The sequence below is a fragment of the Notamacropus eugenii genome, chromosome 5, assembly GCF_028372415.1.
Source record: "Notamacropus eugenii isolate mMacEug1 chromosome 5, mMacEug1.pri_v2, whole genome shotgun sequence".
NCBI classification, from domain to species: Eukaryota; Metazoa; Chordata; class Mammalia; order Diprotodontia; family Macropodidae; genus Notamacropus; species Notamacropus eugenii.
In genome coordinates this window covers 335,691,817-335,835,995 of record NC_092876.1, presented here as the reverse complement: position 1 = coordinate 335,835,995, position 144,179 = coordinate 335,691,817, and the positions used below count along the sequence as shown (strand labels likewise).

The 144,179-nt window shown below is 40.0% G+C and overlaps 4 protein-coding genes, 1 long non-coding RNA gene and 1 pseudogene across 13 annotated transcripts in view; 2 read left to right on the top strand and 4 right to left on the bottom strand.

Annotated features, from left to right (window-relative positions):
* The window catches only part of SMCO1 (single-pass membrane protein with coiled-coil domains 1), a 13,275-nt gene extending 3,617 nt beyond the window's left edge, over nucleotides 1–9,658 (bottom strand). Inside the window, exon 1 of the mRNA XM_072613663.1 lies at nucleotides 9,522–9,658. Within this exon, the coding sequence (XP_072469764.1) occupies nucleotides 9,522–9,577 (56 nt within the window). The 5' untranslated portion in view covers nucleotides 9,578–9,658. The remainder of the gene's footprint in view (nucleotides 1–9,521) is intronic.
* An 18,067-nt stretch (nucleotides 9,659–27,725) lies between these two features.
* WDR53 (WD repeat domain 53) lies at nucleotides 27,726–40,564 on the bottom strand. 8 transcript variants are annotated; one of them, XM_072613654.1, is made up of 4 exons: nucleotides 40,281–40,484; nucleotides 36,996–37,050; nucleotides 34,011–34,506; nucleotides 27,726–28,872 (listed from the first exon to the last, which is right to left on the bottom strand). In XM_072613654.1, exons 3-4 carry the CDS (start codon nucleotides 34,488–34,490, stop codon nucleotides 28,279–28,281), a joined length of 1,074 nt encoding a protein of 357 aa, XP_072469755.1. In that variant the 5' UTR covers nucleotides 34,491–34,506; nucleotides 36,996–37,050; nucleotides 40,281–40,484; the 3' UTR covers nucleotides 27,726–28,278. The 8 variants fall into 8 exon arrangements, with proteins under 8 accessions (XP_072469755.1, XP_072469756.1, XP_072469753.1 ...); XM_072613655.1 differs by having other exon boundaries at nucleotides 40,343–40,481; XM_072613652.1 differs by having other exon boundaries at nucleotides 40,269–40,395.
* Nucleotides 40,565–40,683: 119 nt separating this feature from the next.
* On the top strand, nucleotides 40,684–52,215 carry FBXO45 (F-box protein 45). The gene is made up of 3 exons (XM_072613660.1): nucleotides 40,684–41,085; nucleotides 45,946–46,302; nucleotides 49,627–52,215. The coding sequence occupies exons 1-3, from the start codon at nucleotides 40,783–40,785 to the stop codon at nucleotides 49,810–49,812; spliced, it is 846 nt and encodes a 281-aa protein (XP_072469761.1). The 5' UTR covers nucleotides 40,684–40,782; the 3' UTR covers nucleotides 49,813–52,215.
* A 31,274-nt stretch (nucleotides 52,216–83,489) lies between these two features.
* On the bottom strand, nucleotides 83,490–91,628 carry LOC140509249 (uncharacterized). Of its 2 annotated transcripts, none has more exons than XR_011968608.1 (3): nucleotides 91,084–91,628; nucleotides 85,314–85,390; nucleotides 83,490–84,215 (listed from the first exon to the last, which is right to left on the bottom strand). It is a non-coding gene; the product is annotated as an uncharacterized lncRNA (long non-coding RNA). The 2 variants fall into 2 exon arrangements; XR_011968607.1 differs by having other exon boundaries at nucleotides 85,314–85,379; nucleotides 91,084–91,619.
* Nucleotides 91,629–101,128: 9,500 nt separating this feature from the next.
* NRROS (negative regulator of reactive oxygen species) lies at nucleotides 101,129–138,203 on the top strand. The gene is made up of 3 exons (XM_072613650.1): nucleotides 101,129–101,299; nucleotides 130,161–130,281; nucleotides 133,614–138,203. Exons 2-3 carry the CDS (start codon nucleotides 130,174–130,176, stop codon nucleotides 135,579–135,581), a joined length of 2,076 nt encoding a protein of 691 aa, XP_072469751.1. The 5' UTR covers nucleotides 101,129–101,299; nucleotides 130,161–130,173; the 3' UTR covers nucleotides 135,582–138,203.
* On the bottom strand, nucleotides 126,688–127,249 carry LOC140506458 (pleckstrin homology domain-containing family B member 2-like; annotated as a pseudogene).
* Nucleotides 138,204–144,179: the final 5,976 nt, after the last annotated feature.

The following is a 144,179-nucleotide window of genomic DNA, read 5'->3' as shown; positions in this document are numbered from 1 at the left end:
ACAAGTATTTTGAGCTTAGAGAGAGAAATGCCCAACCTGGCATAGTTCTCCCATACTCAGACATCTCTCTTAAGACAATTTGAAGTAATAATTATAGGAATCTGGAACAAGGAATAAGTTACAATATATTAAAATAGAGTTAAATATGCTTCCACACAATTCAGGGAATAAGGCTGGAAAGCAAGTAAAGAGAAGAAAACGATGATAAAAATATCTTTTAAGCAGAAGCCAGGTGTGCCCAATACACAAATCCAGAAGAAGAAGCCAATAATTCCATGTCATTGCTAAGCAAAACCTCAAAAAAAAATCACAAGTTCTAGTGAAATTCCTTGAAGAAATGTCATAAGAGTTTAAAAATAATCACGTAAATGAAATGAGAGTTCTAGAGGAAAGAATTGGAAGGAGAATAAGCAGATTAGTTTATTAAGGTGCAAAACTTTACTCAAGTAAACAGACTCCTTGAAAATTCATTTGGATCAAACAGATCAATGCTTCCATGAGAAAGCAACAAATATTACCACAAAAGTGAAAGACTGAAAAAAATAGAATATCAGGTATCTCCTATCAAAAGCAAATGACCTGGAGAACAAATCAAGAAAAGATAATTTTAAAATCATCAGATTCCCTGAAGGTCATCACCATAAAAGATATAGACTATATATATATATATATATATATATATATATATATATATGTGTGTGTGTGTGTGTGTATATGTATATATGTATATATATATATATATGTGGAAGTGTATATATACATATATATATATTTAATCATGGATGAAAATGCCATGACTTATTAAAACCAGAGGGTAAATTGAAAATAGAAGGAAGCCACTGGACGCCTCCTAAAAGAAATCCCCAAATGAAAATGCCAAGGAATGAGATAGCTAAAACTCAAGAGTTTCTAGGTCAAAGAAAAAAATATTCAAGCAGTCAGAATGAAAGAGTTCAATACCAATGGTCCACAGATAGGGTCACACAAGACCTGCCAGATACAACTTTAAAAAGAAAAGAGAGCTTGGAATATAGTATTTCAAAAGGCAAAATATAAAAGGTTATAATCAAGAATAATTTACCCAGAAATCTTCAAACACAAGTAGGTCTTCCCTGTCTTAAAAAAACCTTCACTTAATTCTGGTGGTTCATCTATTCATATCCCTATTCTCTCTAATTCCTTTTAATGCCAAATTTCTCTCTCCAGTAAGAATTCTACTTCTTTTCATAGCTTTACCAATTGTTGTGCTATCCTTAATAATCTGTATTTTTAAAAGTCACTATTGAAAGTCTCTTTCCTATTAGCTTACATGATATTATGTTCTCCTGGCTCTCTTATCTTTTTGTCCTCCCCTTCTCTGTCTCTTTTATTGAGTCCTCTTCCTCTTCCTTACTCCTAAATGTGCGTGTTCCCCTAAGTTAGCGTTCAGTCCTTTGTATTTCTTTCTTTATACTACTTCTTTCTCTGAAATTGGGTCCAATTTCCATAGCATCAAATAGCTCCTCTATGGTGATCACTTCAAAATTTCCCACAGTTGCAACTTCTTGATCTCATATAATTCAGAATCAAAGGATTTGAGAGCTGGAAGGAACCACAGAAGCAATTTACACAAAAGAGATGTTTACTATAAAATACCCTGTACATGGTTGTTCAACCTCTGCTTAATGACCTAAAAGGAGGAGAGATCCATCACCTCAAGCACAAGTCATTCTACTTTTGGACAGTTCTGATTTTTAGGAAGGTTTTCCTAATCTAGCCTGAATTTGCCACTTTGCAGCTTCCATTCACTGCTCCTGGTTCTTGTCTGTTGGAGCCACCACAGAACAAGACCAATCCCTTTGCCATGTGACAGACTTTCAAATACCTGAAGACAGCTAAAGTGTCTGTCTCTCCTGAGTATTTTTTTCCTCCTAGTTAAACATGCCCAGTCTCTTCAGTTGATTTTCATGTCATGAATTCATGATTCTTTACTACCCTGGTTGCCTTCCTCTATATATTCTCTAATGGATTGAGGTTGTTCTTAATTTGTGGTACCTGGAACTGAACATAAGACTGTAGACAAAGTCTGATGAGGGCAGAGTATAGTGGGATTATCCCCTCTCAATTACTGGAAGCTTTGCCCCTCCTAATACAGATCAACATTACTTAGCTTTTTTGGCTGCTACATCATGCTGCTGACTTATTGAGCTTTCAGTTCACCAAAATCTCCAAATTCTTTTCAGAACAACTGTTATCAATTCATGTTTTCCCTGTCATATTTGTGGAGTTGATTTTTTGTACCCAAATGCAAGACTTTACATTTAGCACTACTGAATTTTCTCATACAAGATTCTGCTCAGTGGTCTAGGATATCATCAGAATTATCCTTTTGGAGCCTGTCATCCAGTTTATCAGCTATCCCTCCCAGGTCTGTGTCATCTGCAAATCTGATAAGCATGCCAGCAGTGATCTAAAGAGCAGCTCCCTGGGGTACTCCCTAGACCTCCTATCATATTGACATTGAACCCTTAATAATTATTCTTTGAGTCTCATCATTCAACCCGTTCTGAATTCTTCTCATTGTATTATCATCTAATGTATTGCCTGTCAACTTTTCTATCAGAATAATATGAGATACTTTATGGAAAGCTTTGCTAAGATTTAAGTATACAATATTTATAGCATTCCTCTTATCTACTAATTCACTAATGTTGTGGTGCCCAGCACTGAACACAAGACTACAGGTGAGGTCTCACAAGGACAGATCACAGTGTCAAAAAAAAAACCAAACCAAGCCAAAAATAAATTATATTAGTCAGACATAAATTGTATCTGATTGTGGGAAACATACTTCCAAAAAGACAATATTTGTGTGAAGCCAGGAAAGGTTTTATTAATTTTTACATAATGAGTTTGTTTCTAATGAAGTAGACTTGTTTCAGACAAATGTAAGGTTTATATGACCTGCTTTCATTTCGAATTTCCTGCCTGCCTCCCATTGGCCAGCATTTGAGGGTTCACTAAAACCCACCCCACATGGGTCTGCAGTCCCACCACAGTCCTCATTTTATTTATAGAATGATATGTTATAAATTCTTTTAAAGAAATTCCCTTAATTGATATACAGTCTTTCTGGTGTCGACCTGAAAGTTTGGTTAAAGAGACAAACAGGCTAAATGATATCTTAATGAAATAGGTGGTAAATACAATGAGATAAGAGAGTTAACAAAGTGTCAGTTGAAATTATGACCCAGGTGGAGCCAAGGTGGTGGAGTAGAAAGACACACATACGAAGGGTCTCCCCATATAAAATACCTGTAGAGAGGAAGTCTCAAGAAATTTTGGAGCAGCAGAAGTGGAGAACAACAGAGTGGAGGAGATTTCCAGCCCAGGGTGACCTGAAAGGCCCATGGAAACGTCTGTTGCACTGGGCGTGGAGCGGAGCCCAGCCCAGCCTTGGCCAGGTGGAGCACGGCTCTCAAATAGCCCTGAGGGGCAGAATCTCCAGTCGCGGAATCCCCAGTCCCAGCAGCAGGGGGTTTGAAGATCCCTCAACCCACAGGCGCCAAAGATCAGTGATGGGTTTTTTCAGCTGGCTAGAAAGAGAGAAGGGCCTTACATAGCTCTGGCCTTAGGCAGCGACCCGCAGAGGCCACATCAGGCAGGCGGCAGCAGTTCTCAGCCCCTACATCAGCCTGCATTCACTGTTGGAGCATAAAAACCCCTGGGGGCATTGAGGAGCTGAGTCTTGCCTCCACCCTGTGTGGAGGCCCTGGTCTTTGTCTCACACTGAATGGCAGCCCTGCCCATCTAGCTTATCTGAAAATCAGCCCCCAGTGCTGACTTGGTGGAACTGGAGGCCAGGGGGCTGTGGAGAGGTAACTGCTAAGATTCTGGGCACAAAAATCCCTCTCTGCGTCCAGACCAGTACACGCTTGATCGTGCCACCTTGGAGGAACTGAGATCTCACAGATTCCTACAGTATACCCTACTTTTGACAAAGGACCCAAAAGTCAAGTAACTGGTTGGGAAAAATGCCCAAAAAAGGGAAAAAAAATAAGACTATAAAAGGTTACTTTCTTGGTGAACAGAGATCTTCTCCCATCCTTTTGGATGAGGAAGAACAATGCTTACCATCAGGAAAAGACATAAAAGTCAAGATTTCTGTATCCCAAACATCCAAAATAAATATTCAATGGCTCAGGCCATGGAAGAGCTCAAAAAGAATTTTGAAAATCAATAAGAGAGGTGGAGGAAAAATTGGGAAGAGAAATGAGAGAGATGCAAGAAAATCATGAAAAGAGGGTCAAAACCTTGCTAAAGGAGACCCAAAAAAATGCCAAAGAAAATAATACCTTGAAAAATAGTCTAACTCAATTGGTAAAAGAGGGTCAAAAAGCCAATGAGGAGAAGAATGCTGTAAAAAGCAGAATTAGCCAAATGGAAAAGGAGGTCCAAAAGCTCACTGAAGAAAATAGTTCTTTCAAAATTAGAATGGAACAGATGGAGGCTAATGACTTTATGAGAAACCAAGAAATCACAAAACAAAACCAAAAGAATGAAAAAATGGAAGATAATGTGAGATATCTCACTGGAAAAACAACTGACCTGGAAAATAGATCCAGGAGAGACAATTTAAAAATTATGGGACTACCTGAAAGCCTTGATCAAAAAAAGAGCCTAGACATCATCTTTCATGAAATTATCAAGGAAAACTGCCCTGATATGCTAGAACCAGGGGGCAAAATAAATATTGAAAGACATCCAAAAAGAGAAACTCCTAGGAACATTGTGGCCAAATTCCAGAGTTCCCTGGTCAAGGAGAAAATATTGCAAGCAGCTAGAAAGAAACAATTCAAGTATTGTGGAAATACAATCAGGATAACACAAGATCTAGCAGCTTCTACATTGAGGGATCGAAGGGCTTGGAATATGATATTCCAGAAGTCAAAGGAACTAGGACTAAAACCAAGAATCACCTACCCAGCAAAACTGAGTATAATACTTCAGGGCAAAAAATGGTCTTTCAATGAAATAGAGGACTTTCAAGTATTCTTGATGAAAAAACTAGAGCTGAAAAGAAAATTTGACTTTCAAACACAAGAATGAAGAGAAGCATGAAAAGGTAAACAGCAAAGAGAAGTCATAAGGGACTTACTAAAGTTGAACTGTTTACATTCCTACATGGAAAGACAATATTTGTAACTCTTGAAACTTTTTTCAGTATCTGGGTAGTTGGTGGGATTACACACACACACACACACACACACACACACACACACACACACACAGAGACAGTGGAGGGAAAAAGGGGGGAGGTGAGAGAAAAAATATGAAGCTTACTCTCATCACGTTTAACTAAAGGAAGGAATAAAATGATAAAACGCACACTCATTTTGGTATGAAAACCTATGTTACAATACAGGATAGTGGGGGAGAAGGGGATGAGCAGGGTGGGGGGGATAATGGAAGGGAGGGCAGTAGGAAGAGGGAGCACTCTTGGGGAGGGATAGGATCAAAAGAGAGAATAGAAGAAATGGGGGGCAGGATAGGTTGGAGGGAAATATAGTTAGTCTTACACAACATGACTATTATGGAAGTCATTTGCAAAACTACACAGATATGGCCTATGTTGAATTGCTTGCCTTCCAAAGGGAATGGGTGGGGAGGGAGGGATGAAGAGAAGCTGGAACTCAAAAGTTTTAGGAACAACTGTTGAGTATTGTTCTTGAATACAACTAGGAAATAAGAAATTTATCTTGCCCTTCAGGACAAAAGAAAAGATGGGGATAAGGAAAGGGAGGGATATTAGAAGGAAGGACAGATTGGTGATAGGTGTAATTAGAATGCTTGGTGTTTTGGGGTGGGGGAAGGGGAGAAATGGGGAGAAAATTTGAAACCCAAAATTTTGTGGAAATGAATGTTGAAAACTTAAATAAATTTAAAAAAATTATGACCCAAGATATCTGTGTTTTCTTTATCATTATAACACACCAGAACATAGTTTGTATCCATAAAATATTAAGAAAAAGTCCCATTATTCAAGATAGTGTCTCAGGTTAAGGGTCTCATCCTCAATGGCTATAAAGAGAAAAAAGTGCTCTTCAGTCAGTCCCGTCTGGCCTTCTTGACAGAGGAAGAGGTATTCTCTGAGTTTACTCAGAGAACAAAGAAACTTTGAGATCCAGGCTTTTCATTAGTATTACAGATATTATATATTTTCTGTGGAAACATAAGTTCACTTCATCTCTTACATGATGAAGCCAAACCTGGCAGTTTGTATTCAATGCTTTCCTTTCTAAATATTTGCATGCTGTTGCTTTAATGATTTTTCAATGAATTTTCCTAGGAATTGAAGTCAAACCTCTCTTGTCAATTCTCACTGTCCCTCCCACCCCAAGTAGTGTTTCTATCCCTTTACTGAGTCTCCTCTTGTCCCCAGTTCTGCTTAAAGTAACCCCCCTCCCCGCCACACACACCATTTTTGCTGTCCTTAGCTCTCCTTGCCTGTCTTAGTTCATTCTGAGTTAAGCATACTATGTTATTCCTACAGGAGTATGCCATGCTTTGTTGTCATTTTGTTACCTGCTCCCAATTTCCACCTTTTGCATATATCTTTCTGAAATTCAAGTTGGTCAGTAAGTTCCTTGTGCAAATGAACATAATGCTCTATTGACTTCAAGGCAGGGACTGTTTCTTGCCTGTCTTTGTAACCTCAGTGTTTATTTAGCACAGTTCTTGGAGCATAGGAGGCTCTTAAATGTTTGACTGACTGACTCCAATCAAATTAATTTTTCTCCTCTTCAGTGGCTGGTTGTTTTTGTATTTTTTCATGGCTCCTGCTACTCCCTCAGCCAAACTATTTCCCCTCCTCTAAATCTATACAAAACTTACCCATTTGTCAAGTTCCAACTCAAATCCTCCTTTCACTATTGAGCCTCCCCTGAACATTCCATCTGGAAGTTATTTCTTATTCTCTAAACTGCTGGACAGGTATTGTCTATACTACTCGTTGATACTTTTCTTTTACCAATTTGTGTATTACTCATTTTTTTCCCCCATAAGTTTATGTCTTATCCCCATATTGAGGTCATAATTTATTTCTATCACCCTGAGCACCTAGCACAGTGTCTAGCACATATTAGTTGTTCAGTAAGTTTAATGGAATGAAATCTGTAATGTATAATTTCCTCTCTAAAATCATATCTGATAATTCTAGCTAGAGGTGATCCTTTCTTCATCTGATCTCTTCATCTGTAGTCTTATGAAATTCTAATTTTTATTAAATTTATCAATGTGTATTTCTAGTCATCTCTAGCAAATTTTAAGTTTGTGAAGGGCATTGACTATATCTTATTTATATCCTTATGTCTTCCCACTTGTTTCCTACCTTTGGCAAATAATAACTGCTCATTAATTAATGAATGTATCTTAGAACTTGTATAGTCCAACCCACTCCTTTTCCACATGAAAAATCTGAGGCCTAAGGCAGTAAAGTGAATTTCCCAGGATCACACAGGTAAATGTGGCAGAACCAAGATTCTAACCAGATCCTCTCAGTCCAAATACAGCACTCTTCTGAACACAGCATCCATTTTCCTGACGTAATCTTAAAACTTAATAATACCATAGTCAAAACATTATTAAGGACAAACAAGGAGCTGCTAAAATTAAAGGAAAACTAGCTAGCATTTGTATAGAACTTTAAAGTTTACAAAACACTTTATAAACATTTGCTCATTTTATCCTCACAACAACCTTGGGAGGTGCTATTATTATCCCCATTTTAAGATGAGAAAGCTGAGGCAGAGTATATAAATGACTTGGTTCCCAGGGTCACATAGTTAGTAAACGTCTGAGACTAAATTTGAACTCGTCTTCCTGTTACAAATCCAGGACTCTATCCACTGTGCTACCTAGCTGTCTCTGCCTTTAAGCAATAGATTGCAGTGTCCTTACTATTATCTGTGAAATAATGTAGATTTCTGTAATATTGACCTTTCTTCATCAGCAGAGAGATCAGCTACACCAGAATTTTAGTTTTGTTGTTCAGATGTTTTTCCGTCATGTCTGACTTCATTAAACCCACTTGGCAAAGACGCTGGAGTGGTTTGCCATTTCCTTCTCCCACTGATTTTACAGATGAGGAAACTGAGGCAAAAAGGGTTAAGTGTCTTGCACAAGATCACCCAGCTAGTGCCTGAGGCTGGATCTGAACTCAGAAAGACCAGTCTTTCTGACTCCATGTCCAGTACTCTATCCACTGCACTACCTAGCTGCACCAGAGTTAAAACTGTCATTCAATCTTAAGAAACAGTTGCAGTAAGTGAAATGAGCAGATCCAGAACATGTACAGTAACAGCAATATTATATGATGATCAACTGTGAAAGAAAAAATTTATCTACTGTGATTACGACAATAACTCAAGACAATTCTAAAGGACTCATGATGAAAAATAATATCCACTTCCCGAGAAAGGGCCAATGAACTCTGAGTGCAGAATGAAGCATGCTTTTTTACTTTCTCTTTTTATTATGTTGCTTGTGTTTTCTTTTGCAACATGGAAGTAGGTTTTGCATGACTTCATCTCTATAATCGATATCAAATTGTTTGCCTTCTCAGGATGGGGGTAAGGTGAGAGGGAGGGAGAGAATTTGGAACTTGGAATTTAAAAAAAAAATGTTAAGAAATTTTTCACATGTAATTAGGAAATATTTATTGAAATAAAAAAATAACTTTTAAAAAAGCTAAAGATGAAGATATCAGGATGAGCTCTGTAGACCTTAGACAAGTCAGAAAGTTTAGCAGTATCCAGGATAGACAGCCCTGGGAGATGACTGCTTATAAGGATCTTCTCCCCTCAAGCTCTGAGTTGATAGGAGTCTCTCAGAAAATAGGAGAGAACAGGACAGGGAGATCAGGATAGAAAGAAGTTCCATTGGAGCTAGAAATATCTTCTCTAAACTATGACTTCTTGGAAAAATTAATGAGATAATGGGAATGAATTTTTTCTTATTACGACAATCATCATGAAAAACAAATAACTTGTAATACAAAAGGTATGAATATGAAATACTAAGTTAATAAATTGTATGCATTACATCTGACAAAAATGTAACAAAAAATGAGGGGGGAAAGAAACAGGTGCAGCACAGAATGAGTTATTCTTGATTATGTGCTGGAAACCCCATGTCTTGCCCTTCATAAAGGAAATGGAATACTCTGTCTCTGTCTCTGTCTGTCTCTGTCTCTGTCTCTCTCCCTCCCTCTCCCTTTCCCTCTCTGTCTTTCTTTCTCTTTGAAGACAGAATAAGTAGAATTTTTTTTTTCTCTTATGACCCTAGGAAATTTACACCTTCTAGTCTGCATGCCACTTTAACAAGAACAGCAATCTAATTAGCAAACTCAAAGCTCCCAGCACTGTTTCCATGACTCGGTACCTTTCTACCCTCACTCTCTATCTTCCCAGAAAAGCTGAGCCATGCTTCTTCCTCCCCACCCTACCCCCACCCCAACCAGGCCCCCGCTAGTTCTTAGTGACCTTTTCATTGCTTCTTTCAGGGGATGCAGGGATCTGGTCTCACTGGTCATCTTCATGAAAAAAAATGATAAATATTAAGATACTAATATAGATTTGAGTCCAGACTTCCTCTCCAGGAATAGTGAGCAACAGCATTAATATAGGATATAAATTCACTCTGAGGTCACTCAGCACTGAAAGCTTTTAATAGCCAGGACACCTAAATATAGTTTCAAAGAAGAGCACATGCAAACCCAGATGCCTAGGAACACACAACAATATTTGCCTTGATTAGTGTAATCAGTCTTAATACACTAACATATTATTCATTGTTGGGTATAGTTGTGGCAGCATATGCGTCTGCAAATACATACACACGCACAAAACTATGGAGCGTTCTACATAAAAAGGAGAGGTGAACCTGGGACAAATATGAATTACTCTGGAATTTTAATATCTCTTGGTTGTATATTTACAAAGCATTAGTTTTTAAGAGTAATCCCAGGCCTCTTGTAAGGTGTATGATATGCATAAAGGTATGGCTGTCATCATCAACAAATACTTCTTTGTGCCTTTCGTGTCTTGGCAGTGGCCCTCACGGAGCTGACAAAGATGAGTTGGTGTTTCTCCTCATAGGGCTCACAATACAGTTGAAAACACAGGATGTACACAGAATTGGATGGATCCTTGATTTCATCAGTTTGGGTACTCTTTCCAAAACTTCTGGTTTTTTCAATGCTTCATCATGTTTCCCCAGAAGGAAAAACATCTCCATAAGGATCAACCCCAAATCTCCAAGGCCTTCCTTTTGCTCTTTTAGGCCATTTATTATTTCATGCTTGTTACATAACTGGCCCATTTTTTTCTAATTGTTATCGTCATCATCATGATCACTAGCACTTAACATTTTAAGGTTTGCAAAACACTTTCACTCATTTGACACTCACAACAATACTGTGAGATAGGAAGTAACATTATCCCCACTTTAGGGGATGCAGAAACTATGCCACAGAGAGGTTAAGTGACTTGCCCGAAGTGACACAGCTAGTAAGCATGCAAGGCAGGATTTGAGTTTAGATCTTGACTCCAGGCCTGCTTAATGTCATATAACAGCTGTATGGCTCAGGGCAAATCACTTTCCTGCTTTCTGCCTCAGTTTTCTCATCTTGGACAAACAAACCTCTGTAAATAGAGAATTTCCAGTTGAGCACCACAGCCACAGCTTCTTTCTTTGTCTCTGTCTTTCTGTCTCTCCCTCTCCTCTCCTTCCTTCCTTTCTCTCGCTTTCTCTTTCTTTTCTTTGTTCCTTTCTCTCTTCTTTCCTTTCTTCTCTCCCTCCCTTCTTTCTTTCTCTCTCTCTCTCCTCTTTCTTTTCTCTTTTCTTTCTCTTCTCTCTCTTCTCTCTCCACCCTGGGTATTACACACATTACCTATCCTGGTGCTCTGCCCAAAGGGAATGTAAATTTTAATCTCTGAAACTTTTTTTGGTTGTTTAGGTTTCTTCTCTTAAAGATCAGCCTTAACCCCACCCACATCACTCTGGTCCCAGACCAAGCCCTATTTGGTCACTGTTTTGGGCCCTGATTGGCTCAGAATGAATGTAAATAACAATTGTTTCTGCTTTGGCCAGAATCCCTGAGGGTCTTGTCTGTTTTTTTTAAGAGGCCATTCTTTGCTTCATTTTTTTATCAGGACTTACTCATTGAACAGGCCATGCTTCAGGCAAACTGAGACAAGTTAAAGATTTTAGCTGGAAAAGGCTAAGGTCCCCCACTGCATCCTGGGTCATCTCCAGTTGTCCTGACCCAGATCTGGCCACTGGACGCAGATGGCTCCAGAGGAGAAAGTGAGGCTGGTGACATTGCACAACTTTCCCTCGCTTAAATCCAATTCACTTGCATGTCATGGCATGGTCCTCTTTGAGAACAAAGGACAAATAGCAGGTAGCCTCAGTTTTCTCATCTGTGAAATGGGGATTAGAATGGTACCCATCTCCCAGTGCTTTTCAACACTTAAAGTTTTCTTTAAATGCTAGCTCCTATCATGCTTACCCTTGATGTCTTTTACACCAACTTTAGCAAGGAAGTTATTGTTATTAACATGCTGCAGCTTGATTATGCGCACTATCAGTCCTGCTGTTATTCTTTGAGTTGTCTGTAATTTTAATTCTTCTAAGACTGTGATATTCCCTAATTCTCAGCCACATAATATTATTGGAGGACTGTTAGTTGTTGTGGAAGAAATGGGCTTTTGAGAAAGCATTTGGGGATCATTGAAAACATTAGAAATTTCTCAAACATAATTCAGCCCAATTTCTTCCTCCTACTCAATTCTGGGCACCGTTCACTCTCCATCTGCAGCTCTTTTCTTACATTCCCCTTTCTGATGTATTCTGTGTTCTCACCAGATTAGACTTCTGGCTTTTCCCTGATCTTATCCTATACCACTCTGTCTATCATTTCTGTAGAGTATCCCTCATGGCTAGAACACATCCTATCCATACCCCAACCCTCTGAAATGCTTAACATAAAACTAATATATGTAAAGGGCTTTGGAAATCAGCTCTTATTAATAGCTCTCATTATTCTCTTCCTTCAAGTGCCAACTCAGGTGCCACCTTCTCCATGATGCTTGCTCTGAGACTCCCACAATGTTTTGTGCTTCTCTTCTGCTCCTATCACATTCTTATGTTCCACTTATTTATTTAAGTGTGAGTCGTATCCCCCATAGTAGATTGTTAGCTTCCTGAAGACAAGGAATGAGTTGTTTTCCATCTTTGTAGCTTCAGCACCTACCATAACACATGGCACAAAGTAGACACCTAAGACCCCAGAGCTTAGCACATACCATAACAAATTGGCACTGGACCAGAATACAGGGGGAGTCAGATTTTTATGCATTAAATGAAAATAATTAACAGGATATTGTTGACCTGAAAACTTTGTTAAGAAAAGGCAACATGGCTAAATGCATACATTTTATGATTTAATTAATTAATTGATCAATTCCCCATAAAGAAAACAGTTACATAATGCATTATGGAGCCAGAAATGTTCTGGCTTATATACATTTTGCCGTGAGAAAGGAACTCTCCTAATTGAGCAAATCGTAAATTCAGTAAGACAGGACAATTAACAAAGCAATGTTGGTCAGGCCTTGGGATTCCAGGCTGGATAAACATATGTCTCGGTGATAAGGAAATCCCACCACTAGTGAGTGGCAGGCTTCCTGCCCTAAACAGATAACTGACATAGGAAAGGGTAAACAAAGTTCAGTAGAAATTTTACGACCTAAGATGTCTATATTTTCTTTACCATTAACATGCCATAACATAGTATATGTCTACAAATATTAAGATATGGAAAATGTCCCATTATTCAAGATAGTGTCTTAGGTTAAAGGTCTCTTAAGGAATGTAGAGTCAGCCTTGGCTGGCTTTGTTGACATAGGAGAGGCATTCTCTGAGTTTGCTTCAGAGAGAACAAAGAGATTATTCCAAAATTTTATATTAAACATTATCAATATAAACCAGGATATAAGGTTAGGTCATCTGATTTCTTATTAGAAGAAAATATTAGGGGCTTTGCGAGTTGGGAGGGGGAGAGCAAACAGGTGCAATTCCCTGAAGTCAGAAAAGGAGGTAACTCATTCCTACCCCCCCAATATTAATTAGAGTTAAAGATCTTCCCCAACCATTAATAGGCCTCAGATACCTTTTGTTAATCTCTAATGAGGCAGTGGGTCATGCCCTCCAGCTCTGAAAAGTATATATATACTCTGAGGTGAGATTTTACTTTGTGGCTTTAAAGAAGGTTCATGTGCCACATGAGACTCTGGGTAGCGGTCCCCCCACCCCACTTTGAAAACCCAGATGTTGGTGCTTCCCTCTCTGGTAACTATGTATGTGTGTAAGGGTCAGACAATGGGATCTGTCTGTTGATAGGTGATGTATGTATTGGTTATGGTCAGACAGAAGCCCTGTCTGTTGGTCTTTATTTCTCTGCTTATTTTTTCTCTGTTGGTGAATGTAATTAAAGTGATTGCTGACCCCTCAGAAACTGCTTTCCTTTTAGAAAAGCAGACCTAAGAGCCTGTGCAGCAGGCCCTCCTGTGTATGCCAGGGTGCTTACTGCTACACTGCCCCCATTTTCTGTATTCACATAGTAAGTGTTTAATAAATGTTATATTGACTTACTGACATGTTTGTTGAATTTAATTGAAATGACCAACATGCACATATTAATGGACTAATCTATCAGGGAGCCTGTCCATCTGTATACCGTAATGTTGATGTAGGTAACAGCCATCTATCCTTCTGTCCACTCACATGGCCTCCATCCTAGTTTAGGCCCTTATTCCTCTCACCTAGATTACTGCAGTAGCTTACATACTGCCTCCAGTCTTTCCCCTCTCCAATCCTTCCTCCTCATAGTTACCAAATTGACATTTCTAAAGTACAAGTCTGACCACGTCACTCTCCTTTGCAAGAAACTTTAGTGAATCCCTTTTGCTTCCAGGATAAAATATAAATTTTTAGTCACTTAAAGCCCATCAAAATATGGTTATATAAAATCGCTATTTCCAGTTATTTGCTGTTCTCTATCCAAGACATTATGCCTCTCACCTCTCTTTGCACAGGCTTTTCTCCATCTTTGGAATGCCCTCTTTCTTGCCCTCTATGTCTCACAGTCACTCATACTTTTCAAGGTTCAGCTAAAGAGCTATACAAACCCTTTTCTAAATTCCCTATTTGTTAGTGGCTCCTCTCCCAAACTGTATTGTATTTTCTTATCTGTTTTTGTGTTGTATTCCCCTAGTAAGTATAAGATCCTTTAGGGCAGGGATTATTTTAGTTTTCATCTTTGTAGGTCCACAGCGCCTGGCACATAGGCATTTAATAAATGCTTGTTGGATAAAATTGAATTAAAATGATCTAGAATGGGTTGTTAGTCTAATCTCTTTTGTATAACAGGATTTTGCTAAGGAGGATGATCTTCAAGTGCCTATCAGATTCCTGTGGAGTGACTATACATGACTAGTATAATTTAAAATAACTGAGGAAACAAAGGTTTGAGCTTCCGAGCATATCAGTTTAGCAAGCAATGCATGCCAACTGCATAACAAATTGGGACTAGATCTCCTCAGTTTGTTGCTGGATCCCGAATTCAGGGAGATAGATTTTTATGCATTAAAGAAAACAGGATATATTAACAGGATATAAACCAGGATACAAGATTATGTCATCTGATTTCTAATAAGGGAAAGATTAGGGGCTTTCTAAATTGGGAGAAAGGAAAAAAGCGCAATTCCCTGAACCAGAAAAAAAGAGGTGTCCCACTCCACCCCCCTCCCAACTTCCCAATGTCTGGATTCAAAGGAAAAAGGAAACAGTAATTGATTGACCAGTATGGGGACAGTTTTCAGATAAGACATGTGGGTTGGATGAGAAAAATAATTGTCAGAAAACTCCTTGCGTCAATCTTCAGATCTGATCGGGTTTCTGGTTAGCATAACCTAGGTCCTTAGTTAAGGGTCCCTAAGCAAACAGGTAGAGGTGGTCCAGCTTCCCAGTCACAGAGGGCTAGGCTTAAACAATGCAATACATTTTCTCGTAATTCCTACAAGTGAATAAAGTTTTCTCACAAGAGAGAAATTGGATTAGACCCATAACTGAACAGAAAAGGAACTGAGCTCGATCCAGAATTGAGTCACAAGATGGCATCAGTGGGGTTCACCCAATTCCAACAATTCTCTCAAGTGAGAGGTTGTCAAGAAAATGCTCTGTCAATTTTAAAGCAGTACGTAAATGAGTCATTGATATGATACGATGTTAATTAGCACATATCATTTTCCAGTAGGCGTGCTCCCCACCATCAGTAGGAAATCCTTCTTTTGCCTGGACTTTAACATAGGATGTCTTCTACAATACTAGAAAACAACTTTCGTGGCCATGTATTGCCCTATACATATATTAGGACTAATCAATATGGTTTCAGCTCTTTTCTTACTTATAAGTCTATAGTTATCTAGCCATTATACAAAAAAGATCTCTCAGGTCAAAAAAAAAATGTTTTTTCTAGCCTTACTTGCACCCTTTCCAACAGGAAGTCTACCAGGTTGTTCTGATTTTGAGGGTGGGGTTCATAAATTCATTTTACTGCCTTACTCAGGCAGCTCAAGCTAGCTGGATGCAAATTACTTTTAGAGAGGCCTTCAGCAGCACTGGAGGGGCAGAGGAGAGTAGCTAGCATCCTCTGACTTACTTTCTTGCCACCATGCAGGGGTCCATGGATCCATTAGGAAAAGTAACGTTCTAAGTTAGTGGAAGGTAAAATAAATATTATGGAAATACAAAGGAGAGTCCCTGGGTGGGGGTGGGAGGCTGGGGGGGCTGGAGTGACTGATATCTTACAGAACAAGTTCAACTTCGTTTAGGCCTTGTAGGAAGAGAAGCATTATAGAAGCATAATTTAGAAAAGGAAAGAAACTTATCAAAAACACCTTTTCTAATTTCCTTATTCTAACACTCCTCAGAGAAGTGAAGTGATTTGCCCAAGGACACATAGGAACTTGACAGAGAATTAGAGAGAGGATGGAGATGGTATTCTAAACGGAGGGAGTAAAGTGTGCATCAGATATTTAGAGTAATAAACAGACATTTGACTATAGCTGAGAGACCATGTGGGCGAAAAGAAGGAAATTCTATGTGTGTTCATCCTTCGTTGCTAAAGAAGACCATGACATCAGAGAAATAATGACATGACTTGCACTTGACTTTGTTTTGAGTGAGGGAGGGCTGTGCAGGTCACCAGCCTCACTTCTCCTCCAGAGTCTTTTGAATCCAGTGATCAGATATTCATCAGGATGACTGGAAATGACCCAGGATGAGGCAACTGGGGTTAAGTGACTTGCCCAAGGTCATACAGCTAGCGAGTGTCAAGTGTCTGAGGTGAGATTTGAATTCAGGTCCTCCTGACTCCTGCACTGGTGCTCTATCTACTGTACCACCTAGCTGCCCCAGAAGGAAATTTATTTAGATTAGAAAGGACCAGATTTTACAGATATAAAATCCTAGCTTAAGGCATTTGCATGACCTCACACAATATTTTATTGCATTCATGTATTACAAACATTGAATTTGTTTAGCCAGTCTCCAACTGATTTGCATTTACTGTTTCCATTTCCTTGCTATTACAAAAATGAGTTTGCATTTAATTTAAAATGAGAAGACTCCTTATTAACAGAATGGCTGCAGCTCCCCTAATAAACTGATCTATAAATATATAAAGTAGCTGACTCCCTTCGTTATCTGATTACATTCTGGATATTGGGGATGCAAACTGCTTTTTTTTTGGGGGGGGGGTTATCCAAAACAGAAGTAGAGGACAGAAATATAAGAAATGGATCCTCAAATAGAGAGAGAAAATTAAGATGTGGACCAGAGGCATTCTCTTCTGAGAAAAAAAGAAAATTTCAAAGGATGCTCAGGTTCTGCCCAACCTAAACAGGGTAAGGAACCTATGGGGAAAATGTCTCCCTCTAGTGATGAGAAAATCAGGGATTCCATGGATCAAAACAGTCCTCTAATTTTTCTACAAAGTAAAAGATGTGGTCTGGTTGAGGCAGGAGAGAAGCTTGCACTAATCAAGGAGAGGCCGAAGTTCAGTGTTGGGGATGCCCTCCTCAAAACACTTTGTTCACCCCTGTATACAGTAACAACAAAATTGCAATGATGATCAGATGTGAGAGATTAGATACTCTGGTCAATACAGTCATCCAGATCCAAGGGACCCTGTCCACCTCCAGAGAGAGAACTAAAGAACTGAGTGCAGATTGAAGCATACTTTTTTTACTTTATGTTTTTTGCTTTTTTATTTTTCTTTTTTGCAACATGGCTAATACTGAAATGTTTTGCATGCCTTCTTAAAGTGGTGGAAAGGCAGAAGGGAGGCAGAAAATTTGGAACTCAAAATTTTAAAAAACGATTGTTAAAAATAGATTAAAAAACTCACCACTGTACTTTTTTCACTGGAGTGAGGCAAATGAGGTGGCAGTTCGTTGGTGCTAGAATTAACTGTCAACCTTAAATAACTGGTTAGTTGCAATCATCCAGTTGGAAACCAATCTTCTAATCAATCAGAGCAAGATGGTTAGCTCTGGAAGAAAGGATGACCCCAAAATTCAGTATATTGATGGGGGAGAATCTGAATATTTAAACACAGATTGTTTGGGCTGCTTTGTGTTTGCTATGCCTCCAAGCAGCTGTGCCAAGGCACATGGTGATGGGGGGTGGGGACATTCTTTGGTCGGTATCAGTTTGTGCGAGCCATCAGGGAGAAGAGGAGCAACAAAGATATGATTGAGCAAAAGGTAGCTGTGACTTGAGCTGCTAGTATGTTGGGGGAATTTGGGGGGAGGGAGGTTTGTTTTTGTTTCTGGCTAGGGAATGAGAAAAAATGCCGATTGTGGTATGTGATAAACTAGTTCACAAAGATTTATGTCACTGTTATCAGGTTTCTAGCCTCTACTGGCCATATCTTAAAGAAGGGAAGTAAGGTTAAAGACACCTATCAGATATTTCTTTTCCTGAGCCTGAAGGCACCAAAATCATCATAGAACAAATCGATTATTCCAAGTAAATCTGGCCAGCAGGCAAAGGGCAGGGAGTTTGATAATATGACACAGACCTCCAAGTCCGACATTAGGGAAACAAAAAACTTAAAGCAACCCCTCTTCACCGAAGTTTGAATGCCCCACCCCCCCAAGTAGGTGGTATAAATGGGCCTGGAGTCAAGAAGACTTGATTTTAAATATGGCCTTGACATAACTGTATGACCCTGAACAAGTCATTTAACCTCTGCCTCAGTTTCCTCAAATGTAAAATAGCAATCCCATTAAATAGCACTTACCTCCTAGGGTTGCAGTATCAAATATTTGTAAAGCATTTAGTATAATGCTTGGCATATAACAGATGCTTAATAAATGCTTGTTTCCCTCCATCTTCCTTCATACCTCCTTGGAAAGGACAGCACACCAACAGGATGCACAGAAAAGGACCCTCAAAGCACCTTCATTCTCTTTCTGCAATGGCCTGCCTCATTTTAAAGATGAGGAAGCTGAGGCCTAGGGGGGGTGATATGATTTACCCAAAGTCAACACAGATCCTGACTTTAGATCTGGTACATTTCCCACTATTGGGGAATCCACCATAGTGTCCTTTCAGGGCACCTTCCCTTGCCTTTCTTTCCTTTCAGTGGCCTTGAGGTTAATTTTAACCTGTTACAAAAATGTTCACAATGTATAATTGGCTCTGGATTCCTCTATTTGCTGCTATCTGCTACTTGTACTGTGCTCTACAACTCAAAACAGGTAGCACAGACTGAATGAGACATCTAGCTTGAGGCTGCTGAATCCAGGAATACCCAGACTTCGACCCTGCATGCTGCTCACAATGTATATACTCTCAATGCTGTTGACCTGTCAAATTTTTTTTCACTGCTTTGTGATCGGACTCTAAGCAGCTAAACCTAAAATACCAATCTTACCTGAACTCCTCTGGGTACCAGTTTATTTCTGATTTTTTTTTTCTTTTGAGTTGTGGCTCTGTTGATGGCCAATTTCTTAGTTTCAAGTCAGATACTGGTTAACAAATTTTCTGCAATTGTTTTCATATCCTGAGGCTGATCCTGACAATTTAAAGAAGGTCATGTGGACAGTTTCTTCCATATACTCCTATAAACAAGGCATTCATCTGTCCTATCTATATCAGGTTAGACATGAAGGATCTAATGATGGGTGGCAACCTCTTTTCTGGTTATACACTTTTCACGTTCTCCAACTTGGCATGGTATAATTATACTGATGACAGGAGTTTAATTTCTTGTGATAGGATTCCTTAGAAGTGAGAAGCCTCCTATATGCAGTGAAAATCTAGAAAGCAAAGGTCTGAGAGTAGGCATCATGTCTTTTATAGTTTCTAGTGCTAGGTATATGTATTGTGTGGAGCTGTGGAGCCTGTTGGCACCTAGACTCAGTGTGATCATAATGATGCAAATATAGCTCAAGCCCCGCTTTAGTATTCTCTCCAAACAGACTAGAGAGCTGTGAACTAAATAGCAAGCATTTAATTACATGTAATTTTTAATGCATTATGATCTGAAAAGGATGCATTGATTATCTCTACCTTTCTGCACTGGATTGTGAGATTTTTATGTCCTAGTACATGGTCAATTTTTGTAAATGTTCCATGTACCGCTGAGAAAAAGGTATATTCCTTTCTATTCCCATTTAATTTTCTCCAAAGATCTATCATATCTACCTTATCCAGAGTTTTATTTACCTCCTTAACCTCTTTCTTGTTTATTTTAAGGTTGGATTTATCTAGTTCAGAGAGGGGGAGGTTGAGGTCCCCCACTAGTATAGTTTTGCTATCAATTTCTTCCTTCAACTCCCCCAACCTCTCCTCTAAGAATCTGGATGCTATACCACTTGGAGCATACATGTTTAGTAATGATATTGCTTCATTGTCTATGGTGCCTTTTAGCAGGATATAGTTTCCATCCTTATCCCTTTTGATTAGATCTATTTCTGCTTTTGCTTTGTCTGAGATTAGGATTGCTACTCCTGCCTTTCTTACATGAGCTGAAGCACAATATATTCTGCTCCATCCTTTGACCTTTATCCTATGTGTATCCCCCCGTTTCAAATGTGTTTCTTGTAAGCAGCATATTGTTGGATTATGGCTTTTAATCCATTCTGCTATCCGTCTCCGTTTTATGGGAGAGTTCATCCCATTCACATTCACAGTTATGATTACAATCTGTGTATTTCCCTCCAACCTCTTTCCCACCATTTGTGCTTTTAGCTCTCCCGTCTCCCTTCCCCTCCTCAATAGTATTCACTTTTCTCCCCCTCCTCCTGCAGCCTTCCCCTCCTTCTTTTAGCCCCCCTCCCTTTTAGTCCCCTTTACTCTTATTGCTTCTTTCCTCCCTTTTAGCCACCCTCCCCTTTCTTCCCCCTTCCCCTCCTACTACCTATAGAGCTAGTTAGGATTATCTACTTAAGATTATTGTTCCCTCCTTTAAACAAATCAGATGAGAGTACCTCTCAAACAATGCTCATCTCCCTCCCCTCCTTCCCTCTACTATAGTTTTGTACTTCTTCCTGTGATATAATTTGCCATTTTCTGCTTCCCCCTTTCCACACCTCCTATTACATTCCCTTCTCATACTTAAATCATATTTTTGCCATGACATCATTTACTTTATGCCCGTTCCCTCTACATATATCCCTTTTATCATAATAGCTGCACAGTTCTCAAGATTAACAGGTATCATCTTCCCTTACAGGGAGGTAAACAGATTGCCCTAATTGAGTTGCAAGTTTTTGTTTTTGTTTTTTCCCCTCTGTTTACCTTTTTATGATTCTCTGGAGACCTGCATTTGAAGATCAAATTGTCTATTGAGTTCTGGTGTTTTGGTCAGGAAGCTCTGGAAATCCCTTATTTCGTTGAATGACTTTCTCCTTGCCTGAAATGTTATGCTGAACTTTGCTGGGTAGTTGATCCTCGGTTGGAGTCCCAACTCCTTTGCCTTATGGAATATTGGGTTCCAATTCTTTCGATCTTTTAATGTAGAAGCTGCAAGGTCCTGTGTGATCCTGACTGTGTGACCTTGATATTTAAATTGTTTCTTTCTGGCTGCTTGTAGTATTTTCTCCTTCACTTGATAGCTCTGGAATTTGGCAACTATATTTCTTGGGGTTTTGAGTTTGGGATCCCTTTCCGGTGGGGAACGGTGGATTCTTTCGATGACTATTTTGCCCTCTGAGTCTAGTACTTCTGGGCAGTTTTCCTTGATGATTTCCTGGAAGATATTGTCCAGACTCTTTTCTTCATCATGGGTTTCTGGCAGGCCAATAATTCTTAGATTTTCTCTCCTGGATCTATTTTCCAGGTCAGTTGTTTTTCCAATTAAATATTTTAGATTTTCTTCTATCTTTTCATTCTTTAGATTTTGTTTGACTGATTCTTGTTGCCTCATTGAGTCATTAGTTTCTACTTGCCCAATTCTAATCTTGATCGTATTGTTTTCTTCAGTTAGCTTTCGCATCTCCTTTTCCATCTGGCCAATTTTTCCCTTTAAGGAGCTATTTTCTCCATTTAATTTTTGTACTTCTTTTTCCATTCGACCAATTTTCCCAGTTAGGTTTTGGGTTTCCTTTTCCATCTGATCAATTTTCCCTATTAGGTTTTGAGTTTCCTTTTCCGTTTGATTAACTCTTCCTTTTAGGGAATTATTCTCTCCAGTTAATTTTTGAACTTCCTTTTCCATTTCTTCAATTTTCTTTTTCAGATTGATGTTCTCATCAGTGAATTCTTTTTTTATGGTTTTAAAATCATTGGCCAGTTTTTCTTTTATATCCTTCTTCAGACGTTCCAGGTAATCTAGTTGTGCTTGCGAGAAATTCATAGTCCCATCTGAGGTTTCAGATGGAAGTACAGTCTCAGCTCTGACCTCTTTGGTGTTTGTGTTTTGGTCCTTATCCCCATAGAAAGATTCTATGGTTTTTTCACTTTTCGTCTGCTTTTTCCGATTCATGATGTTGGCTGAGTGTTGTAGCTTTTGGTTCTTTCAGTCAGAAGATACAGATCTTTTAAGTTGAGTTGATGTTTGTCTAGGCTAGAAGCAGGCTTTTTTTTTTTTGTTGTTGTTGTTGTTGTTTCCCAGATCAACCCTGGGTTTAGCTTGATAGGTGTGTGGGAGGTGTGGTCTGGTCTCAGGATATCTCCTCAGCTGGCCTGAGGCAAAGGCAAGGTCCGGGGATGCTGATCCCAGCTTCCCTATTGTCTTCCCTTTCCCCTGGAGGGCTGGGGCACGCCTAGAGGCTAATGCGTGTTCCCGCCCCTCCTGGGGCTCGTCTCCCGGGCTGAGGCTTGCTTGGGTCTCAGTGCGAATTTTTCTCTGCCCTGGGTCGTCTGTCCCTCCAGATAGCCTCCACCACGGTAGGAAGAATCCCCCTTTGCCACCTCTCCAGCCTCTGGTGTTATGAGACCACCCGCCCCCTTTTGCTGTACCCGCTGATCCAGGATTAATCTGGGGAAGAATTTTATGGTTCCCTCAGGGTCATCGGGGGGAGGAGAGAGCACTTACTGATCACTCTGCCATCCCAGTTCCTGGAAGTTCAAGTAGTGACCCACCGAAGTCCGTCTTCAGGCTGAAGATTTCAAGGACTGCTGCGCTGATGTCTGGCACTCAGCGGCTCTCACCGGCTCGGCCTGGCTTATCTCCTGCTCCGCTGGTCTTGCCCGCCACTCTCGGGCTCCTCTGGTCCCCTCCGCCCTGCCGCGCCGACCGCGCTGCGCTGTGCGCCGGGGTCTTACCCCCGCGGAACAGATCCCTCCCGTGGACCTTCCAGTCCAGCCTGGGCTCCGAATCTGTCAAAGTCCGTCTCCCACTGGATTCTACACCTCCAAAGTCTGGTCAGACTCTCCCCCCAGATATATCCAGAGGAGTTTTTCCAGGAGCTTAGGTGAGTCGTTGCTTTCACTCCGCCATCTTGCGCAAGCATTTAATTTAGACCAAATAGCAAAGTAAGCAACAAGGGAAAATCATTAGTCGTTCTTAATCCCCACATACTTGAAAAGGCACAATTTCTCACAGACTCCTAATATTAGTGGGAAAGGGAATGCTCCCTGAAAAATTCATGCTCTTAGATGAAGAGAAGTTGAAATACATCTCATGGCTCAGGCCCTGGCAGCCAACTAGCCCTGTGTGTTGTGAAGCAACCTTATTTGCTGCAGCTTAATTTAGTTTCAGTTTGGATTGGTTCAGAAATGACACAGAGTCTCAAGTTTTATATATATATTTGTATATATGTATGTATATATACAAAGTATACTATACTATACATATATATACACTATACACATACAAATATGCATATACTATACATATAGTACTAGTATTTAATTATTATTAATAACAATAGTGGTAAAGGTCCCAGTAAGTAAGTGCACAATAATAAAGGTTTCAGTCAGTAAATCTCAATAGCTGTCACACTCAGTCTCAATGGTTATGTCACAATCAGTAAGTCTCAATAGTTATCCAATATTACCACAACTGATCAGCACTGATGGGGGAATTTTCTATATCTGGATCATGCAACTGGGGAGTCCTGGGTCAGCCTCCAGAGTCCTGATGGGAAGGGCCCAGGTTATATGTCCATGCCACGGGGGACACTCCACAAAAGATAGCTCAGGCTACCTACCTTTAGTAGTTCCTTCCAACCAAGAAGGCATTTTGCCAATTAAATACGTGATTGGTAGGAAAGGAGCTGTTCTCAAAACATCCTTGAGAGGAGCATTTCTGTTTAGGAATGTCTGATTCCAGGAGGAGTGGCCAGTCCTCCCTGGTAGCAGACATTATAAACAGTCCTTCAGCATCTGGCTAAGATTAAGATTAGTTAGAGTCAGATTGCAGGAATATTGAGAAAGGTCAGAATGTCCTAATGAATTTATGTATCACACCCTGGACATGTCAGAACGCAGAACTTAGAGAACTTCAGGCGTACTGTGATGTGGCCTGAGTCAGTCTCAGCCCTTTCATAAATGACAATGAACTTATCCTCAAATGCCTTTCACAGAAAAATTGCAACTCAGTGGTCAACTGGAATACACATTTTCAATCTCCATTGTTGCTTCTATGAGGTTTTCTACAGGTTGAAATGGAATGGAACCATAAGAAACTGATGATGCGGTCAAACTGTTTTAGGGGAGTCTGAGGTTACCTCTGTCCCTGGTCCTGTTTCCCAAAGCTGGTTTCCTTGGAATTCAGCCTTTCACACCCATTTTGCATTTCTCTCCCATCTGTATACCCAGGCCATATTTGTGACAGAAGGCTAGCATTTCTGGCTGAGCTCTCTTACTGCTTTTTAGGCATGAGGTTCATGTTGCCTTTGCTCACAAACTAAGTGCTTCCTAGGAGGGTTGGCTCAGTCCATTAGGCCATCTCCTAGCAGAGGTCCCTGCTTTGGGGTCTCAGTGATCCCGAGGAAAAGTCTTTTGGCTTTAATGTCCTTACCTGGGAAGTCATTGTGGAACTTTGTGAAGCTGTTTTTTATTGTTTCCTGATGCTTTTACTGCTCCAAGGCTCTTCTATGTCAGTTGAAACTGTATCTTTTGAAGGGGTGTGGGATGCATAAAAACAGATTAAGTGAAAGAATAAGACATCAAGGCCTGCATTCAGTAAAGAAAGAAGAGTGGGAAAAATTTGTAGATTACTACCATACCAAAGCAGTTAAGTAGCCTGGTGGTTAGAGTGCCAGGTTGTCCTCATCTTTGTCTGTCCTTTGTTCTCGAAAAGGACCATATCATGAGGGAGGTGATGCCATGACATGCAAATGAATTGAATTCAAGTGAGGCAAGGGTGTGCAAGGTCACCAGCCTCACTTTCTCCTCTGGGGCTATCTGGGTCCAGTAGCAAGATATAGATCAGGACAAGTGGAGATGGACTTCTAGAATGCTAGGCCTGGAGTCAGGAAGACCTGACCTGAATTCAAATCTGACCTCAGATACCTCCTAGCTATGTTACCCTGGGCAGTCACTTAACCCTGTTTGTCTCAGTTTCCTCATCTGTACAATGTGCTGGAGAAGAAAATGACAAACCATTCCAGTATCTTTGTCAGGAAAACTCCAAATGGGGTCTTGGAGAGTTGGATACAACTGAAATAACTGAATAGCAACAAACTGGACCAAATTCTCAGGGTAACTAAGTATATCTTGTTCTTGACTCAGTTACAACTGCATGAAAAGGAACAGTTCCTCCTCAATTTTAGTAATGATATATGGCATGACATATGGCAAAAGGGTTTAAGGGTTTTTTGATTTGTATTTTTTGATATTGATAGGGCAAGCCCATTTCCAACTAAGACTGGGGAGGGTTTCCTGAATGATAAGCCCTCACTGACAGTTATGCTGTGTGCTGCATATTCAGAAGGAGAGGTGAGTACTGATTGGCTGAGAGACCTCTGAGTAAGCTGGGTATGCTTACAAAAGGGGCAGACACTTTGGAAGAGGAGTTTTGAGAGAGGCAGTCATGAGAAATAAGGAAACACTTCTGAGTGATGGACAGGAAATATCCCTGGAGCTGCAGAAATGTGGGGATCTGACTCCCCAACATGTCTTACTACAAAGGAGTTTCTCCCACTCCCCACCAAGACTCCTTGGTTGAACTAAGGTGTTCTTATCTTGCCCTCCAGCTCTGTGTGACTTCTATGATTTGTTTGCTGCTTACTTTGATAACATAGTTTATTATCTATCTGTGATAGTCTTTTGTGCAACCAGCATTTGAGGTATGGCAAGCTAATTATGGTCCTCTCCTTGAGAGTCATCATGATAAAAGGCTTCTTCCAGGGTCCCAAAGTATTATAACCCCAGACTGCAAATATCTGATGTGTAATAGATATGTTTCTAGTTCAATGCCTCTTGTAGAAGAGTAAAGGGGCAAATACTTACCCTCTCTTTCCTCCTCACAAAGGGGAAATGGCCCATCCCTCTGGACACAGGTGGGCCAAATCCCAGGTAAGATGTTTATCCATGTCCTACGGGAGCCAGGTGTATCTTTTCATTGCACAGCTCAATCATACATCTCCTAGAATACTTAATGTTAAACTAGTCTCATATACCTGCTATAAACTTTTTTGATCATGATAAGTAATTTAAAATATATTGTTGTTCAGTTGTGTCCAACTCTTTGTTGACCCCGTTTGGGATTTTCTTGGCAAAGATACTAAACTAGTTTGCCATTTCCTTCTAACGCTCATTTTTACAGATGGAGTTAAGTGACTTGCCCAGCATCAGACAGCTAGTTAGTGTCTTGAGGACAAATTTGAACTCAGGTCTTTCTGACTCTAGGCTCGGCGCTCTATCTACTCTACCACCTCGCTGCCAGGATTAGCTTTAGTCACCATTTGTAATAGTTATTAAATGACCTGGACATACTGGGTGCTGACCAGGACAAGTTATAACACCCAGGAAGATGACTCCTGACTCTAGGCCCAGGACTCCATCCACTGTTAATACCTGGCTACTCCTTCAAAATACATCACTCTATTTTATTTGATATTGCTTTATATAGTATCTTTGCATCTTTGTTAAGGAGCCTGTTCTATAATTTTCTTTTTTATTGTCATCTTCACCTGGTTTAAAAATTAACACCTTATTTGCTTCATCAAAGGTACTGGGTAATGTTCTGCCTTTCTCTATTCCACTAGGTAACATTGGGGTTATTTGTTCCTAGGAAGTTTGAAAGTATTCTATTGCAAATCTCTCAGGCCAGGTGCTTTTCTGTGGGGTAATTTTTTAAGGAGTTATCATGTTTCTTCCTCTGGAAAATTACCACAAACAAGGGCAAGTTTAATCTCCCAGCTCAACACCTCCTGACATTCTGGGAATAAAGAGTAAAACCGATCTGTAATAACCATTTTGGATGGAAGACTTCAGTGTACCGAAGGGCAGAGGTGGATTAAACCAGTGTTACCAAACAGCATTCTATGACAACGTTTTACCAGTCCACAAAAATTTTGTTGCCCAAGGTGCCTAGTTATCATACCCTATAAACTTGAAATACTTAACTGTTTGTCCCTGCATTCTCCTCTTCCCTACCCCCAGCCTCCAGTTCCTTAGAGTTGCCACTCTGAAGCTTCACTGGTGAAATAACCATAGTAATAAAGAATTGTTAGCATTTTACTGGTCTGCAGTATGATTAGAGTTGGGAAGTTAAAATGACCTCAAGGTATGGTCCTGTTATCAAACAGTGTTTACAATTTCCTTGAATTCTTCAGCATTTATGCTCACCTCAGAAGTGGACATTCTAGTAGCAGACCACAAAGCGGGGTTATGATTTTGTCCTGTTCAGCACCCAGTAAATCCAGGGTACTTAATAACTATTAAAATGATGCCTAAAGCTGATCCTGGCAGCTAGGGGGTAGAGTGGACAAAGCACTGGGGCCTGGAGTCAGAAAGACTCATGTTCCTGAGTTCAAATTTGGCCTCACTTACCAGCGTCTGACCCTGGACAGATGGGCGACATAACTGTGGGACCCAATCCTAGTTGGAACTTGCTTCCATGAACTTGTACTGAGCTCACACTCCTTTTCCTTAAATTTCCTACAATCCTGATGGTGGAGTGCATGTCCCCAGTTGTCATTTAAATGAAGAGTAAGGGATTTTGCATTCTTCAATCAATTAAGTCTTTATTAAAGTACCTCCAATCTTAGGCATTATGTTTGGTTCTTAACAAATAGAAAGCATTAAGGGATGCATATGTCAGGCACGGTGCAGAGAACTGAGCATAAAATACATAAAAAAGACAAGACTCTGCCCTTAAGGAGCTTCCATTCTAATAGGGGAATATAAAACACAAAAGAGAATGGTAGTCAGGAGGGGGTAGGTTTGGTTTGGGAATACTCAGGGGTGGGGAGTGAAACCACAAGGCCTTGACATATCCTTTCAGCTATGTGGTGCTGATTTGATTATTGTTCCCAGAAAAGGGTGGGGAGAGGGGAGGAACCTCATGAAAATGGCAGCAGAGTGTACTGGGTTTGGGTTGGGCTGGATTTGGAGAGTCTCCATCAATCAGGAGTGCAAGGCTCCAGCGTAGGGAACTTAAGTGTCAGTTGGGGTCAGAAGCATAGGATAGAGTGAAGTGTTTCAAAATACTGAAGAACCAATGATGGTAGATTCTCCTACTATGGATTTTAAATGATTTCTTTATTGAATTTAGAAGTCACTTAGGGGATATACAGATATAGAACTACTCTGATCAGCAACAAGGATCTTTCCAGCCCCCTTTATCTTGGTATATGAGATCCAGTTCACTTTTTCCCCATGTTCAACAGTGAGCTTTGGTAAGGGTTCAGTACATACTGTTTCATCTGTTTCTAAAGCATTATCATTTCCTTTTTGTTTGGGACAGGTTGATGTTTTAGTTTTCTTCCTATGGGTGAATTTTACAGGACTCTTCTGTTTCCCCCCAACTTTGCTGCTCACATCCCATAACATTACCTTCCCATCATTCCCTCCACTGAGCAGCAAATAGGAATCTGGAAGGAAGTGTACCTGTGATACCCCCAGAGTATGGCCCTTAAACCCTACTTCTTGTTCACATTTGACTCCCAATACTCTAAAAATTCGGACTTTGCCATCTTCAGCACCACAACTAAAAACATTCCCACAAGATGCGACGGAGAGAGAGTGAGCGAGGGCAGGATTAAAGAGCTGACCAGATGCCTGTTCTCCTGTCTCGTCTGTTTCGTCTTCCTGTAAGTTTGCCATCCAGAGAGGCCGAGCTTTCTGTAGGTTCCACAGCATTACCTTCAAATAAAAGTCAAAAGTCACATATAATAACAACTGACATTTTTAATAGTCCTTTAGGACTTGCAAATGGCTTTCTTTCCAACAACACTAGGAGGTAAGCGGTACAACTATTATCCTAATTTTGTGGGTAAGGAAATTAGCTCTAGGAAGTTCAGTGACTGGCCTGTGAGCACAGACTTCCTGCTCCAAGACCAGCAGCACAGTTTTTATTATGTTAGGCTGCTGCTTGTCATTCTTTCACACACTCAAATAGTTCTAGACATTTTGTTCAGTAATCAGATTTAGTCAGTTATGTAGTCTCCTTTAATGAAAATGCATGTCTGATTAGAATTTGAGGATGCAGCATATCCCACTGAGATGAGAGATAGGAAGGAGGGGGAGAGAGAAAGACAGACAACAGAGCCCTGGGAGAGGCAACACCCCAACACAAAAGCACAGAGAGGCAGCACCCCCAGGCCACCAGCTCTTACAGCTTGTGGAAGCAGGCTAGTTGTCCCTACCAACTACCAATCAACTGACACTTTCAGGACAGGCAAACCAGCCAAAGCTGAAGCAGCAAGGCATCCTGAGGGAGAGACAGGAAGCACTATGTACCAAGCAAGTCAAATCACCATCACTACCACCATAACCTGCATCTCCCCTCAGACCCTCATGGAGATGGTCTAGTACTCTGAACCCAAGGGCCTTGGGAACAACAATGTTTCCAGCCCAGTGCCCTCAGCCATCATCCTGGTAAGATGAAGCCTGGCAACTGCTCCTGCAGGTGCCTTAACTACTGGAGACCCAAAAAAGAAAGTTCTTGCCACTAAAGTCCTTGGTACCAAATAGTTCCATATCAGAAACTGATATGATTTTATCAATGAAAATGACATTAAAGAAGAATTATCATCTGCTTTGTTACTGTATGTATCTTGTATAAACCCATTTACGTTCATGTTGTTTACCCTATTAGGATGTCAGATCCTCTAGGGCAGGGACTGTTTATTCTTTCCATTACTTAGCACAGTGCCTGGTACACAATAAGTGCTTAATAAATGCTTGATTTGATTGACCTCCAGGTAATATCTGGCATCATATACCTTAATGACACAGACACCAGGTTATGCTAGGAATAGAAAATGATTTAAATAATCACAGTCTTGGACAATCTTGTTGTAGTTTGTTTTTTCTAGCCTAGTCTTTTACAGGCTGTTTAGCCCCTAGTCACCTAACCCCCTTCCTTTGTCTCTCCCCTGGTCTGGCAGTTTCTATACTTGAGTCAATCTGAGTTGGATAGATCTAGTTTCCTACCTGGTTGGCAATTTCTTGACTGTGACCTTGGTGGAAGAAAACTCATCAGTCACACCTGAGCAGGACTTTTTTAACTCCAATAAAAAAACCCTTGATGGGCTCTGATCTGGGAGTTGCCATGATCCAGAGCTCATTTGATCAGCCGTTACACACAACCTGATCTAGGAGATTCCTAAAAGCATGGACTTGGGAGTCTTAGACCACTGTCAATTTCTTCATACTCCTATATCTGAAAACCTATGTGCCTGAGGCTTCCTGATCCCTGCTTTTTCCTAAACTGACTTTATAGATGTTAACTAAAATCTATAAAACCAATTTAAGCCCATCTAAAAATAAAGTTACTAAGCTTCTGGCAAGAATTTTGCATTTGAATCATTTATTTCCTCTTCTCTGTCTAAAAGTGAAAACATATCAGGATTTTTCCCTCTGTTTAAACAGGGAGTTAAAGTTTTATTCTAAAATTTTAATTTTTTTTGTGAATTACACTGGACACCTAAACATGCATGCCTTTGTTTTCTGAGTCAAAAGTGAACCATTAGATAGATGAGTTTGATGCTATTAGCATCTGATTTTATAACTGAAGAGGTCTCCTCTCACCACATTAAGGCCATTTTCATAAACTCATTCTCAAGAGTCGTGACATCTAGTAGCTACCAAATGTCTCTCCTAAATTTGTGCTTCTGCTTGCAAGACATTATCCCGAAGATCCACTTAGGTGGAGACTGCTACATTTTATAAATAGCAGGCAACCATGAAGCAAAATCACACTGAGATCAAAGAAATATTAAGGAATCTAAAATAAGAAATTAAACACTAAAACCAAATGAGGTCTAAGTATTTGAGAAGTAAAAGGAAATCCCGAAACTACACTGCTGAAAAGCATTTGGATATAATCAAGGTTTTTTCAACACTATCCAGGTTCCTACACTATTTTTTGTATTTGCCTCCCCAATGTCCAGACTACTTCTTCACCTTATCAGACATTCTATACCCACAAAGATTTTCACCTGCTTGATCAAATTCATGCTTCCCTCAAAACATTCAAATGTGTTCTCAGGAGTCTTAGATACCTTCAAGAATAGCTGGCTTGAAACCTCAAGTCATTACCAATCATTCTGGATTCTCAAACCATCCCTGCCTTACCTAAACACTTCTTTCTCTGCCACACCCTTTAATATCCCCCAAATGTTGGAAGGCTGGCACATTCAAATTCCTGGGCAAACCACGAAGCCATATTTGTCAGTATCTGACACTAGGACTTTTTTTGGGGGGGGGGGGGGACCTGAAAATAGGGAGACAGAGCACAAAAAAAGAGCATCTTAAAGATGAAAACAATTTAGAGAGTTTTAGGGCTGGGGCAGGTATTTACAAAGGGAGGGAGAAATGACAAAAGAGCAGACTGGGCACATAAGAAAGGCAGATTTCTGGACAAGACACTCTTTGGCAGATTGGAAGGTTAATACCTTTCACAAGTAGGTTGGCAAGCTGCTAATACCTCTTCTGACATGAAGTTTGCCTGGAGAAGACAGGGAAGATATGCCACCTCCCTCTCCAAAAAAACCTCAGAAAACCAACAATCTGCTTCCCCTACATACTTCATCATTTAGAGATTCATTTTAGTTAACAATGTCCTCCTTTAAAGTACAGTTTCTGCAAAGGCTAAATGTCTCTGATACTAGCTCTACCATAAGAACCACCAGGGGAAAAATTCTCTCTCATCCATGTCTGCCATATGAGGTTATCTTTTTCCCTTCCCCAGACATATTCACTGGTATAATAAAGGTTTGGACAAGTGAGAGAGAAGAAAAACACTCAAAATCTCAGTTATAGAGATATTTGGTATTTCCAAGCTTTCAAGGATTTTAATAAATCCCACTTTGGTCCTAAAATCTCCTTGCCTGTTTCAGTGAACTCTTAGTACATCTGTCAGGCGATGCAAATCAAAAGGGATGGTAAAATGTATAGCTATACCTTGTTATAATTTCTTTGGTAAGAGACAAAGATGTATAAATTTGCAAAAATCCTGTTGTTGGTGCCATTGAATAAAGACTTTCTCAGAAAAGAAAAATGTAGAAATCTGGTAAGAACTTCTTGCCACTCATTACTTTTGTTTAACTTTTAAAAATCTCTCCTGAAGATAAGGCATTTTGTTAATTTAGTCTGCTTGGGAATTATGTGATTTCTATATCTCACTGTATAAGACATAATCTTGCCCAGTTGTCTGGCCTTTCTGACACTGACTTGGTCAAGCTCATAGCTTGAAGGAAACCTTCAGGAGAGTATCTTTTAGCAGTTTGCCCATATAAATCCCTACATAGAGTTACTAAATGCATCTTTTAGCTGCATGGCCTATAGCTATTCTCAGCTCTGAACCTCTGTACTAGGCTCTGTACTAGAGCACTGAACAACTGGAGAAAGCTCATCATATACAGTAGAGGTAGAGAGAGCAAGGTTACAACAGGGCAAATGTGATAATGCATACAGTTTTATAAACTTTAAAGCATCACTGTTGTTAGTAATCATCTATCTAAAATGAGGAAGGATAGTTCAGAATGGCTGGGAGAACTAGTAGAGAGGGTTTGAAAAGAATGGCCAGTGTCCAAGCTTTACAGTGGTAGCTGCTTATGTAAATACCTAGCTTTGGTAGTATAAGAAGTCCTTCTGCATGAGTATGTACGCATTTTTTTTTTACCAATAGCAATGAACAATGTATGAAGTTCATAAAGATCTTGAATAAAACTTGAGGGGTTTAAAGGTATCACAGGGATAAAAGACTGTATAAAAACCACCAGAATCAGAGTTGAAGGGACTTAATTCACAGAACTAAGAGTTGGAAGGAACCTTAGAGGTCATCTAGTCCAGTGGTGTCAAACTCAAATAGAAAGGAATTCCTGTAGGCTGAATATTGATATAGAAGACCACAAATTAACACTATGTTGTACTGCATTTTTATTTAAGTTGTCAAGCATCTTCCAACTACATTTTAACCTACTTAGGCATGGGCCTTGAGTGTGACACCTCTGATCTAGTCCAATCTCCCACCTTGTCTGTTTTATGGAATCCCTGAGAAGCTGGGTCATCAAGCCTTTACTTAAACATGTCCAGGGGTGAGTATTACAGGACTGTCCATTAGATAGCTAGAGTAATCAAGGTTCTTTCTTTACTGAATTAAAATCTACCTCCATGTGACTTTTATCTATTGTTCCTACTACTGGAGTATCAGGAAATAGGTACATTCTTTCTTTTGTGTGACAGTCTTATAAATATTTGAAGATTACCATTATATCTCCCTTAGTCATCTCTTCTCCAGGTTCATCATCTCCAGCTGTTTGCATAAGATTATTTTTTAACTCTCAATATCCTGGTTATCCTTCTCTAGTTGTTCTTTAATTTTTTTCAATGTAATTCTTAAAATGTGGTGTCTAGAACCAAACACAGCACTCTAGCTGTTAACTAGTACACACACTAGTATTGTCCGCACAGTACTCTATTAACTAATAGATTATAGTGTAATTATCACATTTTGTAATTCTATAGTAAATATAAAACATAGGGCTAGAAATAAGTGATTCAGCCCACTTCTAGTTCCTGTTCCCTTGAGTTACAAGGTAATGCTGTTTTCAGTCCTCTTTCCCACTGGCACAAAGTCAAATAATTAAATCTTTACATCTGTGGGATGATTCTTTACCAATATAGTGATAAAGAGGAAATGTCCATAGCTCGTAAATAGGTAAGGAAACTTGAAGTAGGGTAGAATAGAAAGATCTTTAGCTCAAATGGGTAATTTGATATGGTAAGTAATAATTAGTTTAGCAATCACCCACATACTGATTTGCAAAAATCACCTGCATGTCTAGTCCACATGACAATAGGCTCTGAGGTCTTTGGGGCCGAAAAGCAACAGAAGAACAGATGTTTGAATGCTTCCTCAGAGATCGGCTAACCCGTTTGTTTTCCAAGTCTAAGATTTTGATTGTTCCAGAGTCATCTGCAGAAGCTAGGAGGTTTTCTGTTTCATTCAATGAAAGGCAATTGATTTCCTCTTCATTCACGTGGAAATCGTCAATGGAACCTTTGAAGGATCTGACATCCAGGATGCTAATAACTTCACCGTGTGATGCATACAGTTTGTAAGGACAGGTAGGAGAAAATCTGACACAGGTAACATCATCAGTCCCTTGAAATTGTATCTGTCCTAATGGAATCCCTTCTTGGCTCCAAGTTATGAGGTCACCGCCCTCTGCTCCTGAAGCCACCAGCCCTTCTTTATTTGCACCCAAGCACAGAATAGGAGAAGAATGTCCATTAGTCCATTTGACTGCCATTATAAGTCAGAAGAGTCTATGAAGGAAAAAAATAAAAATCTAACATATTCTTCAAGAACTTAATTGTAGTAGACAAATATAACATTGTCTAATCCAAATGTTAAAAAAAGGCAGAAAATAGTTTAAAAAGTCAAACTTAAAATACAACATATATAATTACATGAAATTTGAGACACAAGCATCTGAATAAGTTGTACAAAAAATAAGTCACTTATAATTCTTCACTTTTGTACTGTGCTTTTCAAAATGTTTTTGTACTGAGCGCCTCATCTAATCCACAAAACAACACTGTGAAGTAGATAGGTCAGGTCCTTTCCTTATTTTACAAACAAAACAACTGGAATAAAAATGCAGAGATGCTAAGTGATTTCTTCAAGGTTACATAACTAAACAGCACTGAATTGGAAGCCAGAGAGTTATAATTCTGGTTCTGCCACTTATTACCTACGTACTTTTGGGCATCTCATGTAAAGCTCTCTATGCCTCAGTTTCTGAAGGTTCTTTCCAACTCTAAAAGCAACAATATTAAGTGACAGAGCCAGGATTAGAATAAAGGCCTCCTTTTCACTTTATCATGTTACTTTTGCCTAATGACATGGTCTAACAATCTATAGAGTATGCAAAAGTGTAACTTTTCAGGGTGTCCTGGTTACCTAGACTTGACCTTGGAAGTAAGCAAGTCAGTTAGGATAAGGGCCCTAGTGACTCCACCTTTAGTGTAGCTTGGAACAGGGAAATATTACACTGCCAAAGTTATTCTTGCTTTAAGATAACACATATGAATGAATTTAATCCAGGGTCAGAACTGAATCCCTATCATTGTTTTGTAAACTTAATAAAAGGATCTAGCAGCTGATCAAAGTTTCTTTTTTTGGTCTCAGATTTTGGTATGTGTATGTATGTTTGTCCTTTGTTGCCAAAGACCATGCCATCAGAGAAATGATGACATGACTTGCACTTGAGTGGAATAGGTTTAGTGAAGACTTCTCAGATTGTAATTCTTCTCCCAGGGATGAGGTAAGACCTAAAGGCTCAAGGTTACAATATTTTTAGAATAGAATAGTTCCATATAAGGATATAAAACTGTGTAGTGTGTTAGGGTCTCAGTGATTGGATAAAACTCACATAATTCCTTGATGTCTTCATTTCAAAAAGGATTGGTTAGATTTCGTGTCTAGAATGTAAGCTCATATTCTCAGCTAATGAGGATAATGGTCAGTGGGGGAGGAGGGACTTGCGTTAGGGTCTATATAAATCACTGCCTTTTCTTTGTCTTTGTCTTTCCTACTCCAGGTGAACTGGTATAGGATTGTCCCGCTTCTTGAGAATCGAATAAATAAACTTTCTGTCATCACTTTGAGAGGCCTCTGAGTAATTAATTTAAGTAGGGACCGGAGCCATCCCACACACACACGACTTTGTTTTGAGTGAGTGAGGCAGGTCACCAGCCTCACTTCTCCTCCACAGCCATCTGAATCCAGTGACCAGATATTCATCAGGATGACTGGAGGTGACCCAGGATGAGGCAATTGGGATTAAGTGACTTGCCCAAGGTCACACAGCTAGTGATTGTCAAGTGTCTGAGGTGAAATTTGAACTCAGGTCCTCCTGACTCCTGCACTGGTGCTCTATCCACTACACCACCTAACTGCCCCTATTTGGTATGTGAAAACAAAGGATGAAGTAAAATTTGTGAACCTGGAGGCAATCAGAACAGATGCTAGATCTGAAAAGGCTCTAATCAGAGTAGTGCAGGAGAAAGATTTACTCAGTTGGTGGAATAAAGAGTAAATTGGAAAGAGGAAAATCAGGGAGTTTATTACAAAAGTCTAGTTGAGAAGGGATGAGGGACTGATTAACAGTTGTTAAAATAGAAGCTGAAAGGAGAGTAGAGCTGTGAAATATATTGTTGAAGTAGAAATAATAGGACTTATCAACTAATTGAATGTGTGGGGATATTCCAAGTTAAATTATCAAAGCAAGCTTAAAATAGCAACCCCACTGCTTTTCTACATAACCAAATGCAGCAATTTCTACAAAGTCAACAAAGTAAAAAAAAAGCACAACAAAACAGCAACTTTTTATTGCAAGGAGACACTGACCAACTAGAGATTGAAGCAAATAAAAGGAAGGAGAACCCAGGAAATGAAATGACTTGGAGGGAAAAAAACCAAAGAATTCCAGTGCTTTGATTTTTAGTACCAAATATTCAAAGAGAGGGACAGCTAAGAAATCCTCTGCCAAGAACCACAGAAACTGCTCAGATAAATACTTTTTGCAGTTAAACTATTCTTTTTCTTTCTCAGGTCTTTTCCCTAGTATAGACTATAACCCCCATAAAATTAGTCAGCTTTTTTTCTAGGTACAAATTTGCAAGAATCATCAGAAAGATCATTCAAGGTATATTTCTGTCTACACTTAGAATTGAGAAGTTGCATGGCATCATGGCTAGGATAACGAATGGATCTGAAGTCAGGAGACTCATCTTCTACCTCAGACACTTACTAGTTATGTGATCGGAGGCAAGTCATTGAACATCTCAGAGCCTCAGTTTCTTCATCTGTAAAAGGGGATAATATATATAATAATTATATATAATATATATTATGTCATAATATATACATTATTATATATGATTATATAATATATATATATAATATTTGCACACTTGCAAATCTTAAGTGCTTTATAACAGTGAGTTGGTATTGCTATCAATCTTAACCATTAACAACAGCAGCCACTTTGACCCTGCTTTGGTCATTTTTGTTCTTGCTCAGTTGTGTCTGACTTCCGTGACCCATTTGGGGTTTTCTTGGAAAAGATACTGCAGTGGTTTGACATTTCCTTTTCCAGCTTATTTTACAGATGAAGGAACTGAGGCAGACAGGATTAAGTGACTTGCCCAGGGTCACACAGCTAATGTCTGAAAGTCATTATCTCATCTTCCTGACTTCAGGGCAGGTGCTCTATCTACTGTACCACCAGGTGGTCCACCCAGATAATTTAGCCTTTATATTTAAGTGGTCTGCTTGCACTCATTCATATAAATTAACTAGATTGCCTGTGCAGGTCCTATACCCCTAATTAGATTTTAAATTCATGTGGGGTATGGATCATCCAGATCTTATATCAGAATATTGCACAAAGAATGTACTTAAGAAATATTTGGTAAATGTAATTCTAGTTCTTTTGCATCTGCCTCAGCGTGGGCCTGAGTAATGCTGTCGGGCTGACTATGAATTTTAGCAATGTATTTTATAAATGAGAAAATGAAAGTTAAATGATTTGCCTAAGATCACAAAGGCATGATGCAGAGAAGAGTGCTGTATCTGCAATCAGAGTACTTGGGTGCAAATTCTGGCTTTTCTCCATGTTCTCTGAGTGACCCTGAGCAAGGCCACTATGCATAAGTTTTCTCATTTATAAAATGAGGGAGTAGGTCTAGACCTCTTCCAGGGTCCTTTCCAGCTCCATGTCTATGGCGAGCGCTGTACTGGCTCTAAATTCTGCTTCTGACACCTAATAGCTGTCACCCTCTGCAGGTCACTGACTATCTCTGAGCCTCAGTTTCATCTGTAAAATGAATACAGCCAGTTTGTTGTGAGGATCAAACTGGATAACATATAAAGGGTTTGCAAACGTTAAAGCAGCATCAGTGCGTACTATTATTATCTTAAGTGGGATTTGGTCCTAGGTCTTCTGATGCCAAATCCAGCACATTATTATAACATGTTGCCTAAAATCAAGTCTCCTCTGAAAAGGTCCAACTTAAGTTCCAAAGATGCAGTTTTTAATGATTAATTTCAGAAAGTTAATAAGCTGACATTTTAGTTTTAATAAAATATCCTAACCCAAATCAAATGAACTTCCTGTAAATACTTCCTGACAGGAACAAGTAGTAATAATTTGGTGCCCTAAGATAAGGTCATTTAGTGACAGCCTTCCTTAAACTTTCAGTTCTGGAAGAAAAACAGGTTTCACAGCTAATTCTGTGAATCATAAGGGTGAGGTTAACTGCCCACCCAAACCAGTCAGAAAAATAAACTGGGGACCTACATAATGGGGTGTGTCGAGCTAGCAGCAAATTCATGGCCAAGGCAAGAAAGGTGTGAATTTCCACACTCATCATGGGTGGATCTAGATTTATGAGGTCAATCAGCATTTACTAGACAGAGGATTATCCTGGAACAGTAAGTTACCTCTGGATCCCTGAAATTTGTTTTCGGTAAAATCAAGGGGAATTACTTATTAGAGTTTGCCAAACACTCAAGTGCCAATCTTCAGCAATGTTAATAAACTAGCCAGAACTGGGAGGGAAATCATAGGAAGGGAACAGCTTACCAGAGTGTCCTGTACACAAGGATTCAATAAATGTTGGCTTAATCAATGTTTTACTGTCTGAATTAAATCAGATCTTGACATTTCCGAAATGAGGTGCCACCATGATGATTCCTGCTCTTGTATCACAGTGGAAAAGGATTGCTAAGAATGGAGCAACATTCCACCCAGCTCCTTACACTTCCAGTGGTCAAATTCTTTTGTAAAATGGGTAAAAGTTGTCTTTAGCATCACTTCCCCTTCTTAGAACCCCTTGGGAGAAAACACTTCCCTCAGTCCTTCCCTCCTATTATCAAGATTAACAAGTCAATGTTGAAAAAAAAAAATCGAACAACTCCTGATAGGGTTAAAAATACCAGAAACAGCTCACCCCTAAATACCTGAGATCCAGTCACAAGGGCAATGGAAGTTTCCAATGGTGTTGGAGAAGAAATAGTTTCATTATGAATTCAGGGCATTTCTCAGCAAGATAAGTACGTGCAGAGTGTCCCAATGGGGAACCTTTGGGTTCCTGGGTTCATTTGAGCCCTTAGGGAATTCTACTGAAAAAAGGGAGGTGAAACCAAAGACCCATATTCCCCACTGCATTTCTGCAGGGCTTACCACAGAAAAGAATCTCTCTCAGAGGTTGTCAATTGCAGCATGAAATTAACATTAGAACAGTTTCCTCGGTAGGGGTCCAAAACCTCTGGAGTATCTAACTTAGAAAGAAAAGGGCAAATTCTCCATGTGGCAATCAACCCTTTGCTAGCAGTGCTCCTTCATTCAGTCTTGTCTAGAGACAAGGTCAAAAAGGGACCAGCCTACGTGACCCAAAATGATGAAAATGGCTTTATCAAGAGAACTAGGGCCACTTGACGTGCCTGTGTGCGGGAAACCACTAAACAGAATAAGATTCAAGCTCTACTTGAGCAGCAGGTCCCCCCCGCTCGTCCAGCATCCTACCTAGGCTAGGTCGACGCAAATACATACAACAGAGACAAACAGACCTAGGCAGGGGCTGCACAAATTCTTTCATTAAGGCTAGCTTTCCCCCCAGATCCCTCGCAGCACGCCTCTACGTCGCTCTTTATACTGCAAAAAACGTTAAAGAGCCCAACACAAGAGGCATTCCTTCAAATGAGTCTCGAGCAGGGGCAACTGGCCCATAGGGAAACCAACTAAGTATCCTTCCAGCTCCGAGTGCCCCTTTACTACGATCCCAGGAAATCATCTGGTCAGACAACGCGTCCCCTGCACGGCCGGCCTTCACCTAAGGACAAGGGCCGGAGGTGGGTGGCGGGGCCCAGGCCCAGGCGCCTCCAGGGACCCCGGGACCCCGGCAGGTAGCTCTGGACCGAGGAGAAACAATCTCCGACAACGAAAGCGGCCGCTCAGAGAGCCGGCGAAGCCAGGAGCCCCTAGAACCGGAGCCCCCCCCCGAGCAGCCCAAGCCGTTACCTGTCCGCACACCTGGCCTTCCCGGCGCCTGCTGATGATCTCATGGCGCAGCGCCCAATCCTCGGCCGACTCACCAGGGATGGGCTCCTCGCGGTCCGTTGTCTCTGGAACAGTCACATCCGGGTCCAAGAGGAGCCTATCGAAGGACCGACGTCCTCGCCTCGTGCCCTCAACCGGCATGGCGGAGCCGCAGGCGCGCCGCTGGGCGGCCGCGGCCCTCGGACGGTTACCGCGCTTGCGCCCAGCCGCGAGGAGCCGGAGGGAAGGCGCGGGGAGAGGGAAGGAAGGGGCGTGACGGGCCGCCGAGGCGACCGCGCGGACGCAGCGTCCCTTGCCCACAGTGGGGCGGGGCCGGCGGACGCCCCGGTGCGGGCGGGGGTGGGGACGGGGGTTCGGCGCGGCGGTTGGTGGGGCCGGAGAGGGAGCCGCTCCTGCCTCCGAGCCGGATTCGGCCTCCGGGGCAGAGACGGCGGGAGGCGGTCGTGGCGGCCTCCGGGCGGCTTGGGGAGCGGCGATGGCGGCTCCGGCGGCGCCCCCGGCGGCCCCGGGCGGCAGCGGAGGCGGCGCCGGCGGAGGAGGAGGAGGCTCGGGGTCGCCGGGGGTCGGGGGCCGGCTGCCGAGCCGGGTGCTGGAGCTGGTGTTCTCGTACTTGGAGCTGTCGGAGCTGCGGAGCTGCGCGCTGGTGTGCAAGCACTGGTACCGCTGCCTGCACGGCGACGAGAACAGCGAGGTGTGGCGGAGCCTGTGCGCCCGCAGCCTGGCCGAGGAGGCGCTGCGCACCGACATCCTCTGCAACCTGCCCAGCTACAAGGCCAAGGTGAGCGGCGGCCCTGCCCGGCCCTCCGAGCCCAGCGCCCCTTGTTCCTCCAGCGGTACCTGTGCGCCCTCTCCCCGCCCCCCGCATCGCTCGTTCTCCCACCGGGGCGCTTGCGGTCGTTCCCCGGGTTCCCCGGAGCCTTTAGTGCCCCGGCCTAAGAACTTGTTATGCACAGGCTGGCGATGGCAGGTTTGCCCGGGCATCCTCCAGACTTGGCAGGGCCAGGACCCCCGCCCCCCGTTGTCGCGGTCCGGTTCGCTTTTTCTCTCGTGCCTGCTTCGAACCCTCTGTTTGTCGGAGGACCCGCCTGGGCGCCTTAGTCATAGAGGGAGCTAACAATCCTCCAGTGATGGCTGTGCGTGGTGCGGCCGCCTAGGAAATACTCCAGCCCCGTGTAAACAATCGGGAGGAGCTGGGGGCCAGGAGTGGGTGCCCCGAGATGCGCGTGTGGACCAGGACGGGGGCCGGGACTTGTCCGCGGGACCCGGGCGCAAAGCTGGAGTGGCCTTAGGTGTGGGAGCTGGAGCCCGGCTTGGCTTAGCGTGTCAGGAGACGGTTCCGTGACCCTACACCGCCCGGGCTCCTTACCGGTGCTGTAAGCGATACCCCCAAGCCCACACCGTTACTTGGTGTTTCCCTGCAGAGCTCAGACTTTCTACGTGTTTTAATTGTGCCTTGTCAGGAGGTTATGTTGGCTGTAGCTTAGGTGTCAAAGACTTTTTATCATTAAAAAATGAAAGTGTGTGTTGGCTGACACTGAGAAGTTCCTGAATTCAGGAAAAGTGTTTGGAAGTAGTCTTTCAGAAATTCAGCTTTCACATCTGAACAGATTTTGCTCAGTCAGTTTCTGCCGAACAGCTAATTATTGTAGTCCCCTCATTTTATTGTTTTTGCTTTTTTGTACTAAAGTAAATAGATATGCACAATTCATGTTTAGGGTATCTGCCATTTATGGTGATATCAAGTGTAACTAATTCTTGAATGTTTAACATACATTCTTAGTCTGTCGTAATAGTTCACTTCTTAGGATCAGTCTGTATGTCAGGCTAGGGGAACTTTTCCTCAGATAGCTGTAGTGTTATGGCACAGAAGCAGAATTACACTTTTTCTACTTAAAACCTTTTTCTTTAATGGTTGTAAGATGAAAGAGATTAGGAGAATACATTGTTGGTCATTTGATAAATCGTTCAGCACTTGTTGACTGTCTTTTCTGTACAATGCAATCTGCAGAAGTGAAAAGAAGCAATTCTGCACTTTCCCCAGAAGCTTGCAATCTAAGGGATATGTAAGGTATTTGGAGAGGAGAGGGAACTAAGGCAGGAATCGTTGATCTTTGTGGAGATGTAACTTTAGCAGCTTTTTTGAATGGCTGGTAAGATTTGAGTATGTTATAGAAGGAAGGGCATTCCAGGCAGAAGACATGGGAAGGAAGGCATGCGTATAATTTACATGGAGCAAGCATGAGACCTTTTGTGATTAAAATGCATAGGCGTGTTTGGGAGTTAAATAATGGTAGTAATAGCTGTCATTTATACAGCACCTACTATGTGTCAGGCACTGTGTCAGTCAGGAGCTTTACACTTGTCCCAGTTGAGCTTCACAGCAATTCTGGGAGGTACGTGCTATTATTATCCTCATTTTACATTTGAGAAAACTGAGGCAAACAGGTTAAGTGACTTGCCCAGGATCACACAGCTAGTAAGGATTTGAACAGACCAGGTGCCCAATTCACTGTCACCTAGTTTCCCCCAAAAGAGCATGAAGTGAAAATGTAGGATGGAGACAGGTTACAGGGATGTTAGCAGCTAGGCGAAGAAGTTCAAATTTGATACAGGAAGAACAGACAACTTTGAGGGTTTTTGAGTGGGAAGTGACGTAGAGAAAGTAGTGGCAAATATAGTTTAGTATGGCAGGAATTGGGAAGAGCCAAGAATCAGGGAAACCAGCTGTAAGAGTCTGTTGTGGTGACCTGGCATGTAGTGATGTGGAAGTATCTTTATTACTGAGGGTGGAGGGGATAGCCTGGATATAAGAGGAAGATAACTTAATGTAGTGGAAAGAGCCCTGGATTTTAGTCTTGGCTTTACCAATAAGTAATTCTGGGCCCTTGGGCATGTCACCTCACTTTTTTAGACTCTTTTTTTTTTTTAAATAACAAGTGGGTTACAGTAGTTTTTCCTCTGAGGTCCGTTCTTCAGCCTACTTTTAGTTTGTTGGTTTTTGTTGTTGTCTATGGTCTTGGCAAACCTCTCTGGTATCTTTACCAGGAAAACCCCAAATGGGGTCATGAAGAGTCACGACTGAACAACACCAATGGCAACATGCTTGGATATGGAGCATGAAGTAGGAGTTAAAGATGATAGCAAGATTTTAGAGCCATTGAATGTGATAGAACGTGGCAGGAGGAACTGTTTGGGGAGGAAAAAAAATAATTTGAGCAGGGATGTATTGAATTTGAGTAGATCAAATTAAAGTAGACAAATGAGGGGAAAGAGAAAAAAAAGCAAAGGATTAAGGACCAAGGCTTGGAGATTTCTCATAAATAGGGATTTCAGAGCAAAAGAGGAAAAAGAACCAGAAAAGAAAGGGATGAGTTAGGAGACTGATGGTATAGAATGAATGATAAGCAATGTCAAATACAACAAAGACTGACAAGCATCCTAACGTGGACTTTCCACTGTATGATGCTGGGTTATGAATGAGCATTTTTGTCAGTGAAAGCATGCTTATGATATTTATGTTATGGAACACATGAGTTTTTAATAGGAAAACTAAGCTGACACAGACTCCCTGGGAAATATTGCTTCCTAAAACAGATATAGGGTTACTTAATCTATTGTGTTTAGTAAAACACAAAAGCAGTAAGATAGTGGCAGGCAGATGTCATATTCTTTCAGGTGAAAAATGATGGTTAACCATTTCAGTAGGTGCCACCCACAGACCTATTCATTTTAATATTTTGGCATCCTGTTCTAAAATGTAAATTGACTTACATATTTAAAAAAACATCACAGAAACCCAAAAGTGGAATTTACTAAAGGACAATATTATGCAAAGTAGCTACTTTTTTTTTTTTTAAAGTATCTTTACTTTTGAGGTAAAATGGTAGCTCTAACTGATCTGGCATATCATTAGCAGTCTCCCTTTGAGCTTTACTTTATAAGTCCTAATGATTGCATTTAGATGCTATCTATCTGGCGGATGAATTACTTCATAAGATGTCAGTGATTATGGCTCATTGCGTGAGTAATATCAGGCAAGAAGGTGGCCGACCCAGGGCAGTACTGCTGAGTTTGTGGTTGTTAAAATTTTTTCATAAATTTTAGAGCTACTGGAAGGTCTGTTTTGTTTAAAAATATTATTCTTGTCAGCAACAGTGTGGCCAAGAGGAAGATAACATATGTCTATTGATGTTTTAAGAAGACCTGACAATGGGAACAAGTCACATATGAAGGATTAGAAACCAGTTGACTGGGCTGGAGTTGAGGATCTATGCAGTAGTAATAGAAAATGAGATGGAATGGTAGAAGGTATTGAATATTAGTTAACCTAAAGACTCTAGCTTTGATACAATAGGCAATACTGAGCTCACTACTTGGGGGTAGATGGTATATTTTAACAGGTAACATAAATTATAACTACTCAACTTATATTTGCTTCTATTTTCTTCAAAGAGATTGATATTTGACTAGAAAAGACAGAATAAGCATTCAAAAGGGCAGTTAAAGCCCCAAATAAATAAGGCAGCAGTGAGAGAAAGAACTATATTCTTTAAATCACTTCATCTTTAGAATCAGACAAATTGCATTCTGGAAGTAGCTAAAAAACTTGCATAGGTAGTTGTAAAACCATTGTTAATAATGTTTGAGAATCATGGATCATGGAAGAGGGACTGTAGTTGGGTAAATATATCTATTTCCAAAAAAGGCAAAAAAAATTTCAGAAACTAGAGAATGATAGTTGTGAGGTTCATAGTCTGCATCACTGTAGAATTTATTAGTCCAGTGATTTTTGAGCTTTCTTGTCTTTGTAAAGAGTGATGATCAGTAGGAACCAGCATGGATTCACTAAAAACAAGTCAAGCTAAATTGAACTTTATTTTCTTCTTTTTGAAAGGTACATTGGGGAGTGCTGTAGACATTGGATATCTTGATTTCAGCAAGGCATTTGGTAGTTTTTCTTGTTGGTCTTTTTCTTATGTAAAAGATGGAAAGATGTGATAGTATAGATAAGTGATGATGTAGATAGGTGGACAGCTAAATAATCATTACACTTTAAGCATAGCTGTCATTGTGGAGTGAGATCTTTAATGGCATACTATAGAAGTCTGTCCTGTGCCCCAGTATGTTGAACATTTTTGTCAGTGATAGGAGAGGAATGTTCATCTGTGATAAAACTGGGAGGCATAGGTAGCATGTTGGTGACAAAATTGGAATTTTAAAAATACTTAGGCTGGTGGAGGTTAATGAGATGATATTTAAAAGAGATAATATAAAAACTTGTACTTATATTCAGAACATTATGTCACAGAACTACAGGATTAGGAGATCTGGTTTAAAAACAATTTATAAGACTTTTAGTTGGTTCAGTATGAGCCAACAGTGTGACTTGCTCATTGGGAATTTGGATTAAATAACGCTGAAAACATCATGGCTGAATTTTTAAGATACAGTTTAAATTTTTTGTTGCCTATCGAGAAACTTCAGTTTATTTATTCATTCATCTGTTTATTTATTATTTTATTCTGAATTTTAATTTAAGCTGTGTAGTTTTATATAGAACTTAAGGTTCAGGTGATTTTTAATATATAAGGGGTGCTAATTTTCTATTTTTTTTGGACTTCTGTCTCACCATTTCTAGGTACGTGCCTTCCAACATGCCTTTAGCACCAATGACTGTTCCAGGAATGTCTACATTAAGAAGAATGGATTCACTTTACATCGGAATCCCATCGCCCAGAGCACTGATGGTGCAAGGACCAAGATTGGTTTCAGTGAGGGCCGTCATGCTTGGGAGGTCTGGTGGGAAGGCCCTCTGGGCACCGTGGCTGTGATTGGAATTGCCACAAAACGGGCCCCAATGCAGTGTCAGGGTTATGTGGCATTGCTGGGCAGCGACGACCAGAGCTGGGGCTGGAACCTAGTGGACAATAACCTACTGCATAATGGGGAAGTCAATGGCAGTTTTCCACAGTGCAATAATGCACCAAAATATCAGGTGAGAAACTGGGCCTTGCCTGCTATTGGCACACCCTGGAATCACACAAGAAAAGTTGTGGATGACAAAAGCTGTGGGCCTAGCGTATCCTTAAGGTGATCATATCTCCTTTTTACTTCGTTATTGTATCCTAATATTCCCTAGGGATTTCTTGCAGGTTATCAACTTAATTCACATAGGATTATAAAGCTGCAGCTAAAAGTGATTTTTAGGGGTCATCAAGTCTAGTTCCTTCATTTAACAGACAAGGAATCAGTCCCAGAGAGATGAGATAACTTTGCTAACATTACAGAGTTAGTCTGTAAAGAACTGGGATTTAAGCCCAAATTCTCTGCTTCCAAATTTAGTGCTCTTTCCATGATATCACTCTGCCTTCCTTGGAGAATGTAGTGAGAGAGCTTTGGGATGATTTCTGCTAGTGGGGAGAAATTCTGAACTCCTTCAGAGAAGAAGTCATCTCTCTGTCATCCTAGATGTCATGGAGCTGCTATCTAGTAATATGTACATAACCTTTAATCATCCTATCTTGTCTTTGGTTGCCATCTTTTCCAACACATTTCCCAGATTGTTCTCTTGTTCTTATAAAAAGTTTCGTTGCTACTGCTTGATATCCTTCTCTGGATCCACTCAGTATTCTGAGGGCTTCTAGTATTTCTGTAACAGAGGGTCCAGGTAAACTGCAAGCTTTGTGATATTTCCTCAGATTTGCCTTTTCTATGAAAAGAAATAGGTACTTGACTACTGTATACGTCCTCTGTAGAATCTGTTATAGGTGGGAAAAGTTGATGCCACGTCCTTGTTGATTACTGGCTTGATAACCAACGTTAGTGTTCCTTTGGTTATTCTTTATCTTTTCTTCCTTTAATTTCTGAAGTGAGAAAATACTTAGTTATATTGTACTAATAGAATAATTTAACAAGCATTGCTGCTGCTTTATGCCAAATAGATGTTCACATGCTTTCAATGGTTGTAGCCAGCTTTGCCTTTTCATGGTAACAAAAGCTGTAAATTCATTGGTGTTTGGAGTAGAGGTAATTTTAAAAATCTCTTAATTTTTAGTTTTCAGTTTTTGATAAATTATCATATGTTCCAGTAGTTGCTTCCCAGGAAAATATTCCTTCAAATAGAGGATATATGGGATGTGGTGGCTGAACTGGGCACATCATTCAGCTCTGCCTCAGTCAGTACGTTAATTTTTAATAAAAGTAAATGATATGAAAACTCTTCATCTTGAATAAACAAATTAAATTTACTTTAACAAACATTGAGTACTTTATTAGGAATACAAAGATAAAAAAAAATGATAAAGTTCCTTTCCAAGGAACTTATATTCTTTTTTTGGGAGGGAAGGGGCCACATATAGAGATAAGAAAAATCAAAGTGATTTGAGTAAAGAGAGAACACTAATGTAACAATTGTGAGGACTCAAGAAAGACACCATTGCTAAGACTTAATAAGGATTCTAAGAGTTAGAGATAAGGAGTGAGTGTATTATAGGCATAGGAGATAGATCATCTATGAAAGTATGGGGATGGGGAATGGAATGCCAGGTTTAGGGAGTAGTTGGTAGTCCTGTTTGTCTGGAATTATAGAGTGCATGAAGGAGAATAATATGAAAAAAATTATGGATAAGTAGAGCAGATATTAGAGAATGTTGGACTGAAGAATGTATTTTTCCTGATTTCGGTAGGGAGCCATTGGATATTTTTGAGCAGGGGAGTAACATGATCATTCTGTGTCTTAGAAATATTCTGGTAGCTCTACGGGATATGGATTTAGGAAGACCATTGGGGAGGCTTCTAAAATATTCTAGGTGGAAAGTGATAAGGGCCTGGATTAGAGTAGATTTGGGAATGGAAAGAAGACAGATGCAAGAGATGTTGTGAAGGTAGAATTTACAAGACTGGGCAGCTGATTGGAGGGTAAGACAGTGAGGGAAGAGTCCGGAATGACATTTAGGGTACAAACATGGCTGATCAGGAGGGTAATGGTACCCTTAACAGAAGTAAGCAAGTATTGAGAAAGACCACATTTAGGAGCAGAAAGGATGTGTTTTGGATGTGTTGTATTTGAGTTTCTGATGAAACACCCAGATCAAGCAGGTGGTAATTTGGGACTCGATCTCAGGAGGAGATAAAGTAAGGATGTATAGATTGGGACACTTCTGGATATAAGCTGTAATTGAACTTATGGGAGTTGATGAGATCACTAAGGAAGAGAAGAGAATATAGAGAGAGGAGAAAAAAGGGCCCAGGATAGAGCCTTAGGGTACAGCCATGCTTGATGGTGGGAAATGGGTCATGCCAAAGGAGGATGCATAGGACTGAGCAATGTCACCGATGCCCAGGGAAGAGTTTTCAGGGGTAGGGCTAGCTGAAATGTCAGAAGTTGCAAGAGCTGTCAAGGGATATGAGGACTGAGAAACTATAGGATTTAGCAGTTGAGATCTTCATTAACCTTGGAGTGAACAATTTCAGTGAGTGGTAGGGTTGGAAGCCAGGCTACACAAAGGTTTAAGAAGTGAGAGAGGTGAGAAAATGGAGGCAATGAGTATACACAGACTTGTTTAGCTCTGAGGGAGAGGAGACATGTGGGACAGTGGCTTGAAGGGATTTCAGCATCAAATGAAAGAGGGTTTTTTTTAATGGGGAAGAAGCCAGTAGAGAAAGAATAATAAAAAGGTGAAAGAGAGAGGGAATGATTGAAGGAAAGGGGATTAACTTCACAAGTAGAGGATTTGGCCTTAGCAAAGAGATGGCTGCCTCTCCATCATAGAGCAGATGTGCAGCGTACAGAATGTTCCATTTGGAGTCAGGAGTACCTGGGTTCACATCCCACCTCTGACTGGCCATCTGGCCATGGACAAGTCAGTTGTTCAGTTTCCCTCATTTGTAAAGTGGGAGCAAAGTAGTACTTGTACCTACCATACTGACTTGTAGAGCTCCAAAGAAGGAAAGTGCTTTGCAGATTTTAAAGGTGCTGTTTAAATATCATTTATTATTAGTCATAGTAGAAGAATTGATTCTATGTGTTTATTATACATACATGTTATATGTATCCATTATGCACATGTACATGGGTTTTTTAAAAAAAATTTTATACATACTTTCCTAATTTTTAGTATTCATTCATGTGCATGCACACACACACAGACCCATAATTAGGACCAAAATGCTCTTTAATTTAAGAAACTTCTAATTCCTTAGAATATTCATGTATTCATATCCTTAGTTTTGTTGTCAACTTCCTAGATTCTGTTTCATAGTCTTCTAGCTATCCCTTTGTGGCTTTTCTTCTAATTTTTCTTTTTCTTTTTCTTTGCAGATAGGAGAAAGGATTCGAGTGATCCTAGACATGGAAGATAAGACTTTAGCTTTTGAACGTGGCTACGAGTTCCTAGGGGTTGCATTTAGAGGACTGCCAAAGGTCTGCTTATATCCAGCAGTGTCTGCTGTGTATGGCAACACGGAGGTGACTTTGGTTTATCTGGGGAAACCATTGGATGGATGACAGTGGCTTTGTTGGGATCCAGGAATGGAGGAGAAATCTGCTTGTGGAGAGTGGAATCATGAGATGACAATGCCATGCATGCTTGTCCAAGAAACAGCCTGGGAAATACATGGAATTGTAAACTGGAGAAGCAACTCTACAGCAGGGATTGTCTTTATGTTTCCTCTTTCAACCAGTCCAGAAAAATCCTCAGGGTTGCAGTTGGTTGAGTGGGCAGTTGATATGTGCATGTTGCAACAGATTTCATCTCAAAGCTAGCAATGTGTGATCTCAGTTGTTTAAGGTGAGATTTCCAAGATGCTGTGACAGGGATAAGATGAGGAGATAACTTTGAGATTTGTAAGTAGTGTATTTGTGAAGAGAGACTGATCCCATTTTACAACTGCCTGTTCTCCACTCCCTCACATTCCCAACTCCCCAATCCCCTGTCAGCCAGCTTGGCTATTAGAGAATGAAGCTGGTTGGGTTTTATTTAATATTTTTAATATACTGAGAAGCATGGTCTGCCTGGACTGCACTTCTCTAACAGAGAGAAAATTGTGCAGCTATTTTAAAAGTTGTATATACAGTACATGTAAAAAAAACTGTAAAAAAAAACCAAAAAGGACAAAGAGTTGCTTTGTTCTGGTTTAATTTCTTAAAAGAAAAACCACTACATGGTACAAATTAGAACAACTTTTGGGACAACTAGATAGCTAATATACTTAAAAAAAGGAGTTTACAGAGAGGTGCTGTGTTGGTTCATTTTGTATTATATTTGACTTACGGTTTCCATAGCTATTGCATTCGTTTTCATAATCCAAAATGATGATGACAACACCCCAGATCTTGTAACTGAAAATTTCCTTTCTGTTGAAGAGTGAAAGAAGGCAAATCTATTTTTGGTTACATGTTAGTGTCAATAAGGATGATTTAAAAATATCCCCAATATGCATATATGTGATGTCTAACCCTATGTCTTGGCCTTCCAAGAAAAAAAGTGTCTCATCTTCAGACACACACAATTATATTTGCTCTTGAAAATATTAAATTCAAGACCCATGGTAGTATAATAAATTGGCCTTAGGAAAAGGATTATTGGATTATTTTTCCCTTTTGCTTTGTACTTTTAATGTAGTAGAGACTGTTGGATATCTTTTCAACAATTCTGCCATGTTTGTACCATGCAAGCAGCTAAACCACTGATGGGTTACCAAAATAATGCTTATTCTCTTGGGTGATAGGAATTCTTATCAGTTCTGATCTCAGAGGCTAAGAATGTTCCTATCCTCATTGAAAATAATTGGCCACCCAGGACTTGTCATATATTCCCCGAAAGCTTCAGGTTGGTAGGAAGCAGGAAGGCTTTGTAAATGATTCCAAGGTTTACCCCTACCTAAATTTATGAATTCATGAAGAAGTAGCTTCTTATCCCCTGTCTCCTTGGAATTGATAATGTTCAACATATGGACTAAGATGTTGGGGGTGGAGTGATTGGAGTAAAAGCAATTACATCATTTTTCTGTGTTAAAACATGAATTGTGTGATTTCAAACCTGTCTTTGTGTTAAGAGCTTGCTTTAAGGGAGAAGTGAAATCTTTGTGCCTCTTAGGCTGTTGCCGTGTGTATGTTTGTTTTTAGATCTAATAAAATCAGGGTATATGGTACAGCAGGCAGCTGGCTGGGATTCTTGGGTGTCTTCTGGAGAATTATGTTTGTAATACTAGATAATCATCTGAAAGAGTGGGAGAAATCAGCCCCTGAACAAAGATGCATTACATGCTGCCGTTTGAAAGACTTTAAGGTATTTTACCTTTGGAATATTGCTTCAAAGGGGACACCTGTTGAGGATCCTCCTTTGTTGCATATGTATCCATGGAAGAAATCTTTCACCACCATATTACAGTTGAATATAGTGGGGTTGTGAGTGCAAGTGTGTTAGATAGCTGCTACAGCAATATAAAAAAACTAATTTACATAAAGAAGAGTGAGAACTGGCCTCATTTCAGTTGGCTCCAGTTTGAAGAATAGAAATTCCCCTATTACTTATCACTTTCTTATTAAAAATACAGCCAATTCCAAGACCTCTTCCTGAGTATTTTATTTGTAAAATTTGACACATCCATTTAATGTTTTGTTTGCTCCTCAGTTTTATAGGTGCTATTTGGACAATAGAGACACATAGTTGGTGCACAGCGAACTTACCATCGCTCATTGTCAAAATATCTCATAATAGACCTTATCTTTCTTGCAGGAGTTTTCAATATCCCAGTATCCCATTTGCAATTTCTATGAAGTAAAGTTGAAGTAATAGGGGGAGGGCAGCCAAGAAAAATAAAGAGCCTTCACTTATAACTTGATATAATTTATTGGAGACCAATACTAGCTGTATAAAATATTCAAATAAACTGTTACAATGTTCAAGGAATTGGCATCTTATTCTTTTTCATCACTGCCTAGATAGTATTCATATTATAACAGATTATCTTTCTGTAAGGTTTTTTAAGTATTCCTGAGCATTTTACATAACTTCTCATTCGAGGCTCACAATTATGCAAGTATCATGCTTGTTTTGCAGCTGTGGAAGATGTAGTTATTGAAGGTTGTAACGTGTTCCTTTTCTGCCTCAAGTTTTGCCTCTTGGTCACTAGTATACGCTAATGAAAGCCAGATCTAAAGCAATTGGAGCTCTGTGGTGGAAAGGCAATTGAAAAGGAAGTTGATGTTAGTTATATTTAAAATGAGTTTGTAAAAGTCAAATGAAGCATCTAATTCTTTGTACAGAGTGGGGCAACTAGGAGAGTTCCTTCATTATGGAGAATCAAAACATTTTCATTATTTTTTATTTATTAATATTCTGTTTAACCTTAGCGACATCATCAGCTGTGTGCTCTAGTTAGGGAAGAACAAGGTGGTTTGAGGTTATGAAGTCCTCAGTGGTAATTAAAAGTTCTTATATGTCTGAGGAAATAGTTTCTGGGTATAACTTGCTTTAAAAAAGTTTGCTTGTCTGATGTACCCCTAATTCTGTTTTGGACAGAGGTTGAGGTATCCGACTGACATCTGCAAGTGGGGGAGATTGGGGCTGGTTTAGATGAGATTGTTAAGGGAGAAAGTAGAGAGATCTGAGGACAAAGCTTTGGGGGACAACTATGCATGGGGGGCAGGAAGAGGAAAATGAAGGAGTTCTCAGATAAGTAAGGGGAGAATCAGGAGAGGAAAATGCCATGGAAGCCAAACTAAGAAAAAGGAAGGAAGAAGGTGGATTTTGTTATTAAATGCTGTGTTTAGAAAGGTCAAGGCTTTGGGAATCGAGGGTTTAGAAACCCTGGAGAAAGCAAGTTGAGTAGATCGATGGGGACAAAAGCCACATTATGGCGGAGTGGTGGGGGGATGGGAAGGGGTGGGGGTGGGGGGCAGGAAACCAGAGGCAGTGAACTTAGATTAATCATGCTAGAAGTTTAGCAGTCAGTGGTAAGAGATGACAGTTTGATGTAAGTGGAGTTAAGGGAAGAGGTTTGGAGACGGGAAACCCAAGTATATTGTAGGCAAAGGGGGAGGGAGTCAGTAGATATGGAAAGTGGAGGATGAGAAAGAGAGCCTAAATGATTTATGGATCAAGTGCCCAGAGGAGGTGGTGGGGAATTATGTGAGAATATTTGGAGTAGAGTAAAAAGATACATCTTTTTATTACTATTTTATTTATTATTGTTATATTTCTGTTATTTAAATCAATGGTGGGCTTTAGTCTTAGGGGACAGGATCTTGATGCTGAGAGCAGAAAAAGAGTTTGGGTTTTTGTTGACAGATGATCATTTCATCCTTAGGAATGAAGTAGGGAGGAAAAGACATTCATTCTCCAGAGCCTCACACTCCTGCCTCCGCCACCACCTTCTGAATAGCTGTTTGGTAGCACAGTTCATGGCTACACAATTTCTTCCCCAAATCACTTAGTCATTAGCCCCTGCTACTACAGCAATCTAGTGGGGAATTAGTTTGATGCTGATGATATATTTAAGCAGAGCCACAAAGAACTTTCACTGCATTTAGTTTTGATCTTCTGAATTTATCTTATTTAGCAGGAACAGGCACTGAGGATAGTTTTACCAGTCTGTTGTCCTAATTTCCTTTTGGATCCTCCTCGAACAGTTTGTTTTTAATGAAATCTATTCATTAAAATAGTATTGGGAGCGATGTGTTCTCTAAGCTTCAGGACTTTTTCTACAAAAAGTATCAAGTTCTTTTAAATTTAAAATTTGACTGTGAATCAGATTTTGTGCTTGGGCTTTCATAATGAGACTGTCATAGGAGGGAAGACAGTAAGGAAATAACCATTGGCCACTGCGTTAATTAAGCTTAATCTTTGTTCTTTTTTAAACAGAAGACCATGTTCTATTCTACAAGGAAAGAAATTATTCTGAAATCTGGTTTAATATTCTGAATCCCGTTTAATATTACTGTATGTCCTAGTCACATGACTAGGTCTTTGGTAAAAATGAAGTAATATGAATGGTTGAAATTCAAAACTGTTTGATGAATTTAAGGTATTACTGCAGTAATAATAGTAATACCATTTCCTTTGAAGACAGCTTCCTAAAATGATGTATGAAATTGGTAGGCTTGAAGAAATCAAATTTATAGGATGGAATAAGATCTAATGCATCCTGGCTATTGATGTAATTAGCCCTTGTGCAATAATTTGACCTGAAGCTGTAACTGTAGATACACATCCAGCTCTTCTGAGGGCTGCAGTAGGGGAATAAAGCTTTCACATAGCACCTATGTGCTAGCCACTGTACTAAGTGCTTTATAGGTATCTCCTATGGTCCTCACGACTGCCCTGGAAGGCAGGTGTTGTTAGGATCTCCGTTTTACCAACAGAAGGTAAGCGATTTGTACAAGTCACACAGTTAGGAAGTGTCTGAGGCCTCATTTCAGCTCAGGTCTTCCTGACTCTGGACCCAGTGCTCTTTCCACTGTGCTGTGAGCTGCCTTACAGTGTCAACTTTTTGAGGGAAATGACTGTTTTGCTTTGTGTCTTTATATCTCCTGTGCCTAATTAATAGTTTGGCCTATAGAAGGTGCTTCACAAATGCTTGTGGAATTGAATTAATGTGCCATATGAACTTTGGCTTTTTACCTTTTTAAGACAAAAGAAGCCCAGCAAGTACTACCTGTAAGGGTGGAATGATAAATCCATATTTGATCTGTAAGTGAAGAAACAAAACCTTTAGCATGGGGTCCAGGTTTCCTTATTTTCACATTTAAAGAGCATTGAAGATCTAGATATACCTGGAAATTTCTGTTCTTAGGTACGTTGGTTTCCTTGTGGGAGGGGAAGGAGGGGAGTTTTATTGAGGCCTTCTGTTTCTAATAAAGTTCTGAATTTAAAGACCCCCCAAAAAAGGATAATTTTTATAAGATGGAGTGGAAAAAAGGATTATATGTGAACTGTGAATCTCTATTAGGTACAGCTTGAATATCTTTGATTTTATATCACTCTCTTTTTCTAAATATCTCCCTCCTCCAAATTGAACCTTTCCTCTAGCAAAGAAAAACAGTTAATCCAAAACCACAGATGTAGTGACTGCTTCTGGCAATCTGAGCAACATTATGATCCCTTTATAGTCCTTCCTGTCCCATTTCCTACCACCATCCCTTCCTCCTCCCAAAGATGTGTTTCTTTAACTCTTTTCTCTAGGAGCAAGATTGGTTATTAAGTTACTTAATTTTGTATCCTTTTAGTAATCATTTAATTTTCATGATTGTGGTCATTGTGTAGATTGTTCTTTTGGTTCTTTATGTCTTCATAATATTTTGATATTTCTCTGAATTTCTCATATCTGTCATTTATTTCTTACTGTACAATAATTTTCACTGTATTTATACATCATAGTGAGTTTAGCTATGCACTTAATGGATACCCACTTTCCATTTCTTTGCTATCATCACCTTCCTATACTAATTTCTTGCCAAGAGTGATTGTCAAATCTAGTCAGAATAGTTATTATTTTAATAAACATCTAGATTTGAAGTCAGGAAACCTGAATGTACATTTCAGTCTGCCACTACCATTTCATCGTCTGTAAAATGAAAGGTTGGGACCAGATAATCTCTATAAAGTTCCTTTTCAGCCCAGCGATCGCCTGTGATTTCATGATTTGATTACAACAACAAAAATTTCTCAACCCCAACTAAGGACTATAAGTAAATACGGAATTTTTCTTTTTTTTTTCCCACTTAATAGTATTTTTTCCAATTACATGTAAAGATAGTTTCAATATTCACTTTTATAAGATTCTGAGTCCCAAATTTTTCTCCCTCCCTTTTCCCCTTCTGAAGATAGCAAGCAAGGTTATACATATATAATCATTTTAATCATATTTCCATATTAGTCATGTTGTGAAAGAAGAATCAGAACAAAAGGGAGAAAACACAAGAAAGAACCGCCCCCCCACCCCCCAAAATGAAAATATGCTTTAATTTGCATTCAGACTCCATAGTTCTTTCTTTGGAGGTGTATAGCATTTTCCATCATGAGTCTTTGGAGTTGTCTTGGATCATGGTATTGCTGAGAAGAGCTAATTTGAACATCAGATAATAGTGCTGTTACTGTGTACAGTGTTTTCCTGGTTCTGCTCAATTCATTCAGCATCAGTTCATGTAAGTCTTTCCAGGTTTTTCTGCAATCTGCCTGCTCCTCATTTCTCATAGCACAATAGTATTCCATTACATTCAGATACCACAACTTATTCAGCCATTCCCCAATTAATGGGTATCTCCTCAATTTCCAATTCTTTTTCACCACAAAAAGAACTGCTATAAATATTTTTGTACATGTAGGCCCTTTTCCCATTTTTATGATCTCTTTATGATACAGACCTAGTAGTGGTATCGCACAGTTTTGTAGTCTTTAGGGTATAGTTTCAAATTGCTCTCTAAAATGGTTGGATCAGTTCACAACTCCACAAACAATGTATTAACAGAGTTTCAGGACATAAAATAAACCCATATAAATCATTAGTACTTCTATATATTACCCAAAGAACCCCCCAGCAAGAGATAAAAAGAGAAATTCCATTTAAAATAACAATAGACAATATAAAATATTTGGGAGCCTACCTGTGAAGACAAAATCAGGAACTATATGTGAAAATAATTACAAAACACTTTTCACACAAAGTCAGTTCTAAATAATTGGAAAAATGTCTATTACTCATGGGTAGGCTGAGCTAATAAAAACAGCAATTCCACCTAAATTAATTTACTTATTCAGTGCCATACCACTCAAATTGCCTAAAAGTTATTTAGAGCTAGAAAAAAATAGAATTTATCTGGAAGAACAAAAGGTCAAGAATATCAAGGGAATTAATGAAAAAAAAATGTAAAGGAAGGTGGCCTATCCATCCCAGATCTAAAACTATGTTATAAAATGACAATCATTAAAACTATTTGGTACTGGCTAAGAAATGGAGTAGTAGATCAATAGAATAGGTTAGGTACAAAAGACACAGTAGTAAATGACTGTAATAATATACTATTTGATAAACCCAAAGACTCCAGTTTCTGGGATAAGAACTCAGTATTTGACAAAAACTGCTGGGAAAACTGGGAAATAGTATGGCAGAAATAAAGCATAGACCAGCATCTTTTGCCATATACCAAGATAAGATCAAAATGGGTACATGATTTAGACATAAAGACTGATACCATAAAAAAATTAGGAGAGTGTAGAAGAGTTTACCTTTCAGATTTATGAAGAGGGGAAGCATTTATAACCAAATGAGAGAGGGAACATTATGAAATACAGAATCTATCATTTCAATTAGATTAGATTGAAAAGGTTTTGTACAAACAAAGACAATGCAACCAAGGTTAGAAGGAAAGCAGAAAGCTGGGAAACAATTTTTGTAGCCAGTGTCTCTAATAAAGGCCTCATTTTTCAAATATATATAGAACAGAGTCAAATTTACAAGAATCAAGTCATTGCCCAATTGATAAATGGTCAAAGAATGTGAACAGGCAGTTTTGAGGTGAAGAAATTAAAGCTATCTATAGTCATGAAAAAATGCTCTAAATCACTCTTGATTTGAGAAATGCAAATCAAATCAACTCTGAGGTGCCACCTCCCACCTGTCAGATTGGTTAATATGACAGAAAAGGAAAATGATAAATGTTGGAAAAGATGAAGGAAAATTGGAACACTAATGCATTGTTGGTGGAGTTGTAAATTGATCCAACCATTCTGGAGAGTAAGTTGGAACTATGCTCAAAGGGCTATGAAACTGGAATTTTTCTTAAGAATAAGATGTTGGTGTCACATTAGGTGCAAATGACTAACTGGAAAACCATACAACATATAAACCTTTTATTCCCAGCCCAATTTATTTTTCTCTTCTGGGAATTCCGACTGTTGAATTTTGAAGTTATTTTGCGACTTGCAGAGGGTTATGGGAATGATAAGGAGTATCTGTAATCAGGAATTGGCTGCCAGGTCCTTGAGCTGAGGACAACTCTCACATCCCCAACCTTGGGAGAAATATCCCTGTTGGCATGATGAGTTGGGATGTTGTGTGACAGTTTGCTATTGCTAACATTCCTTGCTTAAATTTCAACCTATACCTCCTCCCCTAATCCCTCCTGGAGAGGAGATAATCAGATACTGAAAGACACTGGGAGCCTCCTGTTGGGGTGGGGGTGGGGTGGGGGAAGGCTGCTAGCAATGTGGTGTTTTTTATTTTGTTTTTATTTTCAATTAACAAAAATCCACCACACCATCCCATCTTTTCTTTCCTCCTTCCCGACTCCTCCCATTGGAAAAAAAAAGCAACAATCACAAAATCCCTTGTAACAAATAGAACAGTCAAGTTTTAAGTATTAGTATGAGCAGACTTTTCTAAACATAGGTCTTTCAGTTTTGCTGTCTACTGAACCAAAACAACTTTATGGGTCATGTTGTCATATTCCTCAGAGAAATGGCTTGATTAAGGGTCACTTCTCTTCCTCCTTTCCCTCCTTACCCTTCCCGCCCCCCCCCCCCACCCAATCCCCTATACCCTCCATTTTTCTTAAAAGCTACCTTAAAGGGATTCATGTACACCACTGACCCTGAGCCCACAGGGTGGGGGCCAATAGAGGGACTGCTCCACAGGGAACACATCTCTATTGTCACATCTTCACATCACCCAAAATGCTAGGGGATCAGTACTTCCAGTGGGTCAGTAGAGAGCTCAATGCTTGTTTTCCATACAAGGTGTCATCTGGGTGTGCCTCATTCTATCTTGGGAGGGGCCTGGGGAGTTTAACCACCTTTGAACACCACACACCTGGTATAGCTGACCCAGATTCCCAAACAACTTGCTGCCTACACCCTGGACTCCTCCTCTGGGTTTGGAATGACCAGTCCTAGAAGTTGGCATCACCTCCCTGAGCTGACTCCCTCCTTAATCATTATAGGTACCTGGAGAGTATTAGTCCCAAACTATTTCCCTATGCTATGGCAGGCAGATTCCCCAGTCTTGCACCCCTCTTCCAGTAATTGAGTCTGCTGAAGCAAAAATCCTAACCTCTCTTCTCCCGCCATTCCTCTCTGTCCAACTCCGCCTGTTCTATGGTCCATACTCTTTGCTATCCCTTTCCATTGTGTCCTCTGGTCCTATAGATTAATAGTTGTTTGGGGTTTTTTCGTCATCTCTTCACACACCAATGAAAAACTGATCCCTTCCAAAAGAGGGGATTTCAATTCCCTTAAACTTGATACTTCTTATTCCTCGCTGACAACTTCAAATTTTTGCCACTATTATGCCTTTGAGGGTCATTTTATCAACTATCATCTAGACCAGATCCTAATTTTACTAGTTACTGTTTCCTTGTTTTATTCATCTACTGGCCATTCTCCCTTCTTTCCCAGGGACCTATACTTTTCCTCTTTCACTCAAAACTTGCAGTTTTACTTAACGACTTAGATGTAGATAAGCCTCCCAGTTCTTCTATTCTTGACCTCCATCTTTCCACTTTATCTGTCTGTGAGAGGACAGTTAGACCATTATCTCACCACCTACAACCAGGGGCACACATACAGGATGTACCAAGTATGTCCAGGCACACACTAATATCTCAAAAATTTAAATATTAAATAGTGTCATTTTAAAAGTCTATTTTAAAGTCAGGTTTAGTTGTTAATTAAAAATAGTTAAATAACATCCTTTATGATTGAGTAGTCAAATGGTTGCCTTAAAAGAAAAATAAATTCCCTGGATACATTTGCCTGTACCCATAACTGTTACCTCACTGGTCCAGCCCTCTGAAGTTCTTTCTAATCACAACTTCCTACCCTTTCTGTCATCTCTTGATCTACTTTACTCCCCTAAACTTATTCTCATCATGATCTCCAATCCATCTGTGCTTTCCTGATCTTTTGGTCTGTCACTACTGCTCTGACCTCAATTTTATCTTTTTTTTTTTTTTACTATCCCGATCTTGTGGCTGATCATTTCAATTATATATGATCCATAGACTTGCCTGACCAATGGAAATTTTAACATTTCACATTGGACCAGAAGAAATGAGAGGGCAAGCTTTCCTGGAGCCTCTTCCAGGGAAGAGGTGTCCAGGCAGGACACAAAAAAGGTGTGGAAGTGAAGGAGGGTAAGGATGTGCTTGAGGAATTTACTAGATGATGAAGCTGTTTATGGGACCCCACTCTTGTCTTTATCTTATGGAGGTAGCTGGCTAGTTTCTCCATCAAAGAATCAACACCAGCATTTGGAATTACTTCCTTCTGGCTCAAGTATGCAAATGGAGGATTGCCCTTATAAAGCAGGAACACTCATGACCTTCCCCCACAAGTACCCTTACTCCTTTTTGCCCTTTGTGTTTGCTTTTCTGTGCCTCCCTGTCAAACCAGTGTTTTCCATAAATTGCTCATTTCCATATTAATGTCACAAGTTCTGAAATTGTTGAGTTCCCTTACTAATTCAACACAAATTTTCATTGGAATAGAGTGGAAGAAAAGCTGATACAACAAATGAAGGTTTTCACACATGTCACTGTACAATGAAGGCCAGTTGTCAGAGTCCAGAGACTGGGAGGGTGAGGTGAGGCATGCCCCTGTGTAGTTGAAGTGCACATTCCGGTGCATGCTTGTCTGGAAGATGAACTCAACTCCATGGCTAGGGTGAAAAACATGTTTATTAGTGACTAGCTGGAAGCTATACTTTTTTGAACTTTGCTCTTAGAAGAATGCAACACTTAGACTTTTCCAAGTGCCTTTCTATTGAGGATCTTAATATGATTTCTCATCTGTCTCATTTTGGTGTAATGAGAAGAACTTTGGGTTGGCATTCAGTTCCAGATTCCAGTTCTCACTGTCACTAAGTCACTCTATGACTTGAGCAAGTCATGTTCCCTCAATGAATGTTAATTTTCTCTTTTGCAAAACAAGGGGATGTTCTCCGTAATCTCTAAAGTTACTTCCAGTTCTAAAATTATGTAAATCCTTGATTAAATCCTCACAACATTCCCAAAAAGGAAAGAAAGGTCTTCTGTTTTGCATCCAGGGAAACAAGTACAGAGACAAAAAGTGACTTCTTTTCAGCCACATGGCAAGTCAGTGAAAGAGCCAGTAGTGCTCTAGATTCTTCTCCTCCTCCTCCTCTTTCTCCCCCCACTTCTCATCCTCATTCTTCTCCTCATTTTCTTCCTCCTCTTCTACCAATAAATATATGTAAGGAGAGCAGCACTTTTGCTGATGGCAGGAAAGTAAAATGACAAAAAGTTGCCAACTCCAGCCTTTCAGTCTAGTTAGATGAAGCTTCTGAGATGATTTACACAGAAAAGGGTAATGGTGGGAAATGAAAGAATTTTCTTATTCCAGCTCAGAAAGTAGACTGAATTCAAGGAGTGGCAGCTGAGGCTGAAGAAAAGCAGCTTAGAAGGCAGACGTATAACCTCAGGATTTCTCTGGATGTGGTTATGAAGTGCAAATAGAAGAGCTGAGATTTCTGATGGGGGAAAAGACAGGAATGCAGCCACAATGACACAGTGCAGCAGAGGGCTGGCAGACAGCAGTGGTGGAGCCAAGGAGAGCTCAGCAGAGATGCGACAGGTAGTAGCAGCCCCCAGAGGATGAGGATGACGTTGGTGCTCTGGGAGGAGATAAGCAGCATCACTGGAGGCAGGGAATGATTCCAATGGGGATGCAACCCTAGGAGTATGCTAGCCGTGCATGGCCCCTTGGTCACACATGTCACCTTAGCCACATATGTCCCCTATGTATGTGTCTACTCAGTGCAGGTTTCCCTCAGTGTGCTCTCATATCAGGTATTCCCTGGACACATATTCTCTGCATGGGTTCTCTCTCCTACCATTTGTTAAATTGAAATCTACATATCCCATGGGCAAGGGTGGGTAATTTCCTTGTCATTTATTTTGCTATATTGTTTCATTAAATGCCTTTCACTTTGAAATAGAGTATCTTCTGGTGTAAAAGAACCATCAGAGAGGACTTATGAACTGGTTTTGAATAGCTGCTGTCCCAAAGCATGTCTTGAATGTGGAACAGTATTCAGGGGATCTATGACTGAAGAGGGCCAAGGTTACATAGAAATAGTTGTTTGAAACATAATCCCTTTTAGTGACGTGTGCATTTCTGGTCTTTGGTGACCCAGGCAGTACAGATGGGGCTTCAAACCAAATCTGAGATATTAAGTAACTAGTCTCCTTATTTCAGGACCTCTGAGTTCAAATAGTTGTCATACTGTAGAATCCTATGTTTTTATTCTCTCTGCAAAATGAAAAACCAAAGATGTACATAATTATTCCAGTTAGGTCAGTCAAGCAAATAACTATTTATTAAGCTTCTACTCTGTGCCAGGTGCTGTGCTAAGTACCACAGATACAGTTAATAGAAAGAAAGTCCCTGTCCTCAAGCAGCTTACGATCAAACTGGAAGGGGGTGGTGGTTGTAGTGGTGGTGGTGGGGAGACAACACACAAAAGGAGACAGGAAAGTGGCCATCAGCGGGAGGGAAGGAGTACCCAGCCACAGGGCATCTTACGGTTTGATGGTGGTAAGAGAGACAAGGGCTGGGCATAATTTTAACATTGATTTGGAAAGAGTTCTCTTGCTAGGATGCATTAACTATCCCAGTACTCACTAAGTAGAACACTGTGGTTTTCCCAAAGGAGGAAAAAAATCTATTAAGAACCAATTACAAATATAACCCATGCGTCAGCTGAGGACAAATGGATCAGGTTCAATCTTGGATACTTATCAATAATAATGTAATGATTCATGCCTCTACCCAGAGCTTGTTGGATTGTATTGAATTGGGAACATTTGAATTTGTCTCATTTCTGGGGGTATTCAAGGGAGCTCACCTGTTAGTGACAATAACAACCCTTAACCCTTTGAGCATAAACCTTTTTTTTTTTAAATTATAAAATGGATAAAGGCCTAAATCAGATTTGGACCCTGGTCCAGCCGCAAGGAACAAATTCCCAACACCAACAGGTAGGTTTTTGTAGTGTGGACCTTCTTTGGTGAAGATGGTGTCAGTGACTCTTTTATGGCCCTGCTGTCTCATCTCTGACTCTACCTTAGAGTCTCCTGCTTTCTTTATCAGCTGCAGTCATTTCAACAACCCCGCCAGGTTGTTCTGTCCCCCACAAACCCTGCCTCTGTTGTAGGCACTGCCTAAGATCATTGTTTATTTCACACTTGGATACGTGCATCGCTGGCTTCTTTCTTTCCCAGCTACTTCCCTTTTCTCCATAGTCTCCTTTTCTTAAATGCCTTTAACTCAAAGAGCATAATTACATATAAAATACATAATTTTTTTCACTATCACATAAGGTTGCATACAGTATAAAGTAGCTAAGGGCAGCAGTGGATAGAGCTCTGGGCCTGGAGTCAGGAAAACCTTAGTTCAAATTTGACCTCAGACACTACTAGCTGTGTGACCCTTGGCACTTAACCTCTGTCTCTCAGTTTTCTCAGCTGTAAAATGGGCATCATAATATCACCTACCTCACAAGGTTGTTATGAAGATCAAATGAGATGATATTTGTAAAGCATTTTGCATAGTGCCTAGATTAGAACATAGTAATTGCTTAATAAAATGTTTATTACTTCCCCAGTAGACCAAATAAGGTCCCATGTAGGTGCATACTACATATCACATGTAAGTACATACTACAAAGAATCCTGTTTACTAGAGTTGCACACGGTTGACCAAATATATAAAGCATATATATATTTGCATACCATATAACAGGTTAGAATCTTGCCTTACACTCTAGTATCTGGACTGGTGTGGGTTAGGGGCTATCCCCAAAGGGAGTTGTAATGTTAATTATGTTAATGAGAGTTAAAGATCTTCCTCCCCATTAATTAAGGGAAGTTTGGTTAGGGGATTTTTGCTTTGTAAGAAGGCCCACACCTTTTGTAAATTTCTAATGAGGCACTGATTCTCAAGGATGGTGATGCCCTCTAGCTCTGAAAAGTGTATACATACTCTGAGGTAAGGTTTTGTTTTGGGGCTTACTCATTGGAAGTGTGTGTTTGGCCAGACAAGACTCTGGTTAGCCACTAAGGAGCTCCCTGGCTTTGAAAGCCCAGATGTTGGTGCTTCTCTCTCTGGTAACTATGCATGTGTGTAATGGTCAGACGGTTGGCTCTGTCTATTGATCTGTGATGTATGCATTACTTATGATCAGACAGTTGGAAGCCCTGTCTGTTGGTCTGTGTTTCTCTGTTTGTATTTCCTTTGAAGTTTAGGGTGCTGACTTTTTCCCCTGAACTAGGTGAATATATGTGCTTGATTAAAGTAGATTGTGGACCCATCAGAAGTTGTTTTCCTTTTAGAAAAGCAGACCTAAGAACCTGTACAGCAGGCCTTCCTGTGTATGCCATGGTCCTGGCTGTTACAAGAGTTCATGGTCCTGCGACAAGTACTGCTTTGTTCCATGTTCATGATCTTAGGGTCATCATATTAGTCCAGTTACTTACCAGATAATCTGGTGCTTCTTTGGTTACCTACTTTTCCTTGGGCTAATTTCCTCAGATCCAAGGGCCTACAATCCTAGGATCAGTAAATGGTCCCTGTTCTTTTAGGGTTTCCACAACTGGAGTATTGAGAAAGATGAAGGTAACCTCTGAATACAGGCCCTCTAAGGCTGGGTAGTCTGGCCTCAGATACTTACTAACTGTGTGACCCTGGGCAAGTCACTTACGCCTGTCTGCCTCAGTTTCCTCATTTCTAAAATGAGCTGGAGCAGGAAATAGTAAACCATTTCAGTATCTTTGCCAAGAAACCCCTCATGGGGTCATGAGAAATTGAATGCTACTGAACAATAAAATTACCTTTTACTTGGACTATGGCAACAGCCTCCTAATTGGTCTTCTGGCATCCACTCACTTCCTTTTCTAATCTTGCTTCACATGACTGCCAAAGTAATTATTCCTAAATCAAAGACCTGATTATATAACTCCCCTGCCTGTGAAGCTCCAGTGACTGCATATCATCTCTAGGATAAAGGAAGGAAGAAGGAGAGAAAGGAAGGAAAGAAGGAAGGAGAGAAGGAAGGAAGGAAAGAAAGAGAAAAAGCTATTTATTTTACAAACATTATTTCATTGGATTCTCACAACAACTGGGATCTCCTCTGACATTTAAAACACTTCACAGTTTGACTCCCACCATTCTAGTCCAAACACAGAGCACTCCCTCCTAGTACACTGTTTCAGCCTTACTGGTCAACTTGCTGTTCCTTATACACAACATTCCCATACTTCTTTGTATTTATATTCATAATTTTTTTTTTTTACTGCATGGTTATATTCTATACCTGGCTGGAAGTCTTTACAACAAACTTGAACTTTATTCCTTTGCTTGTTACTCTCTGGGTTTTTCTGAGCTGAGACCATTGCTAGGAGGTAGGCATCTCTCAAATGCTCTCTCAAGGGAGTGATATAATGAATAACAATTATAAATTGCTTAGCGCAGTGTGTGGAGCATGGTAGGTACTATAAAAATGTTTATTTCTTCCTCTTCTCCAACCCCCACCATAGGTCTCTAAACCTTATGCATCTTCAGAGATTCTAAAACCCAAGTCTTTAGGGGAGCCAAGTCTGATTTCCCCAGAGCAGTCCTCTTTCTCTTAACTCTGTTACTTACAGACCTTTGTCCAACAGCTGGACTTGCCACAGGTTATACATGGCCAATCTGGGCATTAACACATTTACTTCTACTGAAGGTACACTTTCTGAGGGAGGAATATTTTGTGCTAATCAAAGTTGATTAGATTGATTTGACTGATAATTGGGGCAGCTAGGTGGACCAGTGCATAGAGTCTTGGACCTGAAGCGCTAGAAGATCTGAGTTCAAATCCAGATTCAGACAAATACCAGCTGTGTGACCCTAGGCAAATTGCTTCACCTCTGTTTGTCCCAGTTTTCTCATCTGTAAAATATGGAAATAACAGCACTTACCTCCCAGGATTGTTGTGAGGATCAAATGAGATAATAACTGTAAAGTGCCTAGAATATTGTAGGTACTATGTAAGTAAATGTTAGCCCTTATTATTATTACCCATTTTGCAAATGTTGACAGGGAGACATCGACATATTACTTTGTCTTTGCTTCCAATCTGAATCTTTGCCTCCTCTCTCCTCCATTCCATTCTTTTTCTCTCCTCCCTATCCTCTCACTCCCCTTATCTAGAATATAGTAGAGCAATGGTTCTCAGAGCATTTTCTCGAGACCGTGTATGGTCCAGGGACTCCTGGAGGATTTTCTGAGACTTTTTTGGGGATCTATAAAATCAAAGCTATTTTCATATTAATACTGTTTTAACTTCTAATGCTGTAAGTATTTGATAGTGATGACCCACACAAACAAAAGCTTTTGGGGAGGTCCTCAATAATTTTTAGGAGCATAATAGGGTACTGGCTCCCCAAAGTTTGAGAACCACTGTGGTAGGTGATTGGGATAGGGACTGGTCCTGAGACTTTAATGTTATTGTTGTTGTGGGGGGTAGCTAGGTGGTACAGTGCATAGAGCACTGAGCCTAGAGTCAGGCAGATCTGAGTTCCAATGAGAGCTTATTTGCGTGACCCTGGGCAAGTCACTTAACCCTGTTTGCCTCAGTTCCACAGCAAACCTCTCCAGTTTCTCTGCCAAGAAAGCCTCAAATGAGCCCTCAAAGAGTCGGACACAACTGAAATGACCTTCTCTGCACCTTATGGTCTTAGAGAATTGCCTGAGGTACTGCGACTGAGTGACTTGGCCAGGGTCACAAAGCCTCTGTGTATATAAGACAGAATCTCAGGATCATTGTAGATCATTGATCGTTGATTTAGAGCTGGAAGGGACCTCAGAGGCCATCTTATATGCATCAACTAAAAATGGTTTGTTGATGCATTTTGGTTTTTTTCGTAACAATCATTTCTGGATATATCCCCCTTTCACTCCTGGCATTGAAATCTCTTAAAAAACATAGAAAAACAGTTCAGCAAAAACACCTAAAACAAAAATCACATCTATAATGTTTTACCTTCACATTCCCTCATTTTTCTGCTGAAAGGAGGAAGGGATGTTTTACTATCTGTTCTCTAGAATGGACATTCATCTTTTAATATGCTCATTTTAATTAAAGAATTTTGGGATGCTCTAAACTGCTACATTGGGGAGTAACTCCCTGCGCCATCTCGACACATTTGGCAGCCTTACCTGAAGGGTTGAGTAGATTGTGACAGAACACTATCTTAGAGACTCTGTGATAACAGGGAAAATCTCAACGCAATTAAACAAACAAAAAACACTAGGAACCCAACTTGAAAATGCAATTTCTTCTAGGAGGAGAGAAGTGGAAGGAATTAAAAATGCTTGCTCTTCCTTGGCAATGAGATTTCAGGATAGGTCCACCTGGATAAGTCTTTAGCCTCTGGCTATTGCCCTCATACCTCCCATCTACTCCAATAATAACAGCAAAAACAGCAACAGCCTTTCCATCTTGGGCTACAACTAATATTGGGATGTTAACAAGGCAAAGTCCAAGTCTTGAAGTTGAGTTAGTCTAACCTAGAAGCAGAAATTAGGATGGATGAGGTAGAAAGAAAGCAGTGATGCAATAACTGGGGAACCAGAGGGGAAGAGGGAAGGCAGGAAGGAAGATTTCTTAGTATTTTGACATCAAGCTAATTTTATGTGTAGCCTCTATGTCATTTTGGCTCTGACCCTTGCAAGACAGACCTATAATCTTTAGGGTAGAGGAGAGATGTCTCAAACAAAATGTCTCTGGTTCATGCTCCAACCCATGAAAACACTTGGGACGTCATTATCTAGTTTATTTTGCTTCCTCCCAATAAAATCCTCTGCCCACTGCAAGCATTTGGGTTATAAACATATCAGATAAGTCATTGTTGTTCAGTCATGTCCAACTCTTCATGATCCCTTTCTAGGGATTTTCTTGGCAAAGATACTGGGGTGCCTTGATATTTTCTTCTCTAGCTCATTTTACAAATGAGGTAACTGAGGCAAACAGGGTAAAGTGACTTGATCAGGGTCACACAACTAATGTCTGAGGCCAGATTTGAACTCATGAAGATGAGTTTTCCTGAGTCCAGGCCTGGTACGCTATCTACTCTGCCACCTAACCACCCTAGATCGAATATAGGACAGATTATTTAACTACACAAAAATAAAATAGTCATCAAATATAGGTCAGGCTATCCATACACAAAATACAGAAGAGGCCAGTACTCTAATCCATCAAGAAAGCTATCCCCACTCTTTCTGTAAGATATTAAAAAACCCTGACTCTAGTGGATCCAAGCTTCCCTCCAGACCATAGGTCTTCATGACTAGTAGTAACAGAGAATGAGTTGCTTCCTGGCACAAGTTGGTCCTTCTGTGAGGCCTGTTTCTTTCTTTCTTTCCTTTGGGGCAGACTTTGTGGCCTGGGAGCATCTACTTGGATCTGAGCAAGGCTAGGTGTCTTTCCTTTTTCACCTTCTGTTGTCAGATTCAAATCTGTTTATTTTGACTCTTGTTGAGACTCCAGATCTCTCTTCTCTTACTCTTATCCCTATGGAAGCTTCATCTTCCTTGCTTTGCACCATGTGGTCCCTTCTGCAGGCACTGGCTCTTTTTCTGCTTCTTTGTTTGATGCAGGTCCCCCAAGGCATGTCTTTTCTTATTGGGATGACATGAACGTAAGATCTTACTCCAAGTTTCCATCTCTGTCTCTTATCCTTGAGGTTTGTATATTCTGTCTTTCATCCAGAAGATGCCTCCTATGAATGGGGGAGATGGGGAAGTCCTGCATTTTTCTTCACGTGCAATTCAACTTTCTCTGTAACATTAGCACTTGACTCACCGTATATCTCTTGCCATCATCCTGAGGGATCTCAATGCTCAATACTTCTCCACCCCACACCATGCACATGATTGGTCACATCATAGACATTAGCACCTCATTAAAATCCATTTACTCCAAAAATTCTGAACTTTGAAATCCTATTAATTATAACCCTCTATCTTTTTGACACTCTAGCTCTCTTATTCACATTATAAACTTTGCTTTTTGTTGTTAGCAGAGCTTCAGGTCTTTGACTTTTTCCTGTTCTCTTGGTTTATCTCTTAATTCTATTTGCCTCCATATAAAACCTTGACCTTGTTATCTGTTACTTTAATATTTTTCTATCCATCATCCTAAAATTTCCCAGCCCCGACCAGTATGCTAATTCTCATCCTTAGATAGCCGTTACTATCTGATTTCTTCACCCCTGTTACAGAGTTGCTGAGCATTGCTGACTTGAAGAGGCAGAGATTAATTCTTGCCTGGAGATAAGATATGATCCAGAGCAGAGAGAAAAGATGAACAAACACAAAACATTTGGAACTAAAAAGTACAAATTCCTTTTTGTAAAGGTTAGAGCTGAGCTTTCTTAGGAGGAACTAGTTTCTTGTACTCCATGGAAAGATGATAGGAATTTGCAGGTACCATCAAGGAGGAGGTCATTCAGAAATTGTCAGAGAAGACAGAAATGAGGAACGGTGGTTGGTGACTCCCTGCTTTGGGGCTGAAGTTGCTATTTGTTAACCTGACATAAATGGTAAAAGGATTTGCATCTTCCTAGAATATTATGGATCTGGGATGTGTCAAGAAAACCTCCTTAGACTTCCTACATTGACAGCTACCTACTTCTAGTCATTCATATGAGGTCAAATGATACAAGTTAGACTTAATGGGCTCTGAGGTTCCTTCCAACTCTAAAAACAGGAAAAAAATTAACTGCATCCAAAGTTGTCACCTTTTCTCCAATCTCCTATATATGAAACTTTGTTTAATATAAAGATCTTAAACACTATGGTCTCTCCCTTCTTATGTCCAATCAGTTACTGAGTTCTGTCAGTTCTTTCTCCACAATATCTCTTGTATCCATCCTAACTGTGATGTGTTTCCTTTTGAGGGGGCAAGGAAGCCCAATTTGGATTTTGGCTGGTCCAGGGAACTCTGACTTGAACCATTATGCCGGCTTCCTTGTTGCCTGAGGTATAAAAAATACCACCTATGGGGGGCTGGTGAGTCGGAGGGCAGTAGAATTCCTACTGTTCTGCAGGATATCTTTTTGACCCCGCTTAGCCAACTTGGTGAGGGGAGCAGAACTTATCATAACTAGTAATTATATCTTTTAAAATTTCTTCTTGTGAGAATAATCCCAGTTACAAAGCCCATGGCTATGAGACTCTCTCCTTACTGATGAAATTAATAGCCAGCCCCAACAAGATACAGTGCTGCCATTGTCCTAGCACTCTTTTCTGTTTGACCCTGGTTGATTGAGGAACCTCTTTGTTCCCACAGCAGTTCATTGTATTATTTGTTTTTTTCTATTTTTTTAAAAGTTGCGGTTATTATATATATAAAGAATTTATGTATGTATATTTATCATATATATAAAACCATATACATGTTATATACGTGGTTATTATATGTGTGTATACACACATACCTACATGTGAAAATTCACTATCAGAAGAAAACATGCACAAACCCATGAAATATGATGAATTGTCAGTGGACCCAGGCCCCATATTAGTGATAGGGTTGGTGCAATCCGGCAAGTCATAGTTACAGGATAGTAGGGAGGTAGAATAGATATCTCTAGTCTCTTCTGTCCCTACGAACTTTCCAGATTGATCTGCTCTATTCCCGGCAGAAGCACTGCTTAAAGTCCTGAACCACCTCCTAGGTAACAGATACCCTGGATGAGTGTGTGAGACTCAAATAGAAATGGATCCCCTGGGTGCCTACTGACTTAGAGAACACAAATTAGCATTATCCATGTTAATTGGGAATGCAAATATTCAGAAGTGAAGAACAACCTGGAAGAAGAGAAGAAAAAAAATCAAAAACATTAAAAGAAAATATGCTCACTATGTAAGCAAAACATACAGATCTCAAAGATGGGCTGTGCAGAGACAAGCTAAGAATCATAGATCTCCCAGAAGAGCATGGTAGGACAAAAAACCTTAACATCTTAATGAAGGAAATAAAAGAAGAAAACTGCCTGGAACTTCTGAACATAGAAAATAAAATTCCAGTTAAAAAGGATTCACAATTTACCTCCATGAAAAAACCCAGGGCTGCAAACTCCAAGATACATAGTGGTTAAGTTTAACAATTTAATTCAGAAACAAGTTTGCAAGGTCAGGAGAAAGACTTTTGAATACAAAGGAAAGAATATTAGAATAATGCAAAACAATTCTGCACCCATTAAAAAAAGGGGAAGAAAATGAAATAATGGGTTCCATGGAGCAGTGATGTTCAAGACACTGCCCAGGGTAACCTCTCCTGCAAATCTGATCTTAACCATGTGGGACAAAAGGTGGATGTTCAATAATAAAGAAGTGTTTGGAAGATTTTTACAAAGGAGACCTTAATCAAAGAGATTATTTACTTATCAAATACCCGGAAAAACAAGTGCAGGAGGAGTGGATAAATGCAAGGGCCAAGGACAGTAGCAGCAATGGAGGGACAGCAGAGAGACCAGGAAGAGGCTTCTTTCTAAATGCACACAAGGAGGTTGGGTGAAGGCAGAAGCCTAGTAGAGGTAACAACGAGAAGACAGTAAGTGTCATTATGGACAGATCCTGGCAACACCCTGCCTACAGGTGAATGCTTCCTTTGTAGGACTACATTACAACATAGGAAAGTACATGAAGTAGGGGGAGGGAAGCAGGAGGATAGAAAGAAACAAGGAATATGTTGGAGTCAAATCAAGAACTATCAATGAGGGGAAGGTAATCTCAGTGGTCTCAGAAAAAAAGAAACTACAGGGAAGTTGGGGGGGGAAGATTGAAAAGAGGGGACAAAAGGCAGGATACCTTACTTTGGAGGTAGAGAGGGTTCCACTGATGAATGCTTCTACACTTGAAGGGAGATGAGGATCTTACAATGAATGAGGCCTCGGGAATTCGGTGCCTGAAAAGTCTACTTGTCCTGGTAATGAGGTCAGGGAACCATAATGTTGAAGTTCAGGGTGCTTGGGACCCCAAAATACCAACACGTTAAGTCCTGCTGAATGAATTCTATCCAATCCTCCTTTCAGCCAAAGTAAAACACAGTTTATTAAAGATTTGCTATGCTGGGTGGACTCATAAAAAGTATAATCGTTTGTGACACTTGTATTAAAAAGGGAGCCATATAGAATCTCAGGTAGACAGAATCAGAACTGGATTGAATCTGAGTGCCTTCATGGAGGGGAGATGGAACTTATATACAGAAAGACTGTGGAAGGGATCTGGGGGTGGTCTAGTACTCTGGGGTGATGGGAAGAGGGGGTCTAGGGAGGATCTTGATGAGGAGTCCAAGGAGGATCTTAGTGGGACTGGGGTAACTATTAAGGGTGGGAGGCAATGGAGGGAAGGATGGGGGAGGTATCAGACAATGGAGGGCTGGGGTGGGAAGCAGGTGGGGCAGTCCTGAGGTAACAGATATTGGAAGGCCAGGCTAGGTTAAGGGTAACAGATCTGGATATAAAAAAACAGATTAAATGGGAAGATTCAAGAAGAGTTCAACGAGGTTCCTAGAGTCTATACCCCATCACTGGGAGTGGAGCTATTGTAACCCTTAGGAGCAACTGGCACCTGAAGGAGTGGGAGAGCATGACACAAGGAGGAGATTCCTAGGGAAGGGTAGGACAAAAAGGTCAACAAGAGAGGTCATGATGGGGTTATGGTGATGGGATTATGGGATTCACACTGGACCCCTAAAAGGAAAAGACCATGTCTCTAGGACCTGGACTCCAAAGCCCCTGAACCCAGATCTCTGGTGTTAGCCTGAGACAGCCATACTTTCACTGTGGCTCTTCCACCACTTAACTAGTTCCATTGTCTTGGTACCTTCTCTGATACCTGTTGAGAATGAGGTACAATGGAAAAGGGAAATCCATGGGGTAAGGCCTACTGGGCAGTGACAGAGCCTAGAGTGGATAACTTGGAAACTTTGATTGTGTAAAGAATACAGAAAAAAGGGAGATACCAGGTGATTATAGGTATAATGAATTAGAGAATGAGGATCTAGGCAGGGATGGGAAACCTGCAGCCTCAAGGCCACAAGTAGCCCTCTAGGTCCTCAAGTGCAGCGCTTTGACTGACTCCAAACTTCACAGAACTAATCCCTTTACTAAATAGATTTGTTCTATAAAACTTAGACTCAATCATATGGCTGCACCCGAGGACCCAGAAGGCCACATGTGGCCACAGGTTCCCCACCCCTGGTAGGATAAACAGAAAGAGAAAATGAATAATGAAGAGGGTGAGAGAAATCCTTTTCAGAAAGGGGCACAAAAATCAAATAAAAAACTAATAAAAAAGATCAGTTGAAGTGGAAAAGAGGAAGGGGGAATCTATTTGAATGAGAGGAAAAAAAGAGATGGAAGAACTTTACAAACAGAAAAAAGCAGGAACAAATAAAGAAAACTCTAAAGGGAAAGGGATAAAAAAAATGAGGTTGCTTGTTGTTCATTGTTTGTTCTTGCTGAGGACCATGACTTTAGGGAGGTGATGCCATAACATGCGTTAACTTGGATTTAAGTGAGGGAAGGCTGTGCAAAGTCACCAACCCCACTTTCTCCTCGGGAGCCGTCTGGCTCCAGTGGCCAGATATGGGTCAGGCAGGATAACTGGAGATGACCCAAGGGGACCATGGCCTTTTCAAGCTAAAGTCTTCTAACAGGTCTCAGTTTGACTGAGGCAGCAATGCCCTTTCAGTGATTAAGGCTTAATAAAAATTGAGACAAAGAACAACCTCTTTAAAAAAATAGATGCGGGAGGGGAAGACCATCTGAGTTTCTGGCCAAAATAGAAACAATTGTCATTTACATTCATTCTGAGTCAATCAGGGCCCAAAGAGTGACCAACTGGGGCTCTGTCTGGGACCAGAGTGCCATGGGGTTAAGGCTAGTCTTTAAGAGGAAAACAAAACAAAAAATTTCAGAGATTGAAATGTACATTCCCTTTGGGCAGAGCACCCATAGGTTAGGGTAAGATACCCTATGAGCCCACAGCAAGCAACCAGAAACATATTTGAAGACAAAGACATACAAAAAATGGAAACTGAAGGGATGGAAAACATATTATGATGCATTAAATAAAGAAAAAATCAGGAGTTGCTATCATGCTATCAAAGTAAAAACCAACATTCAAAAAATTAAAAGGGACAAACAAGGAAATTATACTATGCTGAAAGAAACCATAGACAACAAACCGATAGAAACTTTTATGTTCCAAATGACAACATCCAAATTCATAATCTGAATTTCAAGAAGACATAAAATAGTGACAGAAGATTTCATTATCCCTCTATCAGTTTTGGGTAAGTCTAACACAAAGATAAACGAAAGGAAAAATATGGAGTTTCTGGAGAAACTAAAGTTAAAAGACTTACGGCATCTTTTAAATAGGTCAGCAAAAAAAAAAATCTTTATACCACGTGGAACTTTTATGAAAGGTGATCATGTGCTAGGGCACAGAAATATAGCAAATGAATGTAAAAAGGCAGAAATAGTCAATACATCCTTTATAGACCTTAATGCAATAAGTATAGAGATTGGTTCAGGGACCACAGACAAAAGATATAGACCTGAACAGAAACTTAACATTGGAGATCTAAATGATAAGTGGGTCAAAGAACAAATTTTAAAAACAATAGCTATGTAAAAGAAAATGAAAATGATGAAACAACTAAAATTTCTGGAATACAGCTAAAGCAGTCCTCACAGGGAAAATCATGTACTTACAATCATACATGAACAAAATAGAAAAAGAAAGGATTAGTGAACTGAATATACATTTAGAAATTAGAAAATCCATAAATAAGTCTAAAATAAGCACAAAAGAGGAAGGAGATATTTAAATGAGGGGAAATTGATAAATTGGAAACAAAAATCCCTGTAGAAATGATAAATAAAACTAAAAGCTGGTTCTTTGAAATGACTAATAAAAATGATAAACCCTTAGCTAATGTGATTTTAAAGAGCAAACAGAAAGTTAAATCCATAAAATAGCAGATGTGTAAGGTGAAATCACAGAAAAATCAGAAGAAATAAGAAAATAAACATAATTGATTATCTATTTTATATTGTATTTTTACCTATTTTGTTAAACATTTCCCAATTATATTTTCATCTGATGGGAATTTCAGTCACTTGAGTGTTTGACCCTCTGCCCTAGAGAGTTCCTCCAGTGAAGTTAAGAAAATGTCCTTCAGAAAGATATGGTAGGTGGGGATTTTCAGTCCCATGAGTATAGATTGACTGGTTAAAGTACCAGATTTAACTCTGGACTCCTCAGTTTTCTTTCAGTAACTGTGAATCTGGATCAGTTAACTCACCATTCAGAGTGACCTAAGACTTTGCTTTGCTTTTAGAAGTTCTGATAGAAGTTCTCACTGAAACTCAATCTTTTTCATACCTTCTTGCTTCATATTAAGTCAAAAAAGGTGATGTTAGGTTGATACTAGCCCCTACTTCATCTGTGTTATTTTCATCCCAGAGGTTGGACATCATCACATGTCCCTTGTGTTTGACTCCTGAGTTAGAAGTACCTGTCCAGCTCAGCTGGTGCTTGACTGATAGAAGAAGATGAGTTTGCCTTTGTGATTGATGCCTGCTCCTCGATCTTGTTAACTTCTCTCTCACCTTAAAGAGGTGCCGGCTTCTCTTGTACCTGTACTGCCAAAAGAAGAAATTTTAGTTTCTCTGCGGATCAGTTTGAAGCTTTCCTCTCAGTCCAATTCCAGTGGTTGATACTAATGATATCTGCCTGATTCTCCGTCGTCCAGTGTAAATCACTCGTACTTGGCCAGTCTGGGTTTGGATTCCTCAGCAGAACACAGGCCCTGGGCAGCACCTGAAAATTGCTCAAAGTGGATAAAACAGCTTGTGGCTAGCTTTTTCTCCCTCCCTCCCTATAACTTCCTTTTTAACTGCTCAGCCTTTTGGGAATTCCATGCAGCCGAAGAGAACAGAAGAAGACAGAGTGAAAGGGGTGTTATATCAGTTTTCAAAGAAATACCTGTTTTGTTGTCCATCTCTAAGTTTAACCTTTTTCACCCTGCTTTGTGGTATCTGTTCCACAGAGTCACACCTTTACAAACTAATTTAGTTTGTTGTAAGGAAAACCTGCCTATCCATCAGAGCTGTTCCAAAGGACTGCTTCAGCAGGGAACAGATTCTCCCCCCAAAGAGGTTTTCAAGTACAAGCTGGATGATCACTTGTCTCAGATATTATAGAAGAGTACTGTGACTGTTCCTGTCCAATCTTGCCTCTGACATCACTTATAGCTCTGATTCTGTGATTCTGTTAATTCTTGGTCATTTTCTTTCATAGAATCATAAGATTTAAGAATTGAAAGGTACTTCATCCTCACAGGGAAGAATTTTCCTGTCTTTTCCTGCCAGTAGAGGGCAGCATTGGTATAGTTGTGGGTGGGCCTAGTAAAGAGAAACCCAGGGAGTAAAAGAAGTGAAATATTCCCTCAAACCAACCTCAGAGCCCAACCCACCCTCTGTAGTGGGTTCAGCCACAAATGAGATATTCTCTGCAAAGCTGACCTCTTTTCTTTCTGAGCAGAGCTTGAGGATTTAAAATTTGTTTTCCTATTTTATTTTCCTACCCTTGCATTTTTCCAATATTTATTTTGCTTATTGGAAATCAAAGGCTGGAAAAAGCTTATTTCTGCTATATTGCTCTTGTTTCCACCTTTCCTTTTTCTCTCTTCTCCTCTTCTCTCTTTTCTTCTCCTCTCCTTTCCTTTTTTTAAACTAAATTTTTATCTTTTATTTTTATGTCACCTAGACTATCCCTCAGAGAGCCATTCCCTAAAAAAAAGAGATTTTTTTTTTTTAGAGAGAGAAAAGAAACAGAAAAAGAGAAAAGAATTCAGTAAAATTAACACATAGAAAAAAAAATCTGGTATTATAAGCAGTGTTCCACACTGTAGAGCTTGACCTCTGCAAAGGAAGGGGAGATGGGGAGGGACTGTCTTCTCTTGTCTCTTTGTTGGCACCAAGCTTGGTTTGTATCATTGCACAGCATTCACTTTTGATTGTTTTGAGGTTGTTGTGGTCATTGTGTATATTGTTTTCTTGGCTCTTTTTACACCACTCAGCATCCATTCATGTAGATCTTCCCAGGCCTCTCTACTCATCACATTCATCATTTCTTATAGCACTCCACTACATTCATGTATCACCCATTTATTCATCTATTCCCCAGTTGATGGACTGGGCTACTTGGTTTCCAGTTCTTTCCTACCACAAAAAGTTTTGCTATAAATATTCTGATGCAGCGTTCAGTTGTTTTTCAGTCATGACTGATTCTTTGTGACTGCATTTGGTGTTTTCTTGGCAAAAATATTGAAGTGGTTTGCCATTTCCATCTCCAGCTCATTTTACAAATAAGGAAACTGAGGCAAACAGAGTTCAGTGACTTGCCTAGGGTCACACAACTAGGAAGTGTCTGAGGCTAGATTTGAACTCAGGAAGACATCTGTCTGACTCCTAGCAATAATTCAAGGATGGGGAACTTGTGGCCTCAAGGCCTGAGTCCCAGCTGCCTATTTTCATGTATATGGAACCTCGTTTCATTCTTTTTAATGTTTTTTGATCAATATTAATTCCTTTTTAGGTGTTTTTTTTTTTGACTACTGCAAACTCCCACTTAAGTTGTTGTTTTATAGCCACAGCATTTCTCACAGCTGTTCCTTTTTCTCTAGTCACATGGCTACGAGTCTAGGCCTTCATTACCTATTGCCTGAACTATGGAAGGAGCTACCTAATTGTTCTTCTTACATCAGGCCTCTCCCCTCTCTATTCCATCCTCTGCACTGTTGCCAAAGGGATTTCATTTAAACACAGGTCTGACTATTTAACTCCTCTACTCAGTAAACTCTGCAGAAACACCACTCCTTATTGCCTCTGGGATCAGGTATAAACTTCTCTGCTTGGTTTTTAAAGTTCTTCACATCCAGGACCCAAGCTACCCTTTCAGGCTTATTATATATTACTCCCCTTCCCCCTTATATATATTAGCTGTGGTCTAGCTAAACTGGCCTTCTTTTTATTCCTTATATACCTGCAAGAGAAACCATGCTATTTCTTTCTCCCCACAACCACTTCCAGACCATCTCTCTGCTGCCATAACTTCACAAGCTCTCTGTATCCAGATCCTTATTGTAAGTCATCTATGAGTCTTTAGGGTACTCCTCCTTTCTCAAAAAGTTCAGCACCTGGTTTATAGACTTTTCTCTCTTCCTCATCTTTTGCCTTTATTTTTGAAGTCTTTAACATTAACATTAACATCCCTGGCCTCCCAGTTAATCATCCTCCTCAATTCCCAGGACCTCCTCCTTGACTCTATTTCACCTGACCACTATAATGTTTAAAAAGTTTGAGAGACATAGTTTCTGGGTAATTAATCATTTTATAAATAATGTAAGCATTTTACTAATAAAAGAGGTTAGTGACACTCTTGAATGCCAAAGGCCCCTCATGGCAATGGGCTCACAGTTTATATGCCTTTGGAAGAGTGGGTGTTCCTGAAGGTGGTAATCAACATTGATTGGTTAACAATGAGAGAATGAATATTATAATGAGATACGGGCTCCTTCTGATGAGGGTCTTGGGGGTATATGACTTGGGTCACCCAAGTCTTGGTCAAAGAGACATCGATTTCCATATCACCTGTCTGACAAAAGGGAGACTCCACATTTTCCCAGACCTGTCTGAGTAAACTCAATGAGAAGGGATCCATCCATTCACCTAAACTTAGAATTTCTTTTACAATCTTTGATTAGATCTTAGCCTAAGTAAGTCTTTGCCCAAGATTTCCCACACTGGTTGGCTTCTGGATGAGGAAGCAGAAAAGGAGAAAAACCTTGGTCCTAATTCAGTAATTAGTTATTAACATATGAAAGAAATAATAATTTCTCTCAACCCCCCCCCCCCCCCAGTGGTTGGACCTTCACCTCATTATCATCTACAACTGTTCTGTCTCCTTTTTCTAAACCTAATTTTTTCCCTCGTTACTTTTTCCAGACCCTCTTCTCCTCATTCTTCCAGTTCATTGCTCCTATTTTGGTCTCATCTTTCTTGATTCAGTCTCAGTCCTATAATTCAACAATGCATTGGATCCTTTGCCACCTTATTCTACCAATATTCATGCCCTGCCACAATTCTCATTTTGGGGTTACTTTGACCATCTCCTTCTGCCTCTCCCACTTCTAGGGAAGGAAGTCATGCAACTATATTGACCGGGCTCACTACCATTTCATGTTATCTAATCTCTTTTGGATTTATCAACACAACCCATGGGTAGCTAGGTGGAACGCTGGACTTAGAATCAGGATGACTCATCTTCATAAGTTCAAATCCAGCCTTGGACACTTACTAACTGTGTGACCCTGGGCAAGTCACTTACCCTCTTTGCCTCAGTTCCTCATCTGAAAAATGAGCTAGAGAAGGAAATGGCCAACCACTGGCAACGATACTCATTGCCAAGAACACCCCAAATGGGGTCAAGGAAAGTGATTGAATAAGACTGAAAGGACTGAACAAGAACCAAAGTACCATTCATACCAGAGTAAGACTGTAAGCTCATAGTAGAATATAAGCTCCTTGAGGGCTGGGAATATTTTTATTTTTGTCTTTTTTTTTATTTTTATTTTTTTATTAATTTATTTATTTAACTTTTAACATTCATTTTAACAAAATTTTGGGTTCCAAATTTTCTCCCCTTTTGTCCCCTCCCCCCCCAAACACCAAGCATTCTAATTGCCCCTATGATCAATCTGCTCTCTCTTCTATCATCCCTCTCTGCCCTTGTCTCCATCTTCTCTTTTTGTCCTGTAGGGCCAGATAACTTTCTATACCCCTTTATCTGTATTTCTTATTTCCTAGTGGCAAGAACATTACTCGACAGTTGTTCCCAACACTTTGAATTCCAACTTATTTACCTCCCTCCCTCCCCACCCCTTCCCTTTGGAAGGCAAGCAATTCAATATAGGCCAAATCTGTGTAGTTTTGCAAATGACTTCCATAATAGTTGTGTTGTATAAGACTAACTATATTTCCCTCCATCCTATCCTGTCCCCCATTACTTCTATTCTCTTTTGATCCTGTCCCTCCCCATGAGTGTCGACCTCAAATTGCTCCCTCCTCCCCATGTCCTCCCTTCCATCATCCCCCCCACCCTGCTTATCCCCTTATCCCCCACTTTCCTGTATTGTAAGATAGGTTTTCATACCAAAATGAGTGTGCATTTTATTCCTTCCTTTAGTGGAATGTGATGAGAGTAAGCTTCATGTTTTTCTCTCATCTCCTCTCTTTATCCCTCCACTAATAAGTCTTTTGCTTGCCTCTTTTATGAGAGATAATTTGCCCCATTCTATTTCTCCCTTTCTCCTCCCAATATATTTCTCTCTCACTGCTTGATTTCATTTTTTTTAAGATATGATCCCATCCTCTTCAATTCACTCTGTGCACTCTGTCTCTATGTGTGTGTGCGTGTGTGCATGTGTGTGTGTGTAATCCCACCCAGTACCCAGATACTGAAAAGTTTCAAGAGTTACAAATATTGTCTTTCCATGTAGGAATGTAAACAGTTCAACTTTAGTAAGTCCCTTATGACTTCTCTTTGCTGTTTACCTTTTCATGCTTCTCTTCATCCTTGTGTTTGAAAGTCAAATTTTCTTTTCAGCTCTGGTCTTTTCATCAAGAATGCTTGAAAGTCCTCTATTTCATTGAAAGACCAATTTTTCCCCTGAAGTATTATACTCAGTTTTGCTGGGTAGGTGATTCTTGGTTTTAGTCCTAGTTCCTTTGACTTCTGGAATATCCTATTCCATGCCCTTTGATCCCTTAATGTAGAAGCTGCTAGATCTTGTGTTATCCTGATTGTATTTCCATAATACTTGAATTGTTTCTTTCTAGCTGCTTGCAATATTTTCTCCTTGACCTGGGAACTCTGGAATTTGACCACAATGTTCCTAGAAGTTTCTCTTTTTGGATCTCTTTCAGGTGGTGTTCTGTGGATTCCTTGAATACTTATTTTGCCCTCTGGTTCTAGAATCTCAGGGCAGTTTTCCTTGATAATTTCATGAAAGATGATGTCTAGGCTCTTTTTTTGATCATGGCTTTCAGGTAGTCCCATAATTTTTAAATTGTCTCTCCTGGATCTCTTTTCCAGGTCAGTTGTTTTTCCCATGAGATATTTCACATTATCTTCCATTTTGTCATTCTTTTGGTTTTGTTTTGTGATTTCTTGGTTTTTCATAAAGTCATTAGCCTCCATCTGTTGCATTCTAATTTTGAAAGAACTATTTTCTTCAGTGAGCTTTTGAATCTCCTTTTCCATTTGGCTAATTCTGCTTTTGAAAGCATTCTTCTCCTCATTGGCTTTTTGACCCTCTTTTGCCAATTGAGTTAGCCTATTTTTGAAGGTGTTATTTTCTTCAGCATTTTTTTGGGTCTCCTTTAGCAGGGTGCTGACCTGCTGTTCATGCTTTGACTGCATGTCTCTCATTTCTCTTCCCAGCTTTTCCTCCACCTCTCTAAGTTGATATTCAAAATCCTTTTTGAGCTCTTCCATGGCCTGAGCCCACAGAATATTTAGTCTGGATGTTTGGGATACAGAGGCCTTGACTTCTGTGTCTTTGCCTGATGGTAAGCATTGTTCTTCCTCATCAGAAGGGAAGGGAGGAGATGCCTGTTCACCAAGAAAGTAACCTTCTATAGTCTTATTTCTTTTCCCTTTTCTGGGCATTTTCCCAGCCAGTGACTTGACCTCTGAGTATTCTCCTCACACCCACCTCTCCTCCTGATCCTCCCAGCCAGAGCCTGGGGTCTGAGATTCAAATGCTGCTTCCCTGCCTCAGGGCTTTTGGCGGGGGTAGGGCTGCTATTCAGTGTGAGATTAAGTTTAGGTGCTCAGGTGGGGGTAGGGCCGCCTCACAGGCTCAGTTCCCTCAGGGGGTTTATGCAGAGACCTTTAACAATGGATCCAGGCTCCTGCCTGCTTGGGGAGCCCTGGTCTGCTCCCACCTCCGCTTCTGCCTCCTGAGGGGGCCTGAGTTATGGGGGCACCCCACTCCCCTCTCGACCCGCCAAAGAGACCCTTTCACTGACCCCTGTCACCTGTGGATGGAGGGACCTGTACGGCCGCTGGAGATCCCATCCCTGAAGCCCGCTCTGATCTTCTCCTCTCGGTGCCACGGCTGTGGCAGGGCTGTACTTGGCTCCCAGTCCGCGGCGCCCAGTCCATGGCACGAAGGACCTTTTGCGAGAGGTTTGCAGGTCCCTCTGGAACAGAATTCTCCTTCACTCCAATGTTCTGTGGCCTCTGGTCCTGCAGAATTCGCAGTGAGTTGCTATTTACAGATGTTCTATGGGTTGTGGGTTCGGAGCTATGTGTATGTGCGTCTTTCTACTCCGCCATCTTGGCTCCGCCCCCCTATTTTTGTCTTTGTATTCCCAGATCTAAGAACAGTGCTGGACACCTAGTAGAGAATTAGGAGATACTTCTTTCTGTTTTTGAATCCCTTGTACAAAATCCCAGACAAGTGGCCCTCAAAACTTTTCTTTAAGACCACAGTGAATATTGGGGAAGACATGCGTGTGGTACAAGACAGCTTGTATCAACTTATGAGAGCCAATTGTTCAAATGGCAGTGTGAGGAAATACCTCCAAAATGGGCAAATGCTACAAATCAGGGCTTTATTGTTTGGTTGGTTGCCTAAACTTAAGAAAGTGATGGAGAAAAATGTTAATAACCTGAAGTATGTCATGCATTCACCCTTTCCCCGAAGAGAGACAGTTGTTAAACATTTATCCACACACCCTCCTCCCCAAGGCAGCCCGTTCCAATTTTAGATAGCTTTGTTAGGATTTTTTCCTTATGTTGAGCTGAAATTTGACTTCCTGTAACTTGCACCCAGTGCTCCTAGTTCTGTCCTCTGGGTCTGAGCAAAGTAAGTTTAATTCATCTTCCATATGTCAACACTTCAAATCTTCAGACTCCTTTTATTTGTCCTTGATTATCAATTGTATTCCCTGTAGCAGTTGTCCTGAACTGTGAGAAACAAGCCCCCAAAACTGTGTGAAACATGCTTATCTTAAACAAAGAACAATACTTAATGTGAAATCAGGAAAGATTTTATTAATTTTTATGTTCATTCCCCCTAAATGAACGGACAGTTCTTAGGTGAGTGCTACAATTATTCAGATGAATGCAAACCTTTTTATGCTATTCCAATTCCAATTTCCCACCTCACCATCTGTTGGCTAGAAGAAGCTTCCTGAATACCTCACTTCATGTTCTCCTCTCTGATAGGCTTCCTCTCAAATAGCTTATCAAGCATCAGTTTCTGACCTTTTACCTGACATGCTAGGTCACAATTCTGATTAGCTGCTATCACTTAAAGCTGGGAGAATTTTAACCCTGTGGAAACAGAATTCCTTTTTTTTTTTGTTTCCCACAAATTACCCCTCCCTTTTTATAAAAACTTTTGTTTCCACACCTAAATCTAATCAATACCTTCTTACTTTCTTTCCCTTATGAATTCTTCCCTTCATCTATCTCCCTTTAAGTGAATATGGGAAAGGCACAAAATTGATCAACTCATTGACATATTACAAGAGGGCAGCCCCCTTGTTATAAGTGCAGATACAGAGTTTCAAAAGGAAAAGGTAAATTAATGAATTGTCCATGTAGAGGTTTCATCTCATACAGCAGTCTGGGGAGGAACATCATCTGATGTAGTTTTCTGGTCTGGATGCTCCTTCAAGCTGTCTTGAGTACAGCTTCTCAGCATCTTCTTCCCTTTATCATCCTATAAAAATCTGCTTTCTTCATATCCATTCTCCTACAAAAGTGACATTGGTACAATTTTAGATTACCATTCTTAATTATACCCTTATTCTTACACAATCAAAATTAGAACCTTGGCCAGTTGTCATGTTTAATAGATTCACATTAGAACCCAGTTTTTACATTTTACGTTAATCCACTATTCATTCCCCCATCAGGAAGATGAGATTTCACAAGGAATTAATAACAGACTTTAGTACATACATAAATACAATAAGTAATTAACATAGTATATTTCAAGTCATAAAACAATTTCAACTTCTGGTCACGTTATGCTTCTTTTAAAGCATTTACAAGATAGACCACAAACCATTCTTTTTTTTAACGTTAACCAACTGAGACAAGAATAATATTAACTAAGTATGCTAACTTCACAAGCCCTTGACCTAATTGTCTTCATACTATAACTAAGCATTTAAGGACCCTAACTTATACAGAATTTTAGGGTCTTGGGGGTCTTGGATCACCCAAGTCTTGGTCAAAGAGACTTATCAATTTCCATATTACCTAACAAAAGGGAAAATCCACATTTTCCCAGACCTGTCTTGGTGAACACAATGAGCAGGAATCCATCCGTTCACCTAAACTTAGAATTTCTTTTACCATCTTTGATTAGATTTTAGCCTAAGTAAGTCTTTGCCCAAGATTTTCCACACTGGCTGGCTTTTGGATGAGGAAGGAGAAAAGGGAAAAAACCTTGGTCCCAATTCAGTAATTAGTTATTAATATATACACTCAGATATATTATAATTGGGCTAAAATCCTGAACCTAATAGCTTAATCTTAGATTTATATCTTAGCCTCAGATGTTCCTTTATCAACCTATTATTTAATCAATCTGGTGTTATGCTTACAAAACTTTTTATCATAGGAATTTGCCATTAAGAGTAGGGGTATAGCAAGGGAACAGCATTTCCCTAACTTCATGTCAGTTCCATGCAGGAGTTGTGTATATTGTCAACTAGCACTTAGCCAGGCTTAAAGTCTGCCAGGTGTCAGTGGGGGAAATTGAGGCAGGAGAATCCTACCTCAGCTTAAGCAGAAAAGTCATTTTCCCAACCTTCCCATGAGATCACCCTTTTGCAGTTCATACCAGCATTTCACAGGCTCGCTGGCATCATGGATCAGTGGCTCAGACAGCTTTTCTTGGTATCCACACCTGGAGTTAGACTCAGAAAAACAGTCAGTTAATAGTCCCATAAAATCTGAAAATAGCAAGCTACAATAGTCAGTTTCAGATATGACTATAATTTCACATTGGCTGGGGAACATCTTTAAAGCAAGCCTCATGTAGCCTGCATATGCCTTTCTATAGTTGTTTTGGTTCCTGATTAAATAACACCATAAAATCAAATTTAACATCATAAGTTATTGCCCTAATAGATTTGCGTCTGTTTTCCAAACTTTTCTATCCTTTTCTAATCATGATCAGCCTAAAAGAATGCAATACACATGTGATAAATTCAAATACTAACTTCAACTTACATTTAGGTCATAAAATGAATTCAAATCAAAACAGAAACATTTAACTTTTCCATCAATGCAAAAGTATTAGTACAGGTTATCTGCCTCTAAGAAACTTACACTGAAATTCTTTTCCCCAAACTGAAGATGTGTCTGGTTTAGCCTCAATAATTAATTCAGTCAATTATATTAATATCCAATTGTTCTTACATAATTTTGAAACACGTAAAGATCTTATTCCATATAGATCCATCTTCGTTACAATTAACTTTAAATTCCAGCCTTAGTCTATGGGGCAATGATCCAACATTGCATTTGTACTTTTGTTTCCTTTCCTTTATGTAATTACTCCCATGTCATTCAGAAAGAATGTTGTATTCCATGGATTTTATGTTTCACAAGACTATACCAGAGTACCAATTTATCCAATTATTTGATTGAAAATAGCAAGATTCCACATGCTTGCATTGTGCTCACATCTTAAACTACCTGCTTTGATTACATAAAGACGAAAAGCAAGGACCTAATTAGATATCATTTCTGCCTTATAGCCACACTCAGGAATAGTCAGGTGGGAAAATCTTCCTTTTTAAGAGGAACACAATGGGGAAATTGAGCCAGAAGGATCCCATACCAGGCAGAGGCCAGGGTTGTCCCCTGAGGCAAACTTCTACCTGCAATACTTACATTTTCTCTGAGTAGCAGAATAGAATTTATTATTATCCCAGAAACTTTTACTCCAGATAGCAAGTTTCACTAATCCAAACTTTTACCAGGGCTTACTACTTAAATTTTAAATTTGTCCTAAAAATCAATCACTAGAGATAATTTATCACCTAAAAAAGTTCCTTGGTTAGGAACTCCATGACTCAAACAAGCTCCTTATTGCTGCTGGGGGCTGTACTTTTAATATATATATATTTAGCTTTCAACATTCATTTCCACAAGATTTTGAGTTCCAAATTTTCTCCCCATCTCTCACCTCCCATCACCCCAAGACAGGATGCATTACCCTTTCCCCCAATCTGCCCTCCCTTCTATCACACCCCTCCCTTCCCTTATCCCCATCTTCTCTCTTTTCTTGTAGGGCAAGATAGATTTCTATACCCCATTATCTGCATATCTTATTTCCCAGTTGCATGTAAAAACAATTTTTAACATTCATTTTTAAAACTTTGAGTTCCAACTTCTCTCCCTTCCTCCCTCCCCACCCCTCCCTACTAAAAACACAAACAGTTCAATATATTATACAAGTGTAGTTATACAAAAGACTTCCATAGAAGTCATGTTGTGAAAGACTAACTATATTTCCCTACATCCTATCCTGCCCCCCATTTATTCTATTCTTTCTTTTGACCCTATTCCTCCTCAAAAGTGTTTATTTCTAATTATCCTCTCCTCCCATTTACCCTCCCTTCTATCATCTCCCCCACACCCCATATATCACCTTCTCCCCTACTTTCCTGTAGCACAAGATAGATTTTCATAACAAATTGAGTGTACATGTTATTCACTCCTTGAGCCAAATGTGATGAGTAAGCTTTACTTTTTCCCCTCACCTCCCCCCTTCCCTTCCATTGAAAAAGCATTTTCTTGCCTGTTATGTGAAAGATAATTTGTCCCATTCTTTTTCTCCCTTTTTCTCCAAATATATTCCTCTCTCATCCCTTAATTTTATTTTTTTAGATGTCATCCCTTCCTATTCAACTCACCCTGTGCCCTCTTTCTATATCTACCTACCTATCTACCTACCTACCTATCTATCTATCTATCTATCTATCTATCTATCTATCTATCTATCTATCTATCTATCTATTTATCTACCTACCTATCTATCTCTATCTATCTATCTATCTATCATCTATCATCTATCTATCTATCTATCTATCTATCTATCTATCTATCTATCTATCTATCTATCTAATCCCTCCAACTACCCAAATACTAAGAAAAGTATCAAGAGTTACAAATATTATCTTTCCATTAGGAATGTAAACAGCTCAACTTTAGTAAGTCCCTTATGATTTCTCTTTCCTGTTTACTTTTTCATGCTTCTCTTGATTCTTGCATTTGAAAGTCAAATTTTCTATTCAGCTCTGGTCTTTTCAGCAAGAATATTTGAAAGTCCTCTATTTCATTGAATGACCATTTTTTCCCTTGAAGTATTATACTCAGCTTTGCTGGGTAGGTGATTCTTGGTTTTAATCCTAGCTCCTTTGACCTCTGGAATATCATATTCCAAGCTCTGCAATCCCTTAATGTAGAAGCTGTTAGATCTTGTGTTATCCTTATCGTATTTCCACAGTACTCGAATTGTTTCTTTCCGGCTGTTTGCAATATTTTCTCCTCGACCTGGGAGGGGCTGTACTTTTTTAATTAGTCCTGAGAACTGCTCTTAATAGGCAGAACCCTCCTTTCCATACAACATACCCAGTAATCAATTACCAAGTTTAGGTTTTAGCATTAAAACATTAACCCCAAATAACTTAGCTAACTCTCTTACAACTTGACCCACCTGTTAGGAGGTGGGCTATATTAAAATGAGGTCTTGAACCTAGGTCTCTTGATCCTGATCAAAGAGACATCAATTTTCATATCATTCAACAATAGGAAAGAGTCCGCTTTTTCCAGACCTCTCTGGGCAGCTCTGTGAGTTAAGATCAGATCTTAAGAAGTCCTTCTGTAATGATGACTGGACTTTGAAAGGAAAAGGGGGATGATGAATGAAGAGACTGCCAGGGGGCTTTTTTGTCTTAAAATATCACAGAGCTTCCTGGAGCTATAAAATTCCTTGTCTCTCTTATCTTGTCCCTTATCTTTCACCCCCATAAAAACTCTGTATCAGCATTATTCAAGTATCAAGTTATTATAACAAATTAGCTTACTTCTAAAAATCATACAAAAGATTTTACAAAACATTTTTTCATGATATATGTAGAACCCATATAAGATTGCATGCCACCTTGAGGAGGGAGGGGGGAAAGAGGGGGAGAAAATTTAAAACTTATGGAAGTGATTGTTGAAAACTGAAAACAAATAAAAGAATTAAATAAAATAAAAAAACCTCTTCATAAAAAAATTTCATTTTCTTAAAAACAGTTTACAATTTATCATAAAACTTGAACCTAAGTGACAAAAATTACAAGAAAAGATCTAAAACCAAGGCCTTTGTATAATTACCAAGTTTCTTTTCACAAACATACTTTTATAAATGTTTGATTTATAGCAAAAACTATTTTAACTAAAACTTCCTTCTTAACAGCAGAAATAAACTTTAAAAAAAAATTAATTTGTTTTCAGTTTTCTACAACCACTTCCATAAGTCTTAAATTTTTCCCCCTCCCTTTCCCCTCTCTCCTGACATGGCATGCAATCTTACATGGGTTCTACACACACATTCTTATTAAACACATTTTCACATTAGTCATGTTGCCTAGAAGAATTAAAATGAATGGGAAAGACCATGAGAAAAACCAAAACAAAACATAACACAAGAGAAAATAGTGTGCTTCATTCGGACGTTCTGATTCCACACTTCTTTCTCTGAATGTGGCTCATATTTTGCCTCAAGTGTCCTTTGGGAATGTTTTATGTCTTTGCATTGCTGTGAAGGGCTAAGTCTATTAGAAACAGTCCTCACACAATGTTACTATTACTGTGTGCGATATTATCCTGGTTCTACTCATTTCACTCAGCATCAGTTCATATAAATCCTTCAGACCTCTCTGAAGTCCTCCTGTTCATCATTTCTTATAGCACAATAGTGTTCCATTACATTCATATACCCCAACTTGTTCAGCCAACTTGTTGTTGGGCATCCCCTCAATTTCCAGTTCTTGGCCACCATAGTCATATGAAAAAATGCTCTAAATCACTATTGATTAGAGAGATGCAAATCAAAACAACTCTGAGGTACCACATCACACCTATCAGATTGGCTAACATGACAAAACAGGAAGAAGATAAATGCTGGAGAAAATGTGGGAGCGTTAGAACAGCAATTCATTGTTGGTGGAGCTATGAGCTGATCCAATCATTCTGGAGAGCAATTTGGAACTATGCCCAAAGGTCTACAAAAATGTGCATACACTTTAACCCAGCAATATCGCTTCTAGGACTGTATCCCAAAGAGATCAAAAAGTGGGAAAAGGTCCCACATGTACAAAAATATGTATAGCAGCTCTTTTTGTGGTAGCCAAGAAATAAACTTTTTAACATACTAAATACATCCTTAGATGAAACAGACTTGAAAATCACATCCCTATATGCACATACAAATGCATATATATGTATACACATACGCACACATATATATATACATATTATATATACATATACATAAATAAATATATATTTTAAGGATTCTCATTTTCTCAATCAGAATTCTACACAGAATTCATAACAGCTTCTTAACCCACTGATCATTAAAAATTTTTTTTAAACAATACAATTCCTATTTAACAACATTTAGATAAGAGAAATTGCTTTTTCAACAATCTTTATTATATATTTAAAACCTGAAGCAATCCATTATCAATTTAGGTGAATATATTTTAAAGTTACGTTGCACCAAGAATAAACCATAACTTTAAGCCACTGTATATATTTTCATAATAGCCAACATTTCAAATGGAAAATCTACCATTATATATAACAAACGCCAGCATTATCACTGCTTATTTATAACCTCAAAGTAGACTGGTCTTTCAAGAAGTTTTTAGGTGAAAAGAGTGATGGGGTAGCCCACTCAACATGGAAGGAAAGTTTCTTTTTAATATGGGGAGCTGTAAACATGTTTTTAGGGGCAGAGAAAGAGCATCTGAGAAGGAAAGATTGAAGATGGAGGAGACAGGGAATGATGATGGATGGATCAAAGTTTGTGAGGTCAGGGGTCTGTTATTTTTTTTAAGCTTCTTGTTCGCTTGCTCATTTAGTATGCATATTTGTGTTGCATGTGGAAAAAAACCCCAAAACCTAGTACTTCTCACCCCAATCTGACTCCACCCTAACCACAGCCAGTGGTTAACTGCCCAACTGCCAGTTAAAATCAACTGCTACCCACAGGCTTTCCCAGAATGCCTTGCAACTGCCCTTGAGACCTCTTTCCTGACCATACATCCTAGTCACTAAAACAGAAAACTAATGCATCTTCCAGATTCAGTGGGCCACTCTTAGAGGTGGCTCAATGCGACTTCTCTTGCCTGTGGCTGAACCTGCTACCACTTAAAAGTAAACCGCACTTGATACAGGAAGAGCCGGGCTCTCTGCCCTGGGCCTCTTGCTTTAATAAACAAAGTTCTGATCTCACTTTCCTATCCCTCCAGGGCTGCTTTGACAGGCTGACTTCCTCTTTCCTTCCCTTATGTGGCCTCACAGGCTGTAGCAAGGAGCCCACTTACCATTGGTGGTCTCAGGCAGGGAAGGCAAACCAGCAGATTAGTTGGAACTACCCCAAGGGGAGATGGGATGTGAAAGGTCTTTGAATACTTTTTTGACCTTTCTGTCCTTCCATGGAAGCTTCAATGGAGGCTCAGTTCTGCCTTTTTACCTGAGTCTCAGCTCTGCCTCTCATGTGGTGGAAACGATTTTGGACAAAAGGAAATCCCATAGGTTTCTGAGCTATGGCTTAAAAAACTTGGAATTAGAAATTGTATAGAGATTTAAGACTCAGTAGCTAAAAGAGCTTCATGAACAGTTTAGTAGAATCTTGGTCCTAGGATTATTGCTTCTTGGTTCCAGCATGATTTCTCCAGCAAGTCAGCTGGGAACTGCCAGAGGGGGGCCACCCTCAATAGTTTCAGAGATCCTAGTTCACTGCCATCACCAAGGTTGGTCAATAGAGGGTATTCTGACATATATATGCTCCTTTTTATCACCCACTATCCTTCCCACCCCTAGTTACTTGGAAAATGCTCAGTTCTGTGAGAGAAAGAGTAGTGTCATGAAAAGCCCATTGGATACAGAGCTGTAAGACTGGGGTTTCAATTCTTGGATCTGTTTTTCACTAGCTGAGTGAGCTTGTTGGGTAAGTCTCCTAATCTCTCAGAGTCTCAGTTTTCTCACCTGTCAAATGAATATTTATAGACTTGTGAACATCACATGAAAAAAATGTTTAAAAAAAAAGCTTTGTAGCTTCAAAATATTATATAGATAAAAGCAATTGTTATCTACAGGCAGTCATACTACTACTTTTTTTTTTTTTTTACAATATGAGATCTTTAAAACATACATTGAGATACACCTTTTATGCATCCCTCTTCTCCACTCCAGGAACCTGAGAATATACCCCTAGGTTCAAAGAACATTTTAGGTCAGCCTCTACTTCAAGTCATAGCTCATGAACCTCTACCAAAGTTTCATCCAAACAGGGGATATATTAATTCAAATAAAAAGACAGTTAATTATACCATACAGTAAAATAAATGATAGGGAAAATCTTGCCCCTTCCCCCCATCTATACCTACAGGATGTTCACTCTCTCACAGACTCCAATGCTACCAGTGGGAAGTTCATGCGTAGATGGATGCAGATGGGTAGGGAGCATACATAGCCAGGATAACTCATGCTTTTAGGGATCCTTCCCAGTTGGAACCCCTGTTTCTGCTGCTTCCTCTTTAGAGTCCCTGATATCATCTGTTGGTTAGATGATGTCACCAGTCTGTGGGCTTCTCTGCTACCCTGCAGGGTTCTTTCTGCTCAACTTCACCACTTCTCTTGAACTTGTGAAGCAGGGGTGTTCTCTGCTATCACCTCTTGGTTAGACTATGGGTACGGCTATTCGGTCACCTGCTATAGTACAGCTGTGTGCCATTTTTTTCTCTCTGTTCCTGTAAGACAAGGTTTCTTATCCTTTTGTCTCTGTGTCATGTACGCCTTTGACAGTCTGTGGATCCCTTCTCAATATAATGCTTTAAAATGGTAATAATCTGCAGCTCTGCTTGGCCATGGAACCACATGTGCCTCTTAGGATAATCATATCTCCTCTAATCTCATCACTGTGCAGCTAACCTTGGATATTCAACTTCTTCTCACCTCCCTTAGCCTTCTCTCCCCTGTGATTGGAGGACTGAGGATAGAATGCTTATTTCCTCCCAAAGTCTTCCTTTATAAAGGCAGAAATTGGACTATCAACCCACTTCCCTTTCCATCTGCAGCTCTGGGGAACAAGATGCCCTCTTGCAGGATACTCTGTGGCACCCCTCCCCGAACCTTGTCAGCTTCTTTTTGTATATTTTCTTGCCCCATTAGATTGTAAGCTGTTTGAAGGCAGGAACCATCCTTCCTTTTTCTTATTTGTATCTCCAGAACAGTACAGTTCCTGGCACATAGTAGGTGCTTAATAAATATTGATTGAATTGAACTGAAGTGCTCAATGTCAGTAAGAGGTTAGTAAAAATAAGATGTAATTTTTTTTCCCATCCAAGTTTATGGACCCCTGGAAATCTATCCACCCATGGACTCTAGAGTAAGAATCCCTCGATTAGCACAGAGCCATCTCACTCTTTTATTTAAAACTATCCCAATATTCTTTTATTTAAACTCTAAAGCAACATCCTATTGGTCAGCCATTTGAAGTTCTCAGTCTTCGATAAGTCTGGGTTTTGGTTTTTTTGAGCTTTTTGATCTTGCTTAAGCTGCCAAGCTCAGGTCTGCTATGACTTAGAGTTTCTTTCACCTCCTTTTCTACTATGCCAGATATGGTCCATGCAAATCACTTGGGGAACAGCATCCAAAGAGACTTGGGGAGCTGGTGTCCTCTGTCTAGGTTCCCTGCCTGCAGCAAAGTTGCTGCTTTTCCTAAGCTGTGAAGTTTTACACTTGGTTCTCCTCCAGGAGAAGCATGGTGGTGGCCAACTGGACCCCAAGAGTTATTACACACTGTAATAATTGCCTGAGGGAGGCTGTAGAATTTCTTCCTCTCACAATCTTTGTGCAAAGGCTACAGGCCCACATAGATCTTGATATTCTTTTGGGGTGGGTGGTTAAAAAGTTTACGAGGTAGTTCAGAGCCGTGCGGTCCAAACACCGCATCTAACAAATGAGGGATCTAAAGACCCAGAGGGATTCAGAGACTTGTTCCAGGTCACACAGGTAGCAAGTAAATCTTTGAGACCGAAGCGAGTGCCTTTACTATATTTTTGTTGTTGGGGCCAATACTTCACGAGACTGTTTGGAGTTTTCTTTTTTTTAATTTATTTATTTGACATTCATTTTCACAAAATTTTGGGTTCCAAATTTTCTCCCCTTTTGTCCCCTCCCCCCACCCCCAAACACCAAGCATTCTAATTGCCCCTATGATCAATCTGCTCTCTCTTCTATCATCCCTCTCTGCCCTTGTCTCCGTCTTCTCTTTTGTCCTGTAGGGCCAGATAACTTTCTATACCCCTTTATCTGTATTTCTTATTTCCTAGTGGCAAGAACAGTACTTGACAGTTGTTCCTAACACTTTGAGTTCCAACTTCTTTACCTCCCTCCCTCCCCACCCCTTCCCTTTGGAAGGCAAGCAATTCAATATAGGCCAAATCTGTGTAGTTTTGCAAATGACTTTCATAATAGTTGTGTTGTATAAGACTAACTATATTTCCTTCCATCCTATCCTGTCCCCCATTACTTCTATTCTCTTTTGATCCTGTCCCTCCCCATGAGTGTCGACCTCAAATTGCTCCCTCCTCCCCATGTCCCCCCATCCATCATCCCCCCCACCCTGCTTATCCCCTTCTCCCCCACTTTCCTGTATTGTAAGATAGGTTTTCATACCAAAATGAGTGTGCATTTTATTCCTTCCTTTAGTGGAATGTGATGAGAGTAAGCTTCATGTTTTTCTCTCACCTCCCCTCTTTATCCCTCCACTAATGAATCTTTTGCTTGCCTCTTTTATGAGAGATAATTTGCCCATTCAATTTCTCCCTTTCTCCTCCCAATATTTCTCTCTCACTGCTTGATTTCATTTTTTTTTTTAAGATATGATCCCATCCTCTTCAATTCACTCTGTGCACTCTGTCTCTATGTATGTGTGCGTGTGTGCATGTGTGTGTGTGTACTCCCACCCAGTACCCAGATACTGAAAAGTTTCAAGAGTTACAAATATTGTCTTTCCATGTAGGAATGTAAACAGTTCAACTTCAGTAAGTCCCTTATGACTTCTCTTTGCTTTTCACCTTTTCATGCTTCTCTTCATTCTTGTGTTTGAAAGTCAAATTTTCTTTTCAGCTCTGGTCTTTCATCAAGAATGCTTGAAAGTCCTCAATTTCATTGAAAGACCATTTTTCCCCCTGAAGTACTATACTCAGTTTTGCTGGGTAGGTGATTCTTGGTTTTAGTCCTAGTTCCTTTGACTTCTGGAATATCCTATTCCACGCCCTTTGATCCCTTAATGTAGAAGCTGCTAGATCTTGTGTTATCCTGATTGTATTTCCATAATACTTGAATTGTTTCTTTCTAGCTGCTTGCAATATTTTCTCCTTGACCTGGGAACTCTGGAATTTGGCCACAATGTTCCTAGGAGTTTCTCTTTTTGGATCTCTTTCAGGCGGTGTTCTGTGGATTCCTTGAATATTTATTTTGCCCTCTGGTTCTAGAATCTCAGGGCAGTTTTCCTTGATAATTTCATGAAAGATGATGTCTAGGCTTTTTTTTTGATCATGGCTTTCAGGTAGTCCCATAATTTTTAAATTGTCTCTCCTGGATCTCTTTTCCAGGTCAGTTGTTTTTCCCATGAGATATTTCACATTATCTTCCATTTTGTCATTCTTTTGGTTTTGTTTTGTGATTTCTTGGTTTCTCATAAAGTCATTAGCCTCCATCTGTTGCATTCTAATTTTGAAAGAACTATTTTCTTCAGTGAGCTTTTGAATCTCCTTTTCCATTTGGCTAATTCTGCTTTTGAAAGCATTCTTCTCCTCATTGGCTTTTTGACCCTCTTTTGCCAATTGAGTTAGTCTATTTTTGAAGGTGTTATTTTCTTCAGCATTTTTTTGGGTCTCCTTTAGCAGGGTGCTGACCTGCTGTTCATGCTTTGACTTCATGTCTCTCATTTCTCTTCCCAGCTTTTCCTCCACCTCTCTAAGTTGATATTCAAAATCCTTTTTGAGCTCTTCCATGGCCTGAGCCCACAGAATATTTAGTCTGGATGTTTGGGATACAGAGGCCTTGACTTCTGTGTCTTTGCCTGATGGTAAGCATTGTTCTTCCTCATCAGAAGGGAAGGGAGGAGATGCCTGTTCACCAAGAAAGTAACCTTCTATAGTCTTATTTCTTTTCCCTTTTCTGGGCATTTTCCCAGCCAGTGACTTGACCTCTGAGTATTCTCCTCACACCCACCTCTCCTCCTGATCCTCCCAGCCAGAGCTTGGGGTCTGAGATTCAAATGCTGCTTCCCAGCCTCAGGGCTTTTGGCGGGGGTAGGGCTGCTATTCAGTGTGAGATTAAGTTCAGGTGCTCAGGTGGGGGTAGGGACGCCTCACAGGCTCAGTTCCCTCAGGGGGTTTATGCAGAGACCTTTAACAATGGATCCAGGCTCCTGCCTGCTTTGGGAGCCCTGGTCTGCCGCTGCGTCAGCTATTGCCTCCCGAGGGGGCCTGAGTTATGGGGGCACCCCACTCCCCTCTCGACCTGCCAAGAAGACCCTCTCACTGACCCCCTTCACCTGTGGTGGAGGGACCCGCACGACTGCTGGAGATCCTGTCCCTGAAGCCCGCTCAGATCTGCTACTCTCTGTGCCGTGGCCGCGGCAGGGCTGGGCTGGGCTCTGCGTCCACGGCATGAAGGACCTTTTGCGAGAGGTTTGCAGGTCCCTCTGGAACAGAAATCTCCTTTGCTTCGCTGTGCTGTGGCCTCTACTACTCCAGAATTCGCCGTGAGTTCCTTTTTACCAATGTTCTATGGGTTGTGGGTTTGGAGCTATGTGTATATGTGTCTTTCTACTCCGCCATCTTGGCTCCGCCCCCTGGAGTTTTCTTGACAAAGATATTGAAATGATTTGCCATTTCTTTCTCCAGCTCATTTTACACATTAGGAAACTGAGGCAAACAGGGTGAAGTGACTTACCCAGGGTCACACATCTAGGAAATGTCTGAGGTCAGATCTGAACTCAGAAAGATGAGTATTCCTGGTTCTAGCTTTATCTGCTGCTCCAGCTAGCTCCCTGCTATATCATATGGCTAAATAGGATAAGATTGGGAGTCAGAGATCTTTCATCATATTTGCCAAGAGTTTTCAGGAGCTAAGGGAACCTCATCAAAGGAGCTTCCATATGCCCAGCCTTCCCCATCAATTGGCCTCTAAGCTCTTTCCAATCCTAGTATCCTGAGAGAGGAAATGGTGCTGAGATGGGTAGTGGCCTCCCTTCTTTCCCTTTTTGATTTTTGGTTCTTAAAACTACACTCCAGATGAGGGAAATGAAACTGCTTGCCACCCCTGGCCTAGCAACTAGTTGATGTGAATAAGAGAACCCATTCCCAATCAACCCTAAAGGAAATCCCCTGGTCATGTGCTAGTGACCAGGACAAGCGAGGGTGGCAGATGCTTCTTCAACAGTCACCTGATTCCAGAAGGCAGGGGAAAGGCAAGAGATTTGTAGGAAAGTACCTTCCCAGAGCCCAAGGCAAAGCAAATAAAGAGAAGGAATTTTAAGAGGAAATACAAATTTAATTTCATTCCAAAGGGCAAATGTGGTGCTCAGAGCCTCATCATTTCTTATTTGGAGCATTTGATAGCCTTCTAACTGGTCCCTCTACTTCTAATTCTTTCTCAATACATTTTCCCCACAGCTGCCAAAATAACTTTTCTGAGACAAAGTCCTGACCATTTTATTTTTTTGCCCCTCATCAAAAATAGTGGTTCTCTATTGTGTCTAGGACCAAATATAGAAGAAAATAACTCCCTACTTTGACTTTAAATTGCTTTTCCAGAATTATTTCATATTACTTTTCTTCATATGTTCTACATCACAGGTGAATGAATCTTCTAGCTCAAGGGTGGGGAACCTATGTCCTGAAGGCCACTTGTGGCCTTCTAGATCCTTGGTGGCGGCCTTTTGACTAAGTCCAAGTTTTAAAGAACAAATCCTTTTATTAAGGGAGGATACTTTTATTCTCCTGTGCCTGGAATGTACTCCTCCTTTTCCTCTTAGGTTCTCTTGTTCCGTTGAAACCCCAGCTGACATGCTACTCTTTACCTTTCTTGAGTACATTCAATCAGGAGTTCATGCTCTGTCTTTCAAATTACTTTGAATGGCCTAGGGGATAAAGAGAACTGGACTCAGGAAAAACTGGGTTCCAATTCTACCTCTGTTGTATGACCATAGTCAAGACTCTAAACCTCTCTTAGCTTCAGTTACCCTTTCTGTAAAAACAGCACAACCATATCTGTAGTATTTACCTCATGAGGTTGTGGTGAGGTGCAAATTACATGTATGTAAAATATTTTACAACCTAAAGCACTATATGTATGTGTGTATATGTAGATATGTATGTGTGTGTGTGTGCCAGTATAGGCACAGTGGATGGAGCACCGAGCCTAGAATTAGGAAGACCTGAATTCAAATCCAGCCTTGGATACCTGCTTACTGTAAGACCCTGGGCAAATCCACTTTATCTCTGTTTGCCTCAGTTTCCTCATCTATAAAATGAAGATGCCTCCTAGGGTTGTTGTGAGGATCAGATGAGATAATAATTGTAGAGTGCTTAATTGTTTAGCTGTTGTTAAGTCATTTTTCAGGCATGTCTGAATCTTTGTGACCCCATGTGGGGTTTTTCTTGGCAAAAATACTGGAGTGGTTTGGCATGTCCTTCTTCAGCTCATTTTACAGATGAAGAAACTGAGGTAAACAGGGTTAAGTGACTTACCCAAGGCAAATCTTCATATAACATGGTGTCTAGATCTTTCTGCATCTTCTATCTTTCTGGTTGCTATCCTTTGGATCCTCTCAACTTTATCAATGTCTTTCTAAATCTGTGGTGCATCAAACTAAGCACAATACTTGAGATGCAGTCTGACCAGGGCAGAGTGTAGAAGGATCATTATTTTCTTATTCCTGGAAGCTGTGTTTTTCTTAATGCTTCAAGAAATGCTCAAGATCTCATTAGTATTTTTGCCTTCCATGTCACACTGCTGATTCATTGATATGACAATCCACTAAAACCCTCAGGTTTATTTTCCTAGACAAACACACAGACATATATGTACATACATATACACACATACATACATATATCTCAAATATACATCTCATAATATAAATCACAATATCATATATTTATTTATATATGCACATGTGTATATATACACATGCAATGCCTATGTGTATATGTATACATGTATGTGTGTATATATATGTGTGTGTATACATATATATATAATATATATGTATATGCCTTTCCAATAATGTACTTGTACAGTTGATTTTTTGAACCCAGGCATAAGACTTTACATTTATTCCTACTAACTTTGATCTTTTTGATTACATCCAAGAATCCTAGGCTATGAAGAGCTGATTCTGTCACTCAGTGTATTAGCTGCTCCTCCCAGTTTTATTTCCTCTGCAAATCTGATGAACACACCATCTATGCCTTTACATAAGTCATTGATAAAAATAGCGCAGGACTGAACCTAGATCAGACTATTTCCATTTTGCCTCTCTATTTGTATCATACATTCTAAGATGGAGTGGTCCCTTCCCCCAAAGGTTTCCATCATCGTTCTCCACCTAGCCACCAGTTCCTCCTTGTTGGTGAGAATCAGATGCAGAGTAAAATTCCCCATGTTGGTTCCTCCATCTTTTAAAGGTTGAAATCATAAAGGCAAGTTAAGAAACTTACCTCACAACATCTCTTGCATTGTTGTTTTAAATTTTTATTTGAAACTGTTTATGTGTTTATGTCTTGCTCTTCAGATAGATAAGTGCCTTGAGAATAGAAATCACCTCTTCTACTTCTTTATGTCCCCCATAGTGTAATAGTCACTCTTTGGATGAATGAATGGATGAATGAACCAAAGTCTCTTCCTGCCAATTGAATCTGTACCAGGAGCTCACTGAACAATCAACCCTATCAATTGGGTAGAGTCCTATATTTCCAGGGTTATTTTGCTGCCCTTCATACTCTCTAGCACTATCCAAACCGGACTGTTCTCTGACCCCTAAACTCATTTATTTTCCATGTTTGTGTCCAAAACTAGAATGTTGCTCTTCCCCTTCTTTCCCTGTTGAACTACTGTTCATTTAGCCTGTTCATTGAATGGATGTATCTCACTCAAAGTGAGAATGTGATAAGACCTTAACCTGCTATTCATTTGAAACCCAGCTCAATTCACTCCTCCTTCATATAACTTTTCCTGATTCTTCCTGTGGTCAACAATCTCCTTCCTTAGACTTTTAAACATAATGCTTTGGTTTGCAACTCTAAAACATGTGTAAAATGTAAAATTGTGTTTTATCCCCAGTTCCATGGAGAAATTGCATGATGACTCTAGGGTGATAAGCTGGAAATCAGAGGCACATTGAGGAACAGGTTTCCCCTACATGTCTGTCACTTACAAAATCTGTCTCTTTCTCCACATGCCTGGAGTTGGTCCTCAAGAGAATCTGGAATAACATATCTTCTCTCTTGGACAAGGAAAAAGAACATTTTTCCTTTCCAAACTGTCATGCCAACTCTACTCTTTGCATAGGTGTGCACTCTCATGTCAAAATTCCCTTGTTCAATCTTACAGAAGGTAAGGTAAGCAGCAGCTAGCAAAATACCCCAGGCTTGAAACCAGGGTTAGAGTATATTGGAGTTATCTGTGATTCTTGAGTTCCTTTAGGGCAGAGGCTTTTATCTTATCTAAATTTTGTACCTTCACTAAAGTCCTGTGTACTTTGCAAGACCAACATCCCTCACTGATATTTATTGAATGATTAAAGAACTGTGTCCAGCCCATTCAGAAGATCCTCCACATCAGACTCAGTTGTTTTTGTTTTTAAATGGACCTTTCAGGTGAAACTGAACTCAGGGGTAGCAGGAAGGCACAGGGAGTATTGCCACAGAAGCTCTGTATAGAGATGACATGACCTAGTCTGGAAGGGATCTTCAAGGTCATCGAGTCCAACTCCTTCGTTTCATAGTTGGGGAAACTGAGTCTCAAAGAGGTATCTCCTCCCCAGGCTGTTCCCTTAGGAATGGCTAGTCCAAGGTCACCTAGGTCATGAGTAGAGATGCTTTGGAGTGAAGCTGTAGTAGCTGTAGTTTCCTTTCGTTGCTGGAACGTTGTCAAATGCATCGGCTCCTTGCCAAGCAAAGGCACAGAAGCAACGGTATGTCCAGTCCAGTGGTTTCCTAGCTTTGACCTCTGCCTGTTCTTCTCCCCTCTCCCCCGCCCTGCCCCCATCACCAGTTCCTTCTCTCCTGCAGTGTGCAAGGCCCTTGTAAGTGCTGAATCTTTTGCTGCTCACCCTCAGTTTCCATGTGACTTCAGTTTCCGTCAGTTCCTTCCGCAAGTGCTAAATTAATCTGATGCCTGAGAGAGATGCGGCAGCCCTTTGCTTTCTCTGCTCTCTAGGAGAGCACTGATGTCTTAGGAGAGCAGTCCCCTTCGGAGAGGATGAACCCTGGGGAGTTGCCTGGGCCGCCTGGAGCTGTGAGTATCTTCCCCCAAAGCTTAGATGATTTTGCAGGGGTTGGAGAAGCTGAAGCGAAAGACTTGTGAGGCCAGGAGGTTGGAGACCTGGGGCCATCACTCTGAAAGCTGGAAGAGGGAAGTCTTAACTGACTCCATCTGAACTCAGTGGGTTCCTGTAACGTGTGTGCTGAAGGAAGGAAATCCTGCAGAACCCCCACTATCCATGACCCTACGATCTGCAAGACGCAGGGGTGGGAGGCTCTTCACGTGGGGTCTGAAATCTGGTGTCGCAGTGGAGGGTAACAACCACAGAAAGACGAAATTACTGAAGGCCACCAAAATGCTTCTGGGTCTTCTTGTTATTTACAAGGAGGGAGTGCTGGCTCCTTCTCATCCCTTAACCTGGCTTCGACTGAGGGAGAAGTAGCCTTTCTCTGGAATGACCGTGATTAGAAGAGAGGCAAAACCAGTAGTCTTTGTAGGCTTGTCTAAGAAGAAATTCCCCTGGGGGGAGTTCTGGCCACAGTGGTTCAGGGATACCAGTGTGAAGGATGGAATGGGGTTGTGTGATTTCCTTTTTGTAGAGATCTTTAAGACTCTAACTGGCCAGACTACCTGGAAGCCAGGCATACAAGTCAGATACTCCTGAGGAACCCTGAGCATTTGGTGAGCTACAAATATTTAGTGTCTAAAGATCTGGGTTTCCACAATTTCCCAGTTCTCATTTACCCAAGAGGTAGCAAGTTACCCTGACTGCTCTTGTGACTGCATGCGATACTCTAGCAGTACATGATCTGAAGTGATACCAGGCTAAATGCTCACACATGGGTGTCTATATCTGCGCATGTGGACACTCACAAAAGCATGCCTACAAAGCAGTGAGATCAAGTTCTTGTTGCATGCAGATTTGTAGTAACTGTTTGGTTACTTTATAATCCTATCTCCTGTGTCTCTACATATGTTTTTTGAGAGTTTCTAGAGGAGATTAAAGGATGCTAGCCCTGGACAAAATCTCATGACCCTGACCTTCAGGTCTAGTTGGGAAAAAACTACACACAATAATCCCCAAACTTTCCTATCCCTAGGTAAAGCTTTCACTTCTTGACTTTTCTAATGAAAATAAGGGCTGAATGATGTGAGTAGACCCATGCCATTGAAGATAACCTGCCACTACTATATCCAAATAGTGAGCCCCTCAGAAGTAAGGAGTTTTCATATATTGTCTTACATATGTCAGTATATGCCTTCATATATTGTCATCAGAGACGTGGCTTAACTTTAGGCTGAAAACTCCCACACATACAACAAAGCATTTTCAGGCAAGAACTGAACGTTGTTCTTTGAAGTGGGCTCCCCTCAACCACGGTTGGCTCTCACCTACAGGATACCAAATGGACATTTTTGTAGACAACTGAATGTGCCCCATCATATGGTTTATATCTGCATTTTGTCTATATCCCTCCCTTCTCCTTTGGCATTGATTACTTGAATGTGGTTCTAGAACATTCTTTTTCTTCCTAAGAACATGCCAACCAGGAGATATGCTTGGGAATTAAGAAGAAAAAGAAATGAGGCAGTTAATAGGGAGACACTGGATTGCAGAAGAAAGGGCCTGGATCTTTTAAAAACATAAATTTTTATTGCTTTTTTTTGTTTGTTTTTACATTACCTTCATTTTTCCAATATATTTCATTTATTTCATTAAGTATTTTCTAATTACATGAAAGTTTTTTTTAATGTTCATTTTTTAAAATTTTGAGTTCCAAATTTTCTACTTTTTCCCCTTTCTTGAGAAGGCAAGCAATTTGATATCAATTACAGAGATCACTTTCACTTGTAAAATATTCCTCCTTCTTCTGCTAAGAAAGAATTCAAAAGAAAGAGCAAGGTGAAAGAGAAAACAGTTCAGAAAAATGAACCCTGAGTATCCGCTGAGCCTCATGGTGCAGAGAACGGGTCTGTTGAGAGAAAAAAAAAAAAATCCAGGGGCTCAAGTCCCAACTTTGACACATTTTAGCTGTGTGGCCCTGGGCAAGCCACTGGCTTTTCTGAATCTCATCTATAAACGACCCCCAAAACCTAAAAATACCACGTAAGGATGAGTTGGCATGATGATCATTCATACATTAACCATATGGGATGCATTGTAAAAGCTTTTGCTTAGAGTATCCCCTATTTATTATACTAACCCTCTCCTCTAAAGTATGGGATTTAGCATTATTAGCAGTAACAGCAGCAAATAAGCGCGTCTATCCTCTGTGCGTAGGGTACTGCTTAACATAAGAAAACAGATTCTAGAAGGATTTGGCTCCTTCCCCCAACTCATCCTCAGTTAGTAGATAAATCTGAAGGAGTTACCTGAGGCTTTTTGTGATTAGATTTGCCCAAGGTAACACAGTTTGTAAGGGTCAGAGGTGGGATTTGCACACAGATTTTGTCTTATCACCTGCCATTTGCATGGAATCCTGAAATAAGAGGTACATAGGGAAAGATTATGTTAGGGAGTCCTCTATCTTATCCTAGGTTTTCATAGTGGATGGAGCACTTGGAGTGAAAAAGACCTGAGTTCAAATTCAGCCTCAGACAGCTCCTAGCTGTGTGACTCTGTGCAAGTCACTTAACCTGTCTTAGCCTCACTTTCCTCACCTGTAAAAGTGGGATATGTGACAAAGAATATGCTAAGTGCTTTACAACATCTATTATCTCTTTTGGTCTTCACAACTATCCTGAAGGTAGACATATTATATACCCACTTTACAGATAAAAAAAAACTAAGATTCAAGATCAAACAAATGGTAAATGGTAGAGTTAAGAGCTAGAGCCAAGTCTTCTGACTTTGCTCTCTACTGAAGGCACAGGGAGAGGAGGACAGGCAAATGTGTGTTAATATCCCTCAGATTCATGAAACCACATGAGCACTCATCTGTTCAGTGGTAGGGACCGAGGCTTCCTCATTTCTTATTCCATTAGTGACTTTAGGTTCTGAGAACTTTAAGGTGAATTAGAAAGAGAAAGTGAAATGGAGAAGGCAGTTTGGGAAGGCAAGGTTGGTGGGAGTGGAGTTATCATCAGGGAATTTACCCTAATTCCCTAATCAATTCTGAGTATAAATACAGGAGGGAAAATCAGAGCATCCTCCCTTGAGAAGGAGAAGGCTCCTTCAGCCAAGTTCCTATTACTGCTTGGTTGGGGTGACTCTTTATTGCTAACAAATGGTGTATATGTGTGCATGTGTATGTGTATCTGTGTGTGTCTGTGTGTATGTGTGTGTATGTGGGGGGTGTGTGTATGTGTATGTGTGTGTATGTGTATGTATGTGTGTGTATGTGTGTGTGTATGTGTGTGTGTAATAGGACCCTCTTCCAAAGCCTGCGATCCTAGGACTCCCTGCCTTGACCCTGTTTCTCTTCCCTACCAGTCCCACTCCCAACAATATCCCTTGTTGCTCAGCGCACTCACTGTAGATTCAAGGATATAATTTTTGAAAACTTGCGTACTCCCTCAGGCTTTGTCCTGGGGCAGGTGATGGATAAAACTACTAGAACTATGAGAGTCTCTCAGTTAACTTCCAGGAAAAAAAGTAGTACGTAGAGAAATACCATGTCAGGGAGTCACTTATCTTATACTAGGAGGCATAATGGATAGAGCACTTAGAGTGAGAAAGACCCAAATTCAAATCTTGCTTCAGACATTTAATAGCTGTCCTAGCCTGTAAAATGGGATTAATAATAGATTTGTCTCAGAGGGTTATTATGAGGGTCAAATGAGAAAAACATATAGGTTTGCAAACCTTAAAACAGCATATAAATACAAGCTGTTATCATTATCCCTAAAAATAAGCAAAATAAATGAACCTCTTAGATTGGAAAAAAATGAGAACACAAAGGAATATACTCACTGATCACATACTATCTATCTATCTATCTATCTATCTATCTATCTATCTATCTCTCTATCTATCTATCTGATATTTTCCATGTTCAAATCTAATATCACTGACCCTCCATAAGTAGAGTGATTTTTTGAGCAGTAGGGAATAGATTTGCATTGAACAATCTACACTTTCTTACCCAGTTCTCTTTGTGACCAAGACTACATTTTCTAGCCAGGCTTAAATAAAAAGTAGGAGCCTGGGACCATTTAACAAAGTTAATTTGCCCCAAAAGTTAACTTCATTTTTTGTTGTTCAGTCATGTCCAACTCCTCATGACTCCATTTGGGGTTTTCTTGACAAAGAGACTGGAGTAGTTTGCCATTTCCTTCTCCGTCTCATTTTACATGTGAGAAAACCGAGGCAAACAGGGTTAAGTGACTTACCCAGGGTCACAGAGCTAGGAAGTGTCTGAGGTCAGATTTGAACTCAGGATGATGAATCTTCCTGACTTTGGGCCTGGCACTCTATCCACTGTGCCACCTAACTGCCTATGCTTGGCACATAGTAAACGCTTTAAAAAAGCCTTTTCATTAATCCATTCATGTTCCACAACAAATTAAAGTGGGACCACACAGATTTACTGGCTATATGAAGTTCTTTTGTAAAGAGGCAACCCTAAGGGTAGCAGCGGACCACAAATGTATGTCTTGAAGAGACCAGAGCTTTAATCTAATGTGTCATATTTCATGATCAGACATAGAAGAAGAGTAAGGAAGAGCATGGGTTAGTGACTAGAGAAGAAAAATTTGAATTCAGAAGACATGTGTTGAATCCTGCCTCTGATATGTCCTGACTATATGATCATGGGCAAGTCATGTAATGTCACAGTACCCTAATTTACATTAGTTCTACTATTAATTAATCTAGTACTCAGATTAATTCACCTGAAATTAGATTAATTGCTGATGTGTGTAAGTGAAGGGAATTTCTATGTGAGCAATTCCCTACATTGATACAATCATAAGTCCAGATCAGATACATAACTGTGTAGATTTATTTCCTGTCCAAAGCCAGCATTCCTTTTAGCTCATCACTGAGCCCTCACTGCTTCAACTTTACATAGCACATAGATTCTATAATGTTTTCTCCTTTGGGCAAAGACATGCCTTTTCAAACCTTTTCAAATGTACATTAATTATCTCCTCTTTCTATTAAAAAGCAGCGTGAAGAGATAGAGAGTTGGACCTAGAGGAAGGAAGAAATGAAATACTGTCTTGCCTTTGACACTTACTTACTGTCTGTGTGATCCCATCTGGGCAAGTTATGAACTTTCTCTGAGTCTCAATTTTCCTATTTGTAAAATGGGGATAATGTAGTACCTACCTCCACAGCTCTTGTGAGGCTCAGATGAGGTACTGTACTGTATAAATGTCCGCTATGACTGAAAGCACTAGGTACCAATGTATTCGTTTAATTTTAGCATGCAAACAACAGAGTAAGGCAAGGATAATTACTGATAGCAACATGAATATCATTATTAATTCTTCTCTTTCTTCCAAAGACTTTTGGAAGAATATGTAAATATCCCCTCCAGAAGGGCAGTTCAGAGACCTATTCTAGGTTTATCCACATTACACACCTGTATATGTGTGCCATACATGAAGCCATTTCCTGATAAAATAAATATGACCAAATTTCACATAATTCAGTAAGTCACATGAGTAAAGGTATACAGAGAGGATAGAAGCACTCCAGGGCTAGAATGAGGGCCACAGTAGAGTAGAACAAGAAGACTACAAGACAGAAAGGATGGACTGGAGCCAGATTTTTGCCATATTTTATATGTAAGGATCAGGAATTTGTAAGTATTTAGTAGGTAGTAGAGGACAGAGAGCTTGGTAGAGAGAGGTAGCATGGCCTTAGAGTCAGGACCTTGGTTGAAGTCCTGTCTTTGACTCATAGTGGCTGTGTGACCCTGGGCAAGTCAACTAACCTCTCAGTGTCATAGGCAATCAGAGTTCCAAATAAGGTGCTGATCTGCATTGGTAAAGGGATTCCTTTACCTGGGGATTTTCTATACCAATGAAATCACAAATCTAGTCCCTATCCCAGGCAATGGGGAGCTGCTGATAGTTTTTGAGGAGTGATATGGTCAGACGGGTACATTAGGAACATTACTCAGGTAGCAGCATGTAGGATAGATTGCACAGGGTATAGACTGAAAGCAGGCTGGCCAGCTGGTGAGGTAAGTAGAGATAAAGGTGAGTAGAGGTGAGAAAAGGTGAGTAGTAGAGATGAGAAGAGATGGAGGTTGAACTAGAATGATTACAGTGGGAATGGAAAAGAGAAGACAGATACAAGTGATTTTATGAAGTAGGAATCAATAGAATTTAGCAAGAGGTTAGAGATGAGAGGTGAGAGAGAAAAGATTAAAAAGTGAGCCTGAGTAACTTAAAGGGTGCTAGTGCCATCAGTAGAAATAGTGAAATCAAGGGGAAACGCAGCTTTGGGTTAGATCATAAGAACAGTTTTGTATATATCGAATGTGAGATGCCAGTAGAACAGCCAGAAGAAGCTATCCAGAAGGCAGATGGACACCATAGAATCTCAGATTTGGAAGTCTTCAGAAGCCACATAATCTAACTGACACCTAAATGAGAATCTTCCCTTCAACCCAGAAGTGGCCATCCAGTCTTCAGTTAAAGACTTCAGACAAGGGCATAGGATGGGGTAAAGGTTGGGGTAGAGATATGTTTGGGAATCAACTACATAGAAGGCATAATGGAAGTAGGAAATCAGTGAGAGCTGAAGAAGAAAGTATATGTGCTCACCAAAGGAAAGAGCAGGGATAGAGAAGAAGGCCAGAGATAGAATCTTGGGTAACACTACAACCATAATCTGGACTAGAAGGATTGGGAGGAGGGTGAGGAGCTAGGAAATGAGGCAGAGAAGGAGTAGATAGAGAGAGGAAAAGATGAGGTAGAAGAGACTATCAAGAAGGAGAGAGTGGTCCACAATGTTATGCTGGAGAGTGTTCCAACAGGATGAAGAAAGAAAAAAGGACTCTGGATTTATGTGTAAACTACTTTACTCAACTGTCATTCCTGTTGATAATCTGAACCAAACTCTGATAAGGGGACAAACACTCAAAAGTCTGGTTGCCCATAGTCGGCACGTGTCATAGCAAATTTGTCAAGGTTCCCTAGAACTGAGTTAGAGTTATTATCCCCCAACACACAGAATGTTGTGGGCTAAATCAGAAATGTGGGCTAAAATCCCAAGTATGAATCCTAACACTGAAATAAATCAATTTCTGCTAATAAAAGCACTCGTTGTACCATGAAACTACACATATCCATTGTTCTCTTAGGAAACACAGGAGGAAAGTCATAGGATCAGGCTTGAATTTTGAAACAACAAAGTGGCATTCTGGCCAGGGCAATTCCTTTCTGTGTTCCTCTTTGAAACCATCTCACTTTTACTCTTATTGATTTAGATCATAGACAATCTCACAATATTTAGAGTAGCCATCTTTCACATCAGTCTCCTCCTCACCAGTCCCCCTCCTCCAGGCTCTCATTACCTCTCAGCTGGGGTATTGTAATAGCTTGGTAATGATTCTCCTTCTTCAGAGCTCCCCTCTCTCCTATTTTTCCTTCGCACAGCAACCCAAATAATCTCCCAGAGATGTCTCACCATGTCATTCACTTAATCAAGAATATTTGAGGGCTCCCTGTTACCTCTAGGATGATCTATAAGCTTCTTATCTTAGCACTGAAGGTGCTTTATAGTCTGACTCCAACCTGCCTTTCCAGGACCATTTCACATCACTCCTTTTCATACAATGTCTATGTTCTGGCTACACTGGAATATGAACATTTTCTCTGATCTCATCTTCCTTTGGATTCCTTCTGGCTATGCCCCATGCCTGCAACTTAACTCTTGCCACAGGGCCCCCTGCTGAACTCATTCTCTTCCTTCAGAACCCAGCTAGGGCGCTTGCCTTTCCACGAAGCCTTCCTCAGTGCTCCCACTGGTAAGAGCTTTTATCATATTTTGTCTAGATATCTCTTTTGGTCTTAGATTCTTCCTTGAATCACTATGCTATCCCTCCTATTGGAATAAAAATTCCTTGAAGACAGGGACTATGTTTTTCATCTTTGTATCCCAGCACAATGCCTTGCACACACCACATATCTAATAAAAGTTTGTGGAATTGAATGGAGAAGAGACTTCTCTATTATTTTGAAATCAAGGCTCAGTTTTTCCCAAATTTTAAATATATCATTTAACTTCCCAACTTTGAAGCTTACAGTCATGCTGGGGGGTATCAATCAATCAGCCAGTTTTTATTGAGTGTTTCCTGTATGCCAGGTACTGGGTTAAGCATTGGAGATACAAAAAAAGATTTAAAAAAATCCAACAATAGTTCTGCCCTCAAGGATTCTATTTTCTAATGGGAGGAAAAATAGAAAAAGCTAGGCTAATACAAGTACAAAGATAGCAGATGGAAAATAATCTCAGAGGGGAAAATACTAGTAGCTAGCAGGCTGGGGAAGACCTTCTGCATAAGATTGGGTTGGATTTGAGTCTTAAAGGAAGCCAGGGAAACCAAAAGGTGGTGATGGAGCAGATCATTCCAGGCATGAGAGAAAGCCAGAACCAAGACAGAAATGTTTGGTAAGCTCTTGTTCATCAGCTTTTGAGATTTCTTGTAGACTAGATTGTTTTTTCCCTCAGGGTTACCAGTTACCCTCCCATAACAATTTAACCTGTAGAACAATATTAGTACTTCATTTTTTTCAGACCGTAATAAGAATACTAACACATTTTTGGACATAGCCCATATGGATACTGATTGATTATACAGATTTGTGTGACAGAGCTTGTTCTGGGCATGCCCAGATTACCAAGTTGGCGGCTTCCATTACCTTTGTTGCAAGGGCTTTTTCTTTTCAGTAAAGAGATGTCAAAAGGAGAAAAAGAAATGATTGATAATTGAAAAAATTATCTAAAAAACAAAACAATTAAATGACTTGTTTGAAATAAGAAAGAAGCCTTTGGAATCCAGAACTTGAAATTTTAAAAACTAATGTTGAAAATTGTTTTTACATATAATTGGTGAAAAACAAAATAGTAAGTATGTACACACATATACATTAAAGAAGTCATTTAAAAATTTCATAGGTTGCCTGAATATCTGCTGTAAAGGGGTTAGCATGGTTGGTAGTTCAAATGGTGGGCATTCTTATTAGTTTTTCCTATTAGTGTCTCCTGCTCAACCTTGTGCACTCTTTTGGACCATGTTGTCTAAGTCTTTTTCTACGGGACGAGAGTTTGCTCATTTTGCCAGTTCAGGAGATGAAGGATGTTGTGGAATAGGTGAACTTCAGAGCTTTGTTTTTATGGAGTCACCTATGAATTGAAGTTCTCTACTATAATAAACTCCCTGAAGATGAGTGGAAGCAGAGAAGTGTCTGGTACTTTCGGAAAATTTCTCATGATAAAATTTTGGCCATAGGATTGATAGTATGATCTTTCATTGGAGGACTTATACTGAGTCACTGAAACAATCAATAAAAACTGATACCTTTAAAAAATGTTAGTGAAATTTCAACAAATAACAATTCAACAGACATTGTGGGAGTACTGAACAGACCTCTTTGCCAGACGGTCGATACAAATGATGCTTTCTTGATGTAAAACTCGAAAGTGACACAGAGACCAACAGTACTGACATACGACTTTAGCTATTTCACTGTCTTCTATAAATCTTATTCTGGTAAAAGCAGGACATCTGATAAATTCTTGTTTTGCTGACAATTTCATCTCTTAGAAGATAGAGGAAGCAGGGAGGGAACTGCTACTTGTCTAAGCAATACCACCCCAAATTTGGGAATGTTCTGAGATCAGAGAAGAGACTAAGACAAAGTGATGGGCATAGAATTCTTATTTGCAAAGATCTATTAACTACTGGGAGCAGTAAGGTAGTGCAATAGATAGTGTGCCAGGCCTGGAGTCAGGAGCTCATCTTCCTGAGTTCAAATCTGGCCTCAGGTACCTTCTAGCTGTGTGACTCTGGTCAAGGTCACTTAATCCTGTTAACCTCAGTTTCTTCATCTGTAAAATGAACTGGAGAAGGAAATGGTAAACCACTCCAATATCTTGACCAAAAAAACCCTGACTAGCTGTATGAACTTGGGCAAGTCACTTAATCCAGTTTGCCTCAGTTTCCTGTAAAATGGGCTGGAGAAGGAAACGACAAACTACTCCACTATATTGATCAAGAAAACCCCAAATGGGGTCACAAAGAGTTGGACATGATTAAGCAACAACAATTTACTGAATCTATGAACTAAAAATTCAATGTTAGTAGACATAAGACATAGTCAGACATAAAGATGTTCATTTATTTATACCTCAAATACCAGAGATTTTGTTCCCACATAAAATTCATAGTTATCACAGAATGTTAGTTGGAAGAGACATGAAAGAGTATTTATTGCAACTCCCTCATTCATTAACTGAGGAAACTGAGTCTCAGAGCAATGTAAAGCAGAGACCAGACCCCAGGCCTTCTAACTCCAAGTATAAGTACAGTTATCCCTTCCACATCGTGACTTTCTCTATTGAGGTTTTGAGATATCACAGGTCAGTGCAAGGAATTAAATGAAAATTTGGGGGGAGTTTTGTGGAAGCTGTAGATATAATGCGAAGGTCAGCAGATGACACAGAAAAAGTTTAAAAACTCAGAAATGCATAAAATATATGTATAATATTGTATAATACCAACATATTTTATTTTTTAATACCATAATAATTCAGACCTTCTCTGGTACAAAGAGAGGGTCAAAAAATTTTACACGCCTTTTCCAGATCACATTGTGAAGATATCACACACTTCACCCCAGTGATGTGGAAGGGATAACTCTGCCCTTTCCACTTTACCAGGTGGCTTCAGCTACGTGACCTTCATCACACAAGTAAGTTCATGTAAAAAAGAGCCAGACTGATGACATCATGGTGAAGGGAAAGACTGACAGAGTGATCCACAGCTCTTTTGTATATACATCACTCTAGAGATACCACTTTATCCTTTTATATAAAGAACTCAATGTACATTGCTCAAATTTTGGTTAATAATTCCTCTATTTGAATTTTTGTCATTTCTTTGGTGTGATATCGAACTAGAGAGCTTCAAGTTGTGATGCCCATCTTTGATCTCGTATCTTAATTTTTAAACTGTCTTCCTTGTCTGGTTGTGAACCTTAATGTCAAACTTCAATACCTTTTCTATTTCCTGGAAACTTGGTCACTAGGTGGGTTTTTTGCATAGTTCTCGCACAGAAAAACAACCATTAGCATACACACATCCCTTATGTTTTATGTTTTATCATTTTGGAATAAAATCACATTGCTAAAGTTGTTTGCTTGGTAATACACTTCCAGGTACATAGTAGTAAGCTCCATGAAGACGAGGACTCTGAGCTTTATACTTCCCCCAACACCCAGAACATGCTTTGCACGCAATAGGCTCACCCTCAAAAAATACTTGCAAATTGAATTTTTGTTATTGTTTAGTCATTTCAGTCAAAACAGTGACATATTCAATGACCCCATTTGGGGTTTTCTTGGTCAAGATTTTGGAGTGGTTTGCCATTTCCTTCTCCAGCTCATTTTACACATGAGGAAACTGAAGCAAACAAGGTTAAGTGATTTGTCCAGGGTCACACAGCTGGTAACTGTCTGAGGCTGAATTTGAACTCAGGTCTTCCTGACTTAAGGCCTGATGCTCTATCCACCACACCACCTAGCTGCCTGTGAATTGAATATAAGACAGCTATTAAATTAATTCTTGATTAATAAAGGAAGCATTGACTTTAATTTACTCAGATTATTAGCACTACACTGAAGTGCTTACCATAATGTAAAGGTGACTTTTGGATTTTGAAGACCATCCTAGTGGAGCATAAAGCTTTGGCAAGTCTTGTCAAGTGTGAAAAGCTTTGATCATGGGCCTGACATCACTCAAGGACCAGCCTAGTTAAATCCAGAGAGGTTCATTACCAGAAGCTTGGCGACTAGTTGATAAATTATTTTGGTAGTAGCAACTCAAAAAGACACTTTACGCAGGCATGGAGGGGCTGTGGTTGGAGTACCTCCCCACACTGATCACGAGAGACAATAGAAAGCCACTGGAGTTTGTTGGGTGGGGAAGTCGCATGTTTAGACGTTTACTGAAGGAAAATCACTTTGGCAGTAGCACAAAAAATTGTTGGGGTACTTGAGGCAGGAAAACCAATTAAGAGATATCACAGTGGTCCAAGCAAGAGGTGATGAGGATTTTAACTTAGGTAGGGGCTACATTTGTAGTGAGAGGGGCATTGTGAAAAGCATACTTTGTAAGCTTTAAAGCACTTCAGAAATATGGGAATGAGTACATTTGTCTCCTTGCATGCAAAATAGGTAGAGAGATGGTAGATTGGTCAGGGTGGTCAGTGTCAGACTGGGAAAATTCTGTGGTGTTTTGTGCAAGTCTAACAAGTCCTATACTCTTTTCTAACAAGTCCTATACTCTTCTCTATTTTTCATTGCTTAGATAAAGACATAGCAATCATCTTTTCCAAATCTATAGAAGAAATCAAACTGAGATGGGTCGTTCTATACTAATGGCAAAATCATGATTCGAAGAGATAGCAAAAGACTAGCACAATGGGTGGAAAATCTAATAAGATGAAATTTAATGGAGACAAATGTCAAATCTGGCATGGAGTTGTTGTTTTTTTTAATCAGCTGCGTAAGTATAGAATGGGGAAATAGACCTGCCTTAGCAGCCCTTCACGTGGAAAAGGTTTAAGGCTTTCAATTTACTACAAGTTCACTTATAAATCAATGGGATGCTTTGATTCCCATAGCACTTGTCATTTTAGGCTATATTAATACCAATAGAGTGTTGAGAGCAAGAGGTTACAGTCCTGTTTCATTTTGTGTTTATTAGACCATATCTAGAATATTGTATTCAGTTTGAGGTGCTATGCTATAAGATAATTATCCAGTAGTGTGTTGGTAAATAGTTAACAACTGGATCTCTGGAGGAAAAAAATGTACCTATTTTAAGTTTAATCTGCAATATTCATATTTCCCCATCGCTTTCTTAAGTCTAGCAATGAACAAAACAATAAATCAAGCCCTCACTTGTAGCATTTGACAATTTCTGAGATGGAAATGTTCACACTGAAAATTTAACAATTGGTTCTCAAAAGCCAGTTTGGACTGGTTCCAGCACAGCCCTGGTTGTGACAAACTGGAGAATACAAAGCAGGAGGACGAGAAGGGTTGGAGGCTCTCAAACTTGTTTGTGTGATGAAAGGACTAGGGATGCTCAACTTGGAGGTGAGAATATTGAGGGAATCAAGACATCAATTTTCAGATATCAGAAGGATTGTTAACTGGAAGAGGAAATCTGCTTATGGTTCTAGAGGAAGAGTCTAAGATAAATGAGTAGAAGTTACAGGTAGAAGATTTCAATTCATCTTAAAGAAGAACTTTGATATAATTAGAACTATTAAAAATAAAGGACACTGCTTTGTGAGGTAGTCAGTGGAATTCTGTGTTCTGTGGGAGGTTGGTTGATTATCTCTCAGGGTCTTTAGATTCAAAGGTGCACATTTTCTCTCCTTTTTTTCTCTCACACATTTTTATCCTGCCGCATCCCTTTTTTGTTGACTGTCCCTCATCCCTAAAATATACTCCTTTTTCCTCTCATCATTCAAGATCCCTAGCTATCTTCAGGATTTAGCTCAAACACCAGCTTCTTTATGAGTGCTTTGCTGTTGTCCCCAGCATCCAGTGCCTTTCTTCCCAAATCACAGGGAGTTATATTTTGCACATAACTATACAAAACATGTGCTAATTGTCTAGAGATGTGCTAGAGCCAGCTCAAGGCCAATTTTTCAATGCAAGCATTTACACCTTGGGAATTGGAAAATGCTACAAAATCAGGATTTGATTTCTTGCTTTGTTACTTGTTTAGGCATAAAACTTTGTTACTTGTTTAGGCATATGTCATGCATAGATTGTTTTTTATATGAGAGGTGGTTGTTAAACATTTGTTAGCATGTCCTTGATATTGTTTCTCTCTTTGTTACTTGAAGCTACTTGGGCAAGGACTGTTTTCACTTTAGTCAATGCATTCATTCCCAGGGCACCTAGCCCACAGCAGGCAATTAACAAATGTTTGTTGAGTGATGGATTAATTAACTAGAAGAAGGTCCACACCTTCTTTAGGCTAGGAGAAAGAGGCTGTAATGGGGTAGTTAGGTGACTCAGTGGATAGAGTACTGGGATTGAAGTCAGGAAGACTCATCTTCTTGAGTTCAAATCTAGTCTCAGACACTTACCAGCTGTATGATCCTGGGCAAGTCACTTAACCCTGATTGCCTCAGTTTCCTCATTTGTAAAATGAGCTGGAGAAGGAAATGGCAAAGCACCGCAGTACCTTTACCAAGAAACCCCTAAATGGGGACATGAGGATTCAACAAATGGAGTCATGACTAAACAAAAGAGGGCATAAGTCAATTACAGAATAAAGGAATGTACCTTCTTCTCCTCCCCATCCTGGAACAATCAAGTGAAACTGGCGATCAACTTCTGCTGAGCTTGGAGTCTGTCAAAGGAAGTGATTCTTTCAGGGTATATGGAATTAGGCTTCTAGGTGTGGTTGATTGCGGTGAAAGAGGTATCTTTTGAATTCTCAGATGTTAACTTGGGTGCCTACAGTTTAAATGTCACATCTATCTCCTCGAATGCTTTCTTCTGATTCTTGTACAGATTTACTCCTTATATGAAAGGGTTTGTGTGTGTGTGTGTGTGTGTGTGTGTGTGTGTGTGTGTGTGTGCGCGCGCGTGTGTGTGTATGTGCAGTTAACAATCTGCTGATAAAGAGATGGGATGTTTAATTAGGCAGGAGCCACCCTGTATATGTATATGTATATGCTTGAATTTTCCTTTCCGTCTTTCTTTTCAGATTCTTGCTCCATGGGGTAAAATGAATGGTAGCTTTGGTGTGGTTTCAGAGTTAGGAGAGTTGCTTGGACACAAGACTACATTCTTCCTTCAGTTAGGAGTCAGACTAGATGGACTCCAAGGTCGCACAACTCTCAGAGTGTAGGATGTTAAAGGTTCTGGAGCAAACTCTGGCTGCTCCTTTTCCATAAGCATGGTATAGTAATGAGAGAGAGGGGTGTGGAATCAAAAAACATCGTGGCCCAGGGGGAAACAGCAATGATGCTGGAGTCAAAGAGCCTTGGCTCACACCTCACCTCTGATAGTTACTACTTTTGTGACCTTGTAGAAATTCCTCAGCTCAATTTTCTCATCTGTAAAATGCGGACAATTGTTAACCACAATCTTTTTCACAGGATTAGTGTAAGTAAATTGCTATATATATATATGTGAATTACGTCCTCAGTTTCTTGCTGGATTGCATTCCAGGAATTGTATTGAATTTTAAAGATCATGTAGCACCTTGCTGCCTGATGAACTCATTTTTTTTTTTCTGGCTTATATTTTTTATTTTATTTTTTGAAACTAACTATACTTTATATTAACATTCATATTAAACATTTTTGAGTTTTCTATTTTTCTCTCCCTCCAGTACTTCCCTTACCCGTTGAGAAGTCAAACAATGTGATATGCATGGTCATGCAAAACATATTTCCATATTAGCCACATCACACAAAAAAAAGGCAAGAAAAATAAAGAATGTGAAAAAAAAGTATGCTTCAATCTACACTCAGAGTTTATCATTTCTTTCTCTGGATGTAGATAACATTTTTCTTTGTGAGTCCTTGTAATGGTTTTGGATCATTGCTTTGGTTAGAGTAGTCAAGTCTCTCATAGTTGATAATTGTTACAATATTGTTGTTGCCTTAAATAATATTTTCCTGGTTCTGCTCATTTCACTTTGCATCAGTTCATATAAATCTCCCCAGGTTTTTCTGAAACCATCCTATTCATCATTTCTTATAGCACAATAGTTATTTCATTACAATTATATTACCATATCTTGTTCAGCCATTCCCTAATTGTGGAACATCTCCTCAATTTCCAATGATTTGACTCCATAAAAAGAGCTTTTATAAAAATGTTAGTACATATAGGTCCTTTTCCTTTTTCTTTGATGTCTTTGGGATATAGATTTAATGTTTGTATTGCTGGGTCAAAGGGTATGCACAGTTTTATAGTCTGTTGGACCATGAGCTCATTAAAAAAAGTACCAATAGTCTCAGTGATATGATACAGTAATGAATCATGAAATATCATTATTTCAGAAGAATCAAAATTGTAGGAAACCTAAAGGTCAGTGGAAAGGTTCTTGGCGGGTATAAATGGGCTGTAACATGTTAGCAAGAGTGACATGTATATGAGAAATGGTATATAACATATCAAGAGGCATCACAGTCAAGAGTACTGGATCAGGAGTCTGAAAGACGTGGGTTAGAATCTTGCTCTAAGCACTTATTATGTTTCTATGTGTAAATCACTTAATTCCCCCCCCCCCCCAGTCTCAATTTTCTCATCAGTAAAATGGGGATAATAATAATCTATAGTACCAACTTTATAGGGTTGTGAGGCTCATATGAGATAATTCATGTAAAATGCTTTACAAGCTTTAAAGATATATCATTTTATATATATATACATATATAGCATGTGATATATAGTGCTTTAAAGTTTGTAAATATATGTGTGTAGATATTTATATATTTACATATGTTATCAATTATTATGAAGCAATGTATGACAAGAAAAAGATTACTTATACAGGGAGAGTGAGGGGTTTTAAAAGGATAACCTGAACTGATAACTAGGAGATACAGGATGGCTCCCCAAACTTAATGCAATTGTTAAACTATTAAGTTTTATTTTAAAAGGTCTTAGTGCAGTATTAACCTTTAAGAGCTTTAATTATTAAGCTTTAGTAGCTTCATAACTGCATTAGGACTTTTGGGGTACCATGTATTGGGAAGAACCAGGCAAAGGCTTACAGAATGTTAGATAGATCCACTGTGGAGGCTTCATGGGAAGATATGGGTTTTAGACTGGTGGGATTGGTCTGGGGATGGAAAGAAGGTAACCATACCGATACATTGAAGGTATTAAGGCACACTGAGGAAGTAATTCCTCTGAGAATTTGCTGTCCTGTGCTGTTGCATGATCCACACACATGATAGCTCCATTCTGGGAGGGAAAGGCCTACAAGGGGGAATTCCTGGCCTCTATCAAGTCATTTTTGAATGTTGAACTGGCAGTACCCTATGTGGTGAGGAGTACAACTCTGGATTGGATGAAAAGTGAAATGACAGCTTGGTTCAGAAGATCAAAGGAGATGAAAATAGTTTCAGTTAACTTTTCTGTTAGCGCTTTTTCACTTGCAACTACTCAAATCTCTCTAGCAAGTTAAAATTAGTCTTCCAGATGTGTCAGCTTCTTTGACATAAGAAAAAGAGGAAGGGATCTAAATAAGCATGATGAGAAGATTTAACTCAAACTCTCCAGTAAACAGAACTCTTTAAGGGGTTGATGGTTTTTATTAGTTGGGTTTTAGGGGAAAGCTGAGGTTTGTTGAGCAGTTCTCTGCTGGGTAGGAGGTTGAACCTGGGGACATTTATTAGATTGTTTCTAATTTTTTGAAATGTAGATCTGCCCTCAAATACCACACATAAACCATGCTGAATGAATGAATAAAAATAAATGAATGAAAAAGCATTTATTAAATGATCCTTATGTACAAAGTACTGTGCTAAGCTCTGGGGATGCAAAGAAAGGCAAAAGGTAGTTCTACCCTCAAGGAGCTTACTTTCTAATGGGGGAGCCAATGTACAAATGACCATGTACAAGCAAGATATGTATAGTATGTACTGGAAATAATTAACAGAGGGAAAGCACCAAAATTAAGAAGGATTAGAAAAGGCTGCCTATATAAGCTGGGATTTTGTCTTTCTAAGATTTGCTTTCTTCATTTATTAAATGAATGAGTTAGGCTAAGGTCTCTTGTAAGACTACATTTCACTTTAGTCCCTAACTTTATTTAATCTAAACAATAAAAAGTAACCTGGTTTGCTATAGTCAGAGATTTCATCCCAAAGTGGCCAGAGACTGGTGGTGTGTTTCTGTACTTAACTAGGCTGGTTCTTTAAAAGTAGATGCAGTGTCTAAGTAGGGCAAATATTTTACTCTCATTATACAGTTGAGGAATCTGAGACTCAAGGATGTTAAGGGACTTATCCAAAGTCAAAAAATAGTAATTGAGAGCCAGGAGTCAAGCCCAGGTCTTCTGGATACCAGTATTTTTTCTACTAAGAAACCCTGATTATGCCTATGGATTTGGTGGCAAAGGAACCAGATTTTGAATCCTGCCTCTACCTGGGTGACCTTGGTCAGGTCCTCTAATCTTTCTGGGACTCACTTTTCTTAGGGGCAAAGTGAGGGGTTGGACTAAAGGACCTCAAAGGTTCCTCTCAGCACCAAATCTATCATCTCTATGATCTCTGCATGGATGGATAGCCTTGGAGGACCTAGGCAACCAAGATTTGGAGGACCCAAGATTCCATTCCATGATGAGGCATCCAAGTAGGCCTTTCTGTGGATCACTTCAAGGTTACAAAGGACTTTTACATATAGTACTTCACCATCCTCACAAAAATCCTGTGAAGATGATAGTATATGAATTTTTATTCCCATTTTACAGATGAAGAAACTGAAATAAAGGGATTTGTCCACTTCACCACTGACTGCCTTTGCTAAACAGGGGCAAAATATACATATATACATACATACACACACACACACACACACACACACACACACACATATATATATATATATATATATATCATACATACTCTGTAACTCTTTATATACCTGACTGTATCAAGTCTGACCTCAGTCTCCTCTACTTGAGGTAAAATAACCCCAATTTACTTAGCTATTCTTTACAATCTTTCACCATTCCTTAAAGGCACATCAATCTGATGTGCCTTTTTTTTTGGAGGCAAACAACATCTAGTAAATGTTTGAAGCCGGATTTGAACACAGCTCCTCCTGCCTCCAGGGCTGGTACTCTATCCACTATGCCATCTAGCTACCCCAATCTGACAGTATTAATGAAGGGTAAAACAGACAAAGGATTAGAGGTGGCATGGCTTAGGAGATAGCTGGCCTCTGTGTCAGGAAGACTTGGGTTCAAGTTCTGTCACTCTGATATAGGTCGATTTTGTGTATGTCAGTGGGACCCTGGACAAGTCACTTAACCTCTTAGTGCCTCAGGAAATCAAGACTATAAATCACAGAGAAAGTGCTGATATGTTTTGACAATTTCCTGCAGCAAATCTATGAAATTATTTGTTTGGTCAACTGCAGCAGATGCTCCAGTCTCAGCTTTTCTACTGCCTGACTCATTGTCTATGAAACTCCTCTGTGTCTTGTGAAGAAAAATGCTAGTCCTGTTCAACTGTACACCACAGTAAATCTTCTCATGATACAGGAGTTCATCTAGTGTTAAGGCAGAGAGGGACCCCTGTATCTGCCTTCTTTTGATACAGATAATTCTTACTTTGGAAACTCTCCTCTTCCATTTAATCCAAAGTGAAAACTCCTCAATTATTTTTGTACTTTGAGAATCTTTCCACCATTTTCTTTTCTCCTTGATGACTAAAACAAAATAGTTCTATTTCTGGAAACAGATTAATGCACCTGCAAGGCCAAAGGCTAAGCTAGTCATTGCTCCTGAGGAGTTTGCAATCCTTTGGGCCTTGAGGAGGCTATTTTTTTTAAAGGAACTGGTTGCTCTTTCTCTGTCTCTCTCTCCCTACTCTCTCTCCCCATATATATGTATGTATATATATATACATACATACATATATATGTACATATATATATACATATATATACATTTTTATAATGTGTATACATACATATACACAAATATTGGAAAAAGAATTTCAACAAAAGGAAATACCTAGGAAAACTGAAGAATAGTCTGGAAAAATTAGGTTTAGACCATCATCTCACAACATATATCACAATAATTATTTTTTATTAATTTATTTAACTTTTAACATTCATTTTCACAAAATTTTGGGTTGCAAATTTTCTCCCCATTTGTCCCCTCCCCCACCCCAAAACACCGAGCATTCTGATTACCCCTATCACCAATCTGCCCTCTCTTCTATCATCCCTCTCTGCCCTTGTCCCTATCTTCTCTTTTGTCCTGTAGGGCCAGATAACTGTCTATACCCCATTACCTGTATTTCTTATTTCCTAGTGGCGAGAACAGTACTTGACAGTTGATCCTAAAACTTTGAGTTCCAACTTCTCTTCATCCCTCCCTCTCCACCCACTCCCTTTGGGAAGGCAAGCAATTCAATATAGGCCAAATCTGTGTAGTTTTGCAACTGACTTCCATAATAGTCGTGTTGTGTAAGACTAACTATATTTCCCTCCATCCTATCCTGCCCCCCATTGCTTCTATTCTCTCTTTTGATCCTGTCCCTCCCCAAGAGTGTTGACTTCAGATTGCTCCCTCCTTCCATTGCTCTCCCGTCCATCATCCCTCCCACCCTGCTTATCCCCTTCTCCCCCACTTTCTTGTATTGTAAGATAGGTTTTCATACCAAAATGAGTTAGCATTTTATTCCTTCCTTTAGTGGAATGTGCTGAGAGTAAACTTCATGTGTTTCTCTCACCGCCCTTCTTTTTCCCTCCACTAAAAAGTCTTTTGCTTGCCTCTTTTATGAGAGATAATTTGCCCCATTCCATTTCTCCCTTTCTCCTCCTGATATATTTCTCTCTCACCGCTTAATTTCATTTTTTAAAGATATGATCCCATCCTATTCAATTCACTCTGTGCTCTCTGTCTCTATGTGTGTGTGCATGCGTGTGTGTGTGTGTAATCCCACCAACTACCCAGATACTGAAAAGTTTCAAGAGTTACAAATATTTCCTTTCCATGTAGGAATGTAAACAGTTCAACTTTAGTAAGTCCCTTGTGACTTCTCTTTGCTGTTTACCTTTTCATACTTCTCTTCATTCTTGTGTTTGAAAGTCAAATTTTCTTTTCAGCTCTGGTCTTTTCATCAAGAATGCTTGAAAGTCCTTGATTTCATTGAAAGACCATTTTTTCCCCTGAAGTATTATACTCAGTTTTGCTGGGTAGGTGATTCTTGGTTTTAGTCCTAGTTCCTTTGACTTCTGGAATGTCATATTCCACGCCCTTCGATCCCTTAATGTAGAAGCTGCTAGATCTTGTGTTATCCTGATTGTATTTCCACAATACTTGAATTGTTTCTTTCTAGCTGCTTGCAATATTTTCTCCTTGACCTGGGAACTCTGGAATTTGACCACAATGTTCCTAGAAGTTTCTCTTTTTGGATCTCTTTCAGGTGGTGTTCTGTGGATTCCTTGAATACTTATTTTGCCCTCTGGTTCTAGAATCTCAGGGCAGTTTTCCTTGATAATTTCATGAAAGATGATGTCTAGGCTCTTTTTTTGATCATGGCTTTCAGGTAGGCCCATAATTTTTAAATTGTCTCTCCTGGATCTCTTTTCCAGGTCAGTTGTTTTTCCCATGAGATATTTCACATTATCTTCCATTTTTTCATTCTTTTGGTTTTGTTTTGTGATTTCTTGGTTTCTCACAAAGTCATTAGCCTCCATCTGTTCCATTCTAATGTTGAAAGAACTATTTTCTTCAGTGAGCTTTTGAACCTCCTTTTCCTTTTGGCTAATTCTGCTTTTTACAGCATTCTTCTCCTCATCGGCTTTTTGGCCCTCTTTTGCCAATTGAGTTAGCCTATTTTTCAAGGTGTTATTTTCTTCAGCATTTTTTTGGGTCTCCTTTAGCAAGGTGTTGACCTGCTTCTCATACTTTTCTTTCATCTCTCTCATTTCTCTTCCCAGTTTTTCCTCCACTTCTCTTACTTGATTTTCAAAATTCTTTTTGAGCTTTTCCATAGCCTGAGCCCATGGTATATTTATTTTGGATGTGTGGGATACAGAAGCCTTGACTTCTGTGTCTTTCCCTGATAGTAAGCCTTGTTCTTCCTCATCAGAAAGGAAGGGAGGAATTATCTGTTCACCAAGAAAGTAACCTTCTATGGTCTTATTTTTTTCCCTTTTCTGGGCATTTTCCCAGCCAGTGTCTTGAGTATCTGAGTATCCTTCTGAGTATCCTCTCCACCCCCACCTGGCCTCCAGATCCACCCAGGCAGCACTTGGGTGGAGATTCAAATGCTGCTTCCCTGCCTCAGGGCTTTGGGTGGGGGTGGGGCTGCTATTCAGTGTGAGATTAAGTTCAGGTGCTCAGGTGGGGGCAGGGCCGCCTCACGGGCTCAGTTCCCTCAGGGGATTTATGCAGAGACCTTCAACAATGGATCCAGGCTCCTACCTTCTTGGGGAGCCCCTGTCTGCCGCCCCCGCTGCTGCCTCCCAAGGGGGCCCAAGCCACGGGGACACCCCACTCCCCTGTTGGCCACCCAAAAAGACTCTCTCACTGACCCTTGTCACCTGTGGGTGGAGGGACCTACTCTGTGGCTGGAGATTCTGTCCCTGAAGCCTGCTTGGATCTACTCCTCTCGGTGCTGCTCGGCCAAGGCAGGGCTGGGCTCCTCTCTGGGTCAGGTGTGTGATGGACCTTTCAGGTCAGGTTTTCAGGTCTCTCTGGAACAGAAATCTCATCCGCTCCATTGTTCTGTGGCTTCTGCTGCTCCAGAATTTGTTGGGAATTCTTCTTTACAGATATTTTATGGGCTGTGGGTTCGGAGCTAGCAAATGTATGTCTTTCTACTCCGCCATCTTGGCTCCTCCCCCACAATAAACTCTTAATGGATATGGGACTTAGATATAAAAGATCATATAACAAACAAATCAGAAGATTAGGAGGCAAGATGCCTTTTGAAATCACAGATAGCGAAAGAGTTCTTGACAAGGAATAGAGAGGATCACAGAAGATGAAGATGGTCAATTTTTATTGTGTAACACTGACAATCTTTTGTAAAAAAATCAATGAATTTAAAATTAGAAAGGGAGAAATTAACTGAGAAAAAATATCATGGTAGCAAGTTGTCTGTTAAAGATCTGATATACATGATATAAAGGGAACTGATTTAAATATATAAGAATAAAAGTCATTCCTCCCTACACACACACACAGCAGTAGTTCTCAAGGGAAGAAATCCAATCTATCAGCAGCCATATGAAAAAATGCTGCAGATTACTAAACCAAGAGAAATACAAATTAAAACAACTCTGAGCTTCCATTTCATACCCACCAGACCGGCAAGGGGGACCAAAAGAAAAAAAGGATAACTGTTGGAAGGACTGAGAAAAGATAGGCACAACATTATAATTTTGGTGGAATTACAATTTTTTGTAGTCATTCTGGAAAACAATTTGAAACCATCCCCTAAAAGTCACTAGACTGTGACTTTGATCTACCAACACCACTACTAACCTTATATCCTAAAGAAATTTTTAAAGAGGCAAAAATCCATTTATCCAAAAATATTCATAGCAGTTCTTTTTGTAATAACATAAAACCTTGGAATCTATGGGAATACCCATTACTTGGTGAATGGCCAAACAAATTGTGGCAGATTAATATTGTTGTCATTTTTTTTGGAACATTCAAAGCTGTTTTATTGAAAATATATATCCCTTCAATTCACAGTGCTTTAGAGGATTCACATAAACTAAATCATTATAATTTTAATGTTCTTATTAGTCTTAACAGCAATGATTTTAAAGTATCAATCAATTATACAATCAGATCTCACGTGACTTTTCCCCCCAACTCTCAAATACCAAGTAAAATGGCACTCATGTACATTTCCTGTCTGCTAAAGCAGACATCTCTAGTTTAAAAAAAAAGAGAAAGAAAGAAAAGACCTACGGGAACTGCCAAGAATCCAAGGGTTCATTATAAAGCTGGTTTGGCCTTCAATTTGACAAGGAGAGTTAAGTTTCATCAGACATAGAACTAGTTAATTAGGAGGAAAAAATGATATGTAATTAGTCATAACAAAGAATGGACTTTATAGGAATTATCATCACTACACCATGACAAGGGAAAATCTCAAACTCTAAAACCAGTTTTTAAAAAAATCCTACATAAAATGGGATTGAAGAGTACACACATTTCAACAATGCTAAAGGTTGTTGGCAAAAATCAACATTTTAACTGAAAGTCACATGAAATAAGACTAAATCAGCTATCTGTTTACTGATCTATAGATCTATAACAAGATACAGATTTAGTTGCATTAGCTTAAGCAAACTGCTTTCCTAATTTCTGTAATCATTTTCTCCTGTCATTAATTCTTCCCATTAGCCTCCCTCATCCTTCCCTCCTTATCTCAACTCTACAAAATGATCAAGAACTCAACACTCTCACTAATACTGGTTACAAATGCCTTCAGCCTGTTCTACCCTTAGAACAACAGCCCAACCAGATAAAACAAAAAAGCACTACTTTTAAGCTGGTAACTTATTTGTTTTTCATAACAAGGGGAGAAAAGAGGGAATGGCTCAGATATGCAATATAAAAATACACTCAATGGCAACCTGAAGTTTGAATATGTTTTCAACATGTTAAACAAAAGTTAAGAAGGTAAAAGTCATATCTGTCATCTTTTAAATGCATGGGTAGTATAGACTTTCAAAAAAAAACCAAAACCCAATCACTTCAGCCTCTAAAACGTTTTTACAACTCTCCATGGTTGAGAAACTATGTCAAAGAACTGTAGGTTTCCAGTCCTATTTACAAGAGTTTGTCCTGAATGGCAGCTCTTTACAAGAAACCTACCGGGTCCAATCTCCAGGATTCAATAAATCCATTCACAACAGAGAAAACAGGCCCACCAGTAGAGTACCACTGGATAATGACAGAGCCAACTACAGAAGTACGTGGAGTGTTACCACTGCCTTGGGTACAATTCTTTGGAGTGTGTAGTGCAAAAGGTCTATATTGCTTTATCATGCATAGTTCACCACCCTGCCATGCCAACAGCAACACCCAGACTGTTCCACAGTTAATTCTTAAGTTGAGAGCTAGCAGTTGGATTAATTGAGGTTTTCCCTGCCAGAAATAATCATCTATTCAGGGTCATATATGAGTAGCATACTTCTAATATGGATGACAAAGCTATCTCTTATGCTCTGCATTTAACACTGCAGTGATAATGTTCTTCAAAATGAATGAGCTCATATAAGTCCTCCTTGTACAACCAAGCTCCATAAAAGAGTTTGAAATAATCAAGTATCCTTTTAATTCATATTTCAAATGAACAGCACACTTGCAATCCTACCTTGTGAAATTTATACTGACTAATTATAATTAAGATGTCACTACTTTAAAAGTACTATTGTAACTGTTAAAAATCTTTATAGTAAAACAGGAATACCTTGCAAAATATATTATTATCACATACAGAAAATAAACAAAGGTTCTGGAAGCTACAAAGACAAAGATATATTAGAAGACCCAGAACAAAGATCCCAAAGCCATGCCAGTGGCTGCCCCAGTCAGCATTCCCAGGGCTAGGTCTCTATCATTGTCCTAGTAACGCTCATGGATGATGACATGGTTGGCAGGCTGCTGTCCATAAGGTCCTGGATATGGATACTTGTATGGTATCACATAAGCCTGCCCATCAGCAGCATAGATAACTTGAGTTCCTGGAGAGTATGCACCATTATAATGACCATAGCCAAATACTTCAGGAGATGGTGTGGCATAAGCTGTACAAGGAGGAGGAAATGGAACAACAGCAGTCTCATCATACGTGACTTCTGAGCCAACATGAGCTGTATTTGTTCTGGCAACCTGGAGTGCAAATTTCCATGCCAAGCAATCAGCTTCACTTTCTGCACAAAGATTGATAATTTTCCCATCTTGGCAAACAATTTGCAATATGTGGTCTTTTGGCTTACCCTCAGGAGGATGAAAATCACAGCATTCATTTCCCAATCTGATGTTGATGCAGTCCACCAGCATGTGAATCTTATCTTTACATTCTGCCTAGTCTGATCATCATAATAGATTCGGTGGCCATCTGACCACAGATCAAACCATTTTTTTTCCCACCTCTTCAAAATCATGCTTTGTCAAAGCAGTCAACCACTCTTCACAAATGCCATCCCTTCACCTTCGGGGGAATTCAGTAGGCCACGAAACTCAATGTAGGAGTCTGGTCTGATGGATGGAATGACATATACACTTACTTGGGCTCTTCCCTACTGGACACTTGGGCAAACTCCAATATTGTTGTCTTATAAGAAATAATAAAAGCGATATATTTAGAGAAACTTGGGAAAATTTATATGAACTAAAGCTGAGTGAAGTAAGCAGAAGCAGGAGAGCAATTTGTACAATTACTATAACACTTTAAAGAAGACCCCAAACTTTGAAAGATTTAAGAACTATTGTCAATACGATGATCAATGAGGATTCCAAAGGACTGATGATGAAGAATGCTAACAACCTGCTGAGGTGATGGACTAGTGGGGCGGAATGGGGCATCCATTTCTAGAAATGATGAATGTGTGGATTTGGATTGGTTTGCTTTTTGCTTTGTTTTGTTTTGACTATGCATGCTTGTTAAGTTCATTATAGTAAATTTTTTTTAAAAAGTTAAAAAATTTTCTGCCAGGCCTAGAGGCCTGTGGGCTACCCGAGTCTTATCTTACCTCACCTCTATCGGAGGTCTTCGGTTGGCCAAACCGGATGCTTGTATGAGAGAAAGGACGTTCCAGAGTCGAACAAGGGTTGAGCTTTATTTCAGGGTCTAGTTACAAGTGCAGGGGAATTCTTCCTTAGGAGGGAGTGAAGAATCTCCCAAGGAGGCAAAGATCTTACAATAAGAGATTGGAAGTAGAAGTATTAGTGGGGAGAGAGGGGGAGGGGAGAGAGGAGAGAGGAAAAGCCTTGTTGTCCTCACACGTGGCCCCTCCGCCCAAGAGAACTTTCAGGCTTTCCTGATCCTACTTAAGCTCTCCAGCCGCATAGTTTGCATCTGAATACCATGCTGTAGGTGTGCCAGATCCGGGACAATCTCGAGGGCGGGGAGAGCTCTCTCCCATCACGTTTCTCACGGGAAGAGGCGGAAATACACGAGATAGCTCGGTTCACCTCGATTCCCAGTCGTTTCCTGGGGGGGCCTCGTGAGAACTCTAAGATTTAGAAGTTCCCACCTTTACCCGCCCGAGACTGTCCACATGGAATTGAGCTTCATCCCCAGGTGGCTCATGATGTCTCTGCCCCAGATGTTAAAACTAAGTCCTGGAATCACCAACGGCCATACAGTCCCTTGGCGATCCTCTGCCTCCCACTTTACTGGGTGCATTGTCTCTAAGGTATTTTGGCACCCTCCTATTCCCCACACTGGTCTCTGGCTTTCTTTGAGCTTCCAGTGCTGGGGTACTGAGCGACCGCTAAGGCAGGTCCTATCTGCTCCAGTATCAAGGAGGCCAGTCATGGGAATTCCATTGAGCCAGATTGTACACTCAGGTCTATTCTGTCCTATTTCCTTTAGTAACTGGATTTGAACTGAGTGCTTTAAGGGAAGGGCAATAGCTATGGGAAGCTGATCCTGGCCCCTCCCTGTACTTATTTCTTTCTGTCCAGGGGTAAGGCAGGCTCTGGCTAAGCTCTTCCAGTCATTAGGAGTCAGAACGAACTGACCACTGAGAGTCTCAAGCATGGCTATGACAAAGGGTGAATTAGGGCCGTGCTTGGTACAAGCCTCTTTGAGAGTCGCTACTCTCTTCCACTCTATAGGTATGTGGCTCCTCCGAACCCCACCGGGGACACTGGGGTCCGCTATTTCTAGCACAGGAAATGTTCCTACATCTTCTCCATTCTCTATAGCCTTTCGTATTCCCTTTTCCAAACTGGACTGTGGCCCTAGACTGTCTGACCAATGGAGCATGCTATAAGGAGGCGCAGAGGGAAGACACAGCGTATTCTCCCCTGCCTTGCCTTTTCCATCTGCTAGATGGAGCTCCGAATCTATTTTTTCTCTACACTCCTTAACTTTCTGCTTGCAGGGTTCTCCCCTCCCCTCTCTCTGCTTCCACTCTCATTCCAATCCCGCCCTGGCCTCTCCGGCCCTTCCAAAAGGCTCTTAATTACACCATATATCAGGAAATCTAAATCCTCCAGCTCCCCGGGGCATAGTTGCTCATAAGCGGTCATTTGTTCTCCGACCGCTCCCCATCTTTCTCTTGATATTCCTGTCTGCTCGAGCCAAGGAGAAACTTCCCAAATCCTTTTACAAAATTCTCGGAGGTCGTTTAACTCTATAGTGACCCCCGCCTCCCTGCATTCCCTGTAAAGTATCTCAGCCCAGACCTCCTGTTCCTCTGGCTTTATTACTGGCAATTGATTCCCCATCCCTGCCCTTTTCCCATGGGTGTGGGAAGCTACTCTCACTCTTTCTCTCCTTCCAAATCTAGGATTCGGGACTCGCTTCTTTCACAGCCCCTTCCGGGTGTTCCCAAAGCACCCAGGATATCTGCGCTCCCAGTCCCTGTTCGGGGTGCCAACTGCCAGGCCTAGAGGCCTGTGGGCTACCCGAGTCTTCCCTCCCCCTCTCTCCCCACTTACATTTCTGCTTCCAATCTCTTATTGTAAGATCTTTGCCTCCTTGGGAGATTCTTCGCTCCCTCCTAAGGAAGAATTCCCCTGCACTTGTAACCAGAACCCTGAATAAAGCTCAACCCTTGTTCGACTCTGATAGGTCTCTTCTCTCATACGAGTATCCGGTTTGGCCAGCCGAAGACCTGCGAGAGGTAAGGTAAGACTCGGGTAGCCCACAGGCCTCTAGGCCTGGCAATTTTCTAATTTAAGGATGCCATTTATAAAATCTGTCAACTCCCAAGGCCGTGTGTCCCTCAAAGAAATGTCTTTTTTTCTTAACCTTATTTCTCTTTCCTTTCCTTCTACAGTGCTGCTCTTGAGATGGAGTTACTGTCCCTTTGGCTTTCCCTGAGTTTCATTGTGCTGGTTGTAGAGTGGCAGAACGGAATTAGAATGGCAGCAGCAGAATACCAAGGGGTTTGCAAGTTGGTGAGTTTGCCCTGCAGGGCCTTAAATACATAGTTATTCCTACGATCACAGGAATGAGTTAGTGCATTGGAAAGGTTAACAGACCATAAACCCTAGAGGGAACATAGGAACATAGCTAAACATACACTTAATACTTTCTCCTCCTCTTCCTCCTTCTCCTTCTTCCTCCTCCTCTCCCCTAATAATCAAACTGGAAACTGGAAACCTTGGGCTAATCATAGCCCCAACTCACTACTGATATGGGGAGGTTTGTTCCTCCTTAGGTAACCTGATGGCTCACCATTTTGATGCCAGACCTAGTGTTGACACCTGGTCGGTCCACTTGGCCCAATGAAGCTCAGTACTTCTGAGCTCAAGATGTCCACAAGTCTCAGTCTTCCAGATAGGAGAAATCCAAGATCTGTGCTACCATATTCAATTGGAAAATAAGGCTCTGAGAGGCTGAGATAAAGCATAAGGGCATTTCAGACATGGGAGATTTCATGTGAAAATGCATGGAGAAAGAATCTGGAATATTGAGATGGAGAAATAGCAAACAGTCAAGTCTGGTTCAGCACTCTGCCTCACCTCCTGTTAATGCAGAAAAGGAGCTAGAATTTGCATAGCCCAGATAAAGAAGTCTCATGTTACTGGCCACAGAGGCCATTTGTCCATACCCCTTCTTATCCTGGTATAGGACCATTCCTCAATTTTCCTTGACAGGTATTTGTTTCACTCTCAAAAAGCTCTGGGGAGATTACCAAGCCCAGTTGCTCTTAATGGATGCAAAAGACAAAGATAAAAGGGAATTGCTAGACCTTATCTTTTGGGCTCTATCACTTGCAAATTCTATGATTCTGGTGAAATGTTCTAGGAAACAATTTTCTCTGGGACTCTTGGGCAAGTTACCAGACTCTGGATAATACTTTTAGGTAACAGAGAAAGTTAGATTATTGATAACTAATCTATTATAGAGATGTTATGGCTTATAAATTCTAGGAGTTCAGGGACCATGTCTATTCCAATTTTATTAAATTTATTTAAACACTTTGGTGCCTAGCACAGTTCCTCCATGTAGCATTTTCCCCAACATTGGCCTAGCGTGATGCTTTCCACATAATAGGTACTTAATAAATACCCATTAAATTTAATTCCATTTCCATTCTTTCCTCTTCACTCTATTTTGGGGATTCGAGGCTGATGTGCATTTTGGCTCCTCCTTCTTACCAGACTTGGAAAACAGTGGGTGGCATTAAAGACTTCTGCAAATGGTATGATTGCTCCTTTGGGGTGAAAGACCTTATTCTACCCAATTTGCCATCTGATATCACAAAGCCCTTAGAAGAATTGCAGCATGGTACACATTGGGAAGAGGACTGGCCTGGATGTCAAAAGACCTCATAGTAGTTTTGCTATTTCTCCCCTTGAGTTCCAACTGCACTGCAGCACTGCAAAATTTCAATGACACCTTTTGAGTAAATTTGCTTGTTTGCCCTGTGCAGAAGGAGTGGCGATCTCCCAGGACTGGCAGCCCACACACAGAGTAGTTGTCAGTGGTGGGGGGCATTGACCTTCCTAGAGCACAAGCCCGATTATGTCAGTCTCCTGCTCCAAAGGCCCAAGGCATAAAAGACAAATTCTTCTGTTTGATATTTAAAGCCCTTCCCAATAAAGCTTTCTCTCTGCCTTGGGCCTTATTCCACGTGGTGCTTCATTTTACATGCTGTAGGGCGGTTGTTGTTCCTTGGGCACAACATTCCATCCCCCCAGTTTGTACTTCTGCACAGGCTGCCTTCCACGCCTTACTCTCCTCATATTCACCTTCTAGAACGTCCTGCTCCCCTCAGAGTTCCCCTTCAGTGTCATTTCCTGTCGGACATGAATCTTCTAGGCTAGCCTTTGGTTTACCTTATTTATACTTTGTAGCAACTTATTATTGTACCTGATACAATGTAGCTCCTTGAGGACAGGGATTGTTTCATTTTTGTCTTCTTATTTCTGTCTGGTGCCTAGCACGGTGCCTCCACAGAGCTGGCCCTTAAAAACTTATCTGCTAATTGTTGAGACCCATTTGGTTTGTTTCTTATCTTTTTTTTTTTGTAAATAATATTTTATTTTTTCCAATTATGTGTAAAGATAGTTTTAAATATTCATTTTTATAAGATTTTTGAGTTCCAAATTTTTCTCCTTCTTTTCCTCCCCCCTCCCCAAGATGACAAGCAAGCTGATATAGATTATATATATGCACTCATGTTAAACATTAGTCATGTTTTGAAAGACGAAGCAGAATGAAAGGGAAAACACAAACTCTCTCTCACTCTTTCTCTCTCTGTCTCTGTCTCTCTCACACACACAAACATACACACACACATATTTGAAGTGAAAGTATTATGCTTCAATCTGCATCCAGATTGCAAAGGTTTTCCTTTGGAGGTGGATGGCATTTTCCATCACGAGTCTTTTGGAGTTGCCTTAGATCCTTGCACTGCTGAGAAGCGCCAAGTCTATCATAGCTGATTATTGCACAGTGTTACCATTCCAGTGTACAATGCTCTCCTGGTTCTGGAGTGATACCTATTTGTAAGGGAAACTCATCATTCTCAACTCCAGTAGTTGTTCCTTGTCTGAAGAAGTGTCCAGACTTCACTTGTTTCAAATGTGAGCTGAGACATTCAGATGATTTTAGTAACTGCAACCTTATGCCCCCAGGTTTACGTAATTACATATTCTATCGTTTGTTAAAAGTTGTGGTAGGCCCTCAATGAAAAAATGACTGAAAAAGCATTCATTGAGTCCTATGTGTAAAGTACTATACCAAGTGTAGAGGTTACAAATAGAAAAATTAAGAAGACTATTCCTGCTTTCAAGGACCTCACATTCTAACAAGAGGAAATGCATATAAGAAGTTTCAGCTGCAAGTTAAATGTAAAGGGGCAAGATAGATGGAAATGCATCTCCTTTAGTTAGTGTCATTTCCACTGGTAGGATCACATTTGTTGAACTATTTGACTGGAATAGATCCAAGGTCTTTAGTGCTCAGTACATTTTTTTCCTGGTTATTCAGTAGCTATGAAGAGCAGGAGGGGGGCTGTAGCACATAAAGAAGCAGTTGTTATGTTGGAAAAGGAAAGGGCTGCTTCCTTAGACAACGGTTGTGGGCTCACCTGCCAGTTGGTAGAGACTGGTCAGAAGTTGCTGTTGGTGGTAGTAGGGATGGCTATGACAGATTGTAGATGCCAGAGACAATCCTAAAAGTGAATTATATAAAGTGAACAATTATGATCATTTTTAAAAGCTAGAGGAAAAGGTCTTTGGCTCCTTGGCATTACTAATTAGTATGTTCTCAAACCTAGGTGGGCCGAGTTGCTGATTGCCAAAGAAGACACCTGGTTTCAGTACCCAATGACCTTCCATCCCATTCAGTGGAGCTTATCCTGGATGCCAACCCCATCAAGACTTTGAAGTATCTTTCCCTCCTAAACTATTCCAACTTGGAGAGCCTGAGTCTAAGTAATTGTGAACTGGAGCGCATTCACCAAAATACATTCCAGGGAAGCAATTACCTCCATACTTTGGTTCTGAGCAACAATTTCCTCTCAGTGAACTACACAGAGTCTGGAGTTGCTCTTCGATCTCTCCTGGGGTTGAGGAAGCTGGACCTGTCAGGAAACTCCCTGACTGAGGACATGGTGGCCGAGATGCTCTTCAACCTCTCTTCCTTGGAGTCCCTCTCTCTGGCAAGGAATGCCATCATGAGGCTTGATGATGCTATCTTTCAGAGCCTGGGGAGACTTCGGGAGCTGGATTTGCAAAGGAACTACATCTTTGAGATTGAAGGTGGTGCCTTTGACCATCTGAAGTGGCTTCGGAGGCTCAATCTGGCCTTTAACCACCTCCCCTGCATCGTGAACTTTGGCCTCACCCAGCTTCAGGTGTTGAACATCAGCTATAATACCCTCGAGTGGTTCATAGCAGACAGTGGAGATGCAGCCTTTGAGTTGGAGACACTGGATCTCTCCCACAATCAGCTGCTGTTTTTTCCCTTTCTTCCTCAACAGAACAGGCTTCACACCCTGTTGCTAATGGACAACGAGATGGGCTTTTACAGGGACTTCTACAATGCCTCATCCCCAAAGGATATGGTGGTTCAGTTCCTCCTCATCAGCGGCAACATGACCAATGTCACCACTGTCAACCTCTGGGAGGAGTTTGCCCTGAGTGACCTCTCTGGCCTTCATTTCCTGGACCTTAGTCAGAACCAGCTTAGGTACCTACCGGATGGATTCCTAAGGAACATGACTTCCCTTTCCCGTCTGAACCTTAATCAGAACTGCTTACAGACACTCCACATCCAAGAGAATGATCCCCCACACTCCCTTTCTGACCTTGACCTCAGCCAAAACCAACTCTCAGAACTTCGGGTAGCCCCTAGGCTGACTAGCTTCCTAAGGAACCTTAGATACTTTAACCTTAGCTCCAATCAGCTCCAGGGAGTCCCCCCTGGCCTCTTCACCAATACCAGTAACATCACTACAATTGACTTGAGTCACAATCAAATCACCCTTTGCCCCCATTCAGAAAAGTTTAGCCAATCAGCCTGTGTTGATTTCCGAAATATTACATCTTTGAAGAACCTCTTTCTTGAAAACTGTGGACTGGCAGCCTTGGAAAAACGCACTTTCAGAGGGACATCCCTCACTCATTTAGACCTGTCCAGTAATCATGGTGTTCTGTTGCGTGGCATTACTCCTCTACAGGACATTGCCCCCACATTACAGGTTCTGTCTCTAAGGAACATTGGCCTTCATCCCAATGGCACAAAGTTGGATTTCTTTGGGTTTGGGAATCTGAGACACTTAGATGTGTCAGCAAATTCCTTGACCAGCTTTCCACAGTTCTGGGGCAGACTAGAGCTACATACCCTGGATCTTCGGAGAAACCGACTCACAGCCCTTCCTCATTGGACTGTCTCTGAGCAACTGAAAAAGAGCCTCCGTATTCTCTACCTCAGCCAGAATCCATATGATTGCTGCTGGTTGGAGGGCTGGGGTCCCCTCCACAGCATAAAGACACTGCTCATTGCAGATGAGGGAGCTGTCACCTGCAATTTCTCCTCCAACATATTTCGTGTAGTAGAAGTGTCTGACAATATATCTCAGGATTGCAAGTGGGAGAGAGTGGATGTTGGTCTGCTCTATTTGGTACTCATTCTCCCCACCTGCCTCACCCTACTTGTAGCCTGTGTTGTGATCTTCCTGACCTTTAAGAAGCCCCTGCTGCAAGTTGTAAAGAGCCGTTGCCACTGGTCCTCCATTTACTGACCCTGAGGAGAATGTAATCTATCTATCTATCTATCTATCTATCTATCTATCTATCTATCTATCTATCTATCTATCTATCTATCTATCTATCTATGAAACCCTTTTCAAGCTAAAAAAATAGTGAGTCAGATGAGTGGGTTGGACTAGATGACCTTCTATGTCCATTCCAGCCCCAAATTTATTATCAATGTGACCCTGGGCAAGTCAGGTAACCTTGCTTGCCTCAGTTTCCTCATCTGTAAAATGAGCTGGAAAAGGAAATGTCAAACCAGTCCAGTATCTGTCTTAGCCAAGAAACCCCAAATAGAGTCACAAAGAGTCAGAAACAACTGAAAAAAGACTGAACAGCAATAAAAACAACAACAAAACCCCAATAAATGATGAACCACATAACATCTGGTGAGTTAGGGAATGGAGGAAGATGAAAATGGTCTCCATTCCTTCATCTCTCCAAACAGCATGGTTCAGTGCATGAGTAAGGAAGATCTGGCCTGACATTAGCACTTACTAGCTCTGTGACCATGAACTGAGCCACAGTTTCCTTTTCTGAAAACTGAGAATAATCCTACCAGTTGTACCTACCTCACAGGGTTATTGTGGGGATGACACAAAATGTTTGTGAAATGCTTTGTAAGTCCTAGAGCTCTATATAAATCCCAGATACTTGCCATTATTATTTTTATTATTATGGATATAGAGATACCTAAAGAATTTTTATAAAATTTAACTGAAACAAATGGTCCTCCCTTACTGTGTGGTTGTTATTTTCATTTAATTTCCTTGGTTATGTTCATGAAGCTGGGCAAAAGAATAGGGATGGCTGAACACAAACTCATCACTACAACAGGAAAAGAAAGCCTCCCCCACTGAGTGCCCATCCTCCTACCATTGGGTCAGGAACAAACTTTTTAATATAAAAGGGCAGCACATACATTATTGTTGTTCATACTGTTTGTTGTTGGAACAGATCTAAGTGGCCACTTAAAAGGGAAGCTAAGAGTCGTTCAAATGGGAAGAAATGAAGAAAAGCTTTTAGGAAGTGCTTACTTTGTGCCAAGTATGGTGCTTCACATTGGGAACACAATTAGAAAAAGGAAGACAGTCTGCTCTCAAGGAACTCCAACGTAACCCAAGGAGACAACACAGATACAGGAGTAGCTGCAGAGAGGATGGGAATATTCCAGTCTTAAAAGTGTTTTGGTGTGGCTGATGGAAAGGACCAGGGTGGGCTTTGGGTTAAGAGTGGTCTAGTAGTCATGAAGGGACTATATGCAGTAGGAACAGCGCAAAGAAACTACATGTCTAGTATGTAAGCTAATTGCTGTTATCTGGGTAAAAAATTTTTACCAGTAACTTTTTAAATTCATTACTTCAAATTAAAGAGACCAAACACACGACATCATTTTAGCAAGGCCAATAGAAGCTGAAAGTGCTAGAAATTTCCCTGCGTAGCTTCCATTCCACCCAGCTCAATTGGTTTACTACAGTGTATAAACTACAGCCAAGGATTGTGCTACGTATAGGAGACATAAAATAAAAAAAACAGCCTCAGTCTTGAGGAGCTTACATTTTTCTGCATTCATCGTAATCAGGGATGACCTTTGTTACATTTTGGGGTAAGCACAGTTTGTCTTTGTTACCTCTCTATCTTTGTTTTCAATTCTGCTTCTCCTCTCTGATCTATCCCTCCTCCCCAGTCTTCTGGCCGCTCTATGCCCTTCTCATAGCAGCTTCTGACCTGGGCCTGTCCTTGTCAAATAGTGCACATGTCCCAGAATTTTTCTGACTCCTTTCTTCCCCTTTTAAAACTTATAGCTCCCCTTTCTTAAAAGTCTTGTACTCTGTTTTGAAGGCAAAAGCTAGTTAATCTCATCAGTTTTCTTGCCTCCCTGGCTGGGGTAACACTTCCAAGATACCATATGCATTTTGACAAATACATTCTAGAGATGCTGCTTCCATCCTGTCCTAAAAAGACTCAGTTTTTATAGAATGTTAACTTCAAACATAACTTTGTCAATAAGATTTCATTCTGCCCTGATACATTGTAGCATTGGGGGTAATATTTAGCGAAAAGGTAAACTTGTACATACTACCTATGGCACCTTGGGCAAGTCGCATCACCTCTGTTTGCCAGTTTCCCCAACTGTAAAATGGGGGTAACAGCACCAACTTCCCAGGATTGTTGTGAGGATCAGATGAAATTATATTTGTAAAGTACTTAGCACAGTGCCTGACACAAAGTAGACACTTTGTAAATGTTAACAACAATTGCATTTGTAGAGTGATTGCTATTATCAGCACCCAATGGTGCTGGACCTCTCCATACGTTGTCAGGCTATTCTCTACAAGGCAGCTTCAGTCTGTTGCTGATGTCATGTACAATGCCTTTTAACCATGGTAGAATCTGGTTGTGTTCCACTGCAGGAACTCAGGGTCATCCCAACACCACAAAGAAGCATTGAAGTAGGTCTTTTTGGAGGATTATCATTGTGTAGCACTCTGAAAGGAAAAACAAAATACGGCTATTGGAGTTTCCTAATTGGAAATTTGAATAGAAAGAAGTTTATTATATGTGGCATTATGTAATATGGTCCTTTATATTAAAATAGTTGCTCAACTCAATTTGTCCTTATCTAATTGACAGCATGGTTTTATGCAGTGGCTCACAATGAAGGGGGTCTACACATTTAATTCTTTAATGACGCCTTAAGTAATAAAAAGAGCACTAAAGTTGTAGTCCAGAAAACCCAAGTTTGAATTTTGGCTTTGCTATTTATGACGTGTAGAACTTGGGTCAAGTCTTTTGTCTTCATTTTCCCCCTGTATAAAATGAAGGGGCTCATAGGATCATAAATTTAGAACTGCAAGGGAACTCAGAGCTCCTACAATCTAATCCCCTTATTTTACAGATGGGGAAACCAAAGACCATAGAGATTCAGTGATTTCCCCAGGGACACATGGATAGGTTATACGTGAAATGGTCTGATTCTAGATCCAGTTTTCTTTCCAGCATGCCACACTGCTTCTTCATTGGATTATAAGGCTTCAGACAAATCATTTTACTTCTCAGGATCTCTATTTCCTCACTTACAAAAGGAAGGAGTTGGTTTAGTTCCCTTTCAGTTCTAAATCTATTATCCTATGAATCCAAATTAATGACTCCAGTGGTGGCAGTTTCAGGCACTATAACAGAAGAATGGGGGAGATCAATTAGTTTATACAGTAGGGGACTACCTGCTTGAGGGACCAACAATTATTATAATGGCATTTGGGGAGAGACATCTCTGAGAGAGGGAGTAGGAGAAGAGAGAAACAGGAAAGAGACAGCTTCTCTCAATAGCAGATCCCCAAATCTCCATACCTGTTATCACTACCACTTTCCCTCTTCCTTTCTCTTCAGCTCATGGGGATTTTCAGAAGGATGGGGAACGTAACTCAGAATTACCCTAGAGAATGACTTGCATTCTAAGTATGTCCAGTCAGCATATTTAAATCACAGTCTCTGTAATCACAAGATTTCAGGGAAAATCAAAAGTAGTTCCTCATTGGCAACTGTTTGGGGCCCCTGTTTTTTCCTTCCTTTGGTGGAAGGGCACCAAGAAGGAGGGTGAAAGGTAAGAGGCTGATGAGAAACAGAAGAGAAGAAAAGGGTATATGATGAGAGAAAGGAGGATAGTTTCCCCCAAGGACAGTCAGAGTGGCCTCATCAGAAATGTGGAGTTCTGATGTTTTTAAGGACCAGGAGTGGGTTGGTAGAAAAGTATTGAGGAAGAAACATGTATAGGGAAAACAGTGTTGTATCTGGGGTCTGAAGAAATGAGTTCAAATTCTGGCTCCTCCGCTTACTCTCTGAGAGGTTATTTTTTCATCTGAAACATGAGAAAAAGTGGCACAGTGGATAGAGTGCCTGATCTGGAATCAGGAAGACCTGAGTTCAAATCTGACTTTAGACACTTAAAAGCTGTCTGACCCTAGGCAAGTCATTTAGCCCTATTTGTCTCAGCTTCCATCATAAGCCAGAGAAGAAAAGGACAAACCATTCCAGTATCTTTGCCGACAAAACACTAAATGGGGTCCCAGAGAATCAGACATGACTGAAATAACTGAACAATAGGAAAAACATGAGAAAAGTGATGCTAACATACTATTGTATGAAGTTATTGTGAATAAAGCAGTTTGTATATCTCAAAGTGCCATTTAGAGATGTGTTATTGTTAAAATCTCATTGAGCAAGGCACTCTACCTCTCTAGGCCCCAGCTTCTTTATCTAGAAAGGGAATGGATTAGGCCAGGTGGTCTCCAAGACCCTGTCTAGTTCAATGATCTTATTATTTTAAGGATACTTGAGTCTCATTCCCATGACTTCTGTTCTTTCCCTTTTCAAAATTTTCCTTTTATTTTCATTTCCAAATTTTCTCCTTTCTCCCATTCCTTCCCTACCCATTGAGAAGGCAAGAAATATGGTTCTCATTATACATACGAAGTTATGCATATTTCTATATTGGCCATGTTATGAAAAAAAGCAAGAAAAAGAAAGAGAAAAATTGCTTCAGTCTGCACTCTGACTCTTATCAGTCCTCAGTTTGGAGGTAGATAGCATTTTTCATAATGAATCCTTTGGAATTACAGTGGGCCACTATATTGATCAGAATGACTAGGTCTTTCACAGTTGATTTGCTTTATAAATATTACTGTCACTGTGTATATTGCTTTCCTGGTTCTACTTACTTCGCTTCATATCCGTTCATACAAGTCTCTCCAGGTTTTTCTGAAACCCATTCCTTTCATCATTTCTTATAGTGCAAGAGTATTCCTTTGCATTCATATACCATAACTTGTTCAGCCATTCATTCCCCAATTGATAGGCATCCCCTCAGTTTCCAATTCTTTGTCACTACAAAAATAGCTACTATACATATTTTTGAACATGGTTCTTTTCTTTTTTCCTTGATATCTGTGGGGTATATAGTGATATTATTGTTTTCAAGGGGGTACACACAGTTTTATAGTCCTTTGGGTATATTTCTAAATGATTTTTCTAGAATCTTCTACCTCTGTTCTCAATGTTGGTCACAAGCATATAAACAGAATGGAGGAAAAAGAGAGCAGATTTAGAAGTTACTTTCCCTTTAGAGTTTTCTGAGTGGATAATTCTTGCAATTCTCTTGGATATAGAGGATACTGCCTATGTCTATTATGGGGGAGGTAGAGATGAGCATTCAGAAAACTTTAGTTTTATAGGTTCTTTAGCCAGGTGTCTGCCCTCAATAAGGGATGAGCCCATGCTTACACCTCTAGAATGCATTCCAGACCAAAAGATCAACTCCTTTGATTATCCCCATTACATATGTTATTTTTTAATAAAAAAATTTAAAATGCCAGTGGAATTTTATTTAGTGACATGTGAATTTTTATATAAATTATGCAGTATGATGTAGTAATAAAATGTGATTTGATAGAGGACAGTGACGGAGGGGCGAGAGTGAGAAGTCACTAATGTATTTTCCTAGTTCTTGCATTCTGTGTGAAGTCTGAATTTATATGCAACATTACAGAACAGACTAAGCCATGTTCCCAAGTGTCTAATCACATGATGAATATGTAACAGATTTGTGTCATATGTGCTAGGTGTCACTTATTAGATATTATTATTTCTGATCTGGCTTTCCCAAGTATTTTATACTTTGCAGATGGTGTACACTAGTTCTGTTCTTAGTGTATCTTGTAAACATATCTCTCATCCTAATAGCTTCTATTAAATATTTGGAAAATTCACTTTTAGACCTCAGAGAGAAAACTTTACTCCTCTAGTTAAGAAGGCCTATGAACTCAATTGTGGTTGTAAGATAGGTGATCAGGATAAGGCTTGGATTCAGAACCTGTGCTGGTGCTACTTAGATTAGTTTTCTAGCTGGTTGAATTATGTGGCTCATATGGGCCATTTGGTAGTTCCGATTAACTGGAGAAAAAAATTCAACAAGTTGCTATTTCTGATAACAAATATATCAGGGATGCCTCCAATCTAAATATATACAATATCCAAATCTACTCAGCTATAAGACCTGTTTTAAACAAGGAAGAACTACCTATACTGAAATCCCAAGAAATTTGGAATTTGGATGAAGCAGATAAATCTGAAAATCCTCATCATACTGATAATGTTCAACATGACAGGATAAGAGGTGGTAACCTTTCCCTCCTCAGATCTATATGTAATAATTCATATTTAAATTCTTAAATTATAAATTCTTATTTGTAATCTTAATTTATCCCAAAATTAAGCTGAGATTTTAGCTTCTACATGAAAAGAGTGGCATTTCCTACAAGAGAGATTCAAAATAATGTTTGAAACATGAAACTTCTCCTGAGAAGAATTGAATATGAAACATATTCTTAGAATGTCTGTGGGGACCTGAAAGTGATAGCTTTTTAAAAATTCAGGTTATAGTTTGGATATACTAAATACTAATGCTTTTTGTGAATGGAATAGCATATAAAGAAAAAACCACAAATATATTAAAAAAAACAACAACCCAACACTAGCCTCAAAGAAAAGAACTGATTTCAGGAAATAAAAATGTGGTAAACCAACAACTTGTTAGTCCTGAAGAAAAAAAGTTTCTTTACCACCATCGCACCTTGAATTTGGTTGGGGAGAAAAATTTTGTCGAAATGGTGAATCAAAACGATTCAGGTTTTCTTAATCTGAAAAATAACTTTTCAAGGATTAGTGAGACAGAAATCAGTATGGGTTATTTGAGCATTCCTATGAATTGTGCATAAAGTATGTATGTTGTCAGACATTGGTACTTAGGTGATTTTCAACATTAAAATTTGTAATTCCTCAAATAGAGGACGTGATAAGAGGTCATATTTTGAAGAAGAGTTTAATGAAATCCAAGGAGTTATATGAAAGTTATTTTTTAAAGTGACTAAAACTTTTTTTTCCTCTGGAAGGTGGAAAACTAGAAAAGAACATTTCTATGATAGTTTCAAATTTTATGAAGTTTTGTGATCTAATGTGTTTCTCAAAGATCCATTTCTTTCCTGGTATTCACATTTGGACTTCTTCCTAGAAAATCTGTGTGCTCTCAGTGATAAGCGTTGGGAATATTTTCATCGAGAAATTTTTACAATTGAAAAGCAATGCCAGGGTAAGTGGAGTCTAATCATCTTAGCTGTCTACTGCTGGGTGTGAGGACCAATGTTGTAATGAAAACCATCAGGAAATCACCGGTACCTACATTTTAAAAAAGTTAAATGAACATAATTTTGTTTAGTTTATAAAAATGATTTTTATATGTAACAATTCAACCTTGTTGCTGAGTGCAGGAGTTGGAACACTTACTCTCTCCCTCTAAAGGGGGCCCCTAGCTCTAGGTTCAAGTGTGCTGATCTGGCTCAAGCCTTTAACAGAATAGTTTCTAAAGAGAAGGGTCAGGCTATTTTTCTCCTACTTTTTGGCTCTTTACTTCCATGTCCTAGAACTCCCCAGAGATTCACTTAAAGCTTAAATTTGTCTCATGTCTAAGGTTTCCTCAAAAGGAAGTAGAAAGGTATTCAATGTACATTGTAGATCAGATGTGGAACAGCTATTTATTTACTCTACACATAAGAAATGCTTAAAACATAAAAAGACTTATAATCATGAATTGACAAAGACTTAAACTAAGTGATAACTTAGAACTGCTGTCATATTCTATTGGATTAATGCTTAACATCAAAACATGAAGCATTTGGTGAGATCATTGAATTAGCAGTTCACCTTCACCTTATCACCTATTACATATAAAACTGTGATTCCTTATGAACATGATTCAGGATAGACAAAATTTGAAGCCAGAATTGAAATTTGAAATCAACACAAAAACAGATTCACATGTTTTTATGAGGGTGACAGGAAAAAGTCCATTTTTTTTTTTTTTGGTTCTTTAATGGAATAAGTTAGATCATTCTCTATTAAAATATACCAGACTAAGAGGTTTTTTCAAAATGAGACAAAAAGTAAAGTTAGTATTTTCCCAGTTGTACAGGTATATGTGACACTTTCACTATTTACTCACTGTCAAGATATAAGGAGACTCCCTGTTTTCCAGAGCTAAAGTGCAGCAAGCAAGCTGTGCCCTGAGCTTGGCATAACAACAATCCTTTGCACTCCAGATGATCTCACCCTCTGGCAAAAATCACATAATCATTGTACTATTTTGACCACTACCAGGTGTTCTCTGAGCTCGGACAAGTATCCATGTTATGGTTATGAAGCCCTGTTATGAATCAAACTCATCACATTGTTGCTGTTACCCTCCTTGTCAGGGCTACAGCTCACTGCGCATTCATTGGTACAAGTATTGAGATCTCCCCACGCTGCCTCAAGACCTCCCACTAGAGATGGAGCCCTGGCACCTGTATCTAATTTGTTTCCATGCTTGCAAGCTGTTTCCCTCACTTTGAAATTAAACTTGGTTTGATTCCAGACTCTCCTATCTCTAACCTGCTCTGTTCGGCTCTGGTCACGCACAGATTAGAGGCCAGTTTGGTCCAGCTGACATCACCAAACAATTAACAAGTGTTTATTAAAGGTCTACCCCATGCAAGGTA

Coding starts and splice junctions, on each gene's coding strand:
- FBXO45 (XM_072613660.1), top strand. CDS start 40,783: ATGGCGGCTCCGGCGGCGCCCCCGGCGGCCCCGGGCGGCAGCGGAGGC. Junction 41,086..45,945: donor TGCCCAGCTACAAGGCCAAG/GTGAGCGGCGGC, acceptor CACCATTTCTAG/GTACGTGCCTTCCAACATGC. Junction 46,303..49,626: donor ATAATGCACCAAAATATCAG/GTGAGAAACTGG, acceptor TTTTCTTTGCAG/ATAGGAGAAAGGATTCGAGT.
- NRROS (XM_072613650.1), top strand. CDS start 130,174: ATGGAGTTACTGTCCCTTTGGCTTTCCCTGAGTTTCATTGTGCTGGTT. Junction 130,282..133,613: donor ACCAAGGGGTTTGCAAGTTG/GTGAGTTTGCCC, acceptor TCTCAAACCTAG/GTGGGCCGAGTTGCTGATTG.
- WDR53 (XM_072613657.1), bottom strand. CDS start 34,490: ATGGCAGTCAAATGGACTAATGGACATTCTTCTCCTATTCTGTGCTTG. Junction 28,873..34,010: donor CATGTGGACTAGACATGCAG/GTGATTTTTGCA, acceptor TTTTATTTGAAG/GTAATGCTGTGGAACCTACA.